Below are 144,179 nucleotides of genomic sequence, written 5' to 3'. Positions count from 1 at the left end.
CACCCCATCACTGAACTGCTCCCACAAGCTATGGACTCACTTTCAAGGGTTCTTCATCTCATGTTCTCGATATTTATTCCTTATTTATTCATTATTACCATTTTTCTTCTTCTTTTGTATTTGCAGTTTGTTGTCCCTTACACATTGGTTGTTTGTCCGTCCTGTGGGGTGCAGCCTTTCATTGATTCGATTGTGTTTATTGGATTTACTGAGCATGTCCACAAGAAAATGAATCTCAGGGTTATATACAGTGACATGTATGTCCAGTACTTTGATAATAAAGTTGCTTTGAACTTTGAACTTCCCTTCCAGTCCTTTTGAAGGATCTCAAACCAAAATGTTGCCTGTTTATTCTCCTTCATGGATTCTGCCTGACTTACTGCATTCTTCCAGCATTTTGTGTGTGTCACTGAAGATTTCCAGCATCTGCAGAATCTCTTGTGTTTATGATTTGTCAGTTGTAGGCCACTGTCGATGCAAATTACCAGTTTACAACATTGCAACAGCTACTCCACTTCAAGCGGTATTGCATTCACAGTGAGGCACTTCAACATTCTTGAAATTGTAAAATTCACTGTATAAATGAAACTCTCATTTTCCTTCACCATCAACGAAGCTCTCAACTGCATCTTTTCCATTTTGCGCACGTCTGCCCTCACCCCATCCTCCCACTACCCCACCAGGAATAGGATTCGTCTTGTCCTCACATACCACCCCACCAGCTTCCACCACATCCACCACATAATTCTCCGTAACTTCTGTCATCTCCAGCGGGATCCCACCGCCAAGCACACCTCCCCCCCACCCCCCACTTTCTGCTCTCTGCAGGGATCGCTCCCTTCGTGACTCCCTTCTCCACTGATCTCCCTCCTGGCACTTATTCTTGCAACTGGAACAAGTGCTACACCTGCTCCTACACCTCCTCCCTCACTACCATTCAGGGCCCCAAACAGTCCTTCCAGGTGAGGCAGCACTTCACCTCTGAGTCTGTTGGGGTCATCTACTGTGTCCAGTGCTCCTGGTGTGGCCTGCTGCATATCGGAGAGACCTAACACAGATTGGGAGACCGCTTCACCGAACACCTATGCTCCGTTTGCCAGAAAAGGTAGGATCCCCCCAGTGGCCACCCATTTTAATTCCACTTCCCATTCCCATTCCAACATGTCAGTTTATGGCCTCCTCTACTGTTGCGATGAGGCTACACTCAGGTTGGAGGAGCAACACCTTATAGTCCATCTGGGTAGTCTCCAAACTAATGGCTTGAACATTGATTTCTCAAACTTCCAGTAATGCCTCCTCTTCAACATTCTCCATTCCCATTTCCCTCTCTCACCTTATCTCCTTACCTGCCTATCACCTCCCTCTGGTGCTCCTCCCCCTTTTCTTTCTACCATGGTCTTCTGCCTCTTCTATCAGCCTCCTCCTTCTCCAGCCCTGTATCTCTTTCATGAAACAACTTCCCAGCTCTTTACTTCGACCCACCCCCTCCATCTCGGTTTCACCCATCACCTTGTGTTTCTCCCTCCCCTCCCCACCTTCTAATTCGGAGTCTTCATCTTTTTTTCCAGTCCTGGTGAAGGGTCATGGGCCAAAATGTCAACTGTACTCCTTTCCATAGACGGTGCCTAGCCTGCTGAATTCCTCCATCATTTTGTGTGTGTCGCTTGGATTTCCAGCATTTGAAGATTTTTTTACTTGTTTGTTCTTATTTTCCTTTTTCATTCTCTGATTGTCCTCCCTTTCTGTCTCTGTTTGACCACTAGTAAGTTAACAGGAGTAGTTCCCTACCTGCTGTTCTGGTTGCAGAGGTCATTGGAGGGGATAATGTATATCCAGTGTTGGCTGGTGGAGTGAAACCAGTATTCACAGGTGGAATGTCTGGGTAGAAAACATAGATGTCCATAACTTCATATCAAGTTCAAGCTCAAATTTATTGTCATCTGACTACATATCCACAACCAAACGAAAAAACTTTCCTCTGGACCATGATGCACACACAAAACACATTATACCACACACAGCACATAAAACAAAATTCTACCAGAAATAAGTAAGTTTTTCGAGGAAGTTACGGGAAAGTGGATGAAGTCAAGGCAGTGGGTGTTATCAACATGGTAAGGTGTTTGACAAGGCTCCACATGGGAGGTTGGTCAAGAGAGTTCAGTCACTTGGCATTCAAGATGAGGTAGTAAATTGGATTTGACATTGGCTTTGTGGGGGAAATGACAGAGTGGTAGAAGATGGTTGTTCTCAGACTGGAGGCCTGTGACGAGAAGAGTGCCACAGGGATCAATGATTGTTATTTGTCATCTGCATCAATGATCTGGATGATAATGTGGTAAACTGAATCAGCAAATTTGTGGATGACACCAAGATTGGGGATGTAGTGGACAGTGAGGAAGATATCAGAATTTACAATGATATCTGGACCATAGAGTCATAGTCATAGAAAAGTACAGCACAGAAACAGGCCCTTCAGCCCATCTAGTCCATGCCAAAAAATTAAAACTGGCTACCCCCATTGACCTGCATTGGACCATAGCATACCCCTACCATCCATGTGCCTCTATGAGCTTCTATTAAACATTGAAATTGAGTGTGTGTGCACCACTTGTACTGGCAGTTTATTCCACACTCTCACAACCCTGAGTGAAATAATTTCCACTCTTGTTAAAGTTTTCACCTTTCACCCTTAACCCATGACCTTTAGTTGTAGCGCCCCCCCCCCCATCTTCAGTGGAAAAAGCATGCTTGCTTGAAACTATCTATACCCCTGATAATATGGTATTGGGATTCTATCAACTTTCTATGTTCCAAGGAATCAAGTCCTAATCTATTCAATCTTTCCTTATTTAACTCAGGTCTACTAGTCCTGACAATATCCTTGTAAATTTTGTTGGTACTCTTTTAGCCTTATTTATATGTTTCCTGTAGGTAGGTGACCGAAATTGCACACAGTACTCCAAGTTAGGTCTCACTAACATCTTATACAACTTCAACGTAACATTCCATCTCCTGTACTCAATACTTTGATTTACGAAGACCAATGTAGCAAAAACTTTTGGTTACGACTCTATCTGTGATTCCACTTACAAATAATTATGTACCTGTATTCCAAGATCCCTTTGTTCCACCACACTCCTCAGTGCCCTATGGTTCACTGTGTAAGACCTACCCTGATTGGTCGCATTGAAGGGCAACATCTCACACTTGTCTGTATTAAATTCTATCTGCCATTTTTCAGCCCGTTTTTCCAGCTGGACTAGATCCCGCTGCAAGCTCTGAAAGTCTGTCTCGTTGTCCAGCATGACGTTTAAAACTCTGACAAACTTCTACAGATGTGTAGTGGAAGTATGTGACTGGCTGCATCACAGCCTGGTATGGAAATACCAAAACGCTTTAATGTAAAATCCCACAAAAATTGGTGGATATGGCGCAGCCCATCATGGGTGAAGCCCTTCCCACCGTTGAGCACTTCTACACGGAGCGTTGTCACAGGAAAGCAGCATCCATCATCAGAGACCCCCGCCACACAGTACATGCTCTCTTCTTGCTGCTGCCATCAGGAAGGTAGTACAGGAGCCTCCACCAGGTTCAGGAGCAGTTATTACCCCTCAACCATCAAGCTCTTGAAACATAGGGGTAAGCTTCTCTCAACTTAACTCATCCCGTCACTGAACTGTTCCCACAACCTAAGGACTCACTTTCAAGGACTCTTCATCTTAAGTCCTTGATATTTATTGCATATTTATTATTTATTTTAATCTTTTGTATCTGCAGTTCGTTGTCTCTTACAGATTTGTTGTTTGTCCTTCCTGTTGGGTGTGGCCTTTCATTGATTCTATTCTGTTTATAGGAATTACTGAGCAAGTCTGCAAGAAAATGAATCTCAGGGTTGTATATGGTGACATGAATGTACTTTGATAATAAAGTTACTTTGAACACTGAGCTTCCTTCCAGTCCTGTAGAAAGGTTCTCAGCTCAAAACATGGATACTGCCTGACTTACTGAGTTCCTCCAGCATTTTGTCCGTGTCACTGAAGATTTCCAGCATCTGCAGTATTTATTGTGTTATTATGTGCCAGTTGTAGGTTGTTGATGCAAATTACCAACTTACAACATTGCACCAATTACTCCACTTCAAGTGGTATTGCATTGACTTTTGATGCACTTCGGAACTCTTGAAATTGTAAAATTCAAGAATGTAAATGAAATTCTTATTTTCCCTTTTCATTCTCTTGTTGTCCTCTCTTTCTATATCTGTTTTTGACCACCAATAATCAAACAGGAGTAGTTCCTTACCTGCTATTCTGGTTGCAGCGGTCATAGGAGGGGACAATGTGTAACCAGTGTTGGCTGGTGGTGCGAAACCAGTATTCACAAGAGGAATGCCTGGGTAGAAAACATTGATGTCCATAACTTCATATCAAGTTCAAGTTTATTGCCATCTGCCTGTACATACATACAACCAAACGAAACAATGTTCCTCCAGACCATGGTACACCCACAAAACATACTACAAATGTTTGTATATCAAACACAGCATATAAAACAAAATACTACCAGAAGTAAGTTAATTAAAATATAATTAAAAATGCATACAGTGTGCAGAACAGGTAAACAGTACAGTAAACATTATACAGCTCCCTGTCCTAGAGACAAGACCTTGGTGGTGGCAGGGTATTCATTGGTCATATGAAATAACTAACTATGCATTAGTTTCTCTTTAAAATGATCCAGGATTTTAATAGAGGAAATGCTGTCAGAACAGAATGGGGCCCAGAACTGATACAGTTAAATGGACAAGAAGGAAGATGAGAAACTGTTTTATGCAGAAAGTTCTGATCGGCAGGTACCTGCTTTAACGTGGTACAGCTTCAACTCAAAGCAGCAGCAAGGTCTCAGCCTGCTTGACACCACAGAGGAGAGCGGCATCAGAGTCAGTGCGCTTCACCAGAGGTGGTGTACTGTGGCGAACATGCTGGAGTTGGTTCCGCCCACCAGTGTTCACTCAGCAGAAGGCAAGATGTACAGTATTGTGTTTGCCGCAGGCTGCTGCAACATTCACGAGCTCAGGGACTCAGACTGTATTTTACCGCTGTCTTATATGTGTTATATATGTGCTGTGCTGTGAATAACTGTTGGTACTGTGTTTTGTGCCTTGGCCTCTGAGTAACGGTGTTCTGTCTGGCTGTATTCACGGGTATTCATGTACAGTTGAACGACAATTAAACTTGAACTTGAACTAGTGTTTATTGATTTATTTATGTGTATTTAGAGATACAGCATGGTAACAGGCCTCTCTAGTTCAACAATCCCACGCTGCCAGTTAACCCAACCTGTTTGACTTTGGAATGTGGGAGAAAACCAGAGAATCTGGAGGAAACCCATATGGTCAGGGGAAGAGCTTACAAACTCCTTACAGATAGCTGTGGGAATTGAACCCAGGTCATTGGTGCCATAAAGCGTTACTCTAGCCGCAGTACCCTATTTATACTCATCTATCCATAAGAAGGCATGATAGATATAAAACTTATAAGAATAGCACTAATTCAATCCGCATGAAGTGATTAATATAGGATCCTGCACCACTAGTTAGTGCAGTACACCACAGACAGTGTACGGTACTAACGTTCTGCCTTGAGATTGTCCCGACAGAACTCAAGAAACCTGGAGCAAATAGCCACTGGTCTCACTGCAACTCAGAACTGTAGATTCACTGTTGACTTTTTAATACTTTCAATCCAGTGTATTTACCCAGAATTACTTCATTTACTGTTCTTATCACTGACCTGTTTGAGAGCCCTTTTCTATTATCAGTCAGAATTTGACCTCCAGCTTTTGAGATGAAGGCAGGGTCTAAATCTATTCCACTAACCTCTGCCCCATAAGTTTACATTATAATACAGGATAAGCAAAATGTATGTGAGCATATTGGTTTTACACATTTTCTGCTCTCAGGCAAAGTCCCTGTCAGCTAATGAGGTAGCTTTGAGCTGCTGGGGTGGAGCAGGTCATTTGAGCACAAGTTCCAAAAGATATAAAAGGCAAATAAACAACTGATTTATTTTCGTGTTATGTACATTCTGTTCGGTAAAACAGTAAAGTGATTGCTTGTTGCAGGGGAGCCTGAAGAGTCTCTTTAGAACACAGGTGAGGAGAAATTTCTTTAGCCAGATCTGTGGAATTCACTGCCACAGATGGCTGTGAAGGCCAGGTCATTGGGTATATTTAAAGAGGAGGTCGATAGGTACTTAATTAGTAGGGACATCAAAGGTTATGGAGAGAAGGCAGGAGAATAGGGTTCAGAGAGAAAATAAATCAGCCATGATTGAATGGTAGAGCAGACTCACTAGGCCAAAGGACCTAATTCTGCTCCTATGTCTTATGGTCTTATGTTCTTTACAACAGAAATAAGGAGAAACTTTGTCAGCCAGAGGTTGGAGAATTTGTGGAATTCATTGCCACAGGTGGCAGTGAAGGCCAAATTTTTGGGTACATTTAAAGTGGAGGTTGATAGATAGTTGGGACATCAAAGCTTATGGGGAAAAGGCAGGAAAATCAGGTTCAGAGGGAAAATAAACTAACCATGATCGAATAGTGGAGCAGATTTGTTATGCCAAATGGCCTAATTCTGCTCCTATCTCTTATGGCCTCATTGGTTCAGTATTAAATAATGGTCACCAAGGAGAACATGCCAGATTCTTGAATAATACCTTGAAATTCATTTGAGAAGGAATAATACACCTTGGATTAATGTTTCAGTCAAAGTGTAAAAACTAACAGCAAAACAGGTGAATATGTGATACACACATTTGTTTCTACCATGGCTCCTCTCATGTGACAAATTACCATAACCCATAATAAATGCACAACATAAATTACAATACAGACAGACAGAAAATAGTTACAAGGATCCGACATAAAGCAATAGAGGAATAAATACTTCTTAACTTTGTAATCCAATTCCTTTCAGTTTGCTTGAAATTACAGGCGTGGCTGATGCTGAAGGGGTTATATGACAAGTTCTTCTTATGGGAAAAGTGACCCAGGCCGCGCCCGACACAGCACGGATTTCCTACCTGGTGTTCCAGCTGGAGGAAAGTAAGGAGGTGGTTGTGTGGCACCATAGTACATTGGAGGTGGATATCCATACTGAGAGGCAACTGGTACAATATAACCACCTGTAGGAAACAAATCATTCAAAGGGTACATGGTACAGAGCAAAGGGCAACCCTGAAATCTACCCGTTGACCTTCTGTCAACTGTCATCAATCTGGAGCTTTAAGGAACCTGAACATGATCCTTTAGGAAGCTGGAGGAATCACTGCCCTTTCCATTCCAGACATCAAAGGCCCCACCTTCTCTTCCACTGATGACCTTGCTAGAAACCATTCCACTTGGTTCCCATCATTAGCCTCCTGCCACCTGGCCTCTGGGTCACACCATTAGTCATTTAATTTCAAATTTCAAAGTAAATTTATTATCATTATCATCATTACGTGCCATATTGTATGATGTGGGTGATCATGGTCTCATGACCTTGTTTGCTCTTGGCAAACTTTTCTACAGAAGTGTTTTGCCATTGCCTTCGTCTGGGCAGTGTCTTCACAAGACGGGTGACCCCAGCCATTATCAATACGCTTCAGAGAGTGTCTGCCTGGTGCCAGTGGTCGCATAACCAGGACTTGTGATGTGCACCTGCTGTTCATTTGGCCATCCCATTGCATTGCGTGACTCTGGTTGGGGGGGGTGTGGTGGCAGGAGGTGAAGTAGGTGCTACTCCTCGTACAAAAGTGACCTGCAGACTGGCGGAGGAAGGGAGCGCCTTTCATCTCCTTTGGTGGAGATGTGTCTCCACCCCATCACCCATAAATGTCACCATATAATACTCTGAGATTCATTTTCTTGCTGGCGTTCACAGTAGATACTAAGAAATAGAATGGGCTCAATGAAAAACTGCACACAAACAATGGTGGGAAAACAACCAATGTGCAAAAGCAGACAAACTGTGCAAATGTGAATAATATTGAGAAGATGAGTTGCAGAGTCTTTGAAAGTGAATCCCTAGGTTGTGGAATCAGCTCAGGGTTGGGCTGAGTGAAGTTATTCACTGTGGTTCAGCAGACTGATTTGGAAACACAAGAGATGTTGGAATCCGGAGCAACAAACAACCAGCTGGAGGAACTCAGCAGGTCGAGTGGAAAGGAGTGGTCAAATGGTGACATCTCCTGTCCCACCTGCAGATGCTGTTTGATCTGTTGAGTTCCTCCAGTGTGATGTTAGCCAATTAAATTGACAGCCCTATTGCTTACCAGGCCATATTTGCACCCGATCGGTGTTTATTCCCAAGCATATCTTTGATTTATTTTGTGACTGGTGGTGTTCTCCCAGTTTCCAACTTTTAGCTATTCCCTCCCCACTCCCACTCCGGGTAGATGGAGTTCGTCAGCCTGGGAAGGCAGTCCATCTAAGAGAGGGAAAACTCTGATTTCAAACCTCCGCTGCCTTGCGGCCATACCCACTCATGGGAAAGGCTTCGGGAGTAAACACTGAGGATAAATCTGGAGCTGGAGACCCTAAGGCAGTCTGACGTTATCTTCAACCTCGTTCTGGCAACTCCTGCGACGACACCGGTGCCAAGCTGTATCGGCCCTTGCCCTTCCCTTGGACAACATCGGTTGCGTGGAGCGGGGAGACTTGCTGCTTGGGCAACTGCCGGTCTTCCATACAACCCTGCCCAGGCCTGCACCCTGGAAACCTTCCAGGCGCAGATCCATGGTCTCTCGAGACTAACGGATGCCATCACCCCCACAGTATTTTTGCTTCCAGAGTTGTTTGGGCTGGGCCAGTTTTATTTACATTCTTCTGAAATAAACAGTTAATATTGGAAGCACTCAGCAGGATACACAGTCAGTGGAAAGAGAATAATATTTATAATGTTAATATTTGAGATCAAAAGGATTTTTGAGATTATCAGTTGTTGTTCAAAAGATTTTGACTAAAATGAAAGGCCTGCAGAGTATTATATGGTGATATTTAACTGCAGAATATCTCCATGTCTAACAATGAGAATTCTTTAAACAATGTTCTTCTACAGATCTTATTCTTTGTGAAATGGTGTTGATATTTGTTCATAAGTGACAATCACAGGCTGACTGTGTGCAGAAATCTGGTTTAATCACTCTCTCACCTAGAGGGGGTCAGTTGTGCTGTGAGGATTACATTCCTTGACTTCTCTAGTGCCTTTAACACCATCCAGCCCAAGATCTTAAGGCACAAACTAACGGAGATGGGAGTAGACTCTCACATGGTGGATTGGATAGTGGACTACTTGACAGATAGACCTCAGTATGTGCGGTTGGGAGACTGTAGGTCTGACACGGTGGTCAGCAGCACAGGAGCGCCGCAGGGAACCGTACTCTCTCCGGTTCTGTTCACCCTGTACACATCAGACTTCCAATATAACTCGGAGTCCTGCCATGTGCAGAAGTTCGCTGATGACACGGCCATAGTGGGGTGTGTCAGGAATGGACAGGAGGAGGAGTATAGGAAACTGATACAGGACTTTGTGATATGGTGCAACTCAAACTACCTGCGTCTCAATATCACCAAGACCAAGGAGATGGTGGTGGACTTTAGGAGATCTAGGCCTCATATGGAGCCAGTGATCATTAATGGAGAATGTGTGGAGCAGGTTAAGACCTACAAGTATCTGGGAGTACAGTTAGACGAGAAGCTAGACTGGACTGCCAACACAGATGCCTTGTGCAGGAAGGCACAGAGTCGACTGTACTTCCTAAGAAGGTTGGCGTCATTCAATGTCTGTAGTGAGATGCTGAAGATGTTCTATAGGTCAGTTGTGGAGAGCGCCCTCTTCTTTGTGGTGGCGTGTTGGGGAGGAAGCATTAAGAAGAGGGACGCCTCACGTCTTAATAAGCTGGTAAGGAAGGTGGGCTCTGTCGTGGGCAAAGTACTGGAGAGTTTAACATTGGTAGCTGAGCGAAGGGCGCTGAGTAGGCTACGGTCAATTATGGATAACTCTGAACATCCTCTACATAGCACCATCCAGAGACAGAGAAGCAGTTTCAGCGACAGGTTACTATCGATGCAATGCTCCTCAGACAGGATGAAGAGGTCAATACTCCCCAATGCCATTAGGCTTTACAATTCTACCGCCAGGACTTAAGAACTTTTTAAAAGCTATTATTAATGCTTTTTGAGATAGTGATTTAGATGCATATCATATTTTTTACTGAGTTAAGTATTGTATGTAATTAGTTTTTGCTACAACAAGTGTATGGGACATTGGAAAAAAAGTTGAATTTCCCCATGGGGATGAATAAAGTATCTATCTATCTATCTATCTAACAAGCGAGGAGATTGACAACAAACCAATTATAATTAAGCTCATAACTTCAAATAAGAGAGGTGATCTGTTAAATTGGACCCGTTAAACAGAAGCTAAATGACAGGTAAGAACAATGGTGGTAAATTGCTTTGTCATTGTCACAAAATTGAGTTATAGCTAAGAAGACTGTCCTTGAATCCCATCCATACAGATCATTTCAACAGGGCAGTGCATTGCGTTAGAAGTAAAACAATAACAGAATGCAAAAATGTATCACAGTTACAGAAAAGCTGCAGTGCAGATAGACAATAAGGTGGGAAGTCCATTAGAAGGTAAATTGTGAGATCAACTCCATCTTGTTATACTTGAGGACCATACAGACGTATCATAGCAGTCCGATAGAATCTGTTGTTATGAGATAGGTATTTCTGATCCCTAACAGCTCTGGTGATCTGGATTCGATCTAGATCTTCGACGCTGTCTTGAGAGGAGCTTTCATGTTCTTGCCATAGCTGTGTAGTTTTCCCTTGATGTTCTGGTTTCCTCCCACATCATAAAGATGTGGTAAGTGAATCAAAGGTTGATTGGCATGTGATGGAGAATGTGTAACAGGGATGTAATTGGAGTAATAGATTGATGGTTTCTTAAATTTGTTATAACCAGGGTGGTAGTGGGGATAAACTCCCATTACTTATTAAATACTCCCAATGGCGTGCATCTCAAATAGCCTCTGACAACTAAGTCCAGCCCCTGGCCGTCACGTGTGACTTAGCTACTAAGCCTTGCAGATCTGTTCCTACTGACAGGAGAAGGGGCAGAGGCAGGTTCCTGGCATCTTAAAACCAGTCTCTTTGGGAAAATGAGGCTCATCAGCCGTGGTTCGCAGCTCATCTAGGAGAAGGAAAGCTGATCTCAAATCTTCGCTGTGTGGCTATACCTATTCATGGGGAAGGCTTCGGGAGTAAAGCCCGAGAAAAGGGCCAGAACCGGAATCCCTAAGGCAGTCCTACATTGAGTTCAACGTTGCCTGGCAACTCCTGTGATGACACTGGTGCCAGACTGTATCAATCTCTGCTGTTCCTTCGGATTCATCAGCTGCGCGGAGAGGGGGAGCTGGCTGAACGGGCAACTGCTTGCTCTCCATATCGTACCGCCTTGGCTTGCGTATCACACGGACAGCTAGGATGCAATATTCGTGGTTGACCCTAATCAACAAAGGGCCTCAACTGATTGATGGAATTGCTCTGAGGGATGGCATAGATTCAGTGGCCTAATAATTTATGTCATATAGAATTACGAAACATAAAGTATGAGACAAAATCATTGTATGATTATTTTTGTATAGTGCGTGCAAATTACCAGCAGCTTTCCTGTAAGAGACTGGGAATCAATATTACGCTAGATTCCGATAATGGAAATAAATTATTAAAAAACTACCATACCTGGCGGAGCTGGTGGCCCAAGAACGTATGCATAATTTGTCCTCTCATCTATCATTGGATCAGAAAACCTAGAAATGCTTCTGCTTCTTAATGGTATCACATGAACCGTTTCATAAACATAGACCCCAGGATGGTAAGGTGATCGGCCTCGTGACACTGTAAGGCAAAATTAAAATTGAAATCAACGGCACGATTCTACTACACACCATATGAAAATGCCATGATACAACATTTTAGAGTGAAGTATACCCTTAAGCTTCATGGTGCTTGTTGTAGGGGAAAGAACAGTAAGGGTCAATAACTAGTAAGTAGGGATGTGGATTGTACTAATGTGGTAACGGGATGGCAGACAGAAGAAGAAACTTGGAATACAGCATCGATAACACCAGGTTTCAGGAGTTCTGCTAATTATGCTGCAGCATGTACCTATTGTTGTAATAGAAAATTGGATTTACTGTTATACCTGTGGATAATCATCATTTTTTGTAATCAGGACCTGGCCTGCTACTTCATTAACTCTTCCTGTGACTGCCATTCTGCTATCAAAATCAAAGTGCATTTATCATCGAAGTGTGTATACCATATGCAACCTTGAGATTTGTCTCCTTACGGGCAGCCGCGAAACAAAGAAGCCCGATGGAATCCATTAAAGAACGAGTTGTCTGTCAAACACCCAGTGTGCAGGAGGAGAAAACAAATCATGCAGTAAGCAAATAACATGCAGAACCGAAGTTTGCAAAAGTGAGTCCATAGCCACGAAGCCAGCAGCCAATTCAGGAGCCTGATAATTGCAGGCCAATAAAATGTAGTTTTACTGGTTGTCTCATCAACCGGGAATGTAAAAGCTGTATGAAATTCATGCATAGGTAGATCAACTTTGGCCAGTCTTCTGGTGTGCCCCGGTTTTTAATAAATAGCCTGTTATTTTGAACACCAACTCCATGTGATCACTCAGTTTGTTACTACAGTGTTCCAAGTGCTTACTTTCCTAAAAGTGCCAATATCCAGTTTTGTGGAGCATTTGAGTTAAAATGTGCCAAGTATAACTTTGAGCATCTGAATGTTCTTGAAAACACAGCAGATCTGTCATGAGTATAAGGCACAGTGGTTAAGTTATTAGGCTAGGATCTTGGTTCCTGCACTTACTGACTTGATTGACTTGTGGAAATGAGAATGCATTCTACCATGGTAACTGGGATTTAAATTCATGTTAAAAAAAACAAGTTTTTAAAAAGTTTGTATCGATATTGATTGATAGGATACTGCCCTGTCCTTAGAAAATCATCTAATTTACTAACTTTCACAGGGTGCCTTCTCTACCTGTTGAGGACAATATGAGAGACCAGACACTTCATTATGGCTTTAATTTTTGCAGGATAACATTTTCGTGAAATGCTGTGGGAAATTTTTACCTTGTTAAAGATGCTGTACAGAAGGAAGTTGTTGGATAGTGAACATCAGGAAATGTTTACCAATAGTTCATATTATAATAGAACAATGATAACCAGCAACATGAAAGGGTATTCCTCCCCCTTCCCTTTCTTCTACAGCCTTCTGTCCTCTCCTATCAGGTTCCCAGTTCTTCAGCCCTCTATCTCTTTCACCAACCGACTTCCCAACTCTTTACTTCACCCTCCCCCACCCCCCAGTTTCACCTATCACATACTACCTTGTATTTTTTCCTCTCCTCCCCTCATCTTCTTACTCCAGTACCGATGAAGGCTCTCGGCCCAAAACATCGACTGTTTACTCTTTTCCATGGATGCTGCCCGGCCTGCTGAATACCCCCAACACTTTACGTGTTTGGCTGGTGTGTTTCTTGAGATACATCAAATTTTTGAGACATAACCATTGTCCTAAGCAATTGAATGGAAAGCACACCACTCCCCTGAGGGACATTTATAATTCCCTTTGCCTACCATACTTGGCCATTTGTGCAGCTGCTTTGCCAAACTCGATGGCTCCTCCTGAATAAAAGGTCAATTTGAATGTTGCTGTTCCTTCCCAGCCACCTGGTTAAAAAACAAAACTGTGAGAAGTGGTTTGTAACACACATCTTCAGCTAAGTGGGTATTCCAAACAGTTTCAGGTCTTGATTGCTTGCACAGTCTATATTTACTAGTTAGTTATATTACAAACGGTGCCCGACAAGGCCTTATCCTGTCGTAACTGATGACCTGCGATGAACCTGTTCTTTGCTAGATTTTGCATGTTACTTGTGAAAAATTGACCCAGCACAGAGTCAACATTTCCAATGGCGTTTGAATTTTCCACACAATGAAGAACTCTGACTTAGGGCAATAAGATCCCTTCAGAATTCTCCTTCCATATTTTCATTCAACATACAATGAGGCCACTTGGCCCACTGAGTTGATGCCAGTTTTCAGAGCAACCCTACCAGTCCTATTCTCCCACTTATTTCCTTGTAACCTATATCTTCTCCTGTACCTATCTATACCACCAGGATTCTTCTAGCATCAGATACATTAGGGCCATTTAACCTACAGCAGGTGTTTGGGACGTGGACAGACAGCCAACAACAGGGAAGCCCTTGGAGTCAGAGAAGACACTTGCAAACTCCATGGAGAATGTTAGAAGCCAGGATCTCTGTTCCTTGACACTGTGGCCTCAATGTTGATCATAAGACATAGGAGCAGAATTAGGCCATTCAGCCCATCGAGTTTGCTCTGCCATTCCATCATAACTGATTCATCATCCCTCTCAACCCCATTCTCCTGCCTTCTCCCCATAAACTTTCACTCCCTTACCAATCAGGCTCTGCTTTAAATATGTCCAATGACTTGGCTTCCATTGCTGCCTGTGAGAATAAATTACACAGATTCACTGCCCTCTGGCTAACGAAATTCCTCCTCGTCTCTGTTCTAAAAGGACGTCCTTCTGTTCTGAGGCTGTGTCCTCTGGTTCTAATCTCCTCCACCTAAGAAAACACTCTCTCTACATTAACTCAATATTTGCCTTTCAATATTTGTTAGGTTTTAGCAAGATCCCCCATTATTCTTCGAAATTCTAGTGAGTACAGGCTCAAAGCCATCAAATGCTCCTAATACATTAACCCTTTCACTCCCAGGATAACTCTTGTGCGCCTTCTCTGGACCGTCTCCAATGCCAGCAAATCCTTTCTCAGATAGGAGGCCCAAAACTACTCACAAGTGTTGTCTGACCAATGCCTTATAAAGCCTCAGTATTACATTCTTGCATTTGTATTCTAGTCCTCTCAAAATGAATGTTAACATTGCACTTGCCTTCCTCACCACCGCTCAATCTACAAGTTAGCCTTTAGGGAATACTACACGAGGGCTTCCCAATTCCCTTTGCCCACCTCAAGCATAATTTCAGAAAGATAGTGGCTTCCTTGATGGCTAAGAATGAATGGACATTTTAACATTTTTTCAAGCAGCAGAATTGCTTGGCATCTTACCTTCAGACTGAGCACTAATTTTTCCCTTGATGTAATTGCTGGAGAAGATACCCTGTTCAACAGAAAGTTCTCGAATGAGATGAAATGGCATTGAGAAAGATTTCAGTGGTTTGGACTGATCTTTTGCCATGAATATCACCTGATAAAGAGAGAAACCATATTAACAGCAAGCAGCATTAAAATAAGTCAAGTTATTTGGTTAATTTGTGTCAAAGGAATAAGATTAAGAATACCCTACCCTTGACTGAGTGAGAAGTACCTCTCCTTTAATTTTGCCTTTCATCATATCAGGGATTGGATTCAGATTGTGAAATGTCAGATGGACATTTTTATAATTCAACAGGATGCTGTAAAAATTGAACCATTTGGTTAGTTTATAATTTTTCAAAACAGATTCAATATTAGGCATTAAATGATGAAAATATTAATGAACCAAAATGAATATTATTCTTGATCTTAAAGAAACTTGTGTATACAGTAAATCATTATTTTCTAATACTAGCCATAGTTCGAGCTTAACCTTTTAAAATACTTACTAAAATCTTCAGTGTATCATTGACATGTGCTACTGTGGAGTGGCACAGTAACGTAGTGGCTAGCACAACGCTTTACAGTACAGGCGACCTGGGTTCAATTCATGCTGCTGCCTGTGACCACCTGAGTTTCCCCCGGGTGCTCCGGTTTCCTCCCCCAGTCCAAAGGCGTACTGGTTGGTAGGTTGATAGGTCATTGTAAATTGTCCCATGACCAGGCTAGCATTAAGTCAGGGGATTGCTGCGCGGTGTGGCTCGAAGGGCCTATTCAACCGATAGATTGACACAAAAATAAATAACTTGTTGATTAATTATTATTTTCTAATACCTGCCATAGTTTGAGCTTAATATTTTAAAATGCCTATGCCTCCAACAGTTTCATTGAAATGTGCTACCTGGCCATTGTCCCACTGCTATTTGTGGGATTATGCTAATCTGCAAAACGGCTGCCCAGTAGCAGATTTAACAGCGTTTCAAAAGTGCTTAATAGGCTGGTTATCCTGAAGTTATGTAATGCTAGCTTAATGTTTGTACCCTGCTTCTTTTCTGTCAATGATTTGGATGACGAAATTGATGGCTTTGTGGCCAGGTTTGCGGATGATACGAAGATAGGTGGAGATGCAGGAAGTATTGAGGAAGAACGGAGGCTGCAGGAAGAATTGGACAGATTAGGAGAGTGGACAAAGAAGTGGCAGGTGGAATAAAGTGTTGGGAAATGTATGGTAGAAGGAATAAAAGTAACAAATATTTTCTAAATGGAGAGAAAATTCAAAAATCCAAAGTGCAAAGGGACTTGGGAAACCATTTAAACTGCCTACACCCATCAACCTGCATTGGGACCATAGTCCTCCCCTACCATCTATGTACCTATCCAAACTTCTCTTAAACTTTGAAATCAAGTTTGCACGAATCTCATGGGCAGGATTTCCTAAAGGTTAATTTTGTAGGTTGAGTCATTGGTGAGGAAGGCAAATACAGTGTTAGCACTTATTTGAGATGACTATAACATAAAAGCAACGATGTAATGCTGAAGCTTTATAAGGCTTTGGCGAGGTCTCAGCAGTTTTGCTTCCCTAATTTAAGAAATAATATGTTGACATTGGAGAGGGTTCAGGGGAGGTTCGTGAGAATGATTCCGGGAAGAAAGGCTCATTGTATGAGGAGCCATTGGTGGCTCTTAGCCCTTATTGGCTGGAATTTAGAAAAATGAGAGGAGGGAGGGATCTTCATTGAAACTTATCAAATGCTGAACGGTTTCAGACAGAGTGGGTGTGGAGAGGATGTTTCCTACGGTGGGGGAGTCTTGGACTAGAGGACACAGCCTCAGAATAGAGGGACGTCCATTTAGAACCGAGATGAGGAGGCATTTCTTTAGCCGGAGAGTGGTGAATCTGTGGGGAATTTGTTCCCCTGTGCTTCTGTGGAGGCCAAGTCATTGGGTACATTTATGATGGAGGTTGAGAGCTTCTTGATTAGTCAGGGCATGAAAGGTTATGAGAAGAAGGCAGAGGAATAAGGTTAAGAGGGAAATGGAACAGCCATCGTGAAAAAGAGGAGTATACTCGATGGGCCAAATGGCCTAATTCTGCTCCTTTCTCTTATGGTCTTATGTTAGAGAAGTACAGCACAGAAACAGGCCCCTCAGCCCATGCAGTCCATGCAGAAACCATTGAAACTGCCTATTCCCATCAACCTGCACTGGGACCATAGCCCTCCATATCCCTACTATCCATGTACCTATCCAAACTTCTTTTAAACATTGAAATCAAGTTTACATTCACCTCGTGAACTGGCAACTCATTCCACACTCACATGACCCTCTGAGTGAAGAAGTTGCCCCTCATGTTCCTGTTCTTGATCAGCCTCCCATGCAAGACCTTGTCAAATGCCTAATTAAAATCCATGTAGACAACATCCACTGCTTTGCCTTCATCCACTGTCCTGATAGCTTCCTCCAAAAACTCTATAATCTTGGTTAGACCTACCAATTACGGAGCCATGTTGACTATCCTTAATCAGTCCACGTCTATCCAAATATTTATGTATCTGGTCCCTTAGAATACCCTCCAATAACTTTCCTACAACTGATATCAGACTCACGGCCTATAATTTCCTGGTTTCTGTTTGGAGCATTTTTTAAACAGCAGAACAGCATTGGATATCCCCCAATCCCCTTGTACCTCTCCTGTTGCTAAGGATGGTTTAAATATCTCTGCTAGGGCCCGGCAATTTCTGCACATGCCTTCCATAGGAAATGAGGCTATACTTTGTCAGGGCCTGGCAATTTATCCACCCTGGTTTTCCTCAGGGTAGCAAACAGCTTCTCCTCGGTAATCTGCACAGGGTCAATGAAGTTGATGCCACTTTGCCTCACTTCCATAGACTCTGTGTCTGTCTCCTGAGTAACTACAGATGCACAGATCTCGCTCATCCGTTTTGGCTCCACGCATGGATTACCATTCTGGTCTTCCAGTGCACCAATTTTGTTGCTTGCAATCCTTCTCTTAACGTATCTGTAGAATCCCTTAGGATTCTCCTTCATCTTACCTGCCTTATTTTAGCCTTCCTGAATGTTCTTTTGTGCATTTTTGATTTGGGTAACCCCACAACATCTTTGACTGTTCAACAAGATCATGGGTTATCTTTTACCTCAAGTCTATTATATCTGCATGTCCATTGGTTCAGATTCAGATTGACAGTATTTATTTATCACATGTACATAGAAAAGTCCAGTGAAATATGCTGCTCACATCAGCAACCACCACAATCTGATGATGTGCTGGGGGCAGCCCACAAATGTTGCCACGCATTCCAGTGCGTGTCCTGTCCACAATGTTCAACAGAACAATGCAAACTTCAACAACAAAACAAAACAAGATTACACCAGCAAAACAAGCCCTTTTCCCATCCATTCACACACAGTGACGGCCTCCATCCCTAGTACAGGCTGCCTCTGGGCCTTCAAAACTTTGTCCAGGACTCTCAAACTTGCAGAGAGCGGGCCTCCTACCTCCAGTCACTGACACAGACTTGCTGACTCGCAGATATCAGACCTCTGCCTGCGGGCCTCTACCTCTTCACTTGCAGACGTCAGAATTGACTTCCAGGCCTCTTCCTCTGGACTCACTGAGTTCTAGACATTGACCTGAGGGCCTCTACCTCTGGATCAGCCAGGTTCTGGACTTCAATCTTCTTTTTTACCTTGTGGACTTTGCCAAGCTCTGGGTATCGACCTAGGACCGTCCGATCATGAACTTGACCATCAGACCTCAACCTATTATGGGTTTGACCTTTGGGCCTTGACTTCCGGACTCTCACAGACCTCCAACCCTAGTGAGTTGGATCTCCTTTTAACCCCCTCCATAAGACATCTTCAAGGAGCAGTGTCTCAGAAAGGCAGTGTCCATCACTAAGGACCCCCATCACCCAGGACATACCCGCTTCCCATTGTTTTTGTCAGGTAGGAGGTACAGGAGCCTGAAAGCACAGACTCAGCGACTCAGGAACAAAATATTACCACAAATAAGTTTAATAAAATATAATTCAAAATGCATGCAGTGTGCAACACAAGTAAACAGTACACAGCACAACTTGCAGATTTTCAATTCAAGTTTAATTGTCATTCAACCATATATGAATACAGCCAAACAAGCTTCTTCCCCTCTGCCATCAGATTCCTAAATGGATGCGGCCTCATTTAAAAAAAAATATCGTGTATATTATTTGTTGTTGCACTATTTTAATCTATTCAATATACAAATACATACTTACTGTAATTTATTTATTTATTTTCTCCCTACATTGTCATGTATTTCATTGAACTGCTGCTGCTAAGTTGACAAATTTCATGACACATGCTGGTGATAATAAACCTGATTCTGATTCTGAGTGCTGCCTGACTTGTTGAGTTCCTCCAGCTTTTAAAAGAGGAAACTCTCTTCCTTTCGTCAGCTTTGAAAAAATCTGTTTATCTTCCATGCTAATTTACTCTTTTGTCCTGTTCTGTCACCATAACTTTTTTGGTCAGACCTTTGCTAACTTATCGTTCTTGTTAAATTTAAGTCTCCTTTGAACTAATGTCAACCTCAATATCTCTTGTCAGCCATTGCCCAGCAGTTTTACTTCTCAAGGAAAGACAGATCCATTGTATTATTCCTTTAAAGGTTTGCCACTTTTCAGATCATTTTATGAATTAGGAAACAAGATTAAGTTTTGTTCAATATTTGAGCATAATAAAATTAAAGTATTAGGTCTGTTTATCAACTTCAGACAACTGAGAACTATCAACTTATTAGCCTATTGCTGTATGTCTGAATCTATAATAAAATACTTAAGGACAGAACACTTTGTGGGATTAAAAACTAACAATATCGAGCAAAATCAACATTGATTTATGAAAGAAAAATCACGTTTGCTGAAATTCTATGGGATACGACTAGCAGAATAGACATAAGGAGGTCAGTAGATATGGTTCAGAACATTTTTGCTGTCCCACACAGGTCAACAAAGTTAGAGCACTTGGAAGTAGAAATGATAGACTGGTATTGGTTGAGAATTGATTATAAGCATAAACAGTAATGGATCATTCTCAGGCTATGATAGGTAAGTACTGGAGGGATCAGTGTGGTTGGACCACATCTACTTGTTTTGTAGGCCTCTGTTAGTCTCGATAGACCATGGATTTGCACCTTGGAAAGTTTCCAGGGCGCAAGTCTGGGCAAGGTTTTTTTTATGGAAGACCGGCAGTTGCCCAAGCTGCAAGTCTCCCCTCTCCACACCACCGATGTTATCCAAGGGAAGGGCATTAGGACCCATACACTGGTGTCATCGCAGAGCAATGTGCTTTGCTCAAGGACACACATGCAGCCTCAGCCAAGCGACCTTCAGATCACTAGACGAACACCTTAACCACTTGGCCAGTGCCAACACACATCTATTTAAAGTCTATATCAATAATTTGGTTGAGGGACCAAAGTGTCATTATAGTCAAGTTTGCTGACAGCACTAAACCAGGTGGAATTGAGAGTAAGGTAAACAGGGTAAAGTGGCAACCAGGGGACTTTTTTCGAATACTTTATTCATAAAATATACAGTTATAAAATATTAATATGACATTCATTCACTGTACTTAGAGTACAGACATTCCATCAATGAATCATTTAATAGATCTTTACACAGAGTCCAATCTTTCAGTGTCTTGTGATGGGTCTATATCATAGTTTTTCTTCACAGGGTGTCTATGATGACTGAATCAGGCTTCAGTATATAACGTGGCTCGTACTCTTACATCTTGGAATATGCCAATCTTTAGTAATTCACCTGTAGATATCTCCTTGCGCTAAAAGACTAAAGTTTCAAGCAGATCCTCTCTGTCTCCAATTATACTCTCTTTCAGCCCTTATTGAAAAAAATCAGTAACCTGTAAACCTGCTATAAAAGAAGTAGTACAGAAAATTAAGGATAACATTCAGTTTCAGTGACTTAAAGACGCATTGTCTTTTCATAGTTAACAGAATGTAAGACATAAATATATGGAAGTAGAATTAGGCTATTTGATTCATCGAGCCTGCTCCGCCATTTTATCATGGCTGATCCATTTCCCTTTCATCCCCTGTCTTCATGCCTTCATGCCTTGACTAGTCAAGAGTCTATCATCCTCTGCCTTAAATATACCCAATGAAGTGGCCTCCACAGCCAACTGTGGCAACAAATTCCACAGGTTCACCACTCTCTGGATAAAGAAATTCCTCCTTGTCTCCATTCTAAATGGACATCTCTATATTCTGAGGCTGTGTCCTCTGATCTTAGATTTTCCCATCATTGTCCACCCGTTCAAGGCCTTTCAACATTCAATAGGTTTCATTGAGATCTCCCCCCCCCCCCCCCCCCCATTCTCCTGAATTCCAGTGAGTACAGGCCTAGAGCTATCAAGTGCCAAGCCTTTCAATCCCGGAATCATTTTTGTGAACCTGCTTCAAACTCTCTCCGGTATCAGCACATTTAAGAGTAAATGGTTCAGCAAATTATTCTTTCTTGGAAAGGATTGAGTGAATAACATCCAATTAATCACCTTAAACTCAGTTTGACTTTGGTAGAGTAAAAATGGTAGCTGAATGCAGAAGAATAATCAGAGGGACTCTTAAGTTAGAAGATGTTAAGATCATCACTGATGTAAGGCAGGACAGTTACTGAGGTCATAGTAATGGAGTTCTGACATCATCTGTTCAGATCTACCCTGCCGTTCTTGGGGCATAACCATTACTGGTATGTGCTAAGTTGCACGTTGAAATCGAGTGTGAGGTTTGGTAGTCATTATCATTTTCTGGCTGAGAAGGAGAGCGGCTACTTGTTTTCCTTAATGAAGTACATTGTTGATAAAGAAGCTAAGTATGGTGTAGCTCATTTATCTATCAGCTTGAGACTATGGAATGGTCAATTAGTGTGGAATTGCCTCAGACTTCTTGATATTCAGCTTATTGTGACTACATGATTAGATCTCGATTCTTTTCCTGAAACAGTGCTTTGATTTGTTTTATTAAAATTCATTGAAGAGTTTAATAACAGGTGTGTTTGCTTAAATCCATTGGAGAAATCCTGATGAGGTTAATTATGGTTCTGAAGGAGATCTAAATGGGATAATGTTTAAACATTCATGATATTGTTACCCATCCTGAGCTGGCTTGGATAACTTCACGCACCTCGACTCAGAACTGATTCCACAACCTCCAGACTCACTTTCAAGGACTCTATGGCTCATATTCTCAGAAATTATTTACTTATTTTTTATTTGCACAGTTTGTCTTCTTTAGTACATTGGTTGCTTACCAGTCTTTATTTATGTATAGCTTTTTAAAAATAATTTATATTGTATTTCTTTAATTTCCTGTAAATGCCTACAAGAAAACGAGTCTCAATATATTTGTATATGGTGACATATACATATTTTGATAATTAAATTTAGTTAACTTTGATTGTTTATGGATTGATATACTTGCTGTCATATTTTGTATTCATGAAACAACACAAAGTTTTCATTAACACTATTAGTTATTTGTTGTTCTGTTTGCTGATCTTGTCATTGGAGGATAGGTTAAAATATCTGAGGGGTGTGATGACTTTATGTTCTCTGATCTTCTGACTTGTAACTCTGCAAACATCAGGGGGCCTAAACGGTCACGAGCGCTGTGGGTTGTGCAGCAAACTGTAGAGCGCTGGGCTCCGAGGTTTCTAGAACATCTGTATTTGTTAATTGTTGCCTTAACTAGAGTTGTTAAGTCCTCTTGCTTTCTGTTTAATCTTGTGAAGTTTATTTTGACTGGCACGGGTTTTCCACATACTGTGATTATTTAAGGTGGATTCCAGATTAGCGCCTATTGGTCCTTGTTCTGAGAATGATTTGCCTCACGGTGTTGCTTGATTGATCCACTCATGTTCTGTTGAAATTCCCATGTATAAGCTCTTGCCTCCGTCTCTACATGGGAGTCTGCTGTTTGTCCGCACCTGGATTCAGTCATTGCCAGCACTCACCGTGACACAAACAGAATGTTGTAAACTCATATTTGCTCACCCCTAATGTGACCTCATGCCCAATGTGAGAGGTCAGTCCATTTTTAAGAATGAGTGACCACACATATGCATTGTGATATGCTGTTTGATGCTTGTTGAAATTCATCAGCGCATCATAGCAATGAGTCATAAACAAAAATCTGCCTACCCATGTCTGGGTACACCACTCACTCTACTTCCACACGAAATATCCAAAAGTCTTTAAATTGGAAACACTTGAAGATTAGTTTAAAAGGAAAGGTCAGGTGAGAACTTGCCCCTGTAAATTTGGTGGTTACTGCTGCGTCATTGGTTGAATGAGCAACATATTAATATGAATACTAGTAATGGTTTTATTTGTTCAGGGGATCACATCAGTAAGTATGGAAATGGTGGACTTATTTGCTCAGGAGATTTAAGCAATATTATCTCCTGCTGTGATCTGGCAATGCTACAACTTTCTTAAAACTGGTGAAGTCTTGTTGATAATAGCACTGCCACACTTAAGCACAGTAGAATATTGAGTAATGTTAAGGAGATTTACAAGGATGTTGCCTGGATTGGGGAGCATGCCTTATGAGAATAGGTTGAGTGAACTCGGCCTTTTCTCCTTGGAGTAACGGAGGATGAGAGGTGACCTGATAGAGGTGTACAAGATAATGAGAGGCATTAATCATGCGAACAGTCAGAGGATTTTCCCCAGGGCTGAAATGGCTAGCACGAGAGGGCACAGTTTTAAGATGCTTGGAAGTAGGTACAGAGGAGATGTCAGGGGTAAGTTTTTTATGCAGAGAGCAGAGAGTGCATGGAATGGGCTGCAGGCGGTGGTGGTGGAGGTGAAAATGAAGGGTCTTTTAAGAGACTCCTGGATGGCTACATGAAGCTTGGAAAAATAGAGGGCCATGGGTAAAGCCTAGGTAGTGCTAAGGTATGGATATGTTCAGCACAGCTATGTGGGTCGAAGGGCTTGTATTGTGCTGTAGATTTTCTGTTTCTAATAGATTTTTGTTAGACAAATTTAATATCTCTCATCCAATCAGATAAACTGAAATTAGAGTTGTGAACTTCTTACATTCAGACTTTTACTGTTGATCTATTTAATTTAGATAAACAGAATTACACAATATTAATTGTTTATATTAATGTAAACTATTAATTATATAGTTGAAACCCCTTTTTACCAGGCATCTATAGAAAAAGGGCTCGTTAGCCCCTCACTAAAGGCCACTGGACTCAGTGGTGAGTAAACTCCCTTTCTCGAACTCCGTGTGTCTAGGGTCAGTATGACTTCGGTCCCACCCTAACTGGGAAGTTAGGATGTTTCGACCACCCAAACCCCAATCTGTGTGACTACTGTGTAAATACTGGCCCCATGCAATTAGTCGTCGGCAAGAAATAACAGGTCATACACTACATACAATTGTAAAGGGAGTATATTTACTAACTTCAACTTTATCGAAGTTAGTAGGAAAAAGAAAAAAAGGGGCCATTACAGTTAACCCAGTCCGACTGTGCATATAAAGTTGGAGCTCATGTTGAAGTTGTCTTTAGCTTGCGCGCTGGACCCACGATCTGTGTGAAAACAGACACCACCTTCCGACAGTCGCTCGAAATCCATCTGCCCTTCTTCCTTGAAGCTACTCGTCTGCACAAAGCACACTGTGCAACTGGGACAGCATCCTCAGCATGCCCCAACTCTCGGCAAAAGGACCTCGGCCCACCGCAGTGTCTGTCACAAAAACCTCTTTGCCCAGCTTTCTTTAGAACCTTCTCACAATTCCACCATCCTGATTGGCGGACCCATCATTCCTAAGTCGAACATCATACCCCCTTATCTCTAACTTAGACCCAAACAATCAGTAGAACGCACTGCTTCTACAGAAAACTATTAAATGAAATACCCTACAGCACTAGCAGTAAAATCTTAACCAGAGCGTTACATAGTATTAATTTAAATGCCAACTTCCTGTTTTTCCTTTCTACTTCATGGATTTAATGTCATAAACCTAATTTTGATGATTAATTCTAAGTTTGCCTTACATAAGCAGTAATTAGAGTATCTGATATAAGAACATAAGACATAGAAGCTGAATTTGGCCATTTGGCCCATCAAGTCTGCTCTGCCATTCTATCCTGGCTGATTTATTACCCAACTCTACCCCACTCTCCTGCCCTTTCCCCATAGTCTTTGATGCCACTATGGGAAACATCCCCTCCACATCCAGAACTACGCAAGGAGTCCGGTTTTGACCTGTGAAGGCTACATTAAGAGTGAGAAAACAATTCCGACTGAGTTTAGAGATGGAATCGGATGCACGCCAGCTCTGCCAGGGTTTGCAGGACATTACTAACACACACACGCATACCCCAATCTACACTTTATCCTTCCTTCTTTGGCCATCCTAGTACCCTATTCCTGCTTATCCATCATATCCTATAAAAAACCCCTGTATCCCTTAAGGAAGCTAAAAGTACCCTGACCTGTGCTCTCTCACCCATGCCCAGTAACCCTTTTAATGAGAATTCCTGCACCCCCAATTCCCTTAGATTCTCTCTCTGTATCCCATACTTCCTGCAACTCAGAACTACATGTTCTACTGACTCCTCTTCCTGACATTCCTCACACAATCTTGTCTGGTGTTTTCCTATCATTTTCAATGTTTTTAATGCACAGTGCCCCAGCCTTAACCTAGTCCACATAGTTTCCTCTCTTCCGTATCCATGCCTACCCTAGTACCTGTAACACTCCTTTGAATTTGATATAAATGGCTGAGCTCATCTAGTCCAGTAGTATTTATACCTCCTGATTGGTTAGTCCTCAAACAATCAGGTTTCAGCTGTCCCACCTTGTTTTCAATCAAATTCCAGTTATTGAAGCAAGACCTTCGTCTTTGTTAAAATTCTTATAACCATATAACCATATAATAATTGCAGCATGGAAACAGGCCATCTCGGCCCTTTCTGGTCCCAATGATCAAGAAACTTGAATCCCTGCCCCCTGCTCCAATCCTTCAGCCACGCATTTATCCTCCACCTCATTCCATTCCTACTCTCACTGTTGTGTGGCACAGGCAGTAATCCCGAGATTACTACCTTTGTGGTCCTTCTTCTCAACTGCCTTCCTAACTCCCTATATTCTCCTTTCAGGACCTCTTCCCTTTTCCTACCTATGTCATTGGTACCTGTATGTACCACGACCTCTGGCTCTTCACCCTCCCATTTCAGGATATCTTGGACGCGATCAGAAGCATCCCGAACCCTGGCACCAGGGAGGCAAACTACCATCTGGGTCTCCTGATCGCGTCCACAGAATCATCTATCTGACCCCCTAACTATCGAGTCCCCTATTACTACTGCTTTCCTCTAGTTTTAACTTACAGCTGTTCTGTTTCCTATATTGCAACAATGAATACACTTGAAGAGTTTTTAGGAAAATGTTTAAATAATTAAATAACAAAGAGTGTTCGTTAGAATGTTTGGATCATTCTAAAATAACAGATACTTAATAACTACAATTTTTGTTTCTAAATGGTTTCAAATGTATGACAGCATCTTATGATGCACCGTCGTTATGAAAGGAAATAATTCTTTAAGCACATCCCTATGAACTCAGGCTAAATTCTAACACTTATTCATGATTTCCTTTGGATTCTGTCATTTTGTGTTAACATTATTAAAAGCTGCAGAATTTCCTCATGGGGTACCGTTTAGTTTTCTACATATTGTGAATATTGGTTTATTTAGACAAATCTGTTAAGCTGTTTAATGTTTACCTTTCCTGGTTGCCTAGAGCTGGCATTCCATTCTGTAAATGAATTGTGTTAAGTGCCATTCTCTCAGTTTTCCTTTAAGCTCCTCACGTGCTTCCTCCTGTCGACATTGTTTTCTCTTTCCAGCTTTTTTTCCTTCTCCTTTGCTTCCTTTTCTCCCCTTTCTATCTATTCTAATCCTCCCCTTCTTTTTCTATCACTTCTGTCTTTTTGCCCCTCTTTCATCTCTCTTTATCGCCCTCCCCCCTCTCTCCCTCCATGTAACATACCAGTGTGTCACAATCAGCTACAAACTAGTATGTCACCAGTCAGTTTTAAAGTTGTAAAAGCACGGTGGCCATTTTGTAGTTTTGAGGTGAAATAAATGTACTGAATTTAGTTCTATCCCATTTGAAATAAAAAAAAGTGGCTAAAATTCTGTTCATGTGGGAAATTATAGTTTTCGTTGCCTTTCTCTTGCATTTAAATTTTCATTTGATGTGGATTTGATATTGTTTTGGATTTTCTACATGGTTAAATTTATTGAATGTAAATTGAAGGCCCAGAGCCCAATTTTCCATGCAGTGTAACACAATATTTTCCCTCAGTGAGCTTCACTCTGGTCGAAATCAGGCGCATAAGAACTAGAAGCAGGAGTAATAGAAACTCAAGAGATTCTGCAGATGCTGGAAATCCAGTGTAACACAGATAAGATGCTGGAGGAACTCTGCTGGTCAGGTAGCATCTATGGAGAGGAACACACATTCGACATTTCGGTTCAAGACCCTTTGTCAGGACTGGAAAGGAAGGGGAGAGAAGCCAGAATAAGAAGGTGGAGGGAGGGGAAGGAGCACAAGTTGGAAGATGATAGGTGAGGACAGAAGGGTGGGGGAGGGGTATGAAGTAAGAAACTGGGAGGTGATAGGTGGAAACGATATAGGGCAGAAGAAGAAGGGATGTGACAGGAGAGGAGAGAAGTTGCAGCAGGAAGCCTTGTGACTCCTTGAGTTTACTGAAAGGTCAGTCTGAGCACCATAACTGAGATTTCACTGGCACTTGAAAAAACTTCTCCTAGATTTGGCTACTGTTTATGGCCCAACACCCACTCTAGGAGAGAGAATTCCAAAGATTTGCAAACCTCTAAGAGAAGACATTCTTAAGTGACCAATCTCTGGCACTGACTATAATATCATTCTGCTCAATTATTCCATGCAAGTCCATCAGTCCAGCGATCATTCTTGTCAACTTCGATAGGATGCAAAACTGGGCTGAGAAGAAGCAGATGGAGTTCAACCCAGATAAGTGTGCAGTGGTTCAATTTGGTAGGTCAAATATGATGGCAGAATATAGTATTAATGGTAAGACTCTTGGCAGTGTGGAGGATCAGAGGGATCTTGGGGTTCGAGTCCACAGGACACTCAAAGCTGCTGCAGAGGTTGACTCTGTGGTTAGGAAAGCATGCAGTACATTGGCCTTCATCAATCATAGGATTGAGTTTAAGAGCTGAGAGGTAATGTTACAGCTATAATGGACCCTGGTCAGACCCCACTTTGAGTACTGTGCTCAGTTCTGGTCACCTCACTACAGGAAGGATGTGGAAACTATAGAAAGGGTGCAGAGGAGATTTACAAGGATGTTATCTGGATTGGGGAGCATGCCTTTGAGAATAGGTTGAGTGAACTCACCTCTTCTCCTTGGAGTGACAGAGGATGAGAGATGAACTGATAGGGGTGTATAAGATGATGAGAGACATTGATGGTATGGATAGTTAGAGGCTTTTCCCCAAAGCTGAAATGGCTAACATGAGAGGAACAGTTTTATGGTGCTTGGAAGTAGGTACAGAGGAGATGTCAGGGTTAAATTTTTTACGCAGAGAGTGGTGAGTGCATGGAATAGGCTGCTGGCAACGGTGATGGAGGCGGATACTATAGGATCCTTTAAGAGACTCCTGGACAGGTAGAACATAGAAACATAGAAAACCTACAGCACAATACAGGCCCTTCAGCCCACAAAGCTGCGCCGAACATGTCCTTACCCTAGAACTAGCTAGGCTTACCCATAGCCCTCTATTTTTCTAAGCTCCACGAATCCATCCAGGAGTCTCTTAAAAGACCCAATCATTTCCGCCTCCACCACCATCACCGGCAGCCCATTCCACGCACTCACCACTCTCTGCATAAAAATCTTACCGCTGACATCTCCTCTGTACCGACTTCCAAGCAGCTTAAAACTATGCCCTCTTGTGTTAGCTATTTCAGCCCTGGGAAAAAGCCTCTGACTATCCACACAATCAATGCCTCTCATCATCTTATACACCTCTATCAGGTCACCTCTCATCCTCTGTCACTCCAAGGAGAAGAGGTGAGTTCACTCAACCTATTCTCATAAGGCATGCTCCCCAATCCAGGCAACATCCTTGTAAATCTCCTCTGCACCCTTTCTATGGCTTCCACATCCTTCCTGTAGTGAGGCGACCAGAACCGAGCACAGTACTCCAAGTGGGGTCTGACCAGGGTCCTATATAGGTACATGGAGCTTAGAAAAAATAGAGAGCTATGGGTAACCCTTGGTAATTTCTAATGTAAGTACATGTTCGGCACAGCATTATGGGCCGAAGGGCCTGTATTGTGCTGTAGGCTTTCTATGTCTCTAACTTGCACTCCCCTGCTTTGCATTGTTGTGGATTAGCTCCCAATGTTCCCTGGCTGTCTCTGGTAGAAAATGAGATGGCTGGATGTTCTCAAAGTCAGAATGGCAGGTTGAAAATAGGTGAAAGTTCCTTATATTCAGAGACGTTCAAATCAGAGTGGCGCAGAGGTGTGGTGGTTAGCACAACGTTTTACAGTATCAGCAACCCAAGTTCAATTCCTGCCACTGTAACACACACACACACACACACACACACACACACACACACACACAGACATATACACACTCACACACACACGCACACACACACACACACACACACACACACACACACACACACACACACACACACACACACACACACACACACAATGCTGGAGGAACTCAGCAGGTCAGTCAGCATCTACAGAGAGAAATAAAGAGTTGACGTTTCAGAATAAGGTACAGCGTCTCTATATGTGTTGCCTGACCTGCTGAGTCCCTCAAGCATTTAGGGTGCATTTTTCTGATGTCTTGTTGTAAATAATTATTTATTTATAAACAGATATTACTTATTTATAACTTGGATTTGATTGATCAGAATTTACTATATGTAAAATATAACACAATATAAATTCTTCATCAGGTGAGAAACAAATGCTTCAACCTGTTGTATTTTAGATTGCTAACTCAGTTTATTAAGTTCCTCCATGAGTAATTTCTGCTTCCTCAATTTGAACAGAATTGCTGGACAGAGACACCAGGGCCAGAGAGTTAAGCCACAGGCTGGAATCAAGTTAAGGGCTTAACTACTTCCCCGGAAGTGTTTCTTTCCCCCATAATTTCCATCGACTTTTCTCTTCCAGTTGGGATTGGGGATCATCCTGACTAGAGGGCGTCAGTGAGCAGCTGAACCTGCAGTAATTGGACTGGGCTGGATTTCTTCCTCTGAGATCAGGAGGTGGTGCACTCTCTCTCTTCCAGTGTTGCCAGGGGAACAGCAGGACACATTTTACACATTGCAGTGACTGGAAGCCAAAGAAAAGAGACAACAACTTGAAACTTCTGCAAACCGTAGAAAGTTTAGAGCTTTAAAGGTAAGGATACATTTATATTAAATTACACAGTGGACAGGGTGTTGTCAAAGAGAATTGTTGTTGGAGGTGAAACTTTTGCTTTTGGTTTGTGTTGAGTTATTCAGTTTGTCGTGAGAATGGCCTCAATATTCTCCCTGTTTGTTCATGGCATGTCACGCAAGCACCAGCGTTTATTGCCCATTCTCAATGACAAGCAAATTATAAACTCGTGGTTCAAATAAGGACTCCTCAAGCCACCAATCAATAAAGTGATGGCCTATGTGACTGTGACCTCAGCTCCACATTCCTGTCCAAATGCTGCAATTTGTCACTCTTGGTTTATCATGAACTCGAGATCAGGCTTGTTGTCATGGGCGTATGTACCCAGGGTATAAATGGCATGGAAATTAGCTTTATGCAGCGGTCACATGCAACATTAAAGATACTGTAAAGGTCAAATATATAAGCTTAATTTCACCTAGTTATACATAACAGATGACAAACTAAACCAAACATAGTGACACTTGTGCAAGTTGAGCCTAAGGTCATGTTGGCTGAAGAACTCAGTGGTAGTGGGGAAGAAGCTTTTGTTGAACCTTGAAGTGTAAGTCTTCAGTCTCCTGTACTCCTGCCTGACGGTAGCAATGGTATAAAGGCATGGCTCAGATGGTTGGAGTCTCTGATGATGGGTGTCGCGTCACGTCTTGTAGACGTCCTTGATGGTGTGGAGAGCTATACCCGCGGTGGGCCTGGTCAGCTTCTCGCGCTCTCTGCAGTGGAACTGGCCCAGTCCCTCACTTTCTGTAGCCTTCACGGGATTCAGCAGATCTGCTTCTACAGCCCTTTGAGGAAGACTTGAGACTCTCTGGTAGGAAACAATTTCACCCCGTCTCTCTCTTTGAGTAGATGACTCATGAATTTGAAACAGCAATTCTCACACAAGAGGAAATATCATCACCACGTCCACACTGTTGAGATCTCTCAGGGCTCGCTATGTTACAACTGAATTCCCCCTCGCTCCTCTCAAGCTCAATGAACACAGTTTCAGGCTATCCACCCTTTCCTTGTAAGGCAATCTGCACAGGAACACACACAAAATGCTGGAGGAACTCAGCAGGCCAGGCAGCATCTGTGGAAAAGAGTAAACAGCCGATGTCTTGGGCTGAAACCTCGACTGTACTCTTCCATAGCTGCTGTCTGGCTTGCTGAGTTCCTCCAGTATTTTGTGTGTGTTGCTCAGATTTCCAGCAACTGCAGATTTTCTCTTGTTTGGAATTTGCACAGGTAGTGGTTTAATGATCATTCTCTGGACTGCTTTCTTCCTTAAATAATGAGATTGGTACTGTACACAATATAAAGCCCTGTATTACAGAGCATAATCTAATGTTGCATTCTGTTTCCCTTGCAATAAACAATAACCTTTTGTTAGCCTTCCTATTTGCTTGTCTTTTCTACATATGAGCTTTTGGTGACCCATGCACTAGGACATCTAGATCTCTCTGCGTCTGAGAGATCTATGGTCTTTCATCATTCAGCTGATGTATTTTCCCTCCCTAAAATGGTCACCTAGTGGTCTATTTGTCTATCATTGTCAACTCACTTAAAGTATCTTTCAGTCGCTACTGTAGGCCCCACTAGTACAGCCTACTTTTCCAGTTTGTGTTATCAGCAAGCTTAATAAACATAGTTTCAGTGCACCCAGAAACTGTAGGAAGCACTAGGTAAAGACTGATTGATGCCTTCTGCTTCCTGCTCTCCACCTGGCCTTTCTTCTTTTCGTATTTCCTCTGAAGTCATGAGTTTTGATTTTTCTCTCCAGCTTTTGATGCAGCACTTTATCAAATGCCTTCTGTAACTCGAAGTATAGCAAATCTAGTGCTCCCCCTTTATCCACATCACTTTACTTTAATAAAGAACTCTAAAGGTTAGTCAAATAAATGTAGCTTTTCACAGAACCATGTTTGCTTTACTTGATTCATCTGTAAGTTTTCTCAGTTCCCTGCTATAATGTCTTTAATAATAGCTTCCAATAATTTCCTCATCACAGAGGTGGAGTGAACAAGTCTCTGATGCTCTGTTTTCAGTGTGTGTCTATCTCTTTTTCAATAAAGGAGTTACATTTGTTATTTTACAAACTGGTGGAGCGTTCCCTGAATCTTTGGTAAATGCCCTGCATGCTGTTCATACAGATCAAAGCATTACACAGTGCATTGCGGTAGAACAAGGGAAAACAGTGACAATGCAGAATAAAGTGTAAAAGTTACAGAGAAAGTGCAGTGCAGGTAAACCAAGTATAGGATCGTAATGAGGGAGGTTATGAGGCCGAGAGTCCATCTTATTGTTCTAGGGAAGCATTTAATAGTCTTATAACAGTGGGGTAGAAGCCGTCCTTTAACCTGGTGATAGGAGCTTTCAGGTTTTTGTATCTGCTTCCCAATGGAGGCGGGGAGAAGAGAGAATGTCTAGAGTGGGGAGGGTCTTTGATTATGCTGGCTGCTTCACTGAAGCAGCGAGAAGTGTAGGCAGAATCTGTGAGGAGAGACTGGTTTCCACAAGGCCCTGAGCTGCATTCACAACTCTCTCCAGTCATGTGTCAAGTAGATGCTGTATAATAAGTCTATAAATTCATAAGATATAGGAGCAGAACTAGGCCATTTGGCCCATTGAGCCTGCTCTGCTCTGCCATTTCATAGCCCCAATCTCCTGTCTTGTCCCTGTATCCTTCATGCCCTGTCTAATCAAGAATCTATCAAGATCTGTCTTAAATATAACCAATGACTTGACCATAGCCATTTGTGGCAAAGAATACCACAGATTCACCACCCTCTGGCTAAAGAAATTCCTCCTCATCTCTGTTCTTAATGGGCATCCCTCTATTCTGAGGCTGTGTCCTCTAGTCTTGTACTCCCCCACCACAGGAAACATCCTCTCCACATCCATTCTCTTGAGGCCTTTTAACATTTCATAGGCTTCAATGAGATTCCCTCTCCCCACCATTCTTCTGAAGTCCAGAAAGTGCAGGCACAGAGCCATCAAACCAAGCTGTTACACATCCAGATAGAATGCTTTCAATGCTACATCAATAAAAATTGGGAAGAGTTGATAGGCCAAATTTCTTTAGCCTTCTGAGGGAGTAGAGGTATTGACTATGATGTCTACATGATTGGACCAGGACAGGCGATTGGTGATGTTGACTCCTAGGAATTTAAAACTCTCAACTCTTTCAACCCACACTATTAATGTAGACAAGAGCATGTATGCTGCACACCCCTCCTTCTGAAGTCAATGACTCGTGCTCTGCATACCCCCCCCCCCTCCCTTTCTGGAGTCAATGACTATCCCTTCTATTTTACTGATATGAAGGCAAATGCCATGACACCACGTTACTAAGTTCTCTATCTCCTTCCCGTACTCCTTGTTATTTGTGAAATGGCCTGCAATATCATCTGTGGAAAGAAAGCAGAACCTGTCCACACAGTCAGGTGTATGGGGAGTGGGGTAGGATTTGGAGAACGCTACCTTATGTAGTATCAGTGTTGGGGATAATTGTGATGGATGTTTTGCTGCCTGTCCTTACTGATTGTGGTCTGTTGGTCAAGAAGTCAAGGATCCAGTTGCAGAGAGGGGTGTTGACTTTTAGGACCGAGAGTTAGGTGGTGAGTTTGCTTTTGATAAGGCAGAGCTGTAGTCAATAGACAATAGTCCGATGTAGGCACCTTTACTGTCCAGGTACTCCAGAGATGAACATAGGGTTAGGGAGATGTCCTCTGCTGGCACAGTAGGCAATGTACTGGGTCTCTGGATTCCAATTCAATAACTTGGCCATGGTGCTACCATAAAATGAAGTGGCTGGGGGAGGGGGAATGTTTTGGGAGGGGAGGTAGTGTGGAATAAAATTCATACTCCTCAGACGTTGTGTACTCCAGCAGAATGCCTTGCACAATTTATGCTGGCACTCCGACTCAACAAAACTCTGCTTCACAGTTAGAATTGAGTTTTGTGTACAGGGTATTTTGGTTGGGTTTGCAGTCTTGGATGGCAGCATCCAGGATCCAGGATCTGTGCCAAGGAAAGATGGGAATGTGAGGGAAATCTTGAGCAGCTCCTAGAAAATGCCGGAGGAACTCAACTGGTCAGGCAGCACCTACGGGGAAGAATAAGAAGTCAATGTTCTGGTCCAAGATCGTTCATCAGGACCTGATTAGGTCTGGAAAGGAAGGGGGCAGAAGCCAGAATGAGGAGATGGATGGAGGGTGAGGGGGAGGTTGAAGGGTTTCTTTATTCCTTTCCTTTCCATAGCTTCTGCCTGACTTGGTCCTGCTGAGTTCCTCCAGCATTTTGTGTGTGTTACTCAGGAATCTAATAGGAGAGGACAGCGGACTGAGGAGTAAAGGGAAGGAAGAGGGGAAAGGGGGGTGGGGAGTGTGCAGGGAGCTGATAGGCAGGTCATAAGGGTGGGAGGGGAGAAGAGAAGGGATGAGATTAGGATGAGAAAAAGAGATAAAAGGGAAAAGGAAAAGCTGGGGGGAGGGCAAACAATTAATGGCAATGAATGTCTTGAATGATATGTTTACTGCACTGAGAGAATGGTTCTGTGCAATGAACAGCAGATGATTTATGTAGCCTTCATCCTTCCATTCAGTGGACATATTTTACAAGCACCAATCTCTGTCTCTTTATAGACTACAGAATGAATATCGATGTAGTGGGCCGGATCCGACCAGCCCGCAGACCAGAACAAGGCCACAGTCTGCAGATCTCATCGGAAGGCAAGACCATCTACACAGCTTTAGGAGGAGGAGCGTCCTGCAGGTACACTGAGGGCCAAGAAAGAGCATTTTCTCCACACTTCTAATGGCCAAACTAAAGTATCAAGAAATTAAAGATATAAATATTTCACAAGGAAAAGCACATTTACCCACCACAACTGCAACGTCATTGATTTCAGTGGGAAATCTAGACTGTGTATTAAGGAGCGAATATTACAGGGTTAGATACAATGGTTTAGGGACAGGAATTCAAATCCCACCAGAGTATCTGCTAACTTAAGTTCATAAATTCAAAGCTATAACTGTTGTTAGAAAAAACATCATTTGGCTTTTCTGGCCTTTCTTAGAAGGAAATCTGCTCCCATTGCCTTGGCTGGTCAGTAAGTGAGCCCAAACCATGGCAATGTGATTAATTTTTCACTGTTCTCACTAAAAGTCATTCATTTAAGGGGCAATATTAACAATGGGCATTAAGCCATCCAGAGAATAAGTAAAAGAACATTTCTTGACACATTTCTGTTTTACTCCTGGAGTGTTTTATACGGAATAAATCTTGTCATTCTCACCGGCCTTTGTCCAGACCTTAGCATCAAAGTTCCAAGTAAATTTATTATCAAAGCACATATACATCACCATATACTAACTTGAGATTCATTTTCTTGTGGGCATTCACTGCAAATACAAAGAAACACAATAGAATTAATGAAAAACCACACACAACAAAAATCAGCAAACAACCAATGTGTAAAAGACGACAAACTGTGCAAATACAGAAAAGAAAATGAAAGCAATAAATATTGAGAACATGAGAGGAAGAGTCCTTGAATGTCTATAGGTTGTGGGAACAGTTCAGTGATGGGGCATGTGAAGTTATCCCCTCTGATTCAACAGCCTGAATGTTGAGGGGTAATAACTTCCTGAACCTGGTGGTGTGGGTCCTGAGGCTCCTGTACTTCCTTCCTGATGGCAGCAGTGAGAGGAGAGCAGGGTCTGAGAGGTGGGGGTCCTTTATGATGGATGCTGCTTTCTTGTGGCTGCACTCCTTGTAGATGGAAGGGCTTTTTTCTGTAAGGGACTGGGCTGTATTCACTCCTTTTTGTAGGCTTTTGTCCTTGGCTACCCCTTGACCTTGTCCCTTGCTAGTTAAGGGAAAAGTGACCTTGCTCCTCTCTCACCTTTACTTTGGTGTCAGGGAGTACTTTTAACTCCCAATCTTCTCAACAGCTCTGCTCTACAAGCTTGGAGTTAACATTCCCTCAGTGGTCCTGTCCCATTTCCCCAACTGTACCTGCCCCACCTCAAGCTACCATCTGTGACCAATGGGCATTGCCACACAAGAGTTGTCTTGTCAGCCTCACAGTGGGTTGTTTTCCATCCTCCAGTTTCCAGGAGGTCTTTGACCAGAGGGTCTCCACTCAGGAGGTATTCAGCAGGGCTGTGGAGCCCCTGCTCAACGTGTTCACGGAAGGAATGAACGCCTGTGTTGCCATGTTTGGTGAATCCAACTCTGGGAAGTCATACACATTGATTGGAGAAAAGAATGACCGATTTGCAATCGTCCCCCTAACGATTGATTACATCTTTGGTGAGTTGCAGGGTTCTGTCAGACGCTTGGCGAGAACCAGGCCATTAAATGTAGCCAATAATTTACGTGAGTGTGACTTGCCTTTATATAGCACCTGTAAGGTAGTACGTCATGCCAAATTGCTTCATTGGTTGTCATCAAACAAAAATTGAAGCCAAACTGCATAAGATTAGGTGTCTGGGGAGATGATGAGAAGCTTCCTCAGAGATGCAAGTTTTAAGGAGAATCTTCTCCTGGAGTGAAGACAAAGGGGTTGAGGGAATTCCAGAGTTTCAGGGGAATAAAATGTAGAACAGGAACACACTAATCGGCACACAATGTTTGCTGAACTAATTAAGCTAATGCCTTCTGTCTGCACATGGTCCATGTCCCTCCAATCCTGCATATTCATGTGCCTTTCTAACACCTCTCTTGTATTTGAAGATTTAAAGATTAAAGATTAGTTTTATTTTATGTCAAAACATTGAAACATACAGTGAAATGTGGCGTTTGTGTCAATGACCAATGCAGTCCAAGGATGTGCTGGGGGAAGACTGTATGTGTTGCCATGCTTCCAACGCTCACAATTTACTAACCCTAACCCGTATGTCTTTGGAATGTGTGAGGAAACTGCACCCAGAGGAATCCCAATCTCCATGGATATTATTGCCCGAAGAGCCCATTTATGTGTTGTATGATGGAATGAAAGCATGATATCCAGTGGTAGAGTAATCCAGGGTGGCACAGTAGCGTAGTGGTTAGCACAATTCTTTACAGTACTGGCGACTTGGGTTCAATTCCCAACACTGCCAGTAAGGAGTTTGTATGTTCTCCCCGTGACCGCATGGGTTTCCTCTGAGTGCTCCGGTTTCCTCCCACATTGACCAATTATCCTGTGATTAGGGTTACATTGGGGGATTCCTAGGCAGAGTGGCTCAAAGGGCTGGTTGGGCTTATTTCATGCGGTATCCCATTAAATAAATAAATAAACAAACAAGGATTAACACAAGACCTGGGCTGGAGGAGAGCAGAGATCTCACAGGGTTATTCAAAGCATGTGGGGCAATTCAGTTGATAAAAAGACGTTTAAAATCTAACAGGATAGCCTTTGCCGGTTGAGACTGCAGCGGGTAAAAGTATTGCGATGCAGATTTCGCATTTTCATGCATTTTCGATAAATTGGGCCCACCCTTCACCAAAATTAGTTGGACGCATCATTTTGTTATTAACATATTTTGTTTCTTTTTCTTCTTCTAGGTAAATCAAAATTGCAAAATTTACGGGTCACCGCAACCTGGACTCTATCGATGTCTATGTATGAGATTTATGCTGAGGGACTGAAGGATTTATTACATTCCAGTGGATTGGACCCTGCTATTCTAAAGCTTGCATGCACTGCCCAGGAGGGGACTTTCATAAAGGTGCAGTTGCTATGGTCATAGCATCAACTGAAATGCAGATAATCATGAAAAAATGCAGATAATTCCCTCGATAAGTGAATTACAATAGTACAGTATGTGGGCAGATTTGTCTGGGGATAGGTCAGTAAGTGAGCAGCAGTTGGTATTTAAATTATCAGTTCAAAAAGCTCAATAGAAATTTATCCTACTTAGAAAGAGGGATCCCAGAGAAAGATGAATCATTTGTAGTGAACAAAGGAGAACAAGGAAAATATTATATCAAAGGGTAGACAAGGGCTAGTGATGGACTAGAGTTGTGGGATGTTTACAAGACCCAGTAGCAGGAGGCTAAAAGGTTAATAAGCAGGGAGAAAATTTAATTATGAGAAAAAAGTGGCCAGATAATATCCAGACCTGTATGAATCTCTAAACAGCAAGATGGTAGTTTGGGTATCTAGATATTGAGATGGGAATTAAAAAGAAGATTGGCTTTATTTCTCACATGTACATTGAAGCGTACAGTGAAATGTATGACCAGCACAGTCCACGGTGCACTGGGGGCAGCCCACAAGTGTCACCATGCTTCCAGCTCCAGCACAGCATGCCCACAATCTACTAACTCTGGAATGTGTTTGGGATGTGGGAGGGTTCCCGTGCACCCAGAGAACGTACAAACTTCTCATAAACAGCAGTGGGAATTGACTCCTGATCTTACATCTGAATGGGAAACAAGGAAATGGCAGAAAAGTTGAATCAATACTCCGCATCAGGCTTCATGGTCCCGGACACAGCAAACATCCCAAAGATTTCTGATGGGCTGCTTTCAAACAGGGTGGAAGAACTTGTAACAATCACTGTCAGGATGGGCAAGGTTTTGGAAAAATCAGTGGGACTACAGGGAGACAAGTTGCCAGGTCCAGATGGCCTGCAGCTGAGGGTTTTAAAGAAAATAGCTGCAGACAAAGTGGAGCCTTTGTCAAGCTTTAGGGAGGCACAATGAATTGGAAAATCACAAAATATAACACCAATATTCAGAAAAGAGCAAGACAAAAAGTAGGTAACGAAAGATCTGGTAGCATAATGTCTGTTGTGTTATGTTGTGTTGGAATCCAAAATCATTGAGAGAAGGTTAGTCACTTAGAGAAGGTTAATGTAATCCAACAAGATCAACATAATTCTTTGAAAGGTAATTTAACTAATTTTCCATATTTTTTGGAACTCTGGAATTTTTCTTCCAGAGTTATCTAAAGCAGAAATTCCAGAGCCAGGTTGTAAAAAGCAGAGCCATTAGTGGAGAACCAGTAGATGTAATGTAATAGGATTTTCAGAAGGAATTTGATGAAGTGAGGTTGGCGGGGTGGAGATATGTCTCTAGCAAGGGAGGTGTAAGGTGTTCCTTCCCTCCGCTAGCCTTCAGGCCACCGTTGGGCAAGGTGTAGCACCTGTTTAGTCCCCTGATCAGGGTCACGTGAAGCCATGGGAACAGGTGGTGGATGGTGCATTTCACAAATCCTGGTATGCAACCACTGACAGCAGGTAGACAATCGCCAGTGTAGAGTATTGACAATGGCTGGGGTAAAGATACTGCACAGAATAAGGCAATGGCAAACCACTTTTGCAGAAAAATTTGCCAAGAACAATTATGGTCATGAAATGATATTGACTGCCCACTTCATACGATACTGCACATAATGAATGAACAATTTCATTAAGTATAAAGCCTAGAGCACAAGCCAAAAGCCTAAGGTATTAGGGAAAATGTATTAGCATTAGATTAAAGATTGGTTATTGTATAGAAGACAGAGGTGGAATAAATGGACTTATTTTTAGGCTGGAGGATGAAGCTTGTGATATGTCCGAAGCACTGACTTTGGCTCTCAATTACTTATGTTTCATATTAATGAGAAAGGAGCAGAGAGTAAGGCATCCAAGTTTGCCAATGGTATGAAAATAAGTGGGGGGGAGGGTGTTGTTGAGACGACGATATCGACTCTTTGGGATAAAATTTAGAAGTGTTCTTGAGCATGGATGGGAAGAAAAGTAGCAGACACATGCAGCAAATACTCGGAAAGCAAGTGACATATTGGGGTGGGGGGGGGTTAGAATTTTGAAATAGGGAAGCATTCTCACAATTGCACAGGGTGTTAATGAGGCCACGCCTGAAGCACTGGGTACTGTTTTGGACCCCCCTCCCCCCCTATTTTAATAAAGAATATGTTGGCACTGTCCAAAAGAGATTCACTATGTTAATTCCTGAGATGAGGGGTTTAGAACGTGGGACAGTGAAGCACAGGAACAGACCCTTCGGCCCACGATGTCTGTGCTGACCATGCTAATCTAACTAGTCCCACCTTGCCTGCCCATGGTCTGTGTCCCTCTGTTCCTTGCCTGTTCGAGCGCCTGTCCGAAAGCCTCTTGCACATTATAGATACATCTGCTTCCACCACCTTCCCTGGCAGCTCAATCCAGACACCTGCCACTCTCTGTGAAATACAAACTTGTCTGCAAAAGTCGTTTAAGCTTCCCCCCTTTCACCTTAATGCTATTCCCTGTAGTATTTAACATTTCCACACTGGGGCAGTGGGTGGGAAGTGACAATGTCTAAGCCCCTCACAATTTTATGTACTTATGTCAGGTCTCCACTCAGTCTCTGATGCTCCAAAGAGAACAATCCAAGTTTGTCCAACCTCTCCTTGAAGTTTATAGTTCTACGAGGGGTGATTGATAAGTTTGTGGCCTAAGGTAGAAGGCGTCAATTTTAGAAAACCTAACACATTTATTTTTTAACATAGTCCCCTCCTACATTTACACACTTAGTCCAGCAGTCGTGGAGCATATGGATCTTGGACCTCCAGAAAGTGTCCACAAATGGGTGATTGATAAGTTCATGGCCTAAGGTAGAAGGAGATGAGTTATACAGCTGTCGTTACATGCACATGCAGTTCAACTCTTTTGCGTGATTATGCAGAAAGTTTGAAGTTAATAACTCATCTCCTACCTTAGGCCACAGACTTATCAATCACCCCGATGAGTTATTAACTGATGGGTTATTAACTTCGAACTTTCTGCATAATCACTCAAAGAGTTGAACTGCACGTGCATGTAACGAGAGCTGTATAACTCATCTCCTTCTACTGTAGGCCACGAACTTATCAATCACCCCTCGTATAACAGGGGGCCTAGTACATTCCAGTGGATTGGACCCTGCTACTCTAAAGCTTGCATGCACTGCCCGGGAGGGGACTTTCATAAAGATGCAGTTGCTATGGTCATAGCATCAACTGAACATGAAAATCATGAACTGAGACTGTAGCCTATAACTAACAGGCTACTGAATTGACTGTGGCAATGACTGGCTTCGTGGCTGTCGACTTGCTTTGGTGAACGTCAGCTCTGAATGTTATTTGCTTACTTTTATAGTTTGCACAATTTCTTTCCTTCTGCACGTTGCATGCCTGCTGGACTTTTTCGTAAATGGGTTTCTTTGTTTTGTGGCTGCCTGTAAAGAGATGAGTCTCAGGGTTGTCTATAGTATGCACTGATAATAAATGTACTTTGAACTAAGGAATACAGAGTTATTTGTGCTAAAAAAGGAAACGCACTATTGAAGGTTGCAAAATGTTGGCTTTCAGGGACTGAACCATATCACCGTCTCCTCAGCAACAGATGCCACCACCATTTTCCGGCAAGGTTGGGCACGTCGCACGGGGGCTGTGACAGACTTTGGACCAGCAGCCAGCCATTCTACTGTTGTGACGCAGCTGAACCTTCTGGTGGTGAGATCCCTGAACTCCTACTCAGAATCAGAATCAGCTTTGTTATCATTGACGTACGTTGTGAAATGTGTTATTCTGCAGCAGTAGTACAACGCAAGACATAAAGGATGCTGTAATTTACAAAAAGAGAAAAAAGTATTGAAAATAAGGAATATTTTGGTAAAACTGCCTTTTTGAGCAGGATGTGAGACAAAGTGTAGTTGGAAACCATTCTTTTATTAACTATTTCCTGCCCAATGTACTGGGAGAGCAATCCTTTCTTTCTCCCCGCCACATTTCTGCAAGTTGTACATGTACAATACACTGTTGCATTCTCCTTTTCCTGCTCTCTTTACTGACACTTGATTTGTATTTCTGAATGTAAATACTGCAGCAAGACCAAAACGAGCTCCATCCAACCAAGTCAACCCTGCAGATCATTAAACTACCGGGAGCCGAGGTGCTGGCAGAAGACAAGAATGCTTTGCACTTTCAGGAAGGGTCGCTACTTAACAAGCCACTTCTTGCCTTCTTGCAAGTGGTGAATGATCTGGCCAGTTCACCACATCCAGACAGAGTTATTAACTACAGGTAAGAAGGGAATGATACTTTGTCAGTGTTTATATGTATTGAGATCAATTAAAATATGATTGATATCAAAATGGTTTTGAATTGAGGGATACAATTGCCAACAGACTTCATAAAGTATTTGACCCTATGATCAAATTTGACATAAGTGCTACTGACTTTGGGTGCAATATCTGTGAAGTTTGAAGCTCTTCCTGTGACTCTGGCTATTTCAACTTCATTCCACATTCCAAAGGTACACTGGTAGTTTAATTGGCCATAGCCAATCAGCCAATCAATTGGCCATCAGAATACTGGAAGGATGGGATGATACTGGAGAGACTGCTGAGAAAATTCACCAAAATACTGCCTGGGGTGGGGCGCTTCAGTCTCAAGGAAAGATTGGACAGGCCGGGTCTGCGTTCCTTGCAGTAGAGGAGGCTAAGGGGGGCATCTGATAGAGATATACAAAATTATAAGGGGTATAGATAGGGTTTGGTGGTGGGGTGGAGTTACATCTCTACCAAAGGAGGTGTAAGTTACTCCGTCCCTCCGCTAGCCTGCAGATCACCCTTGGGCAAGGTGTAGCATCCCCTCTCGCCAACCCGCCCACTGATCTGGGTCACATGAAGCAATGGGAGAAGGTGGTGGATGGTCGTATGAGCAGCTGGTGCATATCACAAGTCCTGGTTATGCGACCCCTGACGCCAGGCAGACAATCTCTGAAGAGTAGTGATAATAGCTGAGATCACTGTTCTTGTAAAGACACTGCACAGAAGAAGGCAATGACAAACTACTTGTGTAGAAAAATTTGCCAAAAACAATCATGGTCATGATAATGATGATGCAGCCAATTGGAATGCTTTCCACGGTACATCTTTAGAAATTTGCGAGTGTCTTTGGTGATGCACCAGATCTCGAACTAATGAAACGTAGCTGCTGGCATACCTTTGCAAATGCATCAATATTTTGGGCTCGGGGAGAGATCTTCAGAGATTTAGTCCTGTAAACCTTCTCAGAACTGTTTCTAATGCTTTAACAGAAACCCTAAAATAAGGAAACCAGTACCATACAGAGTACTTGAGAAATGGCCTCTGTGCGTTTATAAATGAAGCAAAATTCACTTACTTCTGTATTCAACTCAGTGATAACGTTCTGCTAGATTATTCAATCACTTAATGTAACTGCAAAACCAGCCTTCAGAACCAGGAACTAGAATGTCCAGATCCCAGAGCGTTAAGGCAGATGGAGCTCTTCCCCACAGAGAGTACTGATCCCTTGCTCACAGACGGAGCTCCGCCAGTTTTTATGGGGTGCCACGGTACTGTAGTGGTTAGTGCGATGCAATTACAGCTTGGGGTTTGTTCAGATTTCAATTCTGTAAGGAGTTTGTACATTCGCCCTGTGAGTGTGTGGGTTTCCTCAGGGTGCTCCAGTTTCCTCCCACATTCCAAAAACGCACTGGTTAGTAGGTTAATTGGTCATTGTAAATTGTTCTGTGATTAGGCTAGTGCTAAGTAGGTGGGTTGCTGTGTGGTGTGGCTCGTTGGGCGGAAGGGCCTGCTCTTTGCAGTATATCTAAACATAAATCTCAAACCAGTTATAGTTTTAAAAAAGTTTGTCATTAAAATCTAGTCAAGAAGAAAAGACAAGCTTACAAAAGGTTCCAAGAGCTAGGTAATGTTAGAGATCTACAGGATTATAAGGCTAATAGGAAGGAGCTTAAGAAGGAAATTAAGAGAGCCAGAAGTCGCCATGAGAAGGCCTTGGCGGGCAGGATTAAGGAAAACCCAAGGCATTCTACAAGTACATGAAGAGCAAGAGGATAAGACATGAAAGAATAGGACCAATCAAGTGTGACAGTGGGAAAGTGTGTATGGAACCGGAGGAAATAGCAGAGGTACTTAATGAATACTTTACTGCAGTATTCACTATGGAAAAGGATCTTAGTGATTGTAGTGATGACTTGCAGCAGACTGAAAAGCTTGAGCATGTAGATATTAAGGAAGAGGATGTGCTTGAGCTTTTGGAAAGCATCAAATTGGATAAGTCACCGGGACAGGATGTGATGGACCCCAGGCTACTGTGGGAGGCGAGGGAGGAGATCGCTGAGCCTCTGGCGATGATCTTTGAATCACTAATGGGGACGACAGGGGTTCCAGAGGATTGGACGGTTGTGAATGTTGTTCCTTTATTCAAGAAAGGGAGTAGAAATAGCCCAGGAAATTATAGACCAGTGAGTCTTACTTCAATGGTTGGTAAGTTGATGGAGAAGATCTTGAGAGGCAGGATTTATGAACATTTGGAGAGGTATAATATGAGTAGGAGTAGTCAGCATGGCTTTGAAAGGGCAGGTCGCGCCTTACGAGCCTGATTGAATTTTTTGAGGATGTGACTAAACACAGTAGATATAGTGTATATGGATTTCAGCAAGGCATTTGATAAGGTACCCCATGCAAGGCTTATTGAGAAAGTAAGGAGGCATGGGATCCAAGGGGACATTGTTTTGTGGATCCAGAAATGGCTTGCCCACAGAAGGCAAAGAGTGGTTGTAGATGGGTCATATTCTGCATGGAGGTCGGTGACCAGTGGTGTGCCTCAGGGATCTGTTCTGGGACCCTTACTCTTTGTGATTTTTATAAATGACCTGGATGAGGAAGTAGAGGCATGGGTTAGTAAGTTTGCTGATGACACAAAGTTTGGAGGTGTTGTGGATAGTGTGGAGGGCTGTCAGAGGTTACAGTGGGACATTGATAGGATGCAAAACTGGGCTGAGAAGTGGCAGATGGAGTTCAACCCAGATAAGTGTGAAGTGGTTCATTTTGGTAGGTCAAGTACAATGGCAGAATATAATATTAATGGTAAGACTCTTGGCAGTGTGGAGGATCAGAGGGATCTTGGGGTCCGAGTCCATAGGACGCTCAAAACAGCTGCGCAGGTTGACTCAGTGGTTAAGGAGGCATATGGTGTATTGGCCTTCATCAATCGTGGAATTGAATTTAGGAACCGAGAGGTAATTTTGCAGCTATATAGGATGCTGGTCAGACCCCACTTGGAGTACTGTGCTCAGTTCTGGTTGCCTCACTACAGGAAGGATGTAGAAGCCATAGAAAGGGTCCAGAGGAGATTTACAAGGATGTTGCCTGGATAGGGAAGCATGCCTTATGAAAACAGGTTGAGTGAACTCGGCCTTTTCTCCTTGGAGCAACGGAGGGTGAGAGGTGACCTGATAGAGGTGTATAAGATGATGAGAGGCATTGATCGTGTGGATAGTCAGAGGCTTTTCCCCAGGGCTGAAATGGCTGCCACAAGAGGACACAGGTTTAAGCTGCTAGGAGTAGGTACAGAGGAGATGTCAGGGGTAAGTTTTTTACTCAGAGAGTGGTTGAATGGGCTGCCGGCAACAGTGGTGGAGGCGGATACAATATGGTCTTTTAAGAGACTTTTGGATAGGTACATGGAGCTTAGAAAAATAGAGGGCTATGGGTAAGCCTAGTAATTTCTAAGGCAGGGACATGTTCGACACAACTTTGTGGGCCGAAGGGCCTGTATTGTGCTGTAGGTTTTCTATGTTTCTATTACTATTTGCGCTGTCACATATTATAAGAATTAATGTGTCTGTCCATCACTTTCTTCCTGTATTCATGCCCTGTAGTGAATCCAAACTAACTCAGCTGACCCAGGATGCATTTGGAGGGAACTGCAAGACCCGGGTTATCTGCTGCCTGCCCCCTAATCCAGCCACCCAGCGTCTTTCGGCCGTCCTACGAACGTGTGCCACCCTCTCTCAAGTGAAAAACTTCCCTGTGTTAAATGACCACTTTGTTGAGGTATGCACGGGAAGATGTTATCCACTGCGTAGCAATCGGCAAACACGGTTCTGTTTAGTTCCTGCAGCCTAAGCGATTCATTAGATGCTCTATCAAAGGCTGCCAATGCTTAGGTTTTGTTAAGCCATCAGGGTATTTGAAGTGACAGTAGGCATCTGTAGCTTGAAATTGTGTAATGAGCTGCCCATGGAAAGTACTGGAAGGGTAATAGGCATTCAAACAAAGAAAAGAAAAACAGCTACTGGAAGAGGTCAGTGCGCCCAGCATCATCTGTGGAGGCTAAGGAATATTCGATGCTGCTTGAGGACTGAGAGTGTAAAGAGATCTCCAGTACAAAGAGGTGAGGGGCAAGTGATAGGTGGACCCAGGTGAGGAGGAGATGATGGGCAGGTGGAGCTAGACAGGGGAGGGAAGGGTGGGAACTTGTGTTCTCAGCACTATCTATCTATCTATTAATTATTTATTTTTGTATATGCTGTTTGCTTTTTTTGCACATTAGTCATTTGTCAGTCTTTGTTTCTGTGTAGTTTTTCATTGTTTCTTTTGTATTTCTTTGTTCTACTGTGAATGCCTGCGAGAAAATGAATCTCAGGGTCGTATATGGAGACATGTGTTACTTTGATAATGCATTTACTTTAAACTTTGAAATAGAGAGAAAAACTGGGAAGTGAGAACAGAGGGCCACAGTTTACAGAATCTGATAAGAAAAAAAGTTACTTGAGGACCTGAGTTATAAGGAAAGGTTGAAAAGGTTAGGACTTCATTTCTTGGAGCACAGGAGAATAAGAGGGGATTTGATAGAGGGTATTCAAAGTTATGAGGGGTATAGATGGGGTAGATGCAAGCAGGTTCTTTTCTGCTGAGGTCAGGTGAAATAAAAGTTGGAGATCATAGGTTAGGGGAGAACCAGGGGTTTCCAACTATTTTTGTGCCATAGAGCAGTACCATTAAACATGGGGTTTGTGGAGTCCTGGTTGGGAATCCCTGAGTTAGAGGGTGGTGCGAGTGTGGAACGAGCTTCCAGTGGAAGTGGTGGATGCAGATTCAATTTCAGTATTTCAGAGAAGTTTGGACAAGTATATGGGCAGCAGGGGTATGTTGGGCTCTGGTCCGGGTTCAGGTTGATGGGCCTGGGTAGAGTAACAATTTGGCATGGACTAGATGGGCCGAAGGGCCATTTCTCTGCTGCAGTGCTCTATAACTTGATGATGGATGTAACCAGATGGGGGGGAGGAATGGTGGGCAGATGGAAAGAGTAGAGGATGGGGATAGGGACACAGTCGATTCAGTGTGTGGAAGGCTCGTGTCACTTTTATTTATTTCTCTCACACTGTGCGTCACTTTGGAAAGTCTAGAAGTGGAGGCTGGGGTAGTTGGATGGCAGAACAGAGCCTTGGGGTGAAGGGTTGGCTGTCTGAGTTGAAGAGAAATTTCTTCACTCAGAAGCTCTAAGTCTTTGGAATTGAATTATAAACTGATCGTGTAGATGGGAATTTATTTTCTGCTCATTGGAGGGCGTCGACACAGTGACGGGCAGCAGGTAGAGTTGAACAGCACGGTAATGGCCCCTTTTGTCCACCATGTCCGTACTGATCCTTTCCCACCTCCTACCATGGGAAAGAGATTCTGGCTACCTACCCTATTCATGCTTCTCATAATCTCATAGGCATACCAGATCACCCCCTGGACTCCTTTGCTCCAGGAAAAACAAGCCCAGCCTATCCAATCTCTTCCTGATCCAATAACTAAATGTTATCTATGGAAGTACTCAGACATCAAACATGAATGGTGCTACACGAGAGAGTAAATGAAAAGGTGAATATACGTTACACGTCAATGATTTGGTCATGGCCAAGTTTGCTGATGATACGAAGATAGGTGGAAGGGCATGTAGTTTTGAGGAAGTAGAGAGGCTACAAAAAGACTTAGACAGATTAGGAGAATGAGCAAAGTAATGGCAGATGGAATACAGTGTCAGGAAGTGTATGGTTATGCACTTTGGTAGAAGGAATAAAAGCATAGATTATTTTATAAATAGGGAGAAAATTCAAAAATCTGAGGTACAAAGGGACTTGGTAGTCCTTGTGCAGGATTCCCTAAAGGTTAATTTGCAGGTTGAGTCGGTGGTGAGGAAGCCAAATGCAATGTTAGCATTCATTTCAAGAGGACTAGAATATAAAAGCAAGGATGTAATGTTGAGACTTTATAAAGCACTGGTGAGGCCTCACTTGGAGTATTGTGAGCAGTTTTGGGCCCCTTATCTAAGAAAAGATGTGCTGACATTGGAGAGGTTTCAAAGGAGGTTCACAAAAATGATTTCAGGATTGAAAGGCTTGTCATATGAGGCGCGTTTGATGGCTCTGGGCCTCTCTACTCACTAGAATTCAGAAGAATGAGGGATGACATCATTGAAACCTATCAATGCCTCGATAGAGTGGATATGGAGTAGGTGTTTCCTATGGTGGGAGAGTCAAAGAATAGAGGACACAACCTCAGAATAGAAGGGCATTCTTTTAGAGCAGAGATGTGGAGGAATTTCTTTAGCCAGAGATTGGCGAATTGGTGGAATTCATTGCTACGGGTAACATGGAGGTCAAGTCATTTGGTATATTTAAGGCAGAGGTTGATAGATTCTTGATTTTTTAGGCCATTAAGGGATACGGAGAGAAGGCAGGAGATTGGGGCTGAGAGGAAAATTGGATCAGCTATGTTGAAATGGTGGAGCAGACTCGATGGGCCAAATGGCCTAATTCTGCTCCTGTATCTTATGTTCTTATGAATATAACTAGGCAGAGAGAGATGCTGCAATGTGTTTCAATTGCACGCTGAAAGCTGCAGCAGCGGGGAGGGAATTACAAAAATCTCAGAGCAACTCAGAGAGCGAGGATTGTGCTAAGGTGACCTTGAGATGGCTGCAAAGCTGAAGACCCATACTGAACCTTGCTTCTCTGGTGAAGTCTTTGTATTGCTTTAACCTGTTGGACGTGGTCCTGTGAGGAATGTTGGTGGTACTGATCTGCTCTCCAAATCTGTTCATGGAGTCACCTGTTGGGAAATTGTTCCTCCCGTCCTTGCCTTCATTACTGTCCATTCAGGAAGCCAGGGCTTTTGGGACATTTGTACCTCTTGATAGATGATTACTGAGCGACTCATTTGGTAAAGTGTAAGAGCGAATGATATCCAGGAGGTGGCAACATTTAACCATGTCTTGTAGTAAAAAGCCACATCTCCCTTTCTGAGTGTTCTCTTCGTGAATCACACTTAATCCTTAAACTTGACTTTCTTCATGACTCTCTTTTACAGAATAAAACAGGTAATAGCATATCAACAGTCTGTTTAACTGGTCCAACATGTATTTCTTTTGAAGTTATAAAATATGAACAAATCAGAGAGAGACCATTTAGGCCTTCTAGCATCTAGTACCAGTTGGATCATGTACGACCTGCCCATCTGTCTACCTACTTAGATTCTGCAACCTTAATGTCCTTTCTTTGGAAGAATTTAGCAATCTTTGTTTGGTAGTTTGTGATTGAATCCTTCTCCAATCTCTGTTGGGGAGGAAGAGTTCCTCATTTGCAATGCCTCCTCGTATCTTGGGTAAATGTAAGCAGGCTTTTCCCACTGAGGTTGGGTGAAACTAGAACTCGAGGTTATGGGGTAAGGGTGAAAGGTGAACTGTTTAAGGGGAACATGAGGGGCAACTTCTTCGACTAGAGGGTGATGGGAGTGTGGAACAAGCTGCCAGAGCAAAGTGGTGGATGCGTGTTCGATTTCAACATTTATGAGAAATTTGGATAGGTCCGTGGATAGGAGGGGTATGGAGGGCTATGCTCCGGGTGCCTGCTAGTTGATGGGACTGGGCAGATTAATAGTTCAACACGGACTAGATGGGCTGAAGGGCCTTTTTCTGTCCTGTAGCGTACTATGACTCTATCACCACTGTACAGTTTGGATTCAATTTTAAGTTCCTACTAAGAAGCAGTCTCTGTCTATCTGATAGATCTGTTTATAATCTTATTATGCAAACCATGAATCTACTATTGCAAAATCAGAATGACCTCTTAAGTGCAATACCTTCCATTATTCCACGTCAGCAAGAGTTTAACCATCTGCACTCGACACTCACTGGCATTTATAGTTTCATCAACAACATCCTGGATGGCCATTGACCAGAAACGCAACTGAGCCAGCCATAATAACACAGCTATAGGAGGAGGTGAGAGGCTAGATGTCCTGCAGTCTTGTCCACCCCATCAAGCCCCTTTAAAATTTTCGAACATACTTCAAAACTTGCTGGTCATTTAGTCAGATCATAGTTCAACCTTTAGCTAATTTCTCTTTCCACAATCCTTACCACTTTTAATGCCCAAAAATTAGTTTGATCGCAGCTTTGTCTTTGCTCCGTGACTGAACAGCTGCAACCCTCTGGGACATGGAATGATGCATTCCTCACATTTCCTGACACCCCAACGTCTTTCCTCTATTTATAAGCACCAAATCCCGGGGGCTCACGACTGGCCGCTTTTCGAAATCCCAAGAACGCGGCCGAGAAAGTGAGCACGCCTTTGGGGTTCCGAGGCTTTGCAGCCCTGTGGACGAGCTGATTCTGTGGTTTTGCCAGTTGAAGCGTCGTGGGGGAAAACAAAACATCGGGAACAGCAGATCAGCTGTCAGAGGCTGTGTACCTGGTGAATTGCTGCTCACTCGTGCTCTCTCGCTCTCTCATTGATGGGGGACAGTTTGTTGCTTATTCTTTTTATCCTATTTAACATTCACTAGAAAGTTTACTAGAATGTTACCTGGGTTTCAGCACCTAAGTTACAGGAAAAGGTTGAACAAGTTAGATCTTTATTCTTTGGCGTGTAGAAGGTTGAGGGGGGACTTGATAGAGGTATTTAAAATTATGAGGGGGGATAGAGTTGACGTGGATAGGCTTTTACCATTGAGAGTAGGGGAGATTCAAACAAGGGGACATGAGTTGAGACTTAGGGGGCAAAAGTTTAAGGGTAACATGAAGGAAATTTCTTTACTCAGAGAGTGGTAGCTGTGTGGAACAAGCTTCCAGTAGAAGTGGTAGAGGCAGGTTTGGTATTGTCATTTAAAGCAAAATTGGATAGGTATATGGACAGGGAAGGAATGGAGGGTTATGGGCTGAGTGCGGGCCAGTGGGACTAGGTGAGAGTAAGCGTTCGTCATAGACTAGAAGGGCCGAGATGGCCTGTTTCCGTGCTGTAATTGTTATATGGTTATTTGGCTATATGGTTATTCTTGAGTCGTAGAACTCAGGGGAAAAAAAGCGATGTGTCAGACTTTATCATCGCAAATCAACGAGTTGGTTTGTTATGTCTTTCCTCTCGCTGTGAAAGGGGGGGCACCTCTCTTTCCCTTTATTGGGGGGGAGAGAGAGAGCCTGTGGTATGTCAAATTGTTGGGTGAATGATTAGTTTTTGTTGTACTACAGATCGTGGTCTTTCTTGGGGGCTTTGCTATTGCTTGCTTGGTGGGTGGAGGGTGCTGATGCTTTTTTTGCTGAAGTAAATGGGGGAAGGGAGGGTTGTTGCTTCACTACTGGTGTGTGGGAGGGTGGAGGAGGGGGGCATTGGGGTTCTTACATTTTCACTATCACTCCTTCATGGGGGCACTCTTCTATTTTATTGGATGTTTGCGAAGAACAAGAATTTCAGGATGTATCTTGCATACATGTCTCTGATATTGAATGGAAGTATTGAAACTATTGAATTGCCTTTGGTAAGTGCAATTCAAAAAAAAAATCAAAAACATTGACACAATCCTGTAAAAAGCTCTCTGCTTGATCGGCGTCTCATCCACCCCATCCTAAACATACCCCTTCTCAGCACTGGTGCTCTGTAGCAGTAGTATGGACCAAACGCAGGATGTCGTATTGTTACTTGTCTCAGCTCCTCTGACTGTATCTCCCAAATGCTCACCTCTAACAGCAAGGACAATGGCTGCATGCAACCGCAAGAAAGCTGTGGACACCTAATGGAAACCAACCGCCTCTCCAAACCATCCTGATTTGGAAGTATATCGCCAACCCATCACGGACACTGGGTCAAAATCCTGGACTTCTCTCCCTCCTGTCTTGTAGATGTATCCACACCTGTAGTATTACCAGGTTCAAGAAGGCAGCTCACCACCAGCTACTCAAGGGCAACTGTGGATGGGCAATTAAATGTTGGCTCGGTCTGTGAAGCCCACTTCCCTTGCCAATGCCTTGGAGACAACAGCAGAATTGAACTCGGGTTACTGGTGGTGTAAGAGCACTGCACTAACCGCTATGCTACCGTGCCGTCCCCGTTTGGCGAGATATAACGTGTCTCTTTCTGTAAGGAGCAATATACTTGCCCAGACTGATACATGAACCAAGAGCTGTGAGGAGAGGCTAGGTTCAATGGGCACTTCTCCTTTGGTGTTAAGAAGAATGAGAGGTCATTTCATTTGGGAGAGATTGAGAGGGCAGATGCTGTGAGGTTGTTTTCTGTGGCCAGAGGAGTCGAGAACCAGAGAGTCATATTTCCAGGATAAGGGATCAAGGGATCATCTCATACCGAGATGAGGAAACCATTTCTTCCCTCAGAAAATTATGAATATGTGACATTCTTTCTTCTAGTGGGTTATGGCTGTTTAGTCAGGGGGCAGAGTCAAAGTTGAGATCAAACTTATATTTGAGCATTAAAGGAGGTAAGGACTATGGAAAGGGAAATTAGCTAAAGGTTCAGCTATTGACTTAATGACACTGGTCTTGAGAGGGTCATCTTAAGGTATGTTTTAAAATTTTAAAAGCTCTTGATAGGGTGGACATAAAAATGTTTCCACTTGTAAAGGGATCCAGAAGTAGACGTCATAATCAGAATCTAGGTGGGAATAAGTATAACAGATTCCGGTCAGATAGTGATCAGAATGTGAAGCTCAGAAATAGTTGAGTGGTAAAATGGAATCGCAAAAAAGTACCACAGACAAATGCTGGAGGAAATCAGCACATCAGAAACACAAATGATTGCTGGAAATCCAGAGCAAAGTGTGCGTGTGCATGCACACACACACAAAACACACACACACACACTCACGCGTGCGCGAAAATCAGGAGATGCTGGAAATTCAAGCAACACACACAAATAGACACTACTGTGCCTATTGTCTTATTTATTATTTATTGTAATGCCTGCACTGTTTTGTGCACTTTATGCAGTCCTGGGTAGGTCTGTAGTCTAGTGTAGTTTTTTTCGGTGTTGTTTTCATGTAGTTCAGTGTAGTTTTTGTACTGTTTCATGTAGCACCATGGTCCTGAAAAACATCTCGTTTTTACTGTGGACTGTACCAGCAGTTATGGTCGAAATGACAATAAAAAGTGACTTGACTTGAAATGCTGGTGGAACGCAGCAGGCCAGGCAGCATCTGTAGGAAGAAGTACAGATACTGCCTGGCCTGCTGCGTTCCACCAGCATTTTGTGTATGTCACACACACAAAACACAGTCACAAACATGCACACACACACACACACACAACGGACACAACACATATACAACACACACACGCTACACACACAGAATACACATACTGAACACACACAGACACAGACAAAACACGCACACACATATACACACACAAAGAACACACATACACAAAATAGACATACGCATACACACAAAACACACACACACACACACACACAAAACACACAACGGACACAACACATACGCAACACACACATAGAGAACACACATGCAGAACACAGACAAAACACACAAACATACAAAATACAGACACACGCATACACAAAAACACATACATAGAACGTAGAACATAGAATAGTACAGCACATTACAGGCCCTTCGGCCCACAATGTTGTGCTGACCCTCAAACCCTGCCTCACATATAACCCTCCACCTTAAATTCCTCCATATACTTGTCTAGTAGTCTCTTAAACTTCACTAGAGTGTCTGCCTCCACCAGTGACTCAGGCAGTGCATTCCACGCACCAACCACTCTCTGAGTGAAAAACCTTCCTCTAATATCCCCCTTGAACTTCCCTCCCCTTAACTTAAAGCCATGTCCTCTTGTACTGAGCAGTGGTGCCCTGGGGAAGAGGCGCTGGCTGTCCACTCTGTCTATTCTTCTTAATATCTTGTATACCTCTATCATGTCTCCTCTCATCCTCCTTCTCTCCAGAGAGTAAAGCCCTAGCTCCCTTAATCTCTGATCATAATGCATACTCTCTACACCAGGCAGTGTCCTGGTAAATCTCCTCTGTACCCTTTCCAATGCTTCCACATCCTTCCTATAGTGAGGCGACCAGAACTGGACACAGTACTCCAAGTGTAGCCTAACTAGAGTTTTATAGATATGCATCATTACATCGCGTCTCTTAAACTCTATCCCTCAACCTATGAAAGCTAACACCCCATAAGCTTTCTTAACTACCCTATCTACCTGTGAGGCAACTTTCAGGGATCTGTGGACATGTACCCCCACATCCCTCTGCTCCTCCACACTACCAAGTATCCTGCCATTTACTTTGTACTCTGCCTTGGAGTTCATCCTTCCAAAGTGTACCACCTCACACTTCTCTGGGTTGAACTCCATCTGCCACTGCTCAGCCCACTTCTGCTATCAATGTCTCTCTGCAACCATCGACAATCCTCTACATTACCTACAACACCACCAACCTTTGTGTCGTCTGCAAACTTGCCAACCCACCCTTCTACCCCCACATCCAGATTGTTAATAAAAAATGAAAAGTAGAGGTCCCAGAACAGATCCTTGTGGGGCACCACTAGTCACAACCCTCCAATCTGAATGTACTCCCTCCACCACAACCCTCTGCCTTCTGCAGGCAAGCCAATTCTGAATCCACCTGGCCAAACTTCTCTGGATCCCATGCCTTCTGACTTTCTGAATAAGCCTACCGTGTGGAACCTTGTCAAATGCCTTACAAAAATCCATGTAGATCACATCCACTGCACTACCCTCATCTATATGCCTGGTCACCTCCTCAAAGAACTCTATCAGGCTTGTTAGGCACGATCCATGCTGACTGTCCCTGATCAGACCATGATTCTCTAATGCCCATAGATCCTATCCCTAAGAATCTTTTCCAACAGCTTTCCCACCACATACCAATACCAATACCAGCACAGACTAGTTGAACTAAATGGCCTGTTGTGTTCTGCCAGTGGTATTGAACTTTGAGGCAGGGTACATGGAATTAATTTTAAGAATATGTTTCGTAGAACAAAAGTGAACAGTTTTAGGTTGCAGTACAATATGTATTTTTTATGAGGATTATACATCCTCACAACAGAATGTGCTATGTGATCCCTTCTTAATGACAATTATTTATTTGAGATTTTGAGCCAGATTCACTCCTTCCAGCAGCAGGTTTGCTGTCGCTTGGGTAACAGGGAACTTATAGTTCATTCATTCTGCACCACCTTCCTGATGTTTGCTGCAAAAGAAGAAGTTTGCTTCTAGCCAGTCAGAGTAACAAAGGCAATAGCAACAAACTGTTTATAGCAACAGAGGAGACTGTTCACATACTCCTGCCTGTAGGATCGAGCTGACTTGTGAATGGGGTGTGGACATGTTTTGACTCTGTTTTCCAATCGATTGTAGTCACTGCTGACCCAGTACCGGGCACGGATCTCAGCGTTACAACATCAGTCTGGCGAGGATATGAGCACCAAGTCTGGGAGTGAGAGAACCAGTGTCCTCAAGGATCAGATTCGACAACTGACCAATGAAAATGTAAGCTACCAGTCTGAGCTAAAGGACATAACTGTTTTAAATCAAATGACAAACATTGTTGTTGAGTGTTGAAAACTCAAACTCCATCCCAATTAATATGATGTATTTCTACGTTATTTTAAAAAATATTCTTCCATTATATGATAAGTAGAAGGGTTACATTCATACAGTCTTGCTCAAAAGTCTGAGACACATGTATTTAGTTAGGGTGCACGGCACTGTAGTCATTTTATGTATTGCACTTTGCTGCTGCTGGGGAAAAAAACAAACTTCATGACATTATGTGATTGATGACAAACCTGATTCTGATATGGGTCTCTGTTGTGGACTGAGAGTGGGAACGGGGCAGGGAGAGGGGAATCATGGTTGGGAAAAGAGGAAGGGAGAGGGAAGCACCAGAGAGATATTCTGTAACGATCAATAAAACAATTGTTTGGGATCAAATGACCTTGCCTGGTGTCTCAGGGCTGAGTGTGTCTGCACCTGTGCCACCCCTCGCCCCTGATACTCCTTCTCTTCCACCTGGCCCACACCCCTCCTGCGGCGCTCCACCCTCACCATTCCCAAGATCCTTTGCTCCTGCCATATTTACAAACTCACTCTCTGCCCCATGTTGACAAGTAAGTACTGTGCAAGAGTCTTAGGCACCCTAGCTATCTATGTATATAGATATCGGCCTGAAACAGTGACTGTACATTTTGCTCATTAGGTGCTACCTGACCTGAGTTCCTCTAGCATTTGTTTTAAAGATGGGCAGTGTGGTGGTATAGTGGCTAGCACAACACTTTACAGTGCACGTGACCGGGGTTCAATTCCCGTTGCTGCCTGTAGGGAGTTTGTTTGTTCTCCTCGTGACCCCGTGGATTTCCTCCAAGTGTTCCAGTTTCCTCCCAGGGAGATTGGGAGGTTGATCGGTTGTTGTAAATTGCCCCGTGATTAGGCTAGGATTAAATCGGTGTTGGGGGGGGGAATTGCTGGGCGGCACCGCTCAAAGGGCCAGAAGGACATTTTCTTCACTGTATCTCAATAAATAAAAAAAAGATTATCTTAGTTTACCACGAGTACATCAAACCATACAGCGAAAGATGCGCTGCTTACATCATCGCTCGCGATGTGCTGGGGGCTACCACACTTCCAGTGCCAATGTAGCATGCCTACAAATCACTATCGCAGACTGTACTTTCCGCCTTGGAACGTGAGAGGAAACCGGAGTAAACTACGGGGAGCAGTGGGAATGGGACCTACGTTGTTCCAGATCTCCACTATCTGCATCTTCCCTTGTATCTTGTTCGGCAGTATCGCTTTGCTGCTTATGTCATTGTTCTGCAGAAGTTTACACGCTCACGTGAAGTACTGACTTTTATGTGCTATAACACTGGCAAGAGCCGCTTTTGGCAGTGCTGACTGTGCAAAGTAGGTGTTTTAATAAGCATCAGCCATACTTCAGCGTTCTTGGAGGCATGATCAGAAATACGGAGCTGAAACACCCATCTGTTGTCAGTGAAGACTTGAAAAATGTCAGCTGCAGACACAGAAATGATCAACAGGATGTGGAACTTCAGAATGATTACTTTTTTGAGCTGGGGTAACTTTTGAAGAAATAATAGAAAGTGCGGACCCACCCTGCGGCTTACAAGATGTTTTTGCCAGGACCGACAGGCTCCGGGACAGCTTCTTCCACCAGGCCCTCAGACTGATTAATTCACGCTGATTCAACTGACTGTCCTGTTGTACATGCTATTTGTTATAAATTACTATAAATTGCACATTTAGACGGGGACGTAACATAAAGATTTTTACTCATGTATATGAAGGATATAAGAAATAAAGTCAATTCAATTCAGTTCTCCCTATTTTCATTCTGACTAAGGGTTTCTGACCTGAAATATGGACTTCGTTTCTCCACAGATGCTGCCTGACCTGCTGAGTATTTCCATTATCTTCTGTTTTTGGCAATCCCTTTGAATGAGGTGTGAGGGATGAGCTTTGGGTCCTGTGGGTGCAGATTTTCCAAGTGTGTTCAGATGTATAAGTGAAGTTAAAACTCAGAAGGAAATATCAGTTATTTTCTTGAACTAATATTTAACCTTCAACCAACATCATTGAACAGATTGGCCTTGAAATCCATCTCTGCTGTTTTTGAAATGTCAGCACATGGGTCCCTGAAGCTGTTTTTTTAAAGTCCTTAAGAGATTGTGGAATTCGTCAGCACAGTGTCATCGGCATAACAATCTCCAGAGTTTTAGGAACAATGCTGCCAAGTTCTGGGTAATGTTAAAATTCTTACCGCTTTCAACTCTTCAACATGGTAGCTTGACAATTTGTAAGTTCAAAGTTCAAAGTAATTTTATCATGAAAGTATGTAGTGTCACCATATACCACCCTGAGATTCATTTTCTTGTGGGCATTCAGAATAGATACAAAGAAACACAATAGAATCAATGTAAAACTACAAACAAACAGACATGGACAAACAACCAATGTACAAAAGAAGACAAACTGTTCAAGTACAAAAAAATAGTAAAAAGCAAAGATTAGATGAGATTCAACTTTATTGTCATTGTGCCGAGTACAGATACAAAGCCAAATGAAATGCAGTTAGCATCTAACCAGAAATGCAAAGAATAGTGTTATTTACAAAATAACTGTAAATAAAAAGTAAGTTCCTCAGCACACAAATATAAAAGTACTTTTTGCCCTGCCCAGGCAACATTTATGGTAGATGTTCTCAATGGTGGGCAATTGGGTGCTGATAATCCGCTGGGCAGTTTTCACCACACACTAGAGTGCTTTGGGGTCCGATATGGGACAATTGCCATAGCACACGGAGATGCAGTTGGTGAGTATGCTCTCAATGGTACAGCGTGTGGTGAAGAAAAAGTATTACTGAGAGCATGAGTTGTGGAGTCATTGAAAGTGAGTCGATAGGTTGTGGAATCAGTTCAGTGTTGAGGTGAGTGAAGTTAACCATGCTGGGGGTTGAAGGGTAGTAACTGTTCCTGAACCTGGTGGCGTGGAAGGTACCTCCAGTACCTCTTCCCGGATGACAGCAGTGAGAAATCGGCATGGCCTGGATGGTGGGTATCCTGGTGACCTTGATGAGAGCTGCTGCTTTCTTGTGGCATCTCCTTGTAGATGAGCTCAGCGGTGGCGAGTGACTTTCCTGTGATGGACTGGACCGCATCCACTACTTTTTGTAGGCTTTTCCATCCCAGGCCGTGATGCAACTGGTCGGACGCTCTCCAACGTGCGTTTATAGAAGTTTGATGACACGCTGCGTGTCATTAAGGGCACTCAAAACCACCAGTTCTGAAAACAGCTGTTCAGTTCACCATAGCTGCCCCAGTACTTAGCGAGGACAGGGAGAGTGATCTCTTTTTGCTGACAAGTGGCTGGTGGTCAGATCACCCACAGGATGGATATTCTCCGTCCAAGAGAGGCACATGGATTAGGGTTACTAACATACTAACATTTCAGTAATGAAGGGCAGATAGATGATTTAGCACAGAGTCAAAACACATTTTTCATTGAAGAACAGGATTGCTAGTCAGACAAGGATCACTAGGGCTACATTCAAGTGTTTGTTTTCTTTTATTGAGATACAGCGCAGGATGGGCTCTCACCTTCCTTATTTTGTTGCCGTCCCCCTCCCTTTCCAGCCCTGATGAAGGGCCTTGTCCTGAAACATCGACTGTTTCTTCATTTCATAGATGCTGCCCGACCTGCTGAGAGCCCCTCCAGAACTTTGTACGTGTTGCTCTAGATTTCTGGCATCTGCGGAATCTCTTGTGTCTGCAATTTGAGACGCCTGCAACACAGAGAAATCCTTGTATCAGCTGAAACTTGTTCGTAGAATGCAAGCGCCTGGCTCATTTTCTTTGAGCTAAGTTTTGATTCCTTGACCTGCTGTAAACCTATCCATAAGCTGACGATAACTCAGCCTGTCGTAAACTCTAAAGGATCATTTTTTAAAGAGTTCATCAAAATCTACCTCGATAATTCACAGTTGTAATAAAACTTTGAATTACACTGTTAATAGAGAACTACTCCAGCATAGTTGGAATCTATATTTTTAATAAAGTTTTGAGATTGTTTGAATTAGGCATTTAAATGTAAGGGTTTTAGTCAGAATTAATTCTTGGAAACTGTCAGTGCTCTTTTATGCATTGCTGAAACTAACCAATGCTTTAAAGGACTTTATTAAACTGTCATATTTTCATTAAATTCAGCTTTAAGTATATAGTACACAGTTTCTTTACCATATGTTATGAAAGACATTTATTTGCACTCACTAGCCACTTTATTAGGTACACATGCTCGTTAATGTGTGGCCTCCGTCGGTCGTGGTCGACCATGGGTACTGCGCCTCTGGGAGTCCCTGAGAGCGGCTTCTCCAGGGCACAAGCCAGGGCAGAATTGATATGGAGATCCGTATGTTGCCCATGCAGTGGGACCCCTCTCCATGCTAATGACAGGTCCAAAGGAACGATGAAAGTTGATACAGTTTGGTGCCAGCAGCATCGCAGGAGTTGCCGTGCCAGTGCTGGGTACAGCAGTCAGCCGCCTTCGGGACTCCGACTCCGGATTTTTCCTCGGGGTTTACTCCCAAAGCCTTTCCCGTGAGTGGGTATAGCCGCAAGGCAGCGGAGGTTTGAAATCGGAGTTTTTCCTCTCCTAGATGAGCTACCATCCATGGTTAACAAGCCCCATCTGCCTGGAGCAACTGGTTTTAAGGTGCCAGTGGCCCACCTTTGCCCCTTCTCCTGTCAGTGAGAACAGCTCCGCCGGGCATAAGAACTATGCCACACGTGAAGGCCAGGAATTGGACTTGGTTGTCAGAGGCTGTTTGAGACGCACACCATGAAGAGCATTTGTTTAGCAGTGGGAGCTCGTCCCCACTACCACCCTTTGGCTATGACTACCCTTGGAGCCTGCTCGTTAATACAAATATCTAATCAGCCAATCATGTGGCAGGTTCCTTAAGGTTGTCATAACTGGTGATGATAATGGGGATAGCTCCCATTACCTACTAAATGTTCCCAATGGCGTGCATCTGACAACCAAGCCCAGCTCTCGGCCTTCACATGTGGTTTAGCTGCTAAGCCTAGCGAAACAGTTTCTAATGACAGAAGGGGCAAAGGCAGGTGCCTTAAAACCAGTTAGTTTGGGTGGATGGGGCTCATCAGCCATGGTTGGCAGCTCATATAGGAGAAGGAAAACTGATCTCAAACTTCCAGTACCTTGTGGCTGTACCCACTCCTGGAGAAGGCTTCGGGAGTCCCTAAGGCAGTCCAACATTGAGTTCAACATTGACTGCCGACACCTGCAACGCGAAGATTGAAAGGCCTAGATAGAGAGGGTGGTTCCAATAGTGGGAAGGTCTAGGACCTAATGGCACAGCCTCAGAATAGAAAGACATCCCGTTAGAACAGAGATGAGGAGGAATTTCTTTAGCCAAACAGTGGTGAATCTGTGAAATACATTGCCAGAGTTAATTAACTATCAAGTCCACTTCCATCCTTTAGGGAAGGAAACCAAAAGCTTTCAGACCAAAAGCTTTGAAATGGCCTTTCATATGTCCAGTTCATGAATAAATAGAGACACAGTGAATGCTACAATATATAAATGTGGAACAGGTAGTAAGTTGACACTTCGGACAGTTTATCACGCTTTTAATAAGAGCAAAAGGTGGGATCAAATTTAGAACAATTGAAGTGCAAATAAATGCAATTAATCTGCTTTCAGAAACAATATTACATGTGACTAGTCAAGAAATGTTACTCACTACCACAGTTTGGTAATTCACTGATCCTATAGGTACATCTTCGTGACAAGAATGAACGTTTATACTCCAAGCTAGGAGAGCTCCAGGGAAAGATGGGACAGTTAGCCGGATCGAAGACTGACCTCTCATCCAAACTGATCTTTAGTGAGGAGGAGAAACTGAAGGTGAGGTTCGGAACATCACAAGTCCGATCTGTGTGTCTTTGGGTGGACTGAAAGCATTGGACGTAGGACGGTAAGTGGTTTGGGGCTTTTTTTTTGTTGGCTCTGAATTCCATGGAGAGGATTAACCTGAACCAAGAGAAACAGAACAATTTCTCTCAGTTGTTGATGCTCTACATCTTGGAGTTCAGACTCTAATAATCCTGCCAAGATCACATATGAAAGATTTAATGATCTGGTGTAGGGAACCAGAAAACAAGGTGACCTCTGTTAATCTTCTCATTTTGGATTCTCTTGTGAGTATTCTTTTTTTTTAAGCCCAGCTGAGAGTAAAAAATGATTGATGTGTCAACACCTTGAAGAGGATTTTAAAGGATGCCAAGAAGTTTCTAAATAGCCTTCAGATGCTTGGACAGTAAGGGACAGGAAATAGGATTTAGGCACTTTTTGAGCGTGAAGTAAGCAATCTTCTGAAGTGCAGGGAGAAAGCTTTTCAGAATTGGAATTGGTTTGTTATTGATACATGTACCAAGATATGGTGAAAAGCTTGTCTTAGGTATTGTTCACACAGATCAATTCATCACACAGCGCATTGAGGTAGCACAATGTAAAACGATAATAGCTCACAGAATAATGTGTAACAGCTACAGAGAGGGTGGAGAACAGGTAGACAATAAGATGCAAGATCATAACAAGGTAGACTGTGAGATCAGGAGTCCATTTTATCATATTAGGCAATGCTAACTATAAACCTTTATTTAGGCTGAGGTAAGAAAATAAGAATGGTAGTCTTATAACAACAGGGCAGAAACTGATACATGCCTTCAGGCTTTTGTATCTTTTGCACAATTGAAAAGGGGAGGAGAGAGAATGTCTGCTGGCTGTTTACTGTGGCAGTGAGATGTATTGACAGAGCCCATAGAGGGGAGGCTGGTCTTTGTGAAGTACTGTGTCCACAACCCTCTGCAGTTTCTTGCGGTAACGTGCAGAGCAGTTGCTGTGCCAAGCCATTATGCTTCCAGATGGAATGCTTTCTATGGCGCATTGATAAAAATTGGTCGGAGATGATGGGGGATCTCAACTTTCTTTAGCCTCCTGAAGAAATCAAGATGTTTGGTTGCATTGGGACTTGGGCTACACTGATGGACGTCCGGTGAGCTGTGGACATCCGGAGGCAACTTAGCAGCTTGGGAGTCTCTTACTAATTTGTACAATTTACGCCCATACATTTCGACAGGTTTGAGTTTGAGGAAAAGTACGGTGGTAAGGATGGCTTTGTTACTGCTTCAGAACTCCAGCAGGACAGGTCCAGTGATGACATCCACTGTTGTTTGCTTATGGGCTTCCTCGCACATCCCAAAGACAAGCGTTTTAATTGGCCACAGTAAATTTCCCTTTGCATGTGGGTGACTGGCAGAATCTGGGGATGTTTTTTGGGAATGTAGGGAAAATAAAATTATATTAATGTATGATGGGTGTAAACAGATGGTTACCACTGATGCCTTTGCAGATCAATGGCTTATAGTTAGCATTGCCAATGCAGGGCTTATTTTAAACTGATGTTCCTGCACACACGTTTTACAGGAGGTATCGTTGCACATTGAAAAGGGGCTGGAACCTCCAGCTCCCTCATGACTGAATTTCTACTCTTATTTTCTTACCTCAGGCTAAATAAAGGGAATAAACATGGCACCAGCCTGGCCCTTTTGACTTTAAATCCAAATACTGAGCAGTTTGCAGAGCACTAATGTTTGTAATAACTTAATTGTTAGATTTCAAAAAATCTTAATTTTTTGTACAAATCTGTCAGGACACTGGAGCAGGGATCCAATCGCAGACCCAGTACTGTGCACACAGTGATATTAATTGAATAACAAATCCCGAAGTGCAAACAAAGTCGGTGTCAAAGTTTAGGCAGAGATTAAAACATCCAGAGAAATCCAAAAACCAGAATCAGGAAACAGGCAGAGTCGATATTCAGATGGACAGAGTACAGATACGAATGCTGGAATGGCTCAGGAAAATTCATTGGCACAATCTGGCAACAAACAGGTGAAAACACAGGACTGAAATACACTGAGCAATAAACAGAGAGGCAGATGATAGGTGGAGCACAATGAGACACAGGTGGCAGTAATACAGGTAATAATGAGAAACAGGTGAGAGACGGAGTACTTAGTGATACAGGGGCCGGAGTAGAGCAGGAGCGGGGACAGGAGCACATGGCAATACAAAACCACAGACTGACAGCTAGGGCGAAACACACCAAAAGACAGAGTTTAACTGGAGGTGCTGACAAAATCGTATAACCTGTTTCTTTTTTGGACTAATTTGCTGATTCATTCCCAGAGACTCCTCTTACCTATCTAGATTTCCAAGGACTTGATTGACTTGCAGATTCAGACAAACAAGATTCGAGAACAATATGAAGCGGAAAACTTTGAACTTAAGAACAAGGTATGGCACACCTATTCTTCTCTGTGATGGAGGGATGATCAACATGTATGACTTTCATCATCCGCAGTTACATTTTCATTCACAGGATGGGCACTAGAGGGCACAGACCCATGCTGTCCCTTTAGAATAGAGATTAACTTCTCCAGTCAGAGAGTGGTGAATTTGTGGAGTTCATTGCTGTGGAGGCTGTCATTGGGTATATCTAAAGTAGAGTTTGATAGGTTCTTGATTTGTAAGGGTGTGAAAAGTTACAGAGAGAAGGCAGGAGAATGGGGTTGAGAGGGATAATAAATCAGGCATGATGAAATGATGGAGCAGACTCGATGGGCCAAATGGCCTAATTCTGCTCCTATGTCCTATGATCTTATATGTGTTCTCCTATGTTTATTGCCATCCCTAATTAACCCTGAAGGGTCTGGCTTGTTAGAACATTACGAAACAGTCCGAATTTCTTCAGGTCTAGAATCAATAAGCAAGGATTATTTCCTTGCTCAAAGGATATCAGTGGTCCGTGCAAAGGTTAGGACTTTATTCTCTGGAGCATTGGAGAATGAGAGAAGATTTGATGGAGGTATACAAAATAATCGAAGGTATGGATAGGGTAAATGCAAGCAAGTTTTTTTCCACTGAGGCTTGGTGAGACTAGAACCAGAAGTCATGGGTCAGTGGTAAAAGGTGTAATGTTTAAGGGGAATATAAGAGGGATCTTTTTAACTCGGAGGGTGGTGAGTGTGGAAGGAACTGCCAGTGTAAGTGGTGAATGCGGGCTCGAGTTCAACATTGAAGAGAATTTTGGATACATGGACAGAAAGGGGAGTGGAAGGTTATGGTCCAAGTGGAGGTCAGTGGGACTAGGCAGAATAATAGTTTGTCGCAGACTAAATGAGCTAAAGGTACTATTTCTGTGTTGTAGGACTCCTATACGGATGAGTTTTTGCAAATATCTGGTGACCTCATGGGTCATTGTGACTGATACTAGGCTTTTGATTTCAGATGTTTTAATACTAGCTGTATTAGTAGTTGAAGTTAGGTTTCTGGAGTTTTAATCTCAGTTTGTGAATAATTAGTTCACATAACCTCCACAGTACAATTCCTTTGGAATTGTTCCTGTATCGATAATCATTCCCTTTGATAGTAATCTTACCTGGGGTATGGTGGCATTCTGGTTATGGGCACTGGCAATCTGCAAGCCTAGATCTGAGACACAAGCTTAAAGCATTACGCTACCTTTGAGGGCTCTACAAAGCCTTCTCCATCACTGTCACAAGAGATTCTGCAGACAGATGCTGGAAATCTGGAGCAACACACACAGACTGCTGGAGGAACTCAGCAGGTCAGGAGGCTAACCTGTTGAGGAAAATAAACAGTCGATGTTTCAGGCCTGAAATGTCTCAGTCTGAAATGTCGACTGTTTAGTTCCCTCCATGCATGCTGCCTTACCTGCTGACCTCCTCCAGCAGTTTTCATATTGTCCGGTGTATTACTACATCACTATGATCTCTTGGAATCTGTCTCAGCACCTTTCCATTAAATAAGCTAGGGGCTTTCTCAGAAGTGTTGAGAAGATTTCCAGAATGTTAAACGATGCAAATTAGATGAGTAAGTGGTGGCTTTCCTGAGATGTAGACGATTCTGAGAGGGATGATGCTGAGAAGTTGTTCCTTTATCATCTCTTACCATCCTCATTCAATGTAGAACATAGAGCAGTAACAGCACAGTACAATGGCCCACGATGTTGTGCAGACCTTCTCCAAGATCAATCTAACCCTTTGTTCCTACATAACCCTCCATTTTTCTTTCATCCATGTCCCTATCTAAGAGTCTCTTAAATGCCCTTGTCATATCTGTGTCCACCTCTACCCTTGGCAGTATGTTCCATGCTCTCAGTACTCTCTGTGTTGAAGAAAACTACCTCTGACATCACTCCTGTACTTGCCTGTATGTCTTCTTGTATTAACCATTGGCATCCTGGGTAAAAAGTGCTGGCCTTCCACTTCCTCTCATTCCTGGCTCCCCTCTCAGAAAAGCCAATAAAATGCTCGCAAAGTAGACTCTTGAATGTAGTATTGTCTAGTTGGTATTCTTGAGGCTTTCCTTTACCTTTAAGAAAATGAAAGTGAATCAGGTCATTTTTTAAAATATAAATTCAGGATTATGGCTGATGAAGTTATTTTTTAAAAAAGGCTGTTCTTTGGACAAGTAAACAAAAAAGGTTCTACAGATGCTGGAAATCCAGAGCAATACACAAAATTCTGGAGGAACTTAGCAGGTCAGGCAGCATCTATGGAGGGGAATGAACAGTTGATATTTTGCGATGAGATCCTTCATCAGGACTGAAAAAGCCCTGGGTGAAGCCAGAATAAGAAGTTGGGGGAGGAAAAGAAGTACAAGCTGGCAGGTGATAGATGAAGCCAATTGAGGGGGAAGGAAGATGGGTGGAGAGGATGGACGAAGAAAGAAGCTGGGACGTAATAGGTGTAAAAGGTAAAGGGCTGAAGAAGAAGGAATCTTACTGGAGAGTAGAATGGTCCATGGGAGAAAGGGAAGGAGGAGGGGCACCACAGGGAGGCGATGGGCATTTGAAGAGAAGAGATGGGATAGAAGGTGAGTCAGAATGGGGAATTGGTAAAAAAGGGAAGGGAGAGGGGAGGTTACCCTTTGACGTAGGGCCAGGAAAGACTTAAGCCCCCTAGAGCTCAGTAGTCACAAGACAGTTATATAACTATTTTATCACCTTTAGCTGTTAGCGATTTGTGTATTTTATGGTGATAGTGGAGGGATTCCTGTTGGTTGGCCCATAGTTAAGTTTTTCCATTAGTGATCAGCCTCTCTTCATTAGGGCCAATTCTTCGCTCCGCCTTTGGAGCAGTGAATAGCTGCAAGGAGTACTGGGTGTCTGGCTTCTTTTTGTAGGATGTGATTAAAACACTATGTAAGTTCTCAGGGCAGATGTGACCAGACAGAAGTTCCCCTGAGTAACTGCCGTGGGAATGTCACAGTTGTCACAAGTCATTACTGGTTCTGGAAGTCAACCCAGAAACAAGTGTAGAAATAACTACGCAAATGAATCAGGATCTCTACGTAGCATGTAAATGTGGATACTGAAGGGCCTGGATAGAGTGAGCATGGAAAAGTGATTCCATTAGTAGGAGAGCCCAGGATCTGAGGGCTTAGCCTTAGATCAAAGGGATACCCACGTAAAACTGAGATTAGGTAGAATTTCTTCAGCCAGAGTGTAGGATGGGTGGGAAAGCAGGAATATGGGCCAAACACTAGTTCACATAGACAACTTGGTCAGCATCTTCCGTAATTCTATAACTCTAATTCCACACCTCTTCATTCTCCAAATATCAAATTATCTATGAAAAACTGTTTTGCACATACTCAGTGCCTGAACATCTTCCTTGGGTATGGAATTCCAAACTTTTGAAACTTTAGCTTTGAGTCTGCTCTATCATTCAATCATGGCTGATTTTTCTTTCAGCCTCATTTGTCCACCTTCTCCCTATAACCCCTAACCCCTTTACCAATCCAGAGCACATCAATCTCAACCCTAAATACATCCAACGACCTGGCCTTTACAGCCCTCCGTGACAACTAATTCCACAGAAATTCATTGAAGAAATTTCTCTTCATCTCAGTTTTCAGAAACCACTTCTCTACATCCACTCTCTCCAAGCCTCTCAATATCTCATAGGTTTTAACAAGATCTTCCTGAACTCTATACAGTACAGGTCCAGATTCATCAAATGCTCCTTAAGCATGAAGCCTTTCATTCCTGGAATTATCCTGTTAACGTTTGAAAGTAGGGGAATGCTTATGTGATATTTGTGAGGCATATTTCTTTTTTCACAGAGCGGTGGATGCCTGGAATGCTCTGCCAAGGGAAGGGGAGGAAGCAGAAAGGATAGCTGTTTTTAAGAGGCATTTAGAAAGGGAATGGTGGAACGTACACTCCATGGGCCACTTTATTAGGTACACCTGCTCATTAAAGCAAATATCTAATCAGCCAACCCTGTGGCAGCAACTCAATGCATAAAAGCATGCTGACATGGTCAGGAGGTCCAGTTGTTGTTCAGACCAAATATCAGAATGGGGAAGAAATGTGATCTAAGTGACTTTGACCATGGAATGATTGTTGGTGCCAGAAGGGGTGGTTTGAGTATCTCAGAAAGTGCTGATCTCTTGGGATTTTCATTCATAGCAGTCTCTAGAGCAGAGACTCCTGAAGTTTTTTATGCCAGGGCCATTAACTGAGGGGTCTGTGAGCTCCTGGTTGGGAACCCATGCTCTAGAGTTTACAGAGAATGGTGCAAAAATAAAAATCATCCAGTGAGCTGCAGTTACTTATGCAAAAATGCCTTGTTAACGCAAGAGGTCAGAGAAGAATGACGTGATTGGTCGAAGTTGACAGGAAGGTGACAGTAACTCAAATACCCACGTATTACAACAGTAGTGTGCAGAAGAACATTTTTGAATGCACAACACACTGAACCTTGAAGTAGATGGGCTACAGCAGCAGAAGACCACACCGGGTTCCACTCCTGTACCTAATAAAGTGGCCATTGTGTGGAGCTGAGCTGCAGATGGATGGAATTAGTTTGAGTTGGCACCACGTTCAGCAGGGACATTGTGGGCTGAAGAGCCTGATCCTGTGCTGTACTGTTCTATGTTGCGGAGAAGTAGGTAGTGTGGGATTGAGGTATTATCGGGTTGGAGGCTACAGAGGGGAGATTTTCTAAAGTGATGTGATGACAGTGGCCCCATATTTGTTGCTGGGGTCACGGTGCAGGGATAGGTACAACGAGGTATAGAAGAACTACCAGCTGGCCTCTATAAGGTAGAGGCTGGTCCGTCAGTGAGAAATAGAAGCAGAAAGTGTGATCTTAAGTCCTGGCTCATAGTCTGCAGAAAGGAACAAATTCTCCATGACGTTAGTTGGTTGCATAGCAACTGGAAGTGCTGCCACTGAAATGGAGACCTTGCATTACTTCTGTTGATAAGAGTTGATTTGGATCTCATTCAGCTTCAGTCACTGCGACGAATTTGTCTATGAATTACACCTTAATTTCCCCCCAGTGTTAACCATTGATGGGGAAAAAGAAGCATTCAGATCGTTAAGTGTTCATTGACTGTGTGTGTATAGTCACTGAAAGAGATAATACATCAAAGTAATTTGATTCATGGACATTAAATGTATTCAGTCACCTAGAGAATATCTGGAAATAGGGGGAAAATGTCACTTTGCTCCCACAGCAAACATTGAACTGAATAACTGGTGGAAAATTGGAATTCAAGTATAAAACAACACTCATAAGTGAAGTGAATAGGGATGTGAGTGAAGGGCAATGTTTCAAATAGTTTTTTAATATCCAAAAAAAAATAGGCTGTGTTTCCAGAATCTTTTTCTTTAGACGCCATCCTGAATTGCAGTTAAGTAACGTTTATCTCAACTATCTTGGTGTCAGTTCTTATTTGGTGGTTAGCAATCTTGTCCAAGGTGCAGATCGTAGGTTCAACTCCATCTTCAGAGATTTGAGCCCCAAAACTAAGTGAGACTCCATTGAGATTTTGAGGGAATACCTCACCTTGGAGGTAATGCTTTTTGGATGAGATGATGAGCTGAGGCCCCTGCTGTTCCCTCAGATGGAGGTCAGCTGCTCATGGTACTGTTGGGCAAAAGTCCTGCGAGTTACCTCTGGTGTCCATCTCAATAATTACCCCTCTATCAAGTCCATTGACAAGAAAAATCATTGAAGTAGAGTTCCAACTCAAACCCTTGCCAATACCTTATGACACTGTAGATTATCTGGTGGTTATCACAGTCATATCATAGGAATCTTTCCTATCCCAATGTCTTTAAAATATCATAATTGTACCTACCTCTACTACTGCCTCATACTATATACTCTCTGTGAAAAAATTACCCCCTAGTCCCCTTGAAAGCTTTCCTGTCTCACTTTAAACCTAGTTTTAAATCTACTTTTGTTGGCCCCTCCTTTGAGGGAAAAGCGGTGTCTATTTGCCTTAACTGTGCCCCTCATGATTTGATAATCTTCTGTAAGTTACCCCTCCTCCCAGCCTCCTATGCGCCAGAGAAAAATGTCCTAGCCAATGCAGCTTCTCCTTATAACTAAAACCCTTGAGTCCTTGTAACTTCCCTGTAAATATTTTTGCACCTTTTCCATATTAATATCATCTTTGCATGGTGACCGGAACTAAATGCTGTTTCCTAATGTGGCCTTGTCAATGCATCTGGAACATTACGTCCCAACTCTTGTACCGATCAATGGAAGCAAGCATGCCAAATGACTTCACATTCTGTCGACCGGAGTTGCCACTGTTAAGGAACCTTGATCCCTAGGTCATATTGCAGATGGTGGAAGATTGGCAAATTGCCCGCTATTTTCCTAGATCACCAAATGTTTTTCTTTTCCTGTGAAGTGCCTCGGGATATTCTGATATAAAAGGCATGAGATAAATACATGTCTTCCTTTCTTTTATCAGGTTTGAACTTCAGAATTCAAATCAGAATCAGGTTCACTATTGCTGGAATATCGTACTGTGCAAAAATCTGGGGTGCCTTAGACTTTTGCACAGTATTGTATTAATTTTATGTATTGCACCTGTCCCACACCCCTCCCATTATAGTATCCTTTGCTTTTACCAGATTTACGAAGTTACTGTCCGCTCCATGGCTCCATGTTGACAAATACAGTACTGTGCAAAAGTCTTGGGTATATATATCTATATACGTGTGTATGTGTGTGTATATAAAAATGTGTGTATGTATATATAGATGTATGTTTTGTGTCTGTGTATATGTATGTGTGCATATATGTGTGTGTATGTATATATATATATATGTGTGTGTATGTGTATATAAATATATAAAATTTAATTTAATTGATTTAATTTATTTAAATCTTACATCCATCCCACAATGTGGAGTAAAAATCTTTGTGTTATGACTCCGTCGCAATGTACAGACATGTAAATTTAAAAGTCTAATGGCTTGTCTAGAAGCTGTCCTGTAGCCTGTTGGTCCTGACTTTAATGCTGCGGTAGCGTTTGCCAGATGGAAGCAGCTGAAACAGTTTATAGTTGGGGTGACTGGTGTCCCCATTGATCTCCTAAGCCTTCTTTATGCACCTGCTGCTGTAAATGCCCTGAATGGAGGGAAGTTCATGCCCACAGATGCTCTGGGCTGTCCATACCACTCTCTGCAGTGCCCAGTGATCAAGGTTGGTGCAGTTCCGAACCAGGCATTGATACAGCCAGTCAGGATGCTCTCAGTGGGGCCCCTGTAGAAGGTTTTGAGGATCTAGGGGCCTGTGTCGAACCTCTTAGGATGCCTGAGGTGGAAGAGATGCTGTTGTGCTTTTTTTTGCCACACAGCCGGTGTGTACAGTCCAGGTGAGATCTTTGGTGATGTGTATACCGAGGAACTTGAAACTACTCACCCGCTCAACTGCAGACCCATTGATGTTGCTCGGTGGTGAGCCTGTCTCCATTCCTCCTGTATTCCACAATTAGCTCTTTTGTGTTTTGGACATTGAGGGAGAAGTTGTTATCCTGGCACCATTGTGTCAGGGTGTCAACCTCTCCTCTGCAGACTGTTTTGTCACTGCTAGAAATTAAGGCTGATCAAAGTCATATCATCTGCAAATTTGATCAGCAATTGGAGCTGTGTTTGTGGCAACACAGTCATGGGTGTAAAGGGAGTAGACTATATGTATGTGTGTGTGTATGTGTATACAGACACTCATATATATAGTGTGTGTGTGTAAAGACTTGCACAGTATTGTAGATATGAAATTTGTTTTTGGTGCAATATTTAAAAGAACTATAATTACAATAAGAAATAGATCAATATATCTATCTATGCATACTCACACATACATACATATATATATATATATAAATATAATTAAGTAGTGCAAAAAGAGAGCAAAAAATAATGAGGTAGTGTTCATTATTTGGTCATAAATCTGATGGCAATGGGGAAGAAGCTGTTCTGAAAATGGTGAGTGTGTGTCTTCAGGCTCCTGTGTCTCCTCTCTGGTGGTAGCAGTGAGAAGAAGGCATGTCCTGGGTGAAAGTTAGTTGTTTCATAAGTAAGTGGGCACTGCCAGCTCTGCTTATTTGGAATATCTGAGTGATTATGCAACCTCTTTAAGCTCCTTATAGTATTCTGGTGAATATTTTTGCATATGTTACAAATCAGGGTTAGTTGATGCTATTTTAAGTATCACTTCAGAAGTCCTTTACTTTCTGATATAACTTTGCCGAAACAGAAAATTGTCATGTTTTAAAAATGATATGCAATTTTGTGTGGAAAATATTTGGGGATTGTTACAAAAGATATGATTTTTTTCATATCTTTCATAAACATCCCAAAACTTAGTACATTTATTTATTTGTATTTCTCTTTTTTCACTGGATTTCTCATTCTCACGTGTTAGTAAGCTGTCACTGGTCAGTAATTAGATTGGACTGGCTTGTACTCAGCGATTAATTGCTTCGGGCAAATTGACTATTGAACCAGCCTAAAAGATCACAGGAATTTGACCCTGTGTGTACTAATGTAACTTGAAATGTTCAATATTCCATGATTCTTTGCTGTTACAGTTAATTTTACTGAGAACAGAGAACATAGAAAGCCTACAGCACAATACAGGCCCTCTGGCCCACAAAGCTGCGCCGAACATGTCCTTACCCTAGAACTAGCTAGGCTTACCCATAGCTCTCCATTTTTCTAAGCTCCATGTACCTATCCAGGAGCCTCTTAAAAGACCCTATCGTATCCGCCTCCACTACTGCCGCCAGCAGCCCATTCCACGCACTCACCACTCACTGAGTAAAAAACTTACCCCGACATCTCCTTCCAACCACCTTAAAACTATGCCCTCTCATGCTAACCACTTCAACCCTGGGAAAGAGCCTCTGACTATGCACATGATCAATGCCTCTTATTATCTTATACACCTCTATCAGGTCACCTCTCATCCTCCGTCGCTCCAAGAAGAAAAGGCCGAGTTCACTCAACCTATTCTCATAAGGCTTGCTCCCCAATCCAGGCAACATCCTTGTAAATCTCCTCCACACCCTTTCTATGGCTTCCACATCCTTCCTGTAGTGAGGTGACCAGAATTGAGCACAGTACTCCAAGTGGGGTCTGACCAGGGTCGTATACAGCTGCAACATTACCTCTCAGCAATTAAACTCAATCCCACGGTTGATGGAGACCAATGCACCGTATGCCCTAACCACAGAGTCAACCAGCGTAGCTGCTTTGAGTGTCCTATGCACTCGGACCCCAAGATCCTTCTGAACCTCCACACTGCCAAGAGTCTTATATTAATGCTATATTCTGCCATCATATTTGACCTACCAAAATGAACCACTTCATACTTATCTGGATTGAACTCCATCTGCCACTTCTCAGCCCAGTTTTGCATCCTATCGATGTCCCACTGAAACCTCTGACAGCCCTCCACACTATCCACAACACGTCCAACCTTTGTGTCATCAGCAAATTTACTAACCATCCCTCCACTTTCTCATCCAGGTCATATATAAAAATTACGAAGAGTAGGGGTCCCAGAACAGATCCCTGAGGCACTCCATTGGTCACTGACCTCAATGCAGAAGATGACCCATCTACAATCACTCTTTGTCTTTTGTGGGCAAGCCAGTTCAGGATCCACAAAGCAATGTCCCCTTGGATCCCATGTCTCCTACCTTTCTCAATAAGCCTTGCATGGGGTACCTTATCCAGAGACAGAGAAGCAGTTTCAGCGACAGGTTACTGTCGATGCAATGCTCCTCAGACAGGATGAAGAGGTCAATACTCCCCAATGCCATTAGGCTTTACAATTCAACTGCCAGGACTTAAGAACTTTTTTTTTTAAAGCTATTATTAATGCTTTTTGAGTTAGTGATTTAGATGCATATCATATTATTACTGAGTTAAGTATTGTATGTAATGAGTTTTTGCTACAACAAGTGTATGGGACATTGGAAAAAATGTTGAATTTCCCCATGGGGATGAATAAAGTATCTATCTATCTATCTATCTATCTATCTATCTATCTATCTATCTATCTATCTATCTATCTATCTATCTATCTATCTATCTATCTATCTATCTATCTATCTATCTATCTATCTATCTATCTATCTATCTATCTATCTATCTATCTATCTATCTATCTATCTATCTATCTATCTATCTATCTATCTATCTATCTATCTATCTATATACACTACATCTACGGCTCTACCTTCATCAATGTGTTTAGTCACATCCTCAAAAAATTCAATCAGGCTTGTAAGGCATCACCTGCCTTTGACAAAGCCATGCTGACTATTCCTAATCATATTATGCCTCTGCAAATGTTCATAAATCCTGCTTCTCAGTATCTTCTCCATCAACTTACCAACCACTGAAGTAAGACTCACTGGTCTATAATTTCCTGGGCTATCTCTACTCCCTTTCTTGGGTATGGGAACAACATCCGCAACCCTCCAATTCTCCAGAACCTCTCCTGACCCCTTTCATGATGCAAAGATCATCGCCAGAGGCTCAGCAATCTCCTCCCTCGCCTCCCACAGTAGCCTGTGGTACATCCCGTCTGGTCCCGGTGACTTATCCAACTGGATGCTTTTCAAAAGCTCCAGCACATCCTCTTCCTTAATATCTACCTGCTCAAGCTTTTCAGTCTGCTGCAAGTCATCACTACAATCACCAAGATCCTTTTCCATAGTGAATACTAAAGCAAAGTATTCATTAAGTACCTCTGCTATCTCCTCCAGTTCCATACACACTTTTCCACTGTCACACTTGATTGGTCCTATTCTCTCACTTCTTATCTTCTTGCTTTTCACATACTTGTAGAATGCCTTGGGGTTTTTCTTAATCCTGTCCACCAAGGCCTCCTCATGGCCCCTTCTGGCTCTCCTAATTTCATTCTTAAACTCCTTCCCGCTAACCTTATAATCTTCTAGATCTTTATCATTACCTAGATTTTTGAACCTTTCATAAGCTCTTCTTTTCCTCTTGACTAGATTTTCAACAGCCTTTGTACACCACGGTTCCTGTACCCTACCATCCTTTCCCTGTCTCATTGGAACGTACCAATGCAGAACTCCACACAACTATCTTCTGAACATTTGCCACATTTCTTCTGTATGTTTCCCTGAGAACATCTGTTTCCAATTTATGCTTCCAAGTTCCTGCCTGATAGCTTTATATTCCCCCTTACTCCAATTAAACATTTCTCTAACTTGTCTGTTCCTATCCCACTCCAATGCTGTGGTAAAGGAGATAGAATTATGATCACTATTTCCAAAATACTCTCCCACTGAGAGACCTGTCAACTGACCAGGTTTATTTCCCAATACCAAATCAAGTACAGCCTCTCCTCTTGCAGGCTATCTACATATTGTGTCAGGAAACCTTCCTGAACATACCTAACAAACTCCACCCCATCTAAACCCTTTACTCTAGGGAGATGCCAATCAATATTTGGGAAATTAAAGTCTCCCACCACAACAACCCTTTTATTATTACACCTTTGCAGAATCTGTCTCCCTATCTGCTCCTTGATGTCCCTATTACTATTGGATGGCCTATAAAAACCACCCAGTCGAGTTATTGACCCCTTCCTATTCCTAACTTCCACCCACAGAGACTCCGTAGACAACCCCTCCATAACTTCCTCCTTTCCTGCAGCCGTGACACTAACCCTGATCAACAGTGCCACGCCCCCACCTCTTTGGCCTCCCTCCCTGTCCTTTCTGAACCATCTAAAGCCTGGCACTTGAAGTAGTCATTCCTGCCCCTGCACCATCCAAGTCTCTGTAATGGCCACAACATCATAGCTCAACACAGAATAGTACAACACTGTACAATGTTGTGCCAACCTTTTAGCCTACACCAAAATCATTCTGACCCTTTCCTCCCATGTAGCACTCCGTTTTTCTTTCATCCATGAGTCTAAGAGTCTCTTAAATGTCCCTAATGTATCTGCATCTACCACCACCCCTAGCAGTGCGGTAGAGGATCATAGAGCCATAGAAAAGTACAGCACAGAAACCGGCCCTTTGGTTCATCCAGTTCATGCTGAACCAGTAGCTGCCTACTCCCAGTGACCTACACCAGGACCATAGCCCTCTATACCCTACCATCCATGTACCTATTCAAACTTCTCTTAAATGTTGAAATGGAGGCCGCATGCACCACATGAGCTGGAAGCTTGTTGCACCTTCTCACGACCCTCTGAGTGAAGAAGTTTCCCCTCATATTCCCCTTAAAGTTTTCACCTTTAACCCATGAATACTAGTTGTAGTCCCTCCCAACCTCAGTGGAAAAAGCCTGCTTGCATTCACCCTGTCAATACCCTTCATAATTTTGTATACATCTATCAGATCTCCCAATCAAATCCATTTCATGCATTTATCTCTCTCTGTATTAAAAAAAGATCTCTGACATCCCTCCTTCAGCTCAGACTAGATGGGTCAATGGGCCTGTTCATGTTCAATAACACCTATACTTTCCTCAAATCATCGGAAAATTGTGCCCTCTTGTATTAGCCATTGCAACAAAATAGGTGCTGGCTGTCCCATCTATCTATGCCTCTTATTGTCTAATACACCTCTATGAAATCACCTCTCTTCCTCCTTCACTCCAACGAGAGAAGCCCTAGGAGTTAAACATTGCAGTCCAGCATCACTGGACAGCTACATCTACTTTCACAGGACACTGAAACAATGTTTTTGCAGGATGCATTTCATGGCAAATCATTGTGATGCTGCTACTTTGCAGATTTTAATTCTTGAACACAGAACAGTGGAACTGGAAGGGCAGAAAAACAGATGTGTGAATGATTATGAGGTGGCGAGGAATCAGCTGAAGGCGCTTGAGAAAAATCGTCAGGAATTGGCAGATGAATACATTGCCCTGAAGAGCAATTATCTGGCACTAAGGAAACGGCATGAAAATGAGGTGAGTGAATTTGACTAGTTGTCCACAGGAGTTCTTTGATATTATGCACTGCGCCTTGAGTAATCAATTCGAGCAGATTTTTGTCAGAATGGCAAAGCACTCTTAACATTAATATTTTTGTTGCCAGAAAATACAGTGATCTTAAGTGGACCATCTCAAGCAATTTTCCTTTACTCTTCAATAATAATGTTTTTTTTTAAAAAAGAGCCACTGCTGTCCATTTTTTCTGTTGCTAGAAGCTATTAGTTTATTTTGCAATTGCTATACTGTAACAAATCAGTTTTTGTATATTTAAGTTATGGCAGGTGATCGTGAGTTACTCCTTCTGAAATTAAATCGTTATATTGATCTTGCGTTGGAGTTTGAATTAACTGGAGAGATTTGTGTTTACATGTGAGAGAGCAGCTGTTGTAGGCATATTCAATCTGGAGTTCCTACTTGCATCAAAAGGACCACTATTATCTCAGTACCTAAGGAAAGCAAGGTATTGTGCCTTAATGATTATCATCTAATTGCTCTGACATCTGCCATCGAAAGGCTGGTCATGGCATGCATTAACTCCAGCCTCTAAGACAACCTCAACCCACGGCAATTCACCGACTGATGAAGCAGGACTATGTTGGACGCCATCTTCCCAGTCCTACACTTATCCCTGGAGCATCTGTACAGTAAAGACACCTACAGTAAGTGGCCACTTTATTAGGTACAGGAGTGGTACCTGCTGTGGCCAATCCATTCAGAGTTCGAAGTGTTGTGTATTCACAGTTGCTTTACTGCACACCACTGTTGTAATGTGTGGTTATTTGAATTGGTCGTGTTCCTGTCGACACTTTCATCTTGGAACAGTTTGCCATCACCAAACTCCAAGACCTGGGAGCAACACCTCCCTCTGCAACAAGACTCTTGACTTCTTGACCAACAGACCACAATCAATAAGGATAGGCAGTAACACCTCCACCGTTTTGAAACACAAGATTGTGTCTTCAGCCGCTTACTCTACTCCCTGTGCACTCTGCGCCAACTCCATTGCAGGTGATACCACTGTTGTGGGCTATATCTCACTGGTCAGAGTACCAGAAGGAAATAGAGAGCTTGGCGTCATGACAACAATCTTTTCCCCCAAGATCAGCAAAACAAAAGAGCTGATCATTGACTTCAGGAATGGGAGGTTGCACGTGCTGCTGTCTACATTTTTTTCCATACCCCTCTTCTATTCCCCACTCTGGCTACTTACTATTTCTCCTGACCTGCCTACCGCCTGTCCCTGGTTCTCCTCCTTCTTCCCTTCCTCCCATGGTCCACTCCCCTCTCCTATCAGATTCATCATTCTCCAGCCTTTTGCTTTTTCCACCTATCACTTCCCAGCTTCTTTCCTTATCCCCCCCCCCCCCCACCCACCAACCTGGCTTCACCTATCACCTATCACCTTCTAACTTGTCCTCTTTTCCCTCCCCCCCCTCCACTGCCACCTTTTAATTCTGGCATCTTCCTCCTCCTTTTTCAGTCCTGAGGAAGGGTCTTGGCCTGAAACATAGACTGTTTATTCATTTTCAAAGATGGAGCCTGACCTGCTGAGTTCCTCCGGCATTTTGTGTGCGTTGCTTTGGATTTGCTGCATCTGAAAAATCTCTTGTGTTTATCGAGAGCCCCATATCTCTTTACATAATGGCTATGCCCATGAACACAAGAAACTGCAGAGAGTTGTGAACGTAGTTTTGCACATCACAGAAACCAGCATCTTCTTCATGGATCCTGTCTACATTACTTGCTGCCTTAGGAGTAATCTAGGACCCTACCCACATCAGACATTCTCTCTCCTCCCCAAGCAGCAGATCCAAAAGCCTGAAAGGACATCCCACTAGGCTCAAGGACAGTTTATATCCCTGTTTTAAAACCACTGAATGGTTTCCTAGTATGATATGATGGATTCCTAAGCTCACTGTCTACCTCACTATGATCTTGCACCTTATCGTCTACCTGCACTGCACTTTCTCTGTAGCTGTTCCATTTTATTCTGTATTCTGTTATTAAGACCATAAGACATAGGAGCATAATTAGGCCATTCAGCCCATCAGTTCTTCCATGCCATTCCATTATGCCTGATCCCGGATCCCACTCAACCCCATACACCTGCCTATTCGCCATATCTGTGGCAGAGCATTCCACAGATTCACTAGTCTTTGGCTAAAAGGTCACCCCTCAATTTTGAGGCTATGCCCTCTAGTTCTGGATACCTCCACCATAGGAAACATCCTCTCCACATCCACCCTATCTAGTCCTTTCAACATTCGGTGGGTTTCAATGAGATACCCCCGCATTCTTCTAAATTCCAGAGAGTACAGGCCCAAAGCTGCCAAACACAGCTCATATGTTAACCCTTTCATTCCCAGAATCATCCTATGAACCTCCTCTGGACTCTCTTCAAATGACAACACATCCTTTCTGAGATATGGAGCTCAAAACTGTTGACAATACTCCAAATGTGGCCTGACTAGTGTCTTATAAAGCCTCAGCATTATCTCCTTGCTTTTATATTCTATTCCCCTTGAAATGAATACCAACATTGCATTTGCCTTCTTTACTGTAAATTAACCTTCTGGGAGTCTTGTACAAGGACTCCCAAGTCCCTCTGCACCTCTGATGTTTAAACCTTCTCTCCATTTAGATAATAGTCTGCACTTATTGATGCAGCTTGTACTATTTCATGTACTGTGTAATGAATTGATCTGTATGAACAGTATGCAAGACGAGTTTTCTATCGGTAAATTGATGATTAACTTTCAGCTGCCACCTTTTCTCAACTGGAGATGTGATGCAGAGCCTTTTACTTGAAAGGTAACAATGAACGTCTGTGCTGGGTGTGTGGAGAATCTGAAACAACAGCTCTAAAGTGGACGTTGTCTCACTGGCTCAGCACTCTGCTTTGAAGCACCTAGACTTTTGCAAGATGTATGCCAGGCTACCCTTTATCAATTACACACCAGTGTTCAACACCATCATCCCCTCAGTACTAATAACTAAGCTTCACAACCTGGACCTCTGTACCACCTTCTGCCACTGGATCCTCAACTTCATCGGGAGACCCTAGTCGGTGCAGATCAGTAATACCATCCTCTCCTTGCTGACAATCAACACAGGTACAATTGTAGGATGTGCTTAGCCCAACGCTCAACTCTCTCTACACTCATGATTGTGTAAACAAACACAGCTCAAATGCCATCTATAAATTTGCTGATGACTCCACTGTTGTTAGGGTCCAGGAGGCTTACAGGGGCAAGATTGATCAGCTAGTTGAGCGGTGTCACAGCACTGAACATCCTCAAGACCAAGGTATTGAACTTCAGAAAGGGGAAGTTGGGAGAATGTGTACCAGTCCTCATTGAAAGGTCAACGCTCGAAAAGATGAGCAGCGTCAGGTTCTTGGGGGTCAACATCCCAGAGGATCTAACCTGGCCCCAGCCATGAAGCAGTCATGTGATACAATCACAAAGAAGTCACAGCAGAAAACCAGAAATCTCCAGTTTGTGGAGATTTGGTATGTAAATTTACATAGATTGTAAATGTATATAGATTCTGACTGGTAGCTTGCGGTGCACAGGATTGCAAGAGCCGCAACAGACCCAGTCAGCTCCATCATGGGCACAATCCTCCCCACCATCAAGGACATCTTCAAGAGGCAGTCAAGAAGGCGGCATCCATCATTAAGGCCCCTTATTATCTGGGACATACTATCTTCTCACTGGGGAGGATGTACAATCACCTGAGGATCTACACTCAACGTTTTAGTCCACCAGCAAATTTCTGAACAATCCACGAAAGCTATTCCTTTATTATTGATTATCAGTATTCCTTTCTTTGCACTATAATTTATATTTGTAATTTATAGTATATTTTTATACGGCTGCCACAGAGTAACAAATTTCATGATTCTGATTCTGAGTTGACAGTGATTATATGCGGAGTCTGGATGAATACCAATAGCTAGTGACTGATTGTCAGCAAACAATAGGTTAGATTTTTATAGCGTATTTTGCAGTCATGCATGGGAACTTAGTAGATCAGTGAGAACTGTGTGAATGCAAATCACAAGAGGCAGCTGGTGGACTTCAGAGGTGAGAAATCCCTGACCATCAGCGCGGTGAGGGTGAAGAATTGCTCAACATTCAAAGTTACCAATACTACTTTGAGATTTATTTTTAGCAGGCACGTACAGGGGAAAAAATACAATAGAATCTTCAAAAAAAGCATAAACAAACACAAGAAGTCCTGATGAAGGGTCTCGGCCTGAAACGTCGACTGTTTCCTCTTTCCCATAGATGCTGCCTGGCCTGCTGAGTTCCTCCAGCACTTTGTGTGTGATGCCGTAGATAAACAAAGATTGACAAACAACCAAAGTGCAAAAGGACACAAACTGTGGAAGTGTAAAAATTACTGAGAACATGAGTCCTTGAAAGTGAGTCTGTAGGTTGTAGAATCAGTTGTAGTGAGTCGGTTGTAGGTCGTAGAATCAGTTGTAGTGAGACAGCTGTAGGTTGTAGAATCATTTTGGAGTTGTGATCAAAGAAGTTATCCATGCTGGGTTTATCTGTCAAATTGAAACAGTCCCTTGAACCTTAATTCTTTTCACAAGATTCAGGACAATTTGACTTCCGTTCCAAGATATCTAATTCTTTACAGCCCAGATTACAAATGCATAACAGCCTGTATCTATATAGTGACTGACTTCATCAAATACTGGCCCACTAATGAAATCAATTTCTGAATTGTAGTAGTGGGAAGTACATCAAGTACCGTACTTGTTTCACAGAGGGCAAGGATCATCAACAAACATGAATTAGGAACAGGAGAAGGCCACTCAGCCCATCGACCCCAGTCACCTTTCACCCTCTAGCCTGTCAAGTAATGTCTGATTTAAAGTTATTCAAAGACTCTGCTGTCACCACCCTTTGAGAAACAGAGCTTTGAAAACTCTCAACCCTCCAGGAGAATTTTATTTTAGTTAATTTCCACCTCAAATTGATGAGCCTTTTACTTAAAGATTAACTCATTACCTCCTATAGAACTGTGCAAAAGTCTTCAGCACAAATATATAGCTAGGGTGTCTTTGCATAGTACTGTATTTGTCAACGTGGAGAGTTTGTCAATCTGGCAGGAGCAAAGGATGTTGGGAATGACAAGGGTGGAGCACCCTGGGAGGGTTGTGGGACAGGTGGCAGAGGAGTGCCAGTGGTGGTGGGGGGGGGGGGGGGTGGTGCCTGGGTGCAGACACACCTAGCCCAGAGACACCAGGCAAGGTCATTTGATTCCAAACAATTGGTTTATTGATCATTACAGAATGTCTCTCTGGTGCTTCCCACTTCCTCCCCTCTCCCTTCCTCTTTTCCCAATCATGATTCCCCTCTCCCTGCCCCCTTCCCACTCTTTAGTCCACAATAGGGACCCGTATCAGAATCAGCCACATTCCTACCTCTTACCCACACACCAGTCCAATTTACAGCAGCTAATGAATCTCCCAACCTACACATCCTTAGGATACAGAAAGAAACTAACGTGACTGTGGGGGAGGGAGATACCCAAATATCCCATTCCAATGCATCAGTCCATGACCTCCTTTACTGCTACAATGAGGCCAAACTCAGGCTGGAGGAGAACCACCTCATCGTCCATCTGGGTAGTCTCCAATGCGATTCCTCTAACTCCTGGTAACTTCTTCCCCATCACCTTCTACTCTAGTTTACATTCCCCTCTTGCCCCTTCCCTTCTCACCTGCCCATCACCTCCCTCTGGTGCCCCTCCTCCTCCCCTTTCTCCAATGGTCCACTGTCCTCTCCTATCAGATTACCACTTCTTCAACTCTTTCCCCTTTCTGTCTATCACCTCTCAGCTTCTTACTTTATTCTCCCTTCTACCCATCCACCTTCCCCCTCACCTGGTGTCACCTATCACCTCTCAGCTTCTTACTTTATTCTCCCTTCTACCCATCCAACTTCCTCCTCACCTGGTGTCACCTATCACCTTCCAGCTTGTACTCCTCCCCTCCCCCCCCCCCATGATTTCATTCTGGCATCGTCCCCATTCCTTTCCAGTCCTGTTGAAGGGTCTCAGCCTGAAACAACGAGTGTTTATTCCCATCCATAGATGGCTCCTGACCAGCTGACTTGCTGTGTGTTGCTCAAGGTTTGCAAACTCCACACAAATAACACACATTTGCATCCTCTTCTAAGTAGGGAGAATGATATTGCATATAGTTATCCAGATGTCGTTCACTAATCCCTTACTAAATGAAACATAACTTTTCTACTTTTGTATTCAATTCCTCCAGTAACATATTGTTGAATGACAGGGCGGCACGATAATGTAATGGTTAGCACAACGCTTTACAGTGCCATCAACCTGGGTTCACTTCCCGCTGCTAAATGTAGAGTTTGTACGTTTTCCCCTTGAAAGTGTGGGCTTCCTCTGAGTGCTCCAGTTTCCTCCCACAGTCCAAAGATGTACCACTTGGTAGGTTAATTGGTCGTTGTAAACTGTCCCGTGATTAGGCTAGGGTTAAACTGGGGGTTGCTGGCCGGCGTGGCTCAAAGGGGTGGGAGGGGCACTGTATCTGAATAAATAAAATTTTAAAAGTAATTATTATATCATTTTGCTGAGCTTGATATAAAATTGAGAATGATTTCTTTCCACTCTATTGGATTACATCAATAGAAAATGGCCAACCCATAAATCTTGCATGTGCAAGATGTGAGGCTGCTTGCTTCCAATGTATTCACATTGGTTCTTATTTCGCAATTGTGTTGTTTGATTGGGGTTGTGGAATGATGCTCCTAGGCAACATTTCTAGCCTCATTTGTGCTGGGCATCATAGGATTTAGTGGAAGTGGGCTGCAAGATAAAATGGAGTGAACTTTGGTTTCAAAGACAACAGAGAGACCAGCTATACCAATTCCAGATCTAAAGCTGTCCCTGATATCCGTCTTAAATCTTTGAAAATCTGTTATGTAGAAATATAAATGCAAGAAAATTTACAAAAAATTATTTAACTAGCAGATATGAGGAAAAGTTGAAACTAAGTTTTATCAACTTAATTTTAATATCAAATGCAAGGTTAAATAAAGGAAAACCAATCACATTTTTAAAAGGTTTTGGACATGAGAATGGTTTTGAAAAGGACAATGAAATTTTTAAAATATCAAAAAGTATAAAAAGCCAATTAAAGTTTTAAAAACCATTTATTAGGCAGGAAGAAAAGTTTAAGAAAGTATAATTCAAGCTTTAGAAATGTTTTTAAATATCAGATATACTGAATGAACAGAAAAGGTAGTTTTAAAAATATTACTTAAATATTTTAAACACTAGACTGGAGAGAAATGGTCATAAATAGAAGAATTAAAGTTTTAAATCAATTTATATTTTTCTGGTGAAGGTTTTATTAAGATTTACCACAGATTTTTGACTCCCAGAAGCTTTGATGGATCGAACTGATTATGAACAGCATCTGTTTTCTTTCAGGTTGCCAGAAATGATGAACTGAGCATGGAGCTCCTGAACTTGGCCAACTCCAGGAATTCCCTGATTAGAGAACAGGACCAGTATGTGAAATCCCGTGCCATCTATGATGAAGCTGCAGAAGAGCTGAGCAGAGTGAAGGACCTCGTGACTCGGCTCAGTAACAAGAAGGTGAAGGCAGTCTTCTTTGCTAAGAACATGGTCACCTTTTATTCACTGGGATGCCTATGCCCATGTAGTCTCACCCATCTATACATATATATATATATATATATATATATATATATATACCTATATACAGTATACTTATATCTTGTGCATGTATGTGTACACACACACACACACACACACACAGTGTTTATACAGTACTGTGCAAAAGTCTTTGGCACATATATATAGCTAGGGTGCTTAAAACTTCTGCACAGTACCGTAGTAATTTTATGTATTGCACTGTACTGCTGATATGAAAATAATAACAAACATGTCATGACATATGTGAGTGGTGATAAATCTGATTCTGATATGGGGTCTCTATTGTGGACTGAGAGAGGGATGTGTGCAGGGAGAGGGGAATCATGATTGGGAAAAGGGGAAGGGAGGGGGAGGGAACACGAAGCAATAGAGAGGCTTTGTGTAATGATTAATAAACCAATTGTGTGCCATCAAATGACTTTGCCTGGTGTCTCGGGCCAGGTGTGTCTGCACCCGCACTAACCCTGCCCTCGGCACTCACCTGTCCCACACCGCTCCTGCACTGCTCCACCCTTGCCGTTCCTAACATCCTTCGCTCCTGCCAAATTTACAAACTGGCTCTCTACTCCATGTTGACAAATACAGTACTGTGCAAAAGTCTTGTGCACCCTAGCAATATGTGCTTAAGACTTTTGCACAGTACTGAAATATATGGGTGACACTAAAATAGCTGGTGAGGAAGGCTATCAAACATTAAGGGCTTAGTAAGTGGCTTTCAATTCAGATAAGTGTTAATGTGCAGATAGAGAAGAGAAACCAAGTTGGGACTTTTGGGAAAGATTGGGCTCTGGGAAGTGTTGTGGAACAGAGGGGCCCAGGTGTGCAAGTATGCATTTTTATGGAAGTGCCTTACGAGTAGACAGGGTGGTGAAGAAGACGTTTAGCATGTTGGTTTTCATCGGTCAGAGCACTAAGTGTAGGAGTTGGGACAGTTGGTGAGCTGTCACTCAGAGTAATGTGTACAGTGTTGGTTGCCCTGTTATCAGAAAGACGTCATTAAAGTGGAAAGGGTGCAGAGAAGATTTATAAGGATGCGCCAGGATTTGAGGTTATAAGGAGAAGCTGAGCAGGCTAAGAGTTTATTCTGGATTCAAGACTCAGGATTATTTAATGTCATTTCCAGTACTCAAGTGTAAAGTGTAATGACGTAGCAAAAAAAAACAGCTGAAGATACAGAACCCAATAATAAAAAAATAAATACATGAGATAGCTTATGTACATAGATTGATTGTACATAGATGGATAGTACTGTATGTACTATTGTATGTATATGCCTTGGAACTTAAGAGATTGAGGTGTGATCTTATAGAGGTGTATAAAATTATTATACATTGAGGGGGTGAACAAAAATTGTTTTTTCTCAGGGTGTAGGTTGAAGGTGAGAGTTGAAAGGCTTAAAAGGGATGTGAGGAGCAACTTTACCGAAATAGCTTGCAAAGGAGGTGGCTGAAGTAGTTAAAATAACAAAATTTAAATGACATTTGGATAAGTACTTAGGAGTTTAAATAAACACCCAAGTTGGGCCAAAGGGCCTGTTGGTGTGCTGTTTTACTCTGTATAGTTGTATTAATTCAATAGCCACCAGTAAGTAGTTTCTAGAGGTTACTATATATAATGTATAAATCTGAGATTAGGCCTTCAAAGGTGTAAGAGCGATGAAGCTCTGGCATGGGATAGTCAACCTGTCATGTCTGTGGATGTGTATGCAGCTCTGCCACGGCAAAGCAGCATCCGTCAACAAGGACTCCCACTACCCAGGCCATGCATTCTTCTCGCTGCTGCCATTCTAGAAAAACTATAGGAGCCTCAGGACCTGCAGCACCATGTTCAGGAACAATTACTACCCCTCAACTATCAGACTCTTGAACCAGCACCGAGCTGTTCCGATAACCCATGGACTCACTTTGAAGGACTCTTCCTCTCATGTTTTCAATATTTATTGCTTATTTGGTTATTATTATTGTTTTTTGTATTAATAATTTGTTGCCTTTTGCACATTGGTTGTTTGTCCATTTTGTTGTGTGTATTTTTTCATTGATACTTTTGTGTTTCTTTATATTTACTGTGAATGCCCACAAGAAAATAAATCTCAGGGTTGTATATAGTGACATATATGTACTTCGATAATAAATTTATTTTGAACTTTGAATGTATCTCTCTATACTAATTCCAGTCACTTGCACTTGGTTTGTAACCAAGACATTTAGAAATACAAAAGAGTTATTAAAAATCACAGTTAATTATTAAAAGATGAAGGGAATTAAGTAAAGATATTGAAATCAGATAAATATTTAGAAAGAAACTAATCTGAATTTTTAAAGAAGTGGTATTTGATATTGTCTTAGCTTCTGATTCCAACTTTAAGTTCAAGTTTATTGCCAGTTGTATACATATATACAACCAAATGAAACAACTTTCCTTCAGACCATGGGGCACCCATAAAACATATATCACACACAGCACAGAAACAAATATTACCATAAATAAATTAATAAAATTTAGTTCAAAATGCATGTAGTGCACAGCACGGGTAAACAGTACAGTAAACAGCTCGCTGTCCTAGTGATGAGACCTTGGTGGTGGCAGGGTATTCATTAGCCTCACAGCCTGAAGGAGGCAGCTGTTACTCAGTCTGGCAGTCCTGGTCCTGATGCTTCTATATCTCCTTCCTGACAGTACTGTGTCAAAGAGATTGTGGGATGGGTGGTAAGGATCCTCAACAATGCTTTGGACCCTTCATATACAATGCTCCCGGTAAATGTCACAAATAGGGATAAAGGAGACCCTGGTGATCCACTGACATGCTAAGCCTTTATATAATCCAACATCCAAAAATTTTTTTGTTCCATTAGACACATGAGAGCAAACATGTTAGGCAAAGTTGCAAGTATTGTACTTTGGTGCACTCCTTATTCTGAGAAAAAGTTTCTGCTGGATTCCACAGAAACTTCTGAAAGTTTGTGCAGTTGTGATTAACCATTAATCTTCACAGCTAGTCAGCTGTATTTTAGGTAGCAGTCTTACTGTGATGTTAATCAGTTTGCCTTTACATCTATGGGTCATCAAGAATGAAGAGGTTAAGGAATATGAGCATGCCAAGCTTGAGAGAAACGTAAGTGTTAATTGAAATTTGTTAAAACGTAGAATTTTTTCTGAACCTGCAGTTATCTAGCATGGATATGTCATTGCATGGCAATTTCACTTTAAGGTTGGCTTGCTTCATATTGATTTCTCCAGCTGAAGTACATAAAGGTAACTCATTTCTGGATTAAATTAGAATTCCAATAGACTCAAAAGAAAATGAGCCATTTCTCTCCTCTTTCTTTCGAGTCATGAGGAAGGTTCTCAACCTGAAACAATGGCTCTCCGTTTCCCTCCATCGATGTTGTCTGCTCCAATGAGTGCCTCAGGCAGACTGTGTGTTAAATCATTTGAATGATGCTAATTCGTTGCAACTCCCATTCATTTGCCACTTTGTTAGGTACAGGAGTGGCACCAAGTGTAGTCTGCTGCTGCTGTAACCCATCCACTTCAAGGTGCAATGTGTCGTGCATTCAGAGGTGCTCTTCTGCACACTACTGTTGTACTGCGAGGTTATTTGGGTGACTGTCACCTTCCTGTCAACTTGAACCAGTCTGGCCAATCTCCTCTGACCTCTGTCATTAGACACGGAACTGCTGCTCACTGGATGTTTTTAATTTTTCACTGCATTCACTTTAAACTCTTGATTGGGGGTTCCCAGCCATTTTTATGCTATGGAGCCTTACCAATAACTGAAGCGTCCATGGAGCCCAGGTTGGGAATTCCTGTGCCAGAGACTGTTGTGCATGAAAACCCCAGGAGATCAGCAATTTCTGAGATACTCAAACCACCCCATCTGGCACCAAGAATCATTCCATGGTCAAGTCACTTGGATCACATTTCTTCCCCATGCTGATGTTTGGTCTGAACAACAACTGAACCTCTTGACCATGTCTGCATGCTTTGATGCATTGAGTTGCTGCTATATGATTAGTTGATGAGATATTTCCATTAATGACCACGTGTACAGATTTACCTGGTAAGGAGACCACTGAATGTAGATTCATGTTATAAAAACATGAAATATTTGAAATAACAGCATCAGTGGGAAGACTTAACAATTGAGGTCATTGACACTTCAACAGACTGATCATTCTGAAACTGGTTCCCTCTCACAGGCCTAACCCACCAGGCCTTTTTAATTTCGGTTGTACAGCATCTGCATTTGGATTCATATGCCCTGTGAATCCTGAAGCAATCAATCTTGTTAATTGTTTAAAAAGTTTCAAAATTTGAAGTCCAAGTAAGCAGAAGTTTGCGCTCTTCAGAGCTGCTGTCCAGCCTGTGTGAAATAAGACACCTTGTCATCGAAGCTCAGAAGTCACGGTTCCACCTCCAACAGAAGGATATTTGGTGCTGCATTGCAAGCCTCTCTCAAGCACCACGGCTTGTTAATAAATTAGGGTCTTAGAACAAGGTGTGTTTTTACCTCTTTAGCAATAATAAATGAGCAGAAAGAGTAACTCAAATAACCTCGCATTACATTAGTGGTGTGCTGAAGAGATTCTCTGAACACACTCAGTGGTCACTTTATAGGTACACCTGGTCATTAATGCAAATATCTAATCAGCCAATCATGTGGCAGCAACTCAATGCATAGAAATATGCAGATGTGGTCAAGAGCTTCAGTTGTTGTTCAGACCAAACACCAGAATGGGGAAATGTGATCTAAGTGACTTTGACTGTGGAATAATTGTTGGTGCCAGACAGGGTGGTTTGAGTATCTCAGAAACTGCTGATCTCCTGGGATTTTCTTGCACAACAGTCTCTAGGGTTTACAGAAAATGGTGCAAAAAAAACAAAACACACCTTGTTAATGAGAGAGGTCAGAGGAGAATGACCACACTGGTTCAAGCTGACAGGAAGGCGGCAGTAACCCAAGTAGTTATGCGTCACAACAGTTGTGTGCAGAAGAGCATCTCTGAATGCCCAACATGTCGAACCTTGAAGTGGATGGGCTACGGCAGCAGACGACTATGGACATGTACTCTGTGGCCACTTTATTAGGTACAGCAGGTACCTAATAAAGTGTCCACCCAATGTATATATCCAGAAATAGTTTAGTCTTTTAGTTGCATGCTATTACCCTCACAATTTGCCCAGAAATAGAGGAAAGGGTACTGGTGGGCAAATAGCAATGATCATGTACCCGCTCACTTGGTCACACAAAGGGTTCCATCATTGGCTGTCTGACCCTAAGGGGAAGAAGTACAATTTGGTTCGGAACCAAATGGGGCTTTTGGTGATACAAAGGGGAACTGGAACCATTGGTTGTAGAAGTGGAGGGAAACTGGAGAAAATGCCTTTAGAAATGTACTACAGTTTAAAATATTTGGAGCCCTGGTTGTTCCTTTGGAACTTCCTAAATAGCATTACTTTTTTTTTTCCTTGTGCATTCTCAATGCTTAACATTGCTGAAGATTCTTCTTGGTTTGAACTTAGTTGTTAGGAAACCAGGATCAAATAAAAGAACAAATAGAAGAAATGAAGCAAAACAATGCAAAGCAGCAAAATGCAATGGAAGAACAGATGTAAGTGCATTATAGGACTGTAAGATAAAAGAGCAGTATTTTAGGCGATGTGACCCATCGAGTCTGCACTGACATTCCATCATGGCTGATTTAGAACCATAGAACATTACAGCACAGAAACAGGCCTTTTGGCCCTTCTTGTCTGTGCCGAACCATTTTTCTGCCTAGTCCCACTGACCTGCACCTGGACCATATCCCTCCATACACCTCTCATCCATGTACCTGTCCAAGGTTTCCTTAAATGTTAAAAGTGAACCCGCATTTACCACTTCATCTGGCAGCTCATTCCACACTCCCACCACTCTCTGTGTGTAGAAGCCCCTCCTCCAATGTTCCCTTTAATCTTTTCCCCCCTCACCCTTAACCCATGTCCTCTGGTTTTTTTCTTCCTTATCCTCAGTGGAAAAAGCCTGCTTGCATTTACTCTATCTATACCCATCATAATTTTATATACCTCCATCAAATCTCCCCTCATTCTTCTACACTCCAGGGAATAAAGTCCTAACCTATTCAACCTTTCTCTGTAACTCAGTTTCTCAAGTCCCGGCAAAATCCTTGTAAACCTTCTCTGAATTCCTTCAACCTTATTAATATCCTTCCTGTAATTAGATGACCAAAAATTATTATCCTTCTCACCCCCATTCTCTTGCCTTCTTCCTGCAACCTCTGAAGCTCTTACCGATCAAGAGACCGTCAACCACTGCTTTAATCCAACACTCAATGACTTGTTCTCCACAGTTGTCTGTAGCAATGAATTCCTCAATTCACTACCCTCTAGCTAAAGAAATTCCTCCTTGGGCTAATGTTCAAACTGGCAAAGATCTATGATTAGATGAGATCAATTCATTTGCAGTGTTCAGTAATCATATTGGTTGATAGTCCACTGTTATTCATACCACATTTAATCTACCCTGCCCAAAACGCCATTGTTCAACATCTCTGTGGTTTCTCCCGCAGGTGAGATCAGGGATCTAGAAGAGAGAGCAGTGTCTCAATAGACTGATAGTGGTTTTAGGACAGGAGAAGAAACATTGGGTCATAATATAGCTTGATATCTATTACAACGTAACTCCTTCAATATCCCGGTTGTATGCTTGCCTGTAAGGTTGATATTTCACTTATATAAGCAGATCTAAATTGCAAGTTCTGTTAGTTTGTTGCTGTATAACAGCTTGCAAAACACTGGCTTATGGTATGCTGAACTTAAATTCTGACTGCAACCTCTGTTTCAGTGTTAAGCTGGGCAAAGAACTTCAAGAGGCCAAAAGGGCTATTCGAAACACACAGCACAGACTGGCGGAGCAGACAGTGGTGAGTCTTTGAAGAGTAAACAAATTATTGTGCGAGACCATAAGACATTATAGAACATAGAACAATACAGCACAGTACAGGCCATTCGGCCCATAAAGTCTGCTCCACCATTGGACTGTGGCTGATTTATTATCCCTCTCAGCCACATTTTCCTGCCTTCTCCCCGTAACCTTTGACACCCTTACTAATCAAGAAACTATCAACCTCCACTTTAAATATACCCAGTGACTTGGCCTCCACAGCCGTCTGTGGCAATGAATTCCACAGATTCACCACCCTCTGGCTAAGTAGCCATTTCCATGAACCGCGTGAATGTTATTTCAACATTTATTAACCTTGAGCACCTTTGTAGGATTTGTGCTATACAGTCTTAGAGTCAGAACCAGAAGCAGGTTTATTGTCACTGACATGTCGTGAAATTTGTTGTTTTGTGGCAAGACATAAAAAAGTTACAAAAAGTTACAAGAATAAATAAATAGTGCAAAAAACAATGAAGTAGTGTTCATGGGTTTATGGACTATTCAGAAATCTAATGGCGGAGGGGAAGAAGCTTTTCTTAAAGAACACTACATGTGGGTCATCAGGCTGCTGTACCCCCTGATGGTAGTATTGAGAAGATTTTCCACCTGTGAATAATTCCAGAATTAGGTCCAACGGTATGTGGACAGGTTTAGAGAGGCATGGGCCAATTGCAGGCAAATAGGATGATCTTAGCTGTGTTTCTTGGTTGAGGTGGACCTGTTGGGCCGAAAGGCACCTTTCCAAGGTGTTTGACTCAGTGAGGTTCTTTTAAACAAAATTGGAATGAATAAGTAGTGAAATCAACTGTTTTTGTTTAAGGATGCTAGAATGTTGAACTCACTAGTACTTGGAGTAGCAGACATGATTACCTTGATTAGGTTGCCATGGTGAGATAGACTAATATAGGAGGAGGTACTGTTGAATATAAACATTGATATAGCTCTGATGAGGTAAGTGGTCTGTTTTTGTCCCCTCTCCTTTGCAGAGACAACCTCACTGTTGCTGTAAGTTATTTAGTCACTGCATCAGTAGCGCTAACAGTATTTTCAACCGATTCCTGACACCCTGGCCATCTCCTTTCCCTTCTTCTACCTTCTTGGGGAAGGCACAGGAGCTTGAAAGCCTGAATAACCAGAGTCAAGAACAGCTTCTTCCTTACTGCTCGCAGACTTCCAAACCAAACACTTCTTTCACACCCCTTCCCGGTGGTGCTGCCACGTTCTTGAATCCTTAATTCTTTCTTACTGTCTGTTTCGCTACTGGCGTTCAGGGCAGCAATGAAGGTCCTTCATCTCTAGTGCTGTTCAGGGCTTCCTTCATCACGTCAGTAGCTTCCTCTCAGTTTTCTCTGTTGCCGGTACGCAAGTCCCGGGTGGAGACTCAGGAATACCATCGCACTCAGATGTAGAAGGATTCTTCATTGCTGTTTCCGTAACAGTTTTGTTTTACCAGTCAGGGTAGTTAGCCCTGAGCTGAACTCCCGAACCTGGAGATCCGGTGGATCACTCTAAATCTGGCCTCTAACCTTTGACCTGTTTGGCATGGGTGACCCTACCAAGAGCGAAAGCATGAAACCCTGACTCCAGCCAACATAGCTCTCTGGGTCATTGAGGAATGCAAGCCTCTAATGACAAGGCTGTCTTCTTGGAGGCCTTAATTCTATCTCTTCTATTATTATCACTTCAGTATTTCTGTTTGTACTGCTATAGTTAACCACAGTTCTGCTGATTTATTATTGCATGTGCACTATAAGCTTCATGTGAGCAAGGAGCTTCACTGCAGCCTGGTGTGGTGTTTGTCCGTCGTGTCTGACAATGGCGGGAAACCTGTGCAGGAGAGTTTTTAAAATGGAAAAGCACTTGGGCAGTTCCACTCCCTTGACATCAGAAGTCCAAGACCAGTGGTACGAACAAGTGTCACAGACTGGAGTCTCCCCTGCTTGCAGTGGATGACCATGACACCTTCCGTGCCTTGTCACGCACTTTGCTCTCCACGGAGCACTGCAGTCCCACCTTCCCGGCCTTTGGATCTCATCCACCCAGTCAGCCAGAGCTGACTTTGTGTGCTGGGACCGACATGTCCCTAATTCACTGGGGTAAGAGTCCCGCTGGCTACCCTCACCTTGTTCAGCCCGACTGTTGAAGTGATGTACTACCAGGATGCAAAGCACATGCAAATAGCGACTTGGTGCGAGCTGAGTGTCCAGTGGGGACTAAAGGTGAGTGAGCTGCCCTGGAGTGGACACAAGCCCCTTCACCAGAGGGCTACCCCTCCATAAACACCCCACACACCCCACCGAGGTGTATATGACAATAAACTAATCCAATCTGAACCTGAATCCCAATTTAAAGTGTCAGTTGAGACTGCTCTCAGGAAACTGACCCACATTTTTTTAAAGTTATAAAGAGATGGTATTTCCATCTCGTGTAATAGCAACTGCTTCATTTTCTGTGCCCCTTTTAAATTGCATAATAAATAGGAAGGAACTATTTTCTGGAGCAGAAGAATCAATAATCGGGGCAGAGCAGAGATGCTTTGTTTATCATGTGTACAATCACAACACACGGTGAAATGCGTCTTTTTGTGTCACATCTTTGGTGAGCAGCCAGCAAGGAACACCTTGAATCTGCCAACAACATAGCAAAAGGCCAAAACTCATCAACCCCAATGTGGGTGGGAGTGGAATGTGGGTAGAAATTGGAACTCCCAGAAAAAAATCCATGTAAACGTCGGTACACATTCCGGCATCAACAGAGCATGCCTACAGTGTTCGGCAACGGCAAAACAAACCCCTTCCCTCCCTCCTCACCCACTCACATACATACACGGTCCTCCAGGGCACCATGATTAATGGTGTAGTGGACAGTGAGGTAGGCTGTCAAAGCTTGCAGCACAATCCGGACCAGATGAAAAAATTATACACGAACGAACACACTTGGAACAACAAAATTGTCCATTGCAAAGCAAAGTGGTCCTAGTGTTGCTATGCTGGGGCAGTGCTTAGGGCTGTGCAGCTTGGTTCAAGGAACCGACTGATTGAAGGGAAGTAGTTGTCATTGAACCTCCTGGACACTGACTTGTCACCTCTTGTGCTGTCATCGGTCAGTTTCAATATGACATTGGAACTGCGTTTAGCTGTAACTGTAAAACATTTACTGATCTGCCTGCCATTTCTTTTAAATAGGAAGATATCAAAGTTAAATTTATTATCAAAGTAAATATGTGTCACCATAGGAACAGGAGTAGGCCATCTGTCTGTCGAGCCGGCTCCACCATTCAATAAGATTATGGCTGATCTGGCCATGGTCTCATCTCCACCTACCTGCCTTTTCCCCATAACCCTTAATTCCTCTACAGTGCAAAACTCTATCCAACCTTGTCTTAAATGTATTTACTGAGGTAGCCTCCACTGCTTCATTGAGCAGAGGATTCCACAGATTCACCACTCTCTGGGAAAAGCGGTTCATCCTCATCTCTGTCCTAAATGTACTCCCCTAAATCTATAGAATACCAACCATATCAGAATCAATGAAAGATCACCCAACTTGGGCATTCAACCAGAGTTCAGAAGACAACAAACTATGCAAATAAAAATAAATAATAATAAATAAATAAATATTGAGAACATGAGATGAAGAATCCTTGAAAGTGAGACCATTGGTTGTGGAAACATTTCAATGATGGGGCAAGTGAAGTTATCCCCTCTTATCCAAGAGCCTGATGGTTAAGGGGTAAGAACTGTTCCTGAACCTGGTGGTGCGAGTCCTGAGGCTCCTGCACCTTCTACCTGACGGCAGCAGCGAGCTGGGTGGTGGGTGGTGAGGGTCTTTGATGATGGATGCTGCTTTCCTGTGACACTGTTTCATACAGATGTGCTCAATGGTGGGGAGAACTTTATTTGTGATGGACTAGACAAAAAAAAAGCCTAGAAATCTCTTGAATTTGATTCTACTTTTATGATCTCCAATAGGCATTGCTGGGTTCTCAGAGTCAACTGAAGGAGATGGAAACTGAGAACTCCCAGCTGCAGCTCCGACTGAAAGAACTAAATGAAGAATATCGCATGCGACTTGTTCGCTACATTGAAGATGTTACTGTAAGCAGTTAATTGAATGGTGTAATTCTGTTATTTAAGATTGCTTGTGTAAAGGAGTCTGAATTATTAGGGCAGCTCAGTGACATGGCTGGTAGATCTGCTGTCTCACAGCTCCACTGACCTGGTTCATTTCTGACCTCCACTGTCATCTGTGTAGAGTTTGCAAGTTCTCCCTGTGAGCATGTGGATTTCCCAGGATGCTCTAGTTTCATCCCACACCTCAATAACGTGCAGATTGATAGATTAAATGGCCACTATAGTGAGTGAATGCAATGGGAATGTGAGGAGAATCAGAATCAGGTTTACTATCACTGACATAAATGATGAAATTTGTTGCTTTGTGGCAGTGTAATTCATAAAAATTGCTGTAACTTGCAATAAGAATATATATATATATATATTGCACTTTATTAGTTACAGTAGGTGTATGTTTGTGGTTTTATGCTGCTGTAGCCCATTCACTTCAAGTTTCGACATGTTGTGTGCCCAGCGATGCTCTTCTGCACACCACAGTTGTAATGGGTGGTTATTTGAGCTACTGTAACCTTCCTGCCAGCTTGAACCAGTCTGGCCGTTCTCCTCTGACCCCTCTGATTAACAAGGTGTTTTTGCCCATAAAACTGCTGCTCACTGGATATGGTTTTTGCTTTTCACGTAGTTCTCCATAAACTCTAGAGACTGCTGTGTGTGAAAATCCCAGGAGATCAGCAGTTTCTGAGATACTCAAACCACCCCATCTGGCACCAACAACTCTTCCATGGTCAAAGTCACTTAGATCATATTTCTTCCCCAATCTGATGTTTGGTCTGAACAACAACTGACCATGTCTACATGACTATAGGCTTCGAGTTGCTGCCAATTATTAGGTGATTAGATGTATGCATTAACGAGCTGGTGTACAGGTATACCTAATAAAGTGGCCACTGAGTGAGTGAGTGTGTGTGTGTGTGTGTGTGTGTGTGTGTGTGTGTGTGTGTGTGTGTGTGTGTGTATGTAAATAGTGTAAAAGGGAACAAAAATATTGAGGTAGTGTTCATGTGTTCAAGGACCGTTCAGAAATTTGACAGCAGAGGGGAAGAAGTCGTTACTAAAATGTTGAATGTATATTTTCACGCTTGTGTATTTCCTCACTTATGGCTATATTGAGAAGAGAATATGTTCTAGGTGGTGAGGATCCTTAATGGTGGATTCTGCATTCATGATGCATCAGCTTTTGAAGATGTCCTCGATGGTGGGAGGCTAGTGCCCATAATGGAGCTGACTGAGTCTGCAACCCTATACAAGCTTCTTCGGTCCTGCACATTAGAACCTCTATATCAGGTGGTGATGCACCAGTCAGAACGCCCTCCATGGTATATCTGTAAAATATTGCTAGAGTTTCTGGTGACCTACCAAATCTCCCCAAACTCCTAATGAAATATAATAATTGTTGTTCCTTCTTTATAATTGCATCAATTAACAGTATTGGGCCCAGGATAGATCTTCAGACGGTAGGATGTAAGGAAAGTTAATGGGGAATAGACTTGCTCTTTAGGTGACATAGACGGACTGAAGTTCTACATCATAAGAACATAAGAAAAGGCGCAGGAGCAGGCCATCTGGCCTGTTGAACCTGCCTTGCCTTTCAATAAAATCATGGCTAATCTAGCTGTGGACTCAATTCCACCTACCCGTCTCTTCCCATAACCATTAATTACACTGCTATCAAAATCTACCTCACTGTGTCTTATACAGGGAAATATGAAATATCTGAAAGAAAAACTAATGGTGTGTTGCTTCCAATATTCTGTGCAAGGACTATGTGGATAATTCAGTGAAGCCTAGCAATGATGACACTAAACCCTCAGCAGACTCACCTCACCTGAAGAAGTTTGTGGACAGCATGCTCAAGGACATACGCTCTGCCTACAGACTGCGAGAGGAACAGCTGGCTACGGCAGCCAGAAATTACAAGAAAAGGATGCAGAACGTGTTCAAGAAACATGAATATCTCCTGATCGCATACAGGTTAGAGAATGATTGTGGCAAATTCTAGTATTTGGGAATATAGATCAACCCAGATCCTTGCTAATGTGGGATATTTGGGGATATTCCTCTGATTTGTTAATTTAGTAGGCTGACAGTACTGTTGGGATCCATGATTCAGCTTCTCTCTGTTATGTCAAAGAATTTGTAATCGGTCATCTGCAGTAACATAATTGTATATGTCTCAAATCCAGACCCAGACCCAAGGTGGGACAATAAATTAATGCTCAGTGACATGAAATACAAGGATCTCTTTCTGAAAGGAATTATCCCCATTCCTTTGACACAGTAATTCTTTAATACCTTGTCCTTTCTGATAGGTTTAAATCCTCTGAAGTTCAATATTCTTGTCCTGTTGTAATTTTCACTCTTACTGCTCTTCCAGTATCAAAGCATAGGCGGTCTCACTTCAGCTACATACCAAGTCTTCTGTGGTCCTTTCGTACTGTCTAAACCTGGCTGCATTCCAGTAACAAATGGAGATGATTGGGTTCTTTCCCTCCCAGTCAACTTTATTACACAATTATAAGTGAATAAGAATGATTTTATGCCCATAATTTATATATATATATATATATATCTCTCTCTTACAGTTGCAACATCTTTCTGGAAAGATTGTCCCATATGCATAGGGAGAATTTCTTCATAGGAATGCAGTCTTCCCCTCTGCAATCATATTTATGAATAATGGTGTATTAACACTACCTAACTCTTCCTCTTTAGCTCTATCTATCTATCTATCTATCTATCTATCTAATTTTTTATGTTTCGTTTCCTTAAGTTTGTTATAGCTGGGGGTGGTAATAGGGACAAGCTCCCACTACCTATTAAATGCTCCCAATGGTGTTCGCCTCAGATAGCCTCTGACAACCAGTTCCAGCTCCTAGCCTTCATGTGTGACTTAGCTACTAAGAACGGCAGAATCATTTCTACTGACAGGAGAAGGGCATAGTCAGGTTACTAGCACATTAAAACCAGTTGCTTCAGGCAAACGGGGCTTGTTAGCTATGGTGGGAAGCTCATCTAGGAGAAGGAAAACTGATCTCAGACCTCTACTGCCTTGCGGTTATAGCCACTCATGGGGAAGGCTTCAGGAGTAAACCCCGAGGGAAAAATCCGGAGCTGGAGTCTCTTAAGCAGTTGAGTTCAACGCTGTCTGACAACTACTGTGACGCTGCCAGAGCCAAACTATATCAATCTCTGCTGTTCCTTTGGATTCATCAGTTGCACGGAGAGGGGGAGCCGGCTGAATGGGCAACTGCTTGCTCTCCACATCGTACTGCCCTGGCTTGTGTATCACGTAGACAGCCGGTACACCACATTCATGTTGGACCCTGACCAACGAAGGTCCTCAATACTGCTTCCACAAAACAACGAATTGCACCACACGTGGCTGTGATAAAATTCTGAATCCAAAGTTGCTGTAGTTTCCCTGTTCCTAAATAGACTCTGTTTTCTATGTAATTTATGAGCTTTACAATAGACTTCATTGAAATCTTCGTTCCTGAAGCAATGGTTAACCATGTCATAGTAATGTTTATTGTATTTGAACTGGGGTGGGGGGGGGGGGGAATGAGATAAGGAAGTTGCAGAAAAATGATTCTAGGTTGCGGAAATGACTGCATATTTGCCTGTGTAGTTACACCTGTAACTAAATCCATTCTTGTTTGGCACAGAATGCAGCGGGAACAGATTTTATCATTGGGCAACAAGGACTTGGATCCTGGTCCTTCAGAAATGACCCTTGCGATCACTGACGGTGAACTTTTGAATCATCAGAGTCAGGAGCTGAACAGATTACGTGAGGATAAAGCTCGCCTGGAAGGACAACTCCGAGACCTTCAGGAGAAGGTGAGGATTCTGCAGGGAAAAGAGAAGGGGAAGGAGATCTTCTCCTTAAGTCATGAGCCCTTTCTATTCTCGATTCTTCTCCATTATGTATGTATGATTGTGCTTATGTGCGTGTTAATAGTTACACACATTTCATTGATGACTTAGCCATGAGCCAGTCCCACAGTGATTGTGACTGTGATCGAAGTCACCAGGAGACACTGAAACTGGTGATAGAGAAGTCTTTATTCAGCACACAAGTAGGCATCATTCTGGAGACATTCTGAGAAGAGGGCCCCTGATCCAATATTAACTGACATTTTTATTTGCTGAAGATCAAAGGTAACAACAGGACAATTCTACAGTTACAATCTATCTACAGTGCTTCCTTTGAATTACATATAGTTTTCAAACACCTAGATCTTCACACCAACACTCCAATCACCTAAGCAGAATGTAAACCACTGTTGTTTCTGAGTTGCATTCATGCATATGCAGACATCTGAGGTCAGTGGTTTCCAATTGACCCAATTCTGCAGCCCTACAAACACCACTGTTCCGATCTGCATTTTATATTCAATCTACAATCCACATTCAGATCTGAAGACTGGTTGCTAGTGAAATTAATATTTGCTATATTCCATAACTCCAGAATACTGTATGTCCTAACAGAGGCTGCAGTAGTAGACAGGGAGTCATGTAGCATGAAAACAGACCCTTCAGCCCATCTGGTCCATACTAATCATGATGCACATCTATTCTAGCCCCATTTCCCCATCTTTGACCAATATCTCTCTAAATCTTTCTTATCCATGTACCTATCCAAATGTTGTAACAAGTTTGCAGATGAAAACATTATAGTGGGCCACATTTCAAATAACAATGAGTCTGAATACAGGAAGAAGATAGAGAGCTTGGTGACATGGTGTAATATGACAACTTTTCCTTCAGTGTCAACAAAACAAACAAGCTGGCTGTTGATTTCAGAAAATAAAATGGTGCACATGCTCTTGTTTATGCTAATAGTGTTGACGTTGAGAACTTCAAGTTCATAGGCATGAACGTCACCAGTAGCTTTTCCTGGTCCAACCTCGCAGACGCTACAGCTAAGAAAACTCATCAATGCCTCTACTTCCTCAGGAGGCTAAATAAATTCTGCACCTTCTCATCTAGTCTTGCCAATTTTTATTTTTGCACTATGGATAGCATCCTATCTGGAAGCATAACGGCTAGGTATGACAACTCTTCTGCAAGAAACTGCAGACAGAACTCAGCCATCACAGGAACCATTTTCCCCTCTATGGACACTGGCTACACTTCTCTCTGCCTCGGTAAAGCAGCCAGTGTAATGAAAGAGCCCAGCCACCCCACACTTTCTCTCCTCTCCCCTCTTTCATCGGGCAGATGGTACCTAAGTCTGAAAGGACAAGGACAGTTTGTATCCCACTGTTGTCAGACTCTTAAATAGCTCTCTCATATGGTAAGGTGGACACTTGAGTTCACAATTTACATTTATGATCTTGCACTTTATTGTTTCCGGGCTGCACTTTCTCTGTAGCTTTGACATGTTGTTCTGGTTTATTATTGTTTTACCTTGTTTTGTCCCAACGCACTGTGTAATGATTTGTATCTATATAAATAGTTTACAGGACAAGCTTTTCACTGTACATGTGATAATACTAAACCAGTAACCAATCCTGCAGCCATTTTAAATGAATGTTTTAGAGTCACAGAGTCAAAGAAAACTACAGCACAGATACAGGCCTTCGGCCAATCTAGATTATGCCAGACCATTTAAGCTACCTACTCCCATTGACCTGCACCAGGACCAAAGCCCTCCATAACCCTCCCATCCTTGTAACCACCCAGCTTCTCCCAAACTTTAAAATCCAAATTGTATCTACCACTTGTGCTGGCAGCTCATTCCACACTCACACAACCTTCTGAATGAAGAAGTTTCTATTTAAGCATTTCACCTATCACCCTTAACCTTTGAACTCAAGTTCCAGCCCCACCCAATCTCAGGGAGAAAAGCCTGCTTGCATTTACCCTCTCTATACCCCTCATAATTTCATGTACCTCTATCAAATCTCTGCCCAATCTTCTAGTCAAGACTATCTTCATGGCTGCAAAGAAAATTATAGATGAAGTATTTTACACAATGATTGGTTCACACCTTGGCACCAAGGCCGATGAATTACACTGGACCCAGTTTGCTTGTTTAAATGCCATGACCAGAGCGTATTCCTTTACAACATATCATGTCCATTTACTCATTTAATTTGCATTTATTTTTAGATAAGATTGGGTGGGAGTTCTGCACTGGCTGCATCTTCCTTTGTGTAAGTATTGCACCAATTCTTAATTTTTAGGCAATGTTGTGGTATTACATTTTTTCATTGTTTTGCACAGCTGTTCCTTTGTAAGAGAATAGGGATGGTGGTCTCAAATAATTTTCACATTATTTAATTACTGGGATGGGTAATGGTGGCAGGGTGGAGATGTGACTTTACCAAAGGAGGTGTAAAGTGCTCCTTCCCTCCACTACCTGCAGGTCACCCTTGGGCAAGGTGTAGCACCTGCTTAGACCCTCCCACCCTGATCCTGGTCACATGAACCCGTGGGAGCAGGTGGTGGATGGTCGTATGAGCAGCTGCTGTATATCACAAGTCCTGGTTATGTGACCACTGACACCAGGCAGACAATCTCTGAAGAGTATTGACAGTGGCTGGGGTCACTTGTCCTGTAAAGTCACTGCCCAGAAGAAGGCAATGGCAAACCATTTCTGTCTGAACATCTGCCAAGAACAATAATGGTCATGAAAAGACCGTGATCGTCCACATATACAACATGGCACACAACAAACGAACGAATTGTAGACAGAAAGGAGGATGTTAAAAGTAAAGTCATGAACTGGATCTACACATTGTGTTGGTTAGATCAGAGTTAATGGATTCCATAGAACCTTAGAACATTACAGCACAGAAACAAGCCTTTTGGCCCTTCTTGTCTGTGCCAAACCATTTTTCTGCCTAGTCCCACTGACCTGCACCTGGACCATATCCCTCCATGCCCCTCTCATCCATGTACCTGTCCAAGGTTTTCTTAAATGTTAAAAGTGAACTCGCATTTACCACTTCACCTGGCAGCTCATTCCACACTCCCACCACTCTCTGTGTGAAGAAGCCCCTCCTAATGTTCTCTTTAAGCTTTTCCCCCCTCACCCTTAACCCATTTCCTCTGGTTTTTTTCTCCCTTATCCTCAGAGGAAAAAGCCTGCTTGCATTTACTCTATCTATACCCATCATAATTTTATACACCTCTGTCAAATCTCCCCTCATTCTCCTACGCTCCAGGGAATGAAGTCCTAACCTATTCAACCTTTCTCTGTAACTCAGTTTCTTAAGTCCCGGCAACATCCTTGTAAACCTTCTCTGCACTCTTTCATCCTTATTAATATCCTTCCTGTAATTAGGTGACCAAAACTGCACACAATACTCCAAATTCTGTCTCACCAATGTCTTATACAATCTCACCATTACATTCCAACTCTTATACTCAATACTTTGATGTATAAAGGCCAATGTACCAAAAGCTCTTTTTACAACCCTGTCTACTTGTGACGGCACTTTTAGGGAATTATGTATCTGTACTCCCAGATCCCTCTGTTCTACTGCACTCCTCAGTGTCCTACCATTTACCTTGTATGTTCTACCTTGGTTTGACCTTCCGAAGTGCAATACCTCACACTTGTCCGCATTAAACTCCATCTGCCATTTTTCAGCCCATTCCTCCAACTGGTCCAAATCCCTCTGCAAGCTTTGAAAACCTTCCTCACTGTCCGCTACACCTCCAATTTTTGTATCATCAGCAAATTTGCTGATCCAATTTGCCACATTATCATCCAGATCATTGATATAGATGACAAATAACAATGGACCCAGCACTGATCCCTGTGGCACACCACAAGTCACAGGCCTCCACTCAGAGTAGCAATCCTCCACTACCACTCTCTGGCTACTTCCATTGAGCCAATGTCTAATCCAATTTACTACCTCACCACGTATACCTAGCGACTGAATCTTCCTAACTAACCTCCCATGTGGGACCTTGTCAAAGGCCTTACTGAAGTCCATGTATACAACATCCACTGCCTTCCCTTCATCTACTTTTCTGGTAACTTCCTCAAAAAATTCTAATAGATTGGTTAAACATGACCTACCATTCACAAAGCCATGCTGACTTTTTCTAATAAGTCCCTGTCTATCCAAATACTTGTAGATCCTATCTCTTATTATTCCTTCCAATAATTTACCTACTACCGGTGTCAAATTTACCACCCTATAATTTCCCAGCTTACTTTTTGAACCTTTTTTAAACAATAGAACTACATGAGCTATCCTCCAATTCTACGGTATCTGACCCGTGGATATCGACATTTTAAATATTTCTGCCAGGGCCCCTGCAATTTCAACACTAGTCTCCTTCAGGGTCTGAGGGAATACCCTGTCAGGTCCTGGGGATTTATCTACTCTGATTTTCCTCAAGACAGCAAGCACCTCCTCCTCTTTAATCTGTATAAGTTCCATGACCTCCCTACTTGTTTGCCTTCTTTCCATAGACTCCATTCCAGTTTCCTTAGTAAATACAGATGCAAAAAACCTATCTAATATCTCTCCCATTTCTTTTGGTTCGATACATAGCTGACCACTCTGATCTTCAAGAGGACCAATTTTATCCCTTACTATCCTCTTGCTCTTAACATACCTGTAGAAGCTCTTAGGATTATCCTTCACCCTGACTGCCAAAGCAACTTCATGTCTTCTTTTAGCCCTCCTGATTTCTTTCTTAAGTATTTTCTTACTCTTTTTATACTCCTCAAGCATCTTATTTCCTCCCTGTTGCCTATACATGTTATACATCTCTCTTCTTCTTTATCAGAGTTCCAATAATATCCCTCAAGAACCAAGGTTCCTTATTCTTATTCATTTTGCCTTTAACCCTGACAGGAACATACAAATTCTGCACTCTCAAAATTTCTCCTTTGAAGGCCTCCCACTTACCAATCACATCCTTGCCAGAGAACAACCTGTCCCAATCTACGCTTTTTTAGATCCTTTCTCATTTCTTCAAATTTGACCTTTTACCAGTTTAGAACTTCAATCCGAGGACCAGATCTATCTTTATCATGATCAAGTTGAAACTAATGACGTTATGATCACTGGAACCAAACTGTTCCCCTACACACACTTCCATCACCTGCCCTAACTCATTTCCTAATGGGAGATCTAATATTGCATCCTCCCTAGTTGGTACATCTATATATTGATTCAGAAAACTTTCCTGAACACATTTCACAAACTCTAACCCATCTAGACCTTTAACAGTATGGGAGTCCCAATCAATGTGTGGAAAATTAAAATCCCCTACAATCACAACTTTCTGTCTCCTGCAGTTGTCTGTTATCTCTCTGCAGATTTGCTCCTCCAATTCTCGCTGACTATTGGGTGGTCTATAATACAACCCTATTAATGTGGCCATACCTTTCCTGTTTCTCAGCTCCACCCATATGGCATCAGTAGACAAGCCCTCTAATCTGTCCTGCTGAAGCACTGCTGTAATATTTTCCCTGACTAGCAAAGCCACCCCCCCCCCCCACCCTTCATCCCTCTGTCTCTATCACGTATGAAACATCGGAACCCTGGAACATTGAGCTGCCAGTCCTGCCCCTCCTGTAGCCAAGTTTCAGTAATGGCTATGATGTCATAATTCCACGTGTCAATCCAGGCCCTCAACTCGTCTACCTTTCCCACAATACTCCTTGCATTGAAATATACACACCTCAGAAGATTATTACCACCTCACACAACCTTACTATTTGTGACTTTGCATGAACTACTAACATCATTTATTTTTACCCCCGTTCCACTAGCACTCTGGTTCCTATCCCCCTGCAAATCTAGTTTAAACCGTCCCCAATAACACTAGCAAACCTCCCTGAAAGTATATTGGTCCCCTTGTAGTTCAGGTGTAACCCGTCTCTCTTGTACAGGTCCCAATGATCTACAAATCTGAAACCCTGCCCCCTACACCAGTTTCTCAGCCACGTGTTCATCTGCCAGAGCATCCTACTCTTACCCTCACTGGCACGTGGCACAGGCAGCAATCCGGAGATTATTACCCTCGAGGTCCTGTTTTTCAACTTCCTACCAAGCTCTCTGTACTCACTCTTCAGGACCTCCTGGCTCTTTCTACCAATGTCATTGGTACTGATGTGTACCATGACACCTGGCTGATCACCCTCCCACTTCAGAATGCTGTGCACGCGATCAGAGACATCCCTGACCCTGGCACCTGGGAGGCAACAAACCATCCAGGAGTCTCTGTCATGACCACAGAATCTCCTGTCTGTACCCCTGACTATGGAGTCCCCTATCACTACCGCTCTCCTCTTCTTCCTCCCTCCCTTCTGCACTGCAGAACCAGACTCAGTGCCAGAGATCCGGCTGCCGCAGCTTGTCCCAGGTAAGCCATCCCCCCCAACAGTACCCAAATTGGTATACCTGTTTTGGAGGGGAATGGCCACAGGGGAACCCTGCGCTACCTGCCCTTTCCTCTTCCCTCGCCTGACGGTAACTCAATTACCTGTGCCCTGTTCCTTAGGTATAACTACCTTCCAGAAACTACTATCTATAAACTGCTCATTCTCCCGAATGATCCGGAGGTCATCCAGCTCCTGCTCCAGTTCCCTAACGCGGTTTGTTAGGAGCTGCAGCTGGATGCACTTCTTGCAGGTATCGTTGTCAGGGACACTGGAGGTCTCCCTGACTTCCCACATCCTTCAAGAGGAGCATTCCAGCATCCTGCCTGGCATATTCTCTAGTCCGAACAAAGAAAAAAGAAGAAAAACAGAAACTTACTGGAACCTACCCTCGCTTCTGCCTGTTTCTCGCCGAAGCCTGATTGAGCCAAAGCCGTCCCACTCTGACTCAGTCCACTCCAACGATGGCCGCTATGTATGGCGGTCTTTCTTTTAAACCTTGGCGTGCTGCATAACGCGCCTGCGCAGTCTAGCCTCCATGCAGTTCTTGTGTTTGGTCAAACCGTGTTCGACTGATCTCAAGATCCTCGGAGGCACAGTGTTTAATTAGGTGCATGTGCTCCAGAGAATGGATAGAAGGGGTGGCATAGGGGAAAGGGAAGGAATAAAGGGTCCCAGAATTACTTTTAAAGTCCTTGGGGCTTGAGCAGTTTTCATAAATTACAAGAATCCAGGTCAAAGTCAAAGTTGAGTTTATTGTCACATGCACATGTCTATATGTGCACAGGTGTAATGAAAAAACTTACCTGCAGCAGTATCACAGACACATAATGTCAAACAGGCAGTATTCACAAGAAATAACATAAACACAAGTTTTACAAGAAAGAACACAATTAAAAATCCCCATTTTAGTGTAAAGTGATCAAAGTGGTTGTGCTGTCGCTACACTAGCAATTAGGGTTATGTCACCGTTCAAGAACCAAATAGTTCAAGGAAAGTAGCTATTCTTGAGCCTAGGGACTTCAGACTTCTATACCTCTTGTCCAAAGGTAGCTACGAGAAGATGGCATGGCCTACTTGGTGGAGGTTAAATCTGAATATTTTGCAACAGGTCATTGCCGCAATGGGAAACTATAGAGACAAGGTGAAACTTAAACTTTGGAATTAGAGTCAGGTTTATTATCACTGACATATGTCGTGAACGGTGTTATTTTTTTCATAAAAATACTATAAAATATAAAATAAGTAAATAAATGGAGCCAAAGAGGAATGGTGAGCTAGTGTTCATCGACGCCTCTGAAAGGAGCACACCGTGGTCGTAGGGTTTGGAGGCTTGCTTGCATCAATGACCCAGAGAGCTTATAATGGCTGACGTCAGGGCTTTATGAATTGGCTCATCCATGCCAAACAGGTCAAAGGGTAGAGGCTAAACTAAGAGTGGTTCACCAGTTCTCCAGGTTTGGTGGGTGGGGGGGAGCGGGTTCAGCTCAGGGCTAACACCCTGATCGGTAAAACAAAATTGTTACAGAAACAGCAGTGAAGAATCCTTCTACATCTGAGTGCGATGGTATTCCCAAGTCCCATTGCAGACTCAGGAATACATGACTGACAACAGTGAAAACGGAAAGGAAGCCCTGAATACTGCCTGAGATGAAGGACTTTCATTGCTGCCCCAAACACCAGTGGCATAATGAGCAGTAAGAAAGTGAAACAACACTCACAAAATGCTGGTGGAACACAGCAGGCCAGGCAGCATCTATAGGGAGAAGCACTGTCGACATTTAGAAATCTGATGGCAGAGGGGCAGAAACTATTCCTAAAACTTTGAGGGAGGGTCTTCAGGCTCTTGTACCTCCTCCCTGATCATAGTAGCATGAAGAAGGCATGCGTCAGATGCAAAGGATGCTTAGTGATTGTTGCTGCCTTTGACGAGTAGAATTTAGAAAACTGTAGACACTGGAACGTGAAACAAACAGAATTGCTAGAAGAACACAGCTGGTCGAGTGGCATCACTCTCAATTCCGATGAACGATCTTCAACGACAAATGTTAACTGGTTTTGATCTCTCCACAGATGCTCCTTGAATGGTTGTGTTCTTCCAGCATTTCTACTTCTGCGTAATAGAGTTTTACTGGTTACACACACTCAGCGGCCACTTTATTCAGTACCTCCTGAGCCTAATAAAGTGGCCACAGAGTGTATGTTCGTGGTCTTCTGCTGCTGTAGCCCACACACTTCAAAGTTCAACAAGTTGTGCACTCAGAGATATTTTTCTGCACACTGTTGTAACACTTGGTAGCCATCTGCTTCCATGAATACAGGCAGTTTGGTGCTGTAATCTTCTGTCATTGTTCTCAGTAAAAATCAGAAGATCAAATTTACTGTTTTATTGTTTACTTTCAGAATGGAAACCGGTGGCAAGTCTGAGAATGAAGGCTGGAGTGAACTAAAGAAACAGCTGAGAGAGTTCACGTTTACCACACAGGTCTGGGCTGCTGCTCATTGTGGAACTTGTTTGTGTCTCTGAGATATTATAATATTCAATAGTCACCACTTAGAACAGGAATACAAAAAAAATTCTGCTTTCTAATTTTATGACCATCCATTCAATGAGATGCAGTGGCCTGAAATGTTCATTTCATTCCTCATCTCTCAGACAATACAATGTGGTTCTGAACTACAATCATGGGTTAAAGCGATTGTCATTTCTACTACAAGAAGCCAGCTCTATTAAGATAAATATTAATTTGTGTCTCTTTTTAAAACAAATACAAAATTGGTTGTAGAGAAAGAACACAAAAAGAGGCTTATGTGAAAGCCCATGTATTGATTTTAGCAGAAAGTGCAAAGTCATGTAATTAAATATATATTGTTTTTAATTAAGAGAAACAGTACAATAACAGGCCCTTTCATCCCAACGAGTCCGTGCCACCCAAATGCATGTAACCAATTAACCTACTAACCCATAAGACATAGGAGCAGGATTAGGCCATTCAGCCCATCATGGTCAACCATTCCATCATGGCTGATTTATTATCCCTCTCACACTCGTCTTTGGAAGAAACTGGAACACCCAGAGGAAACACACACAGTCGCAGGGAGCATGAACAAAATCCTTACAGACAGTAGCAGGAATTGAACCTGGATCGCAAGCGCTGTAATAGCGTTACGCTATTCACCATGCTATTGGGCCACCCCAATTTGCATTTCAGACTGGTACGAGGCTTGTACTATCAATCACGTGCTAAATTCCTATAATGTTAAATGGACAATGTTTGTGACAGTAAGGAAGTTACCTTAACAGGAATGTTGCACTATCACGGTGTTAATAGGACAAGAGTTTCAGACTGCAGTACCGACTTCATAATTCTTTATTGTGGAAGCAAACAGATGAGTCATGGTGCCAGGTAGATCTGACATCAGCATAAACGAAATGTAAGATGAAGTATTCCCCATGAGTTAAGGGTGATGAAGTATAACTAAATTAGAGGCACAGAGATATTTAAAGGGCAGTTAAATAATTTTAGAGTCAAACTTTAAGAGTTCAAAGAAAAACTAATAGACGTCAGTTGGAGAAGATTATTTTATACACCAATAGTGGCAAATCTCCTTTCTGAAATATATTAAATAAGGATTATTGACTAAATCATACAAGACAGAGGAAATATGATCTGTACAAATCCTATAGAGAGAAAATGAAATGAACATACAAAACCCAAAATCTTTTAAAAGCAGATTACAGAGGCGATCATTGTAGCTGGAGTCAATAGTAGAGGTTAAATCTGCAAGATTAAAGTAGTGTCAAGTCAATATGAGCATTAAACAATCTGAATGATAACTTCTTAAAGGGGCAGTATTCCCATTAGTCAACTTGATAAGCAGATCTTTCTTAGAAATAAAAGCTAAGGCAGATATAAATGACCCAGATTAAAGTTACTTACATAAATTCATCATTAGAAACAAGGGAGGAAGTCTACAACAATTCTAAAGCAGCAGAACACACTGGGGAGTACAAGCAGATTTCCAGTAAACCAATAGTGCACTGCCAATATGCAAAATAATAGATAAAGATGTAACATTGAAGGCATTAGTCACACTTCTGGTCCGTGGGGTATATAGGGATCAGTACTGGAACCTTTGTTATATGCACTCAAAATCTGGACGTGAAAGTAGGAGATATGATTAGGAAGTTAGCATCTTACATGAAAATCACGCACAGCAGTCTCTAGGGTTTGCAGAGAATAGTGCGAAAAACAAATAACACACAGTGAGCAGCACTTCGGTGGTCAAAGGTGCCTTGTTAATGAGAAGAAAATGGCTAGACTAGTTCAAGCTGACAGGAAGGAGACAGTAACTCAAATAACCACACATTACAACAGCGGTGTGCAGAAAAGCATCTCTGAATGCACAACACATCGAACCCTGAAGTGAATGGGCTACAGCAGCAGATGACCATGAGGTACTTCCTGCACTTAATGGTGTTAATATCCTGCAAATGAATATAAATAAAAACTGGTTTAATGCTGTTTGCTGTAAGACTTTTTGAATGGGAATAGAAGCCCTGCACTGAAACATAGAGTTTGAGTACTGTTAATATCTCGACACTGGATTTTATTGACAGGAAGAATTGGAACGTGAGCGCGCTGAGTTGAATTCGCGGGTCATCATTGCAGAGGAGCAACTGGCTGAGCTGCAGGAATATGTGGACAAGCACCTGGGCAGGTAAAACCAGAATACCCAACTTTAGAGATGTAATTGAATGTATTAGCCTTTTACAAAGTTAATGGCGGGGTTCTTAGCAGTGTAGAGGATCTTGGGGTCCATGGCCATAGATCTCTCAAGGTTGCTGTGCAAGTTGATAAGGTGGTTAAGAAAGCACATGGTGTGTTGTCAGCCTTCATTAGTTATGTTGAGTTAGACCATAAGATATAGGAGTAGAAGTAGGCCATTCAGCCCATCGAGTCTGCTTCACCATTCAATCATGGACTGATCCAATTCTTCCAGTCAACCCCACTCCCCTGTTTTCACCCCATACCTTTTGATGCCCCTGGCTAATCAAGAACCTATTTATCTCTGTCTTAAATACACACAGTGACTTGGCCTCCATAGCTGCTCGTGGCAACAATTTCCACAGATTTACCACCCTCTGACTAAAATAATTTCTCCGCATCTCAGTTCTAAATGGATGTCCTTCAATCCTGAAGTCGTGCCCTCTTGTCTTAGAATCCCCAACCATGGGAAATAACTTTGCCGTATCTAATCTGTTCAGGCCTTTTAGCAGTTCAAGGGCTCTGAGGTGATGTTGCAGCTCTATAAAACTCTGCTTAGCTGCACCTGGAGTAATGTGTTCAGTTCTGGCAACCTCATTAAAGGAAGGATGTGGAAACTTTTGAGGGCATAGGGGAGATTTACCAGAACATTCTCTAGATTAGAGAGCATATCTTAATGAGAAAAAGTTGAGCAAGCTAGGACTTCTTTCTTTGGAGTGAGGGAGGATGAGAAGTGACTTGATAAAGGTGTATAAAATGATTAACGGTCATTAGCTAGCACCTGGGTGATAATGGCTAAGAGGAAGAACTTTAAAAGTGAGAGTAGAAAAGTATAGAAGTGACGTCAGAGGTAGTTTTTTTAAACATAGAGGTGCACGGAACATACAGACAAGGTGGTAGTAGAGTCTTATACATGAGGGACATTTAAGAGACTCTTAGATAGGCACATGGATGAAAGAAAAATGGGAAGTTATATGGGAGGGAAGGGGTTAGACTGGTCTTGGAGTAGGTTGAAAGGTTCGTACAACATCACGTGCCAAAAGCCCTTTATTGTGCTGTGGTGTCTATGTTCTATCCGTAGATTGATATCTATTTTCCCAATTTTCTCCAATTGTCATATCCCACAAGGTTGCCTTCTGTCTATTGTGAATGATAATTCCATAAGGCCATAAGGTACATGAGCAGAATTAGGCCATTTGGCCCACTGAGTCTGTTCTGCCATTTCATCATGGCTCATGGCCGATCCAATTTTCCTCTCAGCCCCAATCTCCTGCCTTCTCCCTGTATCCCTTCATTCCCTGACCAATCAAAAATCTATCAACCTCTGCCTTAGTTATACACGAAGATCTGGCCTCCATAGCTGCCTGTGGCAAAGAATTCCACAGATTCACCACTCTCTGGCTAAAGAAATTCCTCTTCATTTCTGTTCTAAAATGACACTCCTTTATTCTGAGGCTGTGTCCTCTGGTCTTAGACTCTCCCACCTTAGGAAACATCCTCTCCACATCCACTCTCTCAAGGCCTTTCACCGTTCAAGAGGTTTCAATAAGGTCATCCTTACATTCTTCTGAATTCCAGTGAATACAAGCCCAGAGCCATCAAACACTCTTCATATGACAAGCTGGACAATCCTGGAATCATTTTCATGAACCTCTTTTGAGTCCTCTCCAGTTTCAGCACATCCTTTCTAAGATAAGGGGCCAAAACCTTCTCACAATATCCCAAATGGGGCCTCACCACTGCTTTATAAAGTTTCAACATTACATCCTTGCTCTTAAATTCTAGTCTGCTTGAAATGAATGTTAACACTGCATTTGCTTTCCTCACCACAGACTCAATCTGCAAATTAACCCTTAGCGAATCCTGCACAAGCACTCCTAAGACCCTTTGCACCTCAGTTTTTGTGTATTTTCTCTCCATTTAGAAAATAGTCAACTCTTTCATTTCTTATACCAAAGTGCATGGCCATACACTTCCTGACACTACTCCAGCTGCCATTTCTTTGCCCATTCTCATAATCTGTCCTCCTGTAGCCTGTCTACTTCCTCCAAACTACCTGCCCCTCCTCCTGTCTTCATATCGTCTGCAATTTTGCAACAAAGACATCAATTGCATCATTATACCGTATGCAGTATGTGGGAGGTCAGGGTCAACACAGTTGTCCCTGATGACCACACCTGCAAAAGGTGCATCCAGCTGCAGCTCCTATCAGACCGAGTTAGGGAATTGGAGCAGGAGCTGGATGAACTACGGATCATTCGGGAGGCAGAGGCAGAGATAGATAAGAGCCATCGGGAGGTAGTCACACCGAAAAGACAGGAGGTAGGCAAATGGGTGACAGTCAAGAGAGGCAGGGGGAGCAGACAGAGAGAGCAGAGCACCCCTGTGGCTGTTCCCATCAACAATAAGTATACCGTTTTGGATACTGTTGGTGGGGATGACCTACCAGGAATAAGTTGCAGTGGTCCTGTCTCTGGCACTGAGGTTGGACCCTTGACTAGGAAGGGGAGGAGGGAAGAGAAGAGAGCGGTAGTGATAGGGGATTCTATAGTCGGGGGCAGATAGGAGATTTTGTGGGGAAGATCGGGAGTCTCGGATGGTATGTTGCCTCCCTGGTGCCGGGGTCCGGGACATCTCAGATCGGGTGCAGGTTATTCTCGAGAGGGAGGGCAAGAACCCAGATGTTGTGGTCCATGTAGGGACCAATGACGTGGGTAGGATGAGTGAGGGGGTCCTGCGTAGTGAGTTCAGGGAGTTAGGTGCGAAGCTGAAGGGCAGGACCTCCAGGGTAACAATCTCAGGATTGCTACCTGTGCCACGTGCGGGTGAGGCAAGGAACAGAAGGATTATACAGATTAATACGTGGCTGAGAGGATGGTGCAGGAGGGAGGGCTTCAGGTTTTTAGATAATTGGGCTTTGTTCCAGGGAAGGTGGGATCTGTTCCGATGGGACGGTTTACACCTGAACTGGAGCGGTACTAACATTCTTGCAGGAAAGTTTGCTAGTGCTTCTCGGGGGGGGTTTAAACTAAATTTTCAGGGGGCAGGGATCCAGAATGCGAGAGAGGATAGCGAGATGAAGAATAAAGGACAGGTGGGGACTACACGGTTCTGGAATATTAAGTGTGTAGTAGAGAAAGGTGAGGAGGAACAAGTGATAAGGAGGACACATGTACAGAGGGATGGTCTGACGGAACATGGAGTTAAATGTGCAGAAAGAATAAGTAAATTTAGGAAGGACAACAAAATTCAAGGAGCGTATAGCCCGATGGGAGTTTGGGGAGCTGGGTTAAGCACAATAGGCAGCGATTTAAACAGAGAGAGGAGAAATGGGCTAAAAATTCTATATCTGAATGCACGAAGTGTCAGAAATAAGGCGGATGAGCTTGAAGCTCAGGTGCGAATGGGTAACTATTGATGTTGTTGGGATAACGGAGACATGGCTGCAGGGAGATCAGACCTGGGAAATGAATGTACAAGGGTATACGTGCTATCGTAGGGACAGAAATGTGGGCAGAGGGGGTGGGGTGGCCCTGTTGGTGAGGAATGAGATTCAGTCCTTTGCAAGGGGGTACATAGGATCAGGAGAAGTAGAGTCTGTGTGGATAGAACTGAGGAACAGTAAGGGCAAAAAGACCCTAATGGGTGTTGTCTACAGGCCACCAAACAGTAGCATGGATATTGGGTGCAAGTTGAATAGGGAGTTAACATCGGCATGTGGCAAAGGTAATGTCGCAGTAGTTATGGGGGATTTCAACATGCAGGTGAACTGGGAGAATCAGGTTGGTGCTGGACCCCAGGATAGGGAGTTTGTAGAGTGCCTACAGGATGCATTCTTGGAACAGCTTGTACGAGAGCCAACCAGGGACAAGGCTATTCTGGATTTAGTGTTGTGTAATGAACAGGATTTGATAAGCGATCTTGAAGTAAAGGAGCCATTAGGAGGTAGTGACCATAATATGATAAGTTTTTATCTGCAATTTGAGAAGGATAAGGGCAGATCGGAGGTGTCAGTGTTGCAGTTGAACAGGGGAAACGATGGAACCATGAGGGAGGAGCTGTCCAAAGTTAACTGGACGGATATCCCAGCAGAAAAGACAGTGGAACAGCAATGGCAGGTATTCTTGGGAATAATGCACAAGGTGCAAAATCAGTTCATCCCCCGAAGAAGGAAGGATTCAAAGGGGGGAAAGGGGCCACAGTGGTTGACAAAGGAAGTCAGAGATTGCATAGCATTAAAAAAATGGAAGTATGACAGAGCTAAGGTGAGTGGGAGGACAGATGATTGGGAAATTTTTAAGGAACGACAGAACTTAACTAAAAAGGCAATACGGGGAGAAAAAATGAGGTACGAACGCAAGCTAGCCAGGAATATAAAGGAGGATATCAAAAGCTTTTTTAGGTATGTGAAGAGAAAGAAGATAGTTAAGAACAATGTTGGGCCCTTGAAGAATGAATTGGGTGAAATTGTTATGGGAAACAGAGAAATGGCAGAAGAATTTAATAAGTGCTTTAGATCTGTCTTCACTAGGGAAGACACAAGCAATCTCCCAGATGTATGGATGGGCCAAGGACATAGGGTAACAAAGGAAATGAAACAGATTGACATTACGAAGGAAACGGTGATGAGTAGACTGATGGGATTGAAGGCTGACAAATCTCCAGGTCCAGATGGTCTGCATCCTAGGGTACTAAAGGAGGTGGCTCTGGAAATTGCGGATGCATTGGTAATCATTTTCCAATGTTCCTTAGATTCAGGATCAGTTCCTGAGAATTGGAGAATGGCTAATGTTATCCCACTTTTTAAGAAAGGAGGGAGGGAGAAAACAGAGAACTATCATCCTGTCAGCCTAACATCAGTAGTGGGGAAGATGCTGGTGTCCATTATTAAAGATGAAATAGTGGCATATCTAGATAGCAGTGATAGGATTGGGCCGAGGCAGCATGGATTTACCAAGGGCAAATCATGCTTGACTAATCTATTGGAGTTTTTCGAGGATGTAACCGGGAAGTTAGACAAGGGAGATCCAGTGGATGTAGTGTACCTTGATTTTCAGAAGGCATTTGATAAGGTCCCACATAGGAGATTGGTGGGTAAAATCAGAGCTCATGGCATTGGGGGGAAGATATTGACATGGATAGAAAACTGGTTGGCAGATAGAAAGCAAAGGGTAACGGTGAATGGGTGTTACTCGGAATGGCAGGTGGTGACTAGTGGGCTGCCACAGGGCTTGGTATTGGGACCACAGCTGTTTACGATTTACATCAATGATTTAGATGAAGGCATTGAGAATAACATCAGCAAGTTTGCTGATGATACTAAGCTGGGTGGCAGTGTGACATGTGATGAGGATGTTAGGAGAATTCAGGGTGACTTGGATAGGCTGAGTGAGTGGGCAGATACTTGGCAGATGACGTTTAATGTGAATAAGTGTGAGGTTATACACTTTGGGAGTAAGAACAGGAAGATTATTATCTTAACGGTGTAGAGTTCGGTAAGGGAGAAATACAAAGAGATCTAGGAGTTCTTGTTCATCAGTCACTGAAGGTGAATGAGCAAGTGCAGCAGGCAGTGAAGAAGGCTAATGGAATGTTGGCCTTTATTACAAAGGGAATTGAGTACAAGAGCAAGGAAATCCTTTTGCATTTGTACCGGGCCCCGGTGAGACCACACCTGGAGTATTGTGTACAGTTTTGGTCTCCAGGGTTAAGGAAGGACATCCTGGCTGTAGAGGAAGTGCAGCATAGATTCACAAGGTTAATTCCTGGGATGTCCGGACTGTCTTACACAGAGAGGTTAGAGAGACTGGGCTTGTACACACTGGAATTAAGGAGATTGAGAGGGCATCTGATTGCAACATATAAGATTATTAAGGGATTGGACAAGATAGAGACAGGAAATATGTTCCAGATGCTGGGAGAGTCCAGTACCAGAGGGCATGGTTTGAGAATAAGGGGTAGGTCATTTAGGACAGAGTTAAGGAAAAACTTCTTCTCCCAGAGAGTTGTGGGGGTCTGGAATGCACTGCCTCGGAAGGCAGTGGAGGCCAGTTCTCTGGATGCTTTCAAGAAGGAGCTAGATAGGTATCTTATGGATAGGGGAATCAAGGGATATGGGGACAAGGCAGGAACCGGGTATTGATAGTAGATGATCAGCCATGATCTCAGAATGGCGGTGCAGGCTCAAAGGGCCGAATGGTCTACTTCTGCACCTATTGTCTAAATCATTGACATATAACATGAAAAGAATCGGTCTCAACACAGACCCCTGTGGAACACCACTAGTCACTGGCAGTCAGTCAGAAAAGGCTCCCTTTATTCCCACTTTTTGTCTCCTGCCAATCAGCCACTGCTTTATCCATGCTAGAATATTTCCTGTAATACTATGTGTTCGTAGCTTGTTAACCAGCCTTGTGTGACACCTTGTGAAAAGCCTTCCGAAAATCCAAGTACACAATAACCGATTCTCCTTTGTCTATCCTGCTTGGTAATTCTTTGAATAATTCAACCAAACCTTCCTGCTAGGATATTAGTCCCCCTCCAGTTCAGGTGCAAATGGTCCCTTCTGTACATGTCCCACCTTCTCTGGAAGAGAGCCCAATGATCTAAAAATCTTATGCCCTCCCTCCTATACCAACTCCTTACCCACATATTAAACTGTATAATCTTCCTAGTTCCAGCCTCACTGGCATATGGCACAGGTAGCACTCCTGAAATCACAACCCTGGGGGTCCTGCCCTTTAACTTACCACCTAACTCCCTGAAGTCCCTGTGCAGAACCTTGCCATTCATCCTACCCATGTCATTGGTACCTACACGGACCACGGCTTCTGGATGTTCACCCTCCCACTGAAGAATGCTGCGGACTCAATCTGAGATACTTCTTACAATATAAAAAATATGAGAAATATAACCATCCCAAGTATAAAATCTAAAGCATATATAAATGAGATGTAAATCTGAAAAAAACAGTATTTAATCATGATGAATGAGATGAGGGAGGGGATTTCTGATAACCAATCTGAAGAAGGTAAGGACACTGGAGGTCCTAAGAAGGTCACAGTGTTGTCATTCAGACAGCTGACAATGACTCTTTAGAACCCAGAACTGTGGATTTGCCCTGAGGTTATTAAAAGCATGATTAAAATGCAAATTATTTCTGTAGTTTTCTTTCAAGAAAGTGAATACAAACTCGCAGACTGTGGTGGTCACACCCTAATCTGTCACAGGTAAAGCCCACTTCACCAATGTTCCTTTACATGGAGCATTGCTGCAGGAAAACAGCATTCATCATCAAAGACCCCCACCATTCCCTTTCCTCACTACTACCATTGCGCTGGAGGTATAGAAACCTTGGGTTGCTTGGAAGGGAATAAACAGTTGACATTTTGGATCAAAATCCTTCATCAGTCGTGAAGAAGGGACTCAGTGCAAAATGCTGTTTATTTCTCTACATAGATGCTGCCAGACCTGCTGAGTTCCTCTAGCATTTTGTATAAGACCATAAGACATAGGAACAGAATTAGGCCATTTGGCCCATCGAGTCTGCTCCACCATTCGATCATGACTGATCCTTTTTTTCTCCTCCTCAACCCCATTTCTCAGCCTTCTCTCTGTAACCTTTGATGCCATGTCCAGTCGAGAACCTATCAATCTCTGCCTTAAATACACCCAACGACCTGGCTTCCACAGCTGCACGTGGCAACAAATTCCACAAATTCACCACCCTTAGCTAAAGAAATTTCTCTGCATCTCTGTTTTGAATGGACGCCTATCTATCCTGAGACTGTACCCTCTTGTCATAGACTCTCCCACCATGGGAAACATCCTTTCCACATCTACTCTGTCTAGGCCTTTCAACATTAAAATTTTTTTAATGAAATTCCCCCCTTCATCCCTCTGAATTCCAGCAAATACAGACACAGAACCATCAAATGTTCCTCGTATGATAACCCTTTCATTCCAGGAATCATCCTTGTGAACCTCCCTGGACCCTCTCCAATGCCAGCACATCTCTTCTAAGATGAGAAGCCCAAAACTGTACACAATACTCATTGTCTGTCTTGATCTGGATTTCCAGCATCTGCACAATCGCTTGTTTTTATGATTAACTATAAAAGGTGCTGCAAAAATCGTTTAGGTCTATCCTGTCAGCTCTTCTGTATTTCCAGGCTGGATCTACTTCAAGATAAAGAAAGTTGTAAAAATATCTTTAATAAGTTTATAATGTAATGCCATGCATTTTTTACTCAGTCTGTACCATGCCACGTTATTATTGAAATTACAAAACTAACCTTGTTTAAAAAAATTCAGGTACAAGCAAGAAATTACACGCCTCAGAAAACTTGTTGGAACTGACGAATCAAGTGGTCAACGCTGAGAACCTCCACAGAAATCACACCAGAACCTCAGATATGAAAAATAATAAAGTAACTCCTAATGTTGTCAGCAATTTTCTGAATGGTTATTTCAAGGCACTGGAAATATTAGGATTAGTGAATTTACATAGTAATGTATTTATCATGGCATTGTTATAAAATAAGATTAATACTTCCTACCCATAGACTACCCATTAATAAATTCCTATAGACTTACAAATTGACCATATATAGGCATGGAGAAAGCCATTCAGGAACACAGGCCTATTGTATGTACACTTAGTGGCCACTTTATTAGATACAGGAGGTACCTAATAAAGTGCCACTGGGTGTATTTCTGTATGTTCATGACCGTCTTCTGCTGTAGCCCATCCACTTCAAGGTTCAATGTGTTTTCTGTTCAGAGATGCTCCTCTGCACACCATTGTTATAGTGCATGGTTATTTGAGTTACTGTCAAGGTCCTGTCAGCCTGAACTAGTCTGGCCATTCTCCTCTGATCTCTCTCATTTTCCCCTCAGAACTGCCGCTCACTGGATGGTGTTTGTTTCTCACACCGTTCTCTCTAAACTCTAGATACTGCTGTTCTCCTGTTCCAGAGATTCTCAAGCTACGCACCTACAACTATTCCACAGGCGAAGTCACTTAGATCACATTTCTTCCCCATTCTGATGTTTAGTCTGAACAACAACTGAACCTCTTGACCTTGTCTGCATGCTTTTATGCAGTAAGTAGCTGCCACATGATTGGATGATTAGATATCTGTGTTAACAAGATGTACAGGTGGTTACTGAGTGTATATCATAATTGTACTTACCAAATTTGTTTCCTTAAGCCTTAATCTTCTTACCTCTCAAAAAGCTATCAATCTCATTTCTGAAATGTTCAATTAATCCCCAGCATCTTCAGCTTTCTCGGAAGAGAGTTTTCCAGAGGCATTCCTAATGCTTCTTTTTATCACTTCTGAATCGGTATGGTTCACTTCTTAATTGGTTTGATTGGCGTTGTATGGATTGGACTCATTTTTAGAAGGCCCTGCAGTTCATGTTATATGTGTTTCTGGTTTTGGGTTACACCTTTTATATTACTATTTCTCCGGATTTTGATCAGGACACTTCGACGCAGACTGGTTCTGCGGCCTACAGTTAATGAATGACAAGCGCTAAATTGAACTGAACTACACTGAACATTCCTAGACTACTTCAAGGACTCTGCAGTTTGATTTTTAATATTCTGTGTGTTATTCATTCATTTGTTGCCATTTGCACGATTTGTTCTTTTTATTGCACATTGGGTGTTTGATGGTTTCTTTGAACAGGTTCCATGGTGTATCTTTATTTTGTGGCTGCCTGTGGGAAATCTCAGGGTTGTATACTGTATACGTACTTTGATAATGAATGTGCTTTGAATCTTTGCACTTTGATTAGTTCCACATTCATAGATAGTGATGCAGGATTCTGAACATATTGAATGATGGGGTTATATTTAATCTCCTTTGTTAATGTCAGTCATTTAAAAAGCACTTTTGGAGTACTTAAAAAGCATTCGTTAAAAGATAATGTCTGAATTAAATAATTTCTTTCTGAAATGTATTATCAGATTAAGCCTTTATTTAGCTTGATTCGTTTTTCTGCCTCACTCCAATGGACAAGTTTACATTTAGAAAAATAGAAAGCTTGAAGTCATTATGGCATTGCAGACATATTGACTGGTTCACACTGAGTCGCAATTTATGCTCGATTCCAGAATGAAATCAATCTTGAAATCAATCCATTCTTCTCTGTCATATCCCAACAAATTCAGGCTATTTCATAATTATTTTAGTTCATTTTTGGTGAGTATTGACATTATACAACAATGCTAATTTGTCCAATTAATGAATAATTATATTGAATTTTTGAATTCTGTAGCTGACTCAAGGGAATAGTATAACATGTGCCGTGTAATTAATAGATTGCAAAAGCAATTACAGTTGCTGTTGTGCTAGGTTTTCCTCCTGAATACAAAAATGTGAAGACCACATTTTTTAGTCCTTGTTTCCTGCCTCAAGAAGTCAATGCCTGGAGCTCAGGTGTTTTATAAGATTGCTGATAATCAACAGAAAATGTGTAGTAGTCATTAGCTGGTAAGAATTGATCACCAATTGGGAGAATTAGTTTGTATAATCCAGTTTGTAGTAATATTTAAATATGCAATTGGAATTGGTTTATTATTGTCACATGTAATGAGACAGAGTGGAAAGCTTAGTCTTGTATAATCTTCATACAGCACATCATTACACAGTGCATTGAGGTAGTACAAGGTAAAACAATTAGGAGAATGCAGAATAAAGTGCAACAGCTACGGAGAAAGTGCAGTGCATGTAAAGCAATACAGTGCAAGATCATAACAAGGTAGATTGTGAGGTCAAGAATTCATCTGATCAAACCAAGGAACTAATCACTCCGCTGTGATTAGTTTTATCACAGCGGAGCGGAAGCTGTCCTTCATCCTGATGGAATGTGCTTTCAGGCTTTTGTATGATTAGCCCAACGGGAGAGGGGAGAATGTTTGGGGTGGACAGGACTTTGATTATGCTGGCTGCTTTACTAAATGTCCATGGAGGGGAGGTTGGTCTCCATGCTGTGCTGAGCTGTGTCCACAACTCTTTGCAATTTATTATATTTGTTTAGAGCAGTTGCAATGTCAAGCCATTATACGTACATGGTGTGTCTTTAAAAAGCAGTAAGGGTCGACGAGAGCATGCCACATTTATTTAGCTTCCTGAGGAAGTCGAGGCATTGAAGAGCTTTCTTGGTTGCAGCGTCTACATAGTGGGACCAGGGGAGGCTGAAGTAAAGCATTCTATTTTGACCTTCTCTACTTCCAAGTATCTGCCTTTTCCAGAGTTTCCTGAGCATTGGGAATGCTAACTCTACCACTCATCCTAAATTAGAGTGCTTTCCAGCTGTGACGGAGGTGAGAGGCAATTTATATTCTCACCTATCTCAAAGATCAACTTCTCTTCCAGTTCTCCTTCCTTGACTCCATGCTTATTCCCTTGTCCAGTCCCCTAACCAATTATGTTCATAAAGTGACAGTGCTGATGCTCTCTATCACTTTAACAGTTTCCAGTTCCTAATCTTTACCACAGATTGTTTGTATCACCAACCTACATCAGGATGGTTTGACGCCCCTCCCCTTCTTCCATCTACAGAGGCCCAACAAGTTCCCTTCCACCAACACATGCATTCCAAGCTCTGAACTTGTCCTCACATTGAATAACTCCTACTTCATCTTTGATAGCGTAATCACCTTACAATGCCTGCAGTCGCTGATTGGGGTTCAATTCCAGCCACTGTATGTAAAGAGTTTGTACATTTTCCCCATGATCATGTAGTATTCCACTCGGTGCTCCAATTTTCTCCCACATTCCAAATATCTATGGTTAGGGTTTGTGAGTAGAACTCGTTTTTTTTTCCCCAGGTGATCACATGGGTTTGGGCGGGATGAATAATAAAATAAAATGGGCGGCATGGTGCCCTGTTGGTTGGCACTGTTGCCTTGTGGGATTCGGTGAAAACTAGAGTTAAGATTGGATCAGCCATGATCTTGTTGAATGGCGGAGCAGGCTTGAGGGGCCGATTGGCCTACTCCTGCTCCTATCTCTTATGTTATGTTCTTATGTGAGTTGTGGGCATGCTATCCTGATGATATTTGTGGTTGTTCCAACACGATCCTTGGACTGATGATGAATCTTCGGGTTGTTGATGCAAAACAATCCATTTCATGGCATATTTCGATGTACATGTGACATTAATCTTTATCATGTGGCAACCCACTTTCTGCGCAGGTGAACCGGCTCACAAATAGCCAGCGCGGGGGGGGGGGGGGGGGGGGGGAAGACTTTGGTGATGCACCTCTGATGTCATTTCCGACCGGAGAGGGCGGGCACTAGGGATTAAATGCCAGCGCCGCGAAGTTTGAATAAACTAGTATAAACTAGTCTCAAAACGACTTGCCGATTGCGTGTCGTTATTTCAGCGCTGTGTGTAGCACACCGCTACATTGGTGACCCCGACGGTCCAAACGGGATTTGGACCAAAGATGACCGACTCTTCATCTGTTCACGCAGTTTCACTAAAACTGCCGACTTTCTGGACGCTGTGACCATGTGTGTGGTTTAGCCAAGCAGAAGCCCAGTTCCAGATTCGGCAGATATCCTCTGATTCCATGTGTTACTACCACGTGGTGAACGCCCTTGACCAGGAGATGGCCGCCCAGGTTGCGGATTTCATACAGTCGCCTCCGGAAGAAGGCAAATATGAAGTATTCAAAGCGCTGCTCATTGGGACATTTGGCCTCTCACGGCGTGAGCGGGGTGCCCGCCTGCTTCACCTGGACGGTTTGGGAGACAGACTGCCATCAGCATTGATGAACGAGATGCTGGCCCTGGCTGACGGACACAAGCCCTGCCTCATGTTCGAGCAAGCGTTCCTAGAGCAACTGCCCGAGGACATACATCTGCTGCTGGCCAACACAGATTTCAGCGACCCCCGTAAGGTGGTGGCCCGGGTAGACGTGCTGTGAAAAGCCAAGAGGGAGAGCGTGGCGTCCGTCAGTCAGATTACCAGGCCACGCACCCAACAGCGGACCAGACCAGGCCCGGCAGTGGGGCGCACACAACACAGAGGCAGGAGTGAGGAGGCCAGTGAACAGTGGTGTTTCTACCACCAGTGGTGGGGCACAAAAGCTGCTAAAGCCGCTAATGACTATGGTGGCTGGCCACCAGGACAGCCTCTTGTACGTCTGGGACAAACAGTCGGGACGCCGCTTCTTGGTTGACACTGGAGCAGAAATTAGCATCTTGCCCCCGACAGGGTATGACACCCGCAACAGGAAGCCAGGACCCACCCTGAGGGCCGCAAACGGCAGCACGATACGGACCTACGGCACCTGCACAGTGCAGCTGCAGTTCGGCGCCAGCCGGTTCACATGGGACTTCACACTGGCCGCCGTGGCCCAACCACTCCTGGGGGTGGACTTCTTGCGAGCTCAGCCTGCTGGTCAACTTGCAAGGGAAAAGACTAGTACATGCCGAGACTTTCCAGACGTTATCCCTGGGTGAAGCCAAGTTGCCGGCCCCACACCTGGGCTCCATCACGCTGTCAGACAACGAATTCACCAGAATCCTGGCGGACTTTCCATCGATTCTGGCACCGCAGTTCACGGCAGCCATGCCCAGACACGGGGTACAGCACCACATTCCGACCCAGGGACCACCCCTCCACACCCGCGCACGAAGGCTCCCCCTGGAAAAGCTCCGCCTGGCGAAGGAGGAGTTCAAGAGGATGGAGGAATTGGGGATCGTACGGAGGTCCGACAGCCCATGGGCCTCCCCCCTGCACATGGTGCCCAAAGCAGCCGGGGGTTGGAGACCATGCCGCGACTACTGCAGACTGAACGAGGCTACAACTCCAGACCGCTACCCCGTGCCGCACATACAGGACTTTGCAGCAAACCTGCACGGGGCAAGAATATTTTCCAAAGTAGACCTCGTGTACCATCAAATCCCGGTGCACCCTGAAGACATACCCAAAACAGCACTCATCACCCCGTTCGGCCTGTTCGAGTTCCTCCGAATGCTGTTCGGCCTGAAGAATGCCGCACAGACGTTCCAGCGGCTAATGGATGCGGTGGGACGCGACCTGGACTTTGCGTTCATCTATTTGGACGACATCCTTATAGCCAGCAGTAGTCGCCAGGAGCATCTGTCCCACCTCCGCCAGCTCTACTCCCGCCTGAGTGATTTCGGCCTCACGATCAACCTGGCCAAATGCCAGTTCGGTCTCGATACCATCGACTTCCTGGGTCACAGGATTACCAAAGACGGGGCAACACCTCTGCCCACCGAGGTAGACGCGATCTGCCACTTTGCCCGGCCCAACACGGTCAAAGGCCTGCAGGAGTTCATTGGTATGGTGAACTTCTACCACCGTTTCCTCCCCTCAGCAGCCTGTATCATGCGCCCTTTGTACACCCTGATGTCGGATAAAGGCAAGGACATTACTTGGGACGAGGAGGCCGCGGCCACTTTCGTTAAAGCCAAGGAAGCCTTGGCAGATGCCGTGATGCTGGTGCACCCCAGAATGAACGTTCCGACTGCACTCACGGTGGACGCATCCGACACAGCAGTCGGTGGGGTGCTGGAGCAGCTCATCGAGGGGCGCTGGCAACCCTTGGCGTTCTTCAGCAAGCACCAACGACCACCCGAACTCAAGTACAGTGCTTTCGACCGGGAGCTGTTGGCACTGTATCTGGCAATCTGGCATTTCAGGTACTTCTTAGAAGGCAGGCCGTTCACCACGTTCACGGACCACAAACTGTTGACCTTCACATTCACGAAGGTGTCCGATCCCTGGTCGGCTCGCCAGCAGCGACATCTGTCCTACATCTCCGAGTACACGACGGACATCCAGCATGTCTCGGGAAAGGACAACGTTGTGGCGGACACACCCTCCAGACCAGTTGTCCAGGCCCTGTCCCTGGGGGTGGACTATGCACCACTGGCGGAGGCGCAGCAGGCAGATGACGAGATGCCCAGCTACAGAACCGCAGTCTCGGGTTTGCAGCTGCAGGACTTTCTCGTCGGCCCAGGTGAGAGGACCCTCCTGTGCGGCCAACCTCGCCCCATCGTCCCGGCAGCCTGGAGGTGGCGAGTTTTCGACTCCATACACGGTTTGGCGCACCCATCTATCAGAACAACCGTCCGGCTGGTCTCCAGCAAGTTCGCGTGGCACGGACTTTGCAAGCAGGTCAGTGAATGGGCCAGAACGTGCGCGCAGTGCCAAACAGCCAAGGTTCAGCGGCACACTAAAGCCCCGCTGCAGCAGTTCGAACCCACCCTCCGGAGATTCGACCACATTCATGTGGATATTGTGGGCCCCCTACCAGTGTCCCGAGGAGCGCGGTACCTCCTAACTATGGTAGACAGGTTCACGAGGTGGCCAGAGGCGGTCCCGCTCACCGACACTTCTGCCGATTCCTGCGCCCGAGCACTGATCGCAACCTGGGTAGCACGCTTCGGGGTACCGGCCCACATTACCTCCGACAGAGGCGCCCAGTTCACCTCCAGCCTGTTGGGAACGCAGCTACACCACACTACTGCCTACCACCCACAGTCGAACGGACTAGTGGAACGCTTCCACCGTCACTTGAAGTCGGCTCTCATGGCCCGCCTGAGAGGACCTACCTGGGTGGACGAGCTTCCCTGGGTCCTGCTTGGAATCCGCACGGCGCCCAAAGAGGATCTGCACGCCTCGTTGGCCGAGTTGGTGTACAGCGCACCCCTGGTCATCCCAGGGGAGTTCATACCAGCCCCAAGGGGGCAAGAGGAAGAACTCGCAGCAGTCCTGGACAGACTACGCGAAAGGCTCAGCAACCTGGCCCCCGTACTGACTTCACAGCACGGACGGACCCCGACCTATGTACCCAAAGACCTGCAGAACTGTTAGTTTGTGTTTGTACGAAGGGGCGGACACCGGGCGCCGCTACAGCGGCCGTACGAGGGGCTGTTCAAGGTGATCAACAACAACGTACATTCTGGACATTGGGGGGAAAGAGGAGGTTTTCACGGTGGACTTGGCGCAGCCGGTCGAGGTTCAGGCACCGCGGCGCAGAGGCAGACCTCCCAAACAGAGGCTGATCCAGACTGTGGACATTGGGGGGGTGTATCACCGGTTCTGGGTGGGGGGGGGGGGGGGTATGTGGTGATCCACTTTCTGCGCATGCGAACCGGCTCACAAATAGCCAGTGCGTGGTTGGAGACTTTGGTAATGCACCTCTGATGTCATTTCCGCCCGGAGAGGGCGGGCGCTAGGGATTAAATGCCAGCGCCGCGAAGTTTGAATAAACTAGTCTCGAAACGACTTGCCGACTGCGTGTCGTTATTTCAGCGCTGTGTGTAGCTCATCGCTACAATCATACACTTTCTCGAGATTAAAAGTTTCATTGTGGGACTGCGCATGGGCTCAAGCTATGACTGTCTTCTAGTAAGATAGGGCAAGCACCTTCTCTTTGGTCCTGCTGGAGTATTCTTCCACCCATTAACTGTGTATCCGTGCTGCTTCCTGCATTTGTATCAAACCCCAAAATTTCATGTCTTTTTATGAGTTTCTATGTAGCTCTCTCCATGAAATCAATCTGACTCTTCCTCTTTTGCCATTATTATCTGATCCAGAGAATCTTCTGCCATTGCCCTGGTCAAAGCAATGATAGAGTTCCCTTGCTTGTTACTTTAGCTCCACATTCAATGGATCATATTTCGCAGTTTCTATCAGTTCCAACAAGATTCCACCACCAGACACACACTGGGTATTGTAGCATCCTGCTGAGCACTGGTGCCCCTCAGGGTTGTGTGCTCAATCTGCTGCTGACTCATGACTGCACTGTCAGATTTAGCTCATGTTCGCTGATGATACTGCAGTGGTTGTCCTCATCAGCAACAGTGATGAGCTGGCACACAGATGAAGCTTGTCAAGTGGTGTGAGAACAACAGCTCGAGTCTCAATATGGATACTTACCACCCATCCTACAATTTCTATGACCCACTACCATCAAAAGGGAGGTACAGTGCATCAGGACTAGGACTGCCAGACTGGGTAATGCCTTCTGCCCCCCGCCCCCGGCTGTGAGACTAATGAATACCCTGCCACCACCAACGTCTCATCAGTAGGACAGTGAGATGTTTACTGTTTATCTGTCCTGCACTTTGACTATATGCATTTTGAATTATATTCTATTAACTTAATTATAATATTTTGGTTTGTGTGCTGTGTGTGATATGCATTGTGGGTGCACCGTGGTCTGGAGGAATGTGGTTTCGTTGGTTGTACATACAGTCAAATGACAATAAACTTGATCTTTCCATTTCAGCATTTTGCAGGGACTATTTCTTTTGTGATTTCTTCTTTCAATCTTGTCTTCACCCGTCACTCCCACTTTCATAGAAACTTTCTCGAGCAACTGCAAGAGGTACAACACCAGCTCTTTCATTCATCTTTTTCCACCATTCAGGGATCCAATCAGTCTTTCAAGAAAAGTGACAATGGACTCACACTTTTTCCAATCCAGCATACTGCGTTTGGTACTTACAACACAGTCTCCTCTGCACTGGAGAAACCAAATGGTAATCGGTGACCATTCTGTGCAGCAACTTTCATTCTGTCTGCAGGGGTGACCCTGACCTTCCAGTCATTTGCACTTTAACTCTCATTTGTCTTCCACTCTGACCCATCTGGCCATGGTCCTCTCACTATTCTGATGGAAGCCCATGTAAACTCAAGCAAAAGCATTATCATGGCCTAGATCACTTGACAACACCGAGATTCAGATTCATTTATTTATCACATCAAAACACACAGTAAAATGTGTCATTTGCATTAACCAACACAACCAAAAGATACGCTTTGGGCAAGCCTGCAAGTGCCACCACACAGCTAAAATGCCATGCCCACAATGTTTAGAACTGCACAAGCAATGAAAATAAAACGGCAAAACAAGCTTCTTTCCTCTCTCTCACCAACCCACTCATGCACACAGGATAGGCTGCTTCAGGGTCTCCAACCTCCAGTCCTTGGCCTGGACTCTCAGTTGTCAGGCCTCCAACTGCCAGACACGCCAACTTAAGGCCAGTCTTAGCCTTACATACACCCAATGGCTTGGCCTTCAAAGCCTTCTACATTTCTATTCCTTCCACATTCTTATATAACAATTACAGCACAGAAACAGGACATCTGGGCCCTTCTAGTCCGTGCCGAACGCTTACTCTCGCCTAGTCCCACCTACCTGCACTCAGCCCGTAACCCTCCATTCCTTTCCTGTCCATATACCTATCCAATTGTTTTTTAAATGACAAAATTGAACCTGCCTCTACTACTTCTACCGGAAGCTCGTTCCACACAGCTACCTCTCTCTGAGTAAAGAAATTCCCCCTCGTGTTTCCCCTAAACTTCTGCCCCCTAACTCTCAACTCATGTCCTCGTTTGAATCTCCCCTACTCTCAATGGAAAAAGCCTATCCATGTCAACTCTATCTATCCCCCTCATAATTTTAAATACCTCTATCAAGTCCCCCCTCAACCTTCTATGCTCCAAAGAATAAAGACCTAATGCTTAAGACCTATTAAAGACCACCTTCTTTTGGGTTAAACTGTAATGATCTCTAATTATGATGCCAGCCTCCTATAAATTGTGTCCAGTCCATCAGGATTCAATATCTCAGTTATAAATTTAATTATTTTAGATAACTGTATCAAAACATGCTGACTCTGCTGAATGGTTATCCGATTGTAAATTAATACAGAATTTCTCTTTTTACAGACACCGTCTGATCTGCTGGGCCTTCTCCTTTGGTTTTAGTCCACTACACCATCTCTGTGCATTTCACAGCTAATGTATGCCCCATTTTTATCTCTGTTCCCTCATTAATGTATGTAGCAATGTATCACTACAGCAACTCCCACCTCATCCTTTCAGAGATATTTCCTATGTCCTATCCATTTCCCCCCACCCTTGCAAAATTAACTTTTCTTACTTTGCCAGTTCTGATGAAGGGTCTTCAGCCTCTTCAATCTCCTTCTTATTTCACAGATTCTTACTAACCTGTTGGGCATTTCCAGCATCTTCTATTTTTACTGCATATTGGAATGTCTTTACGATTTCTGGATCTTTACTAACTGGGCAATGTACGCTGCAATCATCAGCCTTTCCAATATTTACTGTCTTACACTTTTATGATCATCTATAACTGCTAATGGAATTTGTTCACTCTTCTATAAATCGCATGCAAGCCTGATGTGGGATGTGATTTATCCATTGAATTTTGCAGTCGGTGCTTTAATTTATCATTCCCGCCTCCTTCCACTCAAAAATTTATACCACTGCAGAATTACAGTAATGTCGCCTCCACAAATGTTTAATGATTGTTATCCATTCCACTTGATGAAAAATATTTCTCACCCTCCTTAATCCTTCTCACCATGCAAGTTAATCCAACTCTACTCCAGTCAACAGTACCGGTGACACAAGCCAAGATTCTCTTTAGCAACACACACAAAAATGCTGGAGGTACGCAGCAGGTCAGGCAGCATCTATGGAAAAGAATAAACAGTCGCCGTTTCAGGCTGAGACCTTTCGTGAGTCTTGAAGAAGGGTGTCAGCCCAAAACGTCAACTGTTTACTCTTCTCCATAGTTGCTGTCTGTCCTGCTGAGTTCCTCCAGCATTTTGTGTGTGTTGCTTTGGATCTCCAGCAACTGCAGATTTTACAAAGCAAACACGAGGAAATCTGCAGATGCTGGAAATTCAAACAACAACACACACAAAATGCTGGTGGAACGCAGCAGGCCAGGCAGCATCTATAGGGAGAAGCGCTGTCGACGTTTCGGGCCGAGAAGGGTATATACATCCGAGAAGGGTATATATGTGTGTGTGTGTGTGTGTGTGTGTGTGTGTGTGTGTGTGTGTGTGTGTGTGTGTGTGTGTGTGTGTGTGTGTGTGTGTGTGTGTGTGTGTGTGTGTGTGTGTGTGTGTGTGTGTGTATATATATATATATATATATATATATATATATATATATATATAGATATATACACACACATACAGGACTATTAGACTGTATAGGCCTGAAACTAACGGGGTCTTCGATCGGCTGTGATTGGCTTCGTGGCTGTGAACTCACTTTTGTGAACTTCAGTTCTGAAGGTTATTTGCTTACTTTTATTGTTTAAACTAATTTGCAAAATTTACTGAAAGTCCTCAGTTACTCACCTAGCCTTCTTCAATAGTATTTCCCCAATCACACATCTACTGCAAGGTCAACAAGAATGTGAGAACACGACAAACTGCAAGTTCACTCTCAAGTTGCACAGATTTCTAACTTCCTAGTTAGAAATCTAGCAACTCCCTCCCAAAAGCAATTTTTGGAATATCTTCATCAGAAGGACTGTAGCAGTTCAAGATAGCAGCTCATTACCTCAAGGACAATCAAGTGGGCAAAAAATGTAGATCATTCCGATAACTTTCCATTCTTGATAAAATGAATAGAAATGTAAGTAAAAAGCCAGAATCAACTGCAATGAATAAAGAATTACATCTCCCTGTACAACTAGAATGCTATCGTTGTCAAAATTAACATGAAATAAAAAGTGCAAAACATTTTGAATAAAATGAGAAGTTGAGATCATAGCAATGAAGAAATGTTAAATAACTGTTGCAACAGTTCCAGAAACAGACCACAGACCAAACTGACGTGAATTATGAAACCTCAGGTCAGATGTTAAGAATAATAATACCAAAGGTCAGCAAAAGGAATGACAGAGAAACTGAGATACTGAAAATTATGACAGTAGCAAAAAAAGTTTAAAAAGGCAGAAAGTAAGCAGTCTTATTGAATTTATAACCCACATACTTACACACTAACATGGCAATACCTGAAATAATTTGATTGAGGTATGACAATAGTTATTAACATAAGGGATGCATTTAATGGCTCTGAGCCTGTTTAGAATAACTTGAGGGGGGGGGGCGTGAAATCTCACTGAAACCTACCAAATATCAACAGGCCTAGGCAGAATGGATGTTTTCAGTAGTGTGAGAGTCTAGGACCAGAGGGTTCAGACTCAGCATAGAAGGATGTTCCTTTAGAATAGATGTGGGGAGGAATTTCTTCAGCCAGACGGTGATGAATGTGTCGACAGACTGCTGGGGAGACCAAGTCATAAGGTATGTTTATTTAAAGTGCTGGCTAATAGGTTCTTGAGTAGTAAGGGCATCAAACTTTACAGGGAGAAGGCAGAGGAATGGGGTTGAGAGGGAAAATAAATCAGCCATACTCGAATCGCAGAACTGACTCGATGGCTGAATGGTCTAACTCAGCTCCTATGTCCTATGGTGTAATAATCTCAACAAGAGAAAAAACTAGGATTCTTTAACCTTTCCAATAAAAAGTTACACTAGGGAAATAAACAGACAATAACTCAAATATTCTTCAATGAAAGAGAAATTGGCAAGACGAACAATAAATAGACCAGCATGAATTTTTCTTAATCAAACAACATAAACCTACAATAAAAATGATCTGACAAATACTTAACAATTACAGCCAAAGTTCGAAAATACATTAAAATAATAAAAGCCAAAGTAAAGAGGTAAAACCAACATTGTAAATGAAAGACAAGACACCAGGTTTTACGGACAAGGCAGCCACTGTAGATATAATGGAACTAGAGAGAACCAATTCCAGCATTCTATCTCAACGCCTTTCCTTCTGACTTAAACCCTAACAACCCCAGAAATTTTAAACAAGATCTCATGTTCTAAAGTCAAGACATAAAGCAGAGAAGTACTTAAAATATTACTAACTGGAGGCCAATAGGCTGTGTGGTGCATTATATATTAAAGATCTGATGAAACCATTATATTCAGCACCAGACATCAACTACAGTCACAACAACTATACTTGAATGTAATGGAAACATACCAATACCCACAACATTATGGAGGAAGCCATGATGATGATACCAGTGCAGGTCTTCCAACACAGTGGGCCAAAAAGAGATACTGAATGGGTTGCCACGATCAGACTGAATAACAATTTCTCTCAAATTAGTTGTGTACATCGACATATCCAAGAACAAGGGGGGAAATACTGACGTGAAAATTACTTTTAGAACAAAAAGCCCGCAAGGTTGTGCCACTTTTTCCCTTAGTGTTCACTATTACTAAGTATATTTTACCCTACTACCTGGAAATGAATAGGTCAAACAATTTTTCATAGGTTACTTCAATGATTCCATGTCTCCAAGTTCAGAAGATCAAAGTAAATAAAATGTCAGAAAGTCTGAAGTATGCAAAATTGAATACTATTGAGTGACCAGTGGAAATCTGATTATACCCTTCAAAAATGAATAAGAGACTACAACAGAGACAAGTCATTCTGGAGCATGGTTAAGTTAAAGATTCAAGAATCAAGTTTAGTTACATAAAATATGCTATTTGTGTTAACCAACACACCCGGGGGTGTGCTGGGGAGCAGATGACAGTGTTGCCACACATTCTGGTGCCAACAAAGAACGCCAACAATGCTCGGCAGAACAACACATAACAAACAACAAAAAAGGACAAGAGAAAATTTGCAGATGCTGGAAATCCAAGCAACACACACAAAATGCTGGAGGAACTCAGCAGGCCAGGCAGTATCTATGGAAACGAGTACAGTCAACATTTTGAACCCAAACATCAACTATACTCTTTTCCATAGATGCTGCTTGGTCTGCTGAGTTCCTCCAACATTTTGTGGAACAGCAAAAAAAAAAGCGCCTAATTCCTCCCTCAGACCCATGCATATATACAATCCTTGAACCCCACTTCAACGCTCAACAGAAATTGCTGCCCAGCGCCATCTTGGATTTGACACAAATTCAGAACCCAATTGTGTTGGTCCAGAAACATAGATTTGAATCTCTCCATAGCACTTGGAAACTTTGATTAAAATAATTAGACAAAATTTGGAATTAATGTGCTACTCTCTTAATGCTGACTGCTGTTGTACAAAGCCATGTAACTGATACAGGACTTTGTGATATGGTGCAACTCAAACTACCTGCGTCTCAATATCACCAAGACCAAGGAGATGGTGGTGGACTTTAGGAGATCTAGGCCTCATATGGAGCCAGTGATCATTAATGGAGAATGTGTGGAGCAGGTTAAGACCTACAAGTATCTGGGAGTACAGTTAGATGAGAAGCTAGACTGGACTGCCAACACAGATGCCTTGTGCAGGAAGGCACAGAGTCGACTGTACTTCCTAAGAAGGTTGGCGTCATTCAATGTCTGTAGTGAGATGCTGAAGATGTTCTATAGGTCAGTTGTGGAGAGCGCCCTCTTCTTTGTGGTGGCGTGTTGGGGAGGAAGCATTAAGAAGAGGGACGCCTCACGTCTTAATAAGCTGGTAAGGAAGGCGGGCTCTGTCGTGGGCAAAGTACTGGAGAGTTTAACATCGGTAGCTGAGCGAAGGGCGCTGAGTAGGCTACGGTCAATTATGGAAAACTCTGAACATCCTCTACATAGCACCATCCAGAGACAGAGAAGCAGTTTCAGCGACAGGTTACTATCGATGCAATGCTCCTCAGACAGGATGAAGAGGTCAATACTCCCCAATGCCATTAGGCTTTACAATTCAACCGCCAGGTCTTAAGAACTTTTTAAAAGCTATTATTAATGCTTTTTGAGATAGTGATTTAGATGCATATCATATTTTTTACTGAGTTAAGTATTATATGTAATTAGTTTTGCTACAACAAGTGTATGGGACATTGGAAAAAAAGTTGAATTTCCCCATGGGGATGAATAAAGTATCTATCTATCTATCTATCTATGTAGTCTACTGATGCCTTTTGGGGAAAGAAATCTGTCTCCAACCAATAAACAAAAATACAGCAAGTGAATTTAGTAACAAATTCTTTGGCTTTTTATGGGAAAGAGAAGTCAATGAAGAGAAGTTATCTAAACCACACACTTATGATGTGAAGGGTCTTGGCCTGAACGTTGACAGTTTTTACTCAGTTGGTGAGTTCTAAAACCTCAGGAATCTTTGAGGCTCTTTGATCTTGGATCAAGGTTGTAGCATGACCCTGATGACTGGAAAAGGGAGAAGAAGCCAGAATAACTAAGTGTGGGGAGGGGGAGGAGAGCAAGCTGGCAGGTGATAGGTGAAACCAAGTGAGGGGGAAGATTGGTTTCTAGGGGAGGGGACTGAAGTGAGAAGCTGGGAGGTGGAAAAGGTAAAAGGCTGAAGAAGGAGGAAACTAACTAAGTGGACCATGGGAGAAAGGGAAGGAGGGTCCCAGATGGAGGTGATGGGCAGAGGTGAAAAAGTGAAGGAGTAAGAGGGGAACCAGAATGACAAATGATAAAAGAGAGAAGTGGAGGGGTCTTCTTCCACCTTCCTTCTGAATCCCGATGAAAAGTGTTGGCTCGAAACATTGCCTCTTTATTCTTTTCATAGATACTGCCGGATCTGCTGAGTTCCTCCAGCATTTTGTGTGTATTGCCAGAGGAAATGATTGCAGCAGATACAATAACAACACTTAAAAGACAGCTGGACAGGTACATGGAGTGGAAAGGTTTAGAGCAGGGATACCCAATTCGGGGTCCGCGGACCACTCAGTTAATGGCAGAGGTCCATGGCTTAAAAAAAGTTGGGAACCCTTGGCTTAAAAAGAAATGGACTATGCATGGGTAAGTGCGGACAGCTTTGTTGGGGAACTTGGTTAGCATTGTTGAGTTGGGCTGAAGAGTCTGTATCAATGCTGTATTACTCTATGATTCATATTCAGAGTTTATATTAATCTAAGAATTTATTGTCTGAAGGATAACCTTTGCATAAACCACTCTAGTCAGTAAGCTGTTTACTCTTAAAGGTTTAAGTCACATATCTATAATACTTAACTACAATACATCATGCTTCAGTCATTCTTGCTTATCCAATTAACTTAACCACTTTTACAATTATTATCCCTAAAATCAAAAAAGATTAGTTATATATTTTGAATAATAAAGGGAGAGGTTCTCTTGATTTCTTTAGTTCAGAAGAATCATCAATGACAGAATGGTGGCAGAACATCAACAGTTCATTTTTAAAATGAGTAAGTTCTAAACACACAACACCAAACCCCATTTTCTTGCCCACACTGCAAAACTTCACACTCTCAACTGATGGAATAGATTCCAATTTAGCTCCACAGGGGCTGTTCTTCTAAATGTCTGCTGTAGCTGTGTGGAAAGATTGGTGGATATCTTGCAGAAATGCAATTCCTACAGCTCCTAATTATTCATGCCATTTTCCCTGGAGAAACCAATGTTCCATTTGATAAAGTTACAGAAGAATGATACAATTAAACCTGGAATACAGTACTGTCTAATAAATATGTATTTCTGAAAAAAAAAACAATGCCGTGGTTCTGAAAGATATTTTTCATGCAACTTGCAGCTAAAAATATAAAATAATTTAACTGTCCCTTCTTTAATTCATGCATCTGCAGTAAGGGTTTGACAGCTGCTTTTACACAGCTGTTCCTTCCTGTGCGATTTGGGATTTATTTTCTTGACGCAGTCTTTTGGCACTGTAAAGCCAGGCTCGGTCCACTCCTTCACCAACCGTGCAGCATGGTTTCCAGCTTGGGAAAGGAAAACGACCAGCGACAATCCAGGCATCTTCTGGAAGTTCAGATAACAGCTTGGCCTCTAGTAAAGAAAGCTGTACAGAAAGAGGCATGTTTGAATTATTTTCACTAATGAACCCACTAACCAGCATTCTAACTGGTTGCATCATCGTCTGGTAAGAAGGGACCACTGCACAAGATCGGAAATAGCTGCAGAAAGTTGTAAACTCTGCCAGCTCCATCATGGGCACTGGTCTCACTAGCATCCAGAACACCTGAAAAAGGTGGCATCCTTCATTAAGGACCCCATCACCTAGGGCATGCCCTCTTCTCATTTCTACCATCAAGGAGGTGGTACAGGAGCCTGAAGACACACACTCAACATTTCAGGTACAGCTTCTCTTCCACCTCCCCCCATCAGATTCCTGAATGGACAATGAACCCATGAACACTATCTCAGCATTTTTATTTCCTCTCCTTGTGACTGCATGGATTTCCTCCGGGTGCTCTAGTTTCCTCCTACGTCCCAAAGTCATATGGATTAGTCTGTTAATTGACCACATAGGCTTGTTGGGCCTGAAGGACCTATTATAGTGCTGTATCTCTGAACAAATAGATAAAGTAGTTTGCAACACACACAAAATGCTGGAGGAACTCAGCAGGCCAGGCAGCATCAATGGAAAAGAGTACAGTTAACGTTTCGGGCCAAGACCCTTCAGAATCCCGCTTGGATTTCCTGCATCTGCAGATTTTCTCTCGTTTGAGATACAGTGGTGCACAAGTCTTTGCACAATACTGTATTTGTCAACGTGGAGGGGAGAGCGAGTTTCTAAATTTGGCGGGAGCAAAGGATGTCAGGAATGGTGAGGGTACAGAGTCACAGGAGGCGTTCCGAACAGGTGGCAGAGAAGGAGTACCAGGGGCAGGGGATGGGGTGGCACAGATGCAGACACATTCCTGAGACAACAGGTAAAGTCATTTAATCCCAAACAATTGGTTTATTGATCATTACAGAATGTTTATCTGGTGCTTCCTGCTCCCTCCTCCTCCTTTCACCTTTCCTAACCACAATTCCCCTCTCTCTGCCCCTTTCTCACTCTCAATCCACAATAGAGCCCCAGATCAGAATCAGGTTTATCATCACTCTCATGTCATGAAATTTGTTTTTTTCTTGTGGCAGCAGTATAGTGCAATCTATAAAACTACTACAATACCATGCAAAAGTCTTAGGTACCCTAGCTATATGTATGCGCCTAAGACTTTTGCACAGTACTGAAGATTCGAGGGTCTGAGTTATAGAGTGAGGCTGTGCAGATTGAGACTTTCTCACTGGAGCTTAAGAGAATGAGGGGCAATCTTAGAGAGATGTATGAAATTATGAGGGTTATTGATTGGGTGAAAGTGTACATATTTTTCCTTGGGTTGGGAAATTAAGAACTAGAGGGCACAGACATGTGATGGGAGAGATTTAACAGGAGCAACTTCTTCAGCCAAAGGATGGTCAATCTACAGAATGAGCTGCTAGAGGAACAGGTTGAGGTACATGGAAAGGGAAGATTAAGCGGGATGTGAGCCAAATGCCGGCAAATGGAATTAGCTCAGATAGGGATCTTGGTCAACCAGATCAGAAAAGCTTGTTTCTGTGCTGTGTGGTTGTGACTCTAACCCAAAGAAAAAGCTAATGCTGTCTCCAAACTCTCTTCAGATCAGAGCAAATCTTACCTACCCTGAGCCCTGCCCCCCAGGGCATTTTTCAGAAAACATTTGTCACAGTTTTGACCAAGGGCCCATTTGTAGTCAGGTAGAAACCCTCAGTAATATTTCTGTTGTAAGAGCATAAAATCATAAGATATAGAAACAAAATTAGATCATCAACATGGCTGATCCATTTTTCCTTTCAGCCCCAATCACCTACCTTCTCCCTGTATCCCTTCATGCCCTGACCAATCAAGAATCTATCAACCTCTGTCTTAAATCTACATAAAGGCTTGGTTTCCACAGCTGCCAGTGGCAACGAATTCCACAGATTCACCACTTTCTGGCAAAAGAAATACCTCCTCATCTCCATTTTAAAAGGACACCCCTCTATTCTGGTCTTAGACTCTCCCACCAGCGGAAATATCCCCTCTATGCCCACTCTATCAAGGCCTTTCACCTATTCAATAGGTTTCAGTGAGGTCACCCCTCATTCTTCTGAATTTAGTGAATACAGGCCCAGAGCCACCAAATGCTCTTCATATGACAAGCCATTCAATCCTGGAATCATTTTCATAAACCTCCTTTGAACCCTCTCCAGTTTCAGAATAAGGGGTCAAAAACTACTCACAATATTCCAAGTGAGGCCTCGCTAGTGCTTAATAAAGTCTCAACATTACATCCTTGCTTTTACATTCTAGTCCTAAACACAAAATACTCTGCAGATGCTGGGGTCAAAGCAACATGCTGGAGGAACTCAGCAGGTCCGGCAGCATCCACGGAAACGAACAGTTTCCACGGATGCTGCCTGACCTGCTGAGTTCCTCCAGTGTGTTGTGCGTATATTCTAGTCCTCTTGAAATGAATGCTAACATTGCATTTGCTTTCCTCACCACAGACTCAACCTGTAAATTAATCTTTAGGGAATCCTGCAAATGGACTCCCAAATCCCTTTGCAGCTCAGATTTTTATATCTTCTCTCCTTTTTAAAAAAAGTCAACCCTTTCATTTCTTCTTCCAAAATGCATGACCATACATTTCCCATCACTGTATTCCATCTGCCATTTCTTTGCCCATTCTCCAAATCTATCCAAGTCCTTCTGTACCCTCTCTACTTCCTCAAAGCCACCTGCCTCTCCACCTATCTTCATATCATCTGTAAACTTTGCAACAAATCCATCTATTCTATCATCCAAGTCATTAACATATAATCTAAAAAGAATTGGTCCCAACACAGATCCCAGCGGAACAACACTAGTCCACCGGCAGCCAACCAGAAAAGTCTCCCTTTATTGCTGCTCTTTGCCTCCTGCCAATCAGCCAGTGCTTTATCCATACTAGAATCTTCCCTGGGTTCGAGGCTTGTTAACCTGCCTCGTGTGTGGCACCTTCTGAAAATCCAAATACATAACATCAACCAATTCTTTATCATCCTGCTTGTTGTTTCTTCAAATAATTCCAACGGATTTTTCAGGCAAGATTTTCCCTTGAGGAAACCAAGCTGACTACGGCCTATTTTATCACGTGCCTCCAAGTCCCCCAAAATCACATCCTTAACAATCGACTCCAACATCTTCCCACCCTCTGAGGTCAGGCTAACTGGCCTATAATTTCCTTTTGCTGCATCTCTCTCTTCTTGAAGAGTGGAGTGACATTTGCAACCTTCCAGTCTTCTGGACCCATTCCAGAATCTAGTGATTCTTGAAAGATCATTACTAATGTCCCCACAATCCCTTCAGCCACCACTTTCAGAACTCTGGGGTGTACACCATCTGGTTCAGGCGACTTATCTACCTTCAGACCTTTCAGTTTCCCAAGAAACTTTTCCCTAGTAATGGCAACTTCACACACTTCATGACCCCTGACACCTGGAATTTCCACCATACTGCTAGTGTCTTCCACAGTGAAGATTGATACAAAATAGGTATTCAATTTACCCGCCATTTCCTTGTACACCATTACTACCTCTTCAGCATCATTTTCAGTGCTCTGATAGCCACTCTTGCCTCTCTTTTACTGTTTATGTATCTGAAAAAACTTTTGGTATCCTCTTTAATATTATTGGCTAACTTTCTTTCATATTCCAGCTTTACTTTTGTAACGTTCTCGCTCGGGTGTGAAGCAACGCCGAGGTAAACGTCGAGATAAACCAGAATCAATGCAAACGAGACCGCAGTAAGATTAACCATTTACTGTTCACTCTTCACATTAACGCATGGTGAAAACTGTTGAAAAACAATACAGGATTGGTACAGTGTTTGTTCCCTTCTAAATATCACATTTACATTGTGAATACTTGCAAAGGTAAAACTACAATAACTACATTACATCAAAGTGCAGCATACAGTCAGAATCTAGCTGCTCCATTGGCTGCTTTAGATACACTTCAATACAAACTATCCCGACTCTTTAACTGACGAAAAGGTAAACCTTACCGACCGTCGTTACTTTTAACAGAATCGGCGTTAACATTTTAACTCGAAATATCGATTATCTAATGACTTACAGCGTTGCTTTCACTGTGTCTTTGGTGCATAGAGAGACCCTAGTCAGCGTTATGGTGGCACATGTGAGTGACCCCCACCCTTGCGTGAATCTCAAACCGGTAATTCCCCACAAGACGCGGCGAACCCGGATGTGACGTCATCGCAGCCGCGATGTATTACAGACAAATCAATTGATTTAAACAATCCTAACTTTAACTAAAAAAATGCTAACAAATTACTACGCGAAAATATTATAAACTAAATAACTGCCATAAAGGCAGCACACTCCCCGCTTGGCCTTCGTAAGGTCACAATGAACATAATACAAACTTCAGTCTCTAAATCAGTCATTAGGTAGAAGTAGAATGACTTCTGTAACAGGCCTTTGGTAAATTTTCCCATCGCCTTGGTCGGTAGTTTTCAATTCAACCTTCCTGACATGTCCATCCCTACTAGGGAATGTGGCAGTGATTCTGGCCATTGGCCAGCAGTTGCCGGCGAATTGCTTGTCCCTGAGCAGGACTAAATCTCCAACCTGAAGGTTCCTTCTCCATTGCTTTGTGTACAGGTCCTTATCGGAGAAGTCCCCTGGTGGAGGGGCAGCTCCTGCCTTCTGCGTAAGGAGCATTGATGGCGACAGTATGAAGGGGTTTTCCGGGTCAGAAGACACGGGTAGGAGTGGTCGTGCATTCATAATGGCTGTGACCTCTGCCATTGGAGTGCCCAGTACCTCGTGGGTCGATCGGATGCTTTGCTGCATCTCAGGTCTCCTTTCCGTGGTTTTTTGCAAGGGCGTGAACCGCTTGACTGCCTGCTCTTTGTTGTCTGGCAAGCACTGGCGTGGTTCTCTGAAAGGTAGTGGGGCGACCCCACTATTTGCTTTGTCTCTGAAGACCTTGGTGTCCTCCGTTTTTAAGATGATGGCGTCTTGAGTCGATGGAGCAAGTTTATTATCGTGCTCCTTATGAGCAAAGACAGACTGACCCAGCGTCTCGTCAGTTACTTTGCGCTTGTTAAAGCCTTGTGGTGCTTCCTGGACGCACATGGAACTTGTGCGGGGTTGAAGAATCATATGGCGGCTACTCTCTAGCACATTGGTCTTGAGTGTGTTAACCGTTGATTTGTGTTCGTTGCCAGGGCACACCTCTCCTATCACCACCCAGCCCAGATCCAGGCGTTGGGCAAAGGGGGCGTCGTGTGGTCCATTGACCTGCTGCCTAACCTTGTGTACCCGGAGAACATCCCTCCCTAATAGCAGGAGTATTTCTGCTTCTGGATCCAGCTCTGGGATGTGTTTGGCGATGTGGTGGAGATGTGGTTGGTGTAGCACCGCACTTGGCGTCGGGATCTCAGTGCGGTTATTCAAGATTTTCTCGCACTCTACGAGTGGGGGGAGACAGATGAGGACTTTACCATCCAGGGACTCGATCTGGAAGCCTTCGGCCCTCCTTCCGTAAGTTTTCATGTTGCCTGAGCAAGTTCTAAGGTAGTATGGGAACTGCTCACTCTCAATGTTGAACAAGTTAAAGAACTTTGGACTGACTAGCGAGCGGTTGCTCTGATCGTCCAGAATTACGTAGGCTTTGATGGCCTTGTCTTTGGCTCCCTTAGGGTACACCTTAGTGAGACAGATCTTTGAACAAGAACGGCTTGCCTGAGCTTGACCGCAAACTTCCGTACAGCTCGAGCTGACAACAGTTGTCCTGGAGTGAGCTTCTCCCTCCCCGCCGTCCTGTTGTGGGGGTGAAGGAGCGTTGTCGGTTTGCGGTGACGGGCCAGGATGCATGGCCCAGTCGTGATTAGTGCTATCACATTCCAGGCACTTCACGGCGATCGTACACTCTCTCGCACAGTGAGAGGTCGAGGAACAGCATCTAAAGCATATTCCTTTCTCCTCGAGGAGGGCCTTCTTCTCTTCAAGGGGTTTTCCCCTAAACGTTCTGCATCTTTTGAGGGGGTGGGGTTTGTTATGCAATGGACAATTCTTGCTAGGGTCGTTGTTAGTTGTAAGGACTTGAGTCTTAAGCGCTGAGACTGGTTTAGTAATGTTGGAATTATTCGAAGTGGATTTATCTGGCTTGGTGTAAATTGTACTGCTTCCTGGACCTATGAGGCTAGGATCGTTTCGCTTCTTCGCCTCCTTGCACACGAACCTGGTGAAATACTCGAAGGGAGGGAATTGACCTTCGTGTTCTTCCTTGTAATCTGAGGCAACGGACAACCACCTGTCCTGCAGCCCAAATGGAAGTTTGTCCACGAGTTGTCTAATCCCGGTTGGAGTGTCTAGGTATACTAGACCAGCTGAGTGGCCATCTTCTTTGGCGCCTTGAATCTCCATGAGTAAATCTCCGAATTCTCTTAGCTTGGTGTGGTCCTTGGCTGACACCTTAGGAAAATTTCCCAAACGTTGGCATAGCGCCGCCTCAATAATTTCGGGGGCTCCGTAGCCCTCCTGAAGTCTCTCCCATGCTTTCTTCAATGCTAGCTCGGGTTTGTTGATGTACACTGAACGCATGCGTCTCACCTGTTCGCATGATTCTTTTCCCAGCCATTTTGCCATAAGATCCAACTCCTGGGTTGCTCTGAGCTGGACTCCGTCGATAGCGTTGGTGAAAGTGGAGTACCATGCACGG

At 43.1% G+C, this 144,179-nt stretch overlaps 2 protein-coding genes across 4 annotated transcripts in view; one reads left to right on the top strand and one right to left on the bottom strand.

The window, feature by feature from the left end:
- The first annotated feature begins 30,679 nt into the window (after window positions 1-30,679).
- On the top strand, window positions 30,680-120,237 carry ccdc78 (coiled-coil domain containing 78). 3 transcript variants are annotated; one of them, XM_073060296.1, is made up of 22 exons: window positions 30,680-30,784; window positions 35,446-35,575; window positions 36,915-37,117; window positions 38,354-38,517; window positions 42,129-42,272; window positions 42,646-42,842; window positions 46,474-46,648; window positions 56,283-56,414; window positions 62,232-62,363; window positions 64,731-64,817; window positions 77,647-77,826; window positions 85,336-85,503; window positions 88,652-88,696; window positions 91,108-91,196; window positions 92,429-92,507; window positions 96,499-96,624; window positions 98,420-98,631; window positions 100,326-100,500; window positions 102,778-102,821; window positions 109,424-109,505; window positions 111,642-111,742; window positions 120,103-120,237. In XM_073060296.1, the coding sequence occupies exons 2-22, from the start codon at window positions 35,454-35,456 to the stop codon at window positions 120,167-120,169; spliced, it is 2,724 nt and encodes a 907-aa protein (XP_072916397.1). In that variant the 5' UTR covers window positions 30,680-30,784; window positions 35,446-35,453; the 3' UTR covers window positions 120,170-120,237. The 3 variants fall into 3 exon arrangements, with proteins under 3 accessions (XP_072916397.1, XP_072916398.1, XP_072916399.1); XM_073060297.1 differs by lacking the exon at window positions 88,652-88,696; XM_073060298.1 differs by lacking the exons at window positions 30,680-30,784; window positions 36,915-37,117 and having other exon boundaries at window positions 35,462-35,575.
- A 16,533-nt stretch (window positions 120,238-136,770) lies between these two features.
- antkmt (adenine nucleotide translocase lysine methyltransferase) overlaps window positions 136,771-144,179 on the bottom strand; it is a 20,101-nt gene continuing 12,692 nt past the window's right edge. The window contains exon 6 of the mRNA XM_073060294.1: window positions 136,771-137,460. Coding sequence (XP_072916395.1) covers window positions 137,266-137,460 — 195 coding nt within the window. The 3' untranslated portion in view covers window positions 136,771-137,265. The remainder of the gene's footprint in view (window positions 137,461-144,179) is intronic.

This window comes from Hemitrygon akajei, chromosome 11, assembly GCF_048418815.1.
Source record: "Hemitrygon akajei chromosome 11, sHemAka1.3, whole genome shotgun sequence".
In the NCBI taxonomy this organism is placed as follows: Eukaryota; Metazoa; Chordata; class Chondrichthyes; order Myliobatiformes; family Dasyatidae; genus Hemitrygon; species Hemitrygon akajei.
Note: the sequence above shows the minus strand (reverse complement) of the source record. Positions and strands in the feature narration are given on the sequence as shown.

What these genes read in the sequence shown, in the direction of transcription:
- ccdc78 (XM_073060296.1), top strand. Translation starts at nt 35,454, where the DNA reads ATGAATATCGATGTAGTGGGCCGGATCCGACCAGCCCGCAGACCAGAA. An exon ending in GACAGAGTTATTAACTACAG is followed by an intron (nt 42,843 to 46,473) that starts GTAAGAAGGGAA and finishes CATGCCCTGTAG; the next exon opens with TGAATCCAAACTAACTCAGC. An exon ending in GGAAACGGCATGAAAATGAG is followed by an intron (nt 77,827 to 85,335) that starts GTGAGTGAATTT and finishes GTTTTCTTTCAG; the next exon opens with GTTGCCAGAAATGATGAACT.